General features: G+C 42.3%; 3 protein-coding genes and 2 long non-coding RNA genes across 7 annotated transcripts; 4 read left to right on the top strand and 1 right to left on the bottom strand.

Annotated features, from left to right (window-relative positions):
* The first annotated feature begins 30,967 nt into the window (after positions 1-30,967).
* Positions 30,968-55,190, top strand: GPR173 (G protein-coupled receptor 173). 2 transcript variants are annotated; one of them, XM_005888470.3, is made up of 3 exons: positions 30,968-31,331; positions 31,546-31,702; positions 51,218-55,190. In XM_005888470.3, the coding sequence occupies exon 3, from the start codon at positions 51,315-51,317 to the stop codon at positions 52,434-52,436; it is 1,122 nt and encodes a 373-aa protein (XP_005888532.1). In that variant the 5' UTR covers positions 30,968-31,331; positions 31,546-31,702; positions 51,218-51,314; the 3' UTR covers positions 52,437-55,190. The 2 variants fall into 2 exon arrangements, with proteins under 2 accessions (XP_005888532.1, XP_070222508.1); XM_070366407.1 differs by adding an exon at positions 32,265-32,352 and having other exon boundaries at positions 30,968-31,702.
* A 290-nt stretch (positions 55,191-55,480) lies between these two features.
* On the bottom strand, positions 55,481-62,751 carry LOC138986461 (uncharacterized). Its single transcript, XR_011463311.1, has 3 exons — positions 62,619-62,751; positions 60,433-60,494; positions 55,481-56,149 (listed from the first exon to the last, which is right to left on the bottom strand). It is a non-coding gene; the product is annotated as an uncharacterized lncRNA (long non-coding RNA).
* TSPYL2 (TSPY like 2) lies at positions 56,328-63,357 on the top strand. The gene is made up of 7 exons (XM_005888475.3): positions 56,328-57,283; positions 58,536-58,613; positions 58,740-58,851; positions 58,932-59,077; positions 59,200-59,297; positions 59,630-60,369; positions 62,676-63,357. Exons 1-7 carry the CDS (start codon positions 56,468-56,470, stop codon positions 62,813-62,815), a joined length of 2,130 nt encoding a protein of 709 aa, XP_005888537.1. The 5' UTR covers positions 56,328-56,467; the 3' UTR covers positions 62,816-63,357.
* Positions 63,358-68,416: 5,059 nt separating this feature from the next.
* LOC106701302 (uncharacterized) lies at positions 68,417-117,281 on the top strand. Of its 2 annotated transcripts, XR_011463177.1 has the most exons (4): positions 68,417-68,618; positions 68,732-68,805; positions 99,530-99,625; positions 102,752-117,281. It is a non-coding gene; the product is annotated as an uncharacterized lncRNA (long non-coding RNA). The 2 variants fall into 2 exon arrangements; XR_011463176.1 differs by lacking the exons at positions 99,530-99,625; positions 102,752-117,281 and adding an exon at positions 90,334-97,567.
* Positions 117,282-124,295: 7,014 nt separating this feature from the next.
* LOC102287952 (palmitoyltransferase ZDHHC3) lies at positions 124,296-129,119 on the top strand. The gene has a single exon (XM_070365481.1). The coding sequence runs from the start codon at positions 126,694-126,696 to the stop codon at positions 127,474-127,476; it is 783 nt and encodes a 260-aa protein (XP_070221582.1). The 5' UTR covers positions 124,296-126,693; the 3' UTR covers positions 127,477-129,119.
* The last annotated feature ends 4,337 nt before the right edge of the window (positions 129,120-133,456 follow it).

Raw genomic sequence — 133,456 nt, 5'->3', positions numbered from 1 at the left:
CAGATGCATGAACAGCTCAGAGGCCCAACCGTCTTGACAAAGACCCCCTAAATAGTTCAGAGACTTCATGCCCTGGGACAGATATCTGGAATCACTTCAGAGACTGCTCATCCTAGACTCCCACTCAAAACAGCTTTAATAGATCACACCTGAGGACACAGAACCCAGCCAGCTCAGAAATTCCAACTGTAGACTCAGAAAAATTAGGATCCCTAAGACAAACAGCGTTGCTCACAGCCAGTTCTACAGGGTTAAATTGTAACCTCTGTGGTTGCTGAATGACAGTGCATCCTGAGGGATTCAGGACGAAAAACAGGATGAGGCACTCTGTGCTTTGGACAAGCTGGCCTTTATTTAGTTACACGCCTACCTCAGGAAAAGGTTCAGTGACCCCAGATTCTTGCATCTTCCCACACACAGAAAAGCATGAAAATGATTTACGTGTGATATCTGATCTCTGTGTTTCATAGTAATTTTTTACCAATATCCATGCTTGACTGCATGTATTTCATAGCCAAAAATCATATCGACTTTTCTGCTACCTCCTCAGAGCAGTTTCCTCAGAGCTAACAGAGTAACTGTGTCCCAGGCTATAGTCCCCAGAAGACCCTGAATTCAACTCAAACTCACAACTCTTCTGTTGTATGCTTTTCTTTAAGTGGACATTACTCTAGCTAACAGCACCCCATTAGCTCTGAGGCTTCACACTTCTCCCCCACCACCCACAGGCTGCACCCTGGGACACAGAGCCCCAAATCTTCGCCGCTGGGCTTCTGTGTGGGCAGTGGCAGTGGGTTTCTGTTCAGTCAACCCCAAGAGAGTGAGGCTTCCTATCTTGAAGTCCCTGCAATCTGCATTCACCGGCATGTCATCCTGAGGAATGCAAGTTCATTCCAGGGGTGGGGATTGCCTTAGAGCTGAGGGGTTCTGAAATTGATTTCCCATATCTGGGTCCTGAGAATGGACCTAACACACTCTAGTCACCTCTTGTCATGGTGACTTTGTACCCTGCCCAATGGGAGGTTTAGAGTGAATACCAGATCCACAGAACAAGCCCTGAGGACCTTGTCCTCTCTGTCATCTCTCAGCATCCACTGTGGGATCCTGAATTCTGGAGCTAGGAGAGGTCTTCCCCTCACTGTGGCTATGACAACTCCCTTACATCCCTCTAATCATCTGTCGTTTTCCAAAGGCCCTCTCCTGGTAACAGCTGCCACAAGTCCTCTCTCTCCCCAAATCCCCACCTCTCCCCTCATCTTCCACCAGGCCTCCCCTCCCACCCAGGGGCCTCTTTAGCCCTTCCCCCAGCCCTACTCCCAGGCCTCATTTACACCCTCAGCCCTTTTGTGGCCTCTCACCCAGGACCAGTGCTGCCTCAGAGGAGCCCCTCAGGACCCTGCCTACTCCCTACATTCTGCAGGACACCTCTTTCCTGCCCACACACAGGGATCTGTCATAAAGTCCCCAAAAGAGCCAAACTGAAAATCATTCCAGGATCCAGAGAAAATCCAGACCCAGACCAGGAGTCCAGGGCACGTCCCTCAGGGCTAGGGGGAAAGGGAGAGGGTCTGTGAGAGAAAGAGCTCGACTTAAGGACACACAGGGGTGACAGGGTTTTCTTCAAGGGGCCTAGTGAGGAAGAAGTGAGATGGCACTTTAGAAGTGCTTCAGTCCAGTTGCTCAGTCATGTCCAACACGTTCTTACCCCATGAACTGCAGCATGCCAGGGCTCACTGTCCATCACCAACTCCCAGAGTCCACCCAAACACATGTCTATTGAGTCCGTGATGCCATCCAACCATCTCAACCTTTGTCGTCCCTTCTCCTCCTGCCTTCAATCTTTCCCAGCATCAGGGTCTTTTCCAATGAGTCAGCTCTTCGCATCAGGTGACCAAGGTATTGGAGTTTCAGTTTCAGCATCAGTCCTTCCAAAGAACATGCAGGACTGATCTCCTTTAGGATGGACTGGTTGGATCTCCTTGCAGTACAAGGGACTCTCAAGACTCTGCTCCAACACCACAGTTCGAAAGCATCAATTCTTCAGCGCTCAGCTTTCTTTATAGTCCAACTCTCACATTCGTACATGACCACTGGAAAAACCATAGCCTTGACTAGGTGGACCTCTGTTGGCAAAGTAACATCTCTGCTTTTTAATATGCTGTCTGGGTTGGGCATAACTTTCCTTCCAAGGAGTAAGCATCTTTTAATTTCACGGCTGCAATCACCATCTGCAGTGATTTTGGAGCCCAGTAAAATAAAGTCAGCCACTGTTTCCACTATTTCCCCATCTATTTGCCATGAAGTGATGGGCCCAGATGCCATGATCTTAGTTTTCTGAATGTTGAGCTTTAAGCCAACTTTTTCACTCTCCTCTTTCACTTTCATCAAGAGGCTCTTTAGTTCCTCACTTTCTGCCATAGGGTGGTGTCATCTGCATATATGAGGTTATTGATATTTCTCCCAGAAATCTTGATTCCAGCTTGTGCTTCATCCAGCCCAGCATTTCTTATGATGTACTCTGCATAGAAGTTAAATAAGCAGGGTGACAAGATACAGCCTTGACATACTCTTTTTCCTATATGGAACCAGTCTGTTGTTCCATGTCCAGTTATAACTGTTGCTTCCTGACCTACATACAAATTTCTCAAGAGGTAGGTCAGGTGGTCTGGTATTCCTATCTCTTTCAGAATTTTCCACAGTTTATTGTGATCCACACAGTCAAGGGCTTTGGCATAGTCAGTAAAGCAGAAATAGATGTTTTTCTGGAACTCTCTTGCTTTTTCAATGATCCAGCAGATGTTGGCAATTTGATCTCTGGTTCCTCTGCCTTTTGTAAACCCAGGTTGAACATCTGGATGTTCGTGGTTCACGTATTTCTGAAGCCTGGCCTGGAGAATTTTAAGCATTACTCTACTAGCATGTGAGATGAGTGCAATTGTGCGGTAGTTTGAGCATTCTTTGGCATTGCCTTTCTTTGGGATTGGAATGAAACTGACCTTTTCCAGTCCTGTGGCCACTGCTGAGTTTTCCAAATTTGCTGGCATACGGAGTTCAGCACTTTAACAGCACTTTCACCAATCTGACTCAGCTCTTGCCAGCTAGGTGACTTTGTGCAGATTCATTCACCCATTAACATCTGTGTGTCTCTGCTCCTCAGCTGCGAAAAGGGATGATAGCATTAAAAATGCTTACCTCACAGTGTTGCTATGAGTTCTCAAAGACTTCATTATGTGTATATGTACAGAGAGCTAAGCACGGTCCAGAAGGGGAGCTCTTCTTCTTGTGTCTCTTCACTTCTGTTTCCACTTATACTAGTATTCCCCTGTCCCTGTCTTAAGACAGAACCAGTAAGAGGAGGAAAGGAAACATTAGAAAAGGACTTCAGACAGTTCCTAAAAAACTGAGCATAGTTTGCAGGTTAGTGTGGTCGCTCAAATTTTCCCTTGTTTTCAAGACAAAGAGAAGGGGGCAACTAAGATGTCTGAGGACAATCCTGGGAAAGGCAAATGGTAATTGCATTCAGAAAATTCTGCTTTCCTTTTTCTCCAGCAATACGTTCCTGAAATAATGCTCCTAAGGTTCTTATTCATCACATTTTAGCATACTGGCCTAAAGCTTTTAATTCATAATACTGAAGGAATCAATATTATCATTCCCTTGTTTATCTTGTATGCTTTACAGCTGAATTGATACATTTTTTTAAAGATTCTGACCTGGAAAATGATCTCCAGGAATTGGCTGAGGCAAAGACTGGGGGTAAAGTGGAGATGGTCCTGCTGTCAAGGAGGAGCTTGCATCAAATACAGAGCCTGTTGAAATGCCAGAAGCAAGTATGTCATTCATTCAGAAAGTAATTTATGTGGTTTCTGTTTTTCAGAATATTATATCTTTAACAATATAGACGGAACATTGAATTCAGTTCAGTTCAGTCGCTCAGTCGCATCCGACTCTTTGTGACCCCATGAATCGCAGCACGCCAGGCCTGCCTGTCCATCACCAACTCCCAGAGTTCACTGAGACTCACGTCCATCGAGTCAGTGATGCCATCCAGCCATCTCATCCTCTGTCGTCCCCTTCTGTCCTCCTGCCCCTAATCCCACCCAGCATCAGAGTCTTTTCCAATGAGTCAACTCTTCGCATGAGGTGACCAAAGTACTGGAGTTTCTGCTTTATCATCATTCCTTCCAAAGAAATCCCAGGGCTGATCTCCTTCAGAATGGACTGGTTGGATCTCCTTGCAGTCCAAGGGACTCTCAAGAGTCTTCTCCAACACCACAGTTCAAAAGCATCAATTCTTCGGCACTCAGCTTTCTTCACAGTCCAGCTCTCACATCCATACATTACCACTGGAAAAACCATAGCCTTGAGTAGATGGACCTTTGTTGGCAAAGTAATGTCTCTGCTTTTCAATATGCTATCTAGGTTGGTCATAACTTTTCTTCCAAGGAGTAAGCGTCTTTTAATTTCATGGCTGCAGTCACCATCTGCAGTGATTTTGGAGCCCCCAAAAATAAAATCTGACACTGTTTCCTCATGTATTTGCCATGAAGTGGTGGGACCAGATGCCATGATCTTCGTTTTCTGAATGTTGAGCTTTAAGTCCACGTTTTCACTCTCCTCTTTCACCTTCATCAGGAGGCTTTTTAGTTCCTCTTCACTTTCTGCCATAAGGGTGGTGTCATCTACATATCTGAGGTTATTGATATTTCTCCCAGAAATCTTGATTCCAGCTTGTGCTTCATCCAGCCCAGCATTTCTCATGATGTACTCTGCATAGAAGTTAAATAATAGGGTGACAATATACAGCCTTGAGTTACCCCTTTTCCTATTTGGAACCAGTCTGTTGTTCCATGTCCAGTTCTAACTGTTGCTTCCTGACCTACATACAAATTTCTCAAGAGGTAGGTCAGGTGGTCTGGTATTCCCATCTCTTTCAGAATTTTCCACAGTTTATTGTGATCCACACAGTCAAGGGCTTTGGCATAGTCAGTAAAGCAGAAATAGATGTTTTTCTGGAACTCTCTTGCTTTTTCAATGATCCAGCAGATGTTGGCAATTTGATCTCTGGTTCCTCTGCCTTTTGTAAACCCAGGTTGAACATCTGGATGTTCGTGGTTCACGTATTTCTGAAGCCTGGCTTGAAGAATTTTAAGCATTACTTTACTAGCATGTGAGATGAGTGCAATTGTGTGGTAGTTTGAACATTCTTTGGCATTGCCTTTCTTTGGGATTGGAATGAAAACTGACCTTTTCCAGTCCTGTGGCCACTGCTGAGTTTTCCAAATTTGCTGGCATATTTAGTGCAGCACTTTCACAGCATCATCTTTTGGGATTTGAAATAGCTTAACTGGAATGCCATCACCTCCACTAGATTTGTTTGTAGTGATGCTTCCTAAGGCCCACTTGGCTTCACATTCCAGGATGTCTGGCTCTAGGTGAGTGATCACACCATCGTGATTATCCGGGTCGTGAAGATCTTTTTTGTACAGTTCTTCTGTGTATTCTTGCCACCTCTTCTTAATATCTTCTGTTTCTATTATGTCCCTACCATTTCTGTCCTTTATTGATCCCATCTTTCCATAAAATGTTCCCTTGGTATCTCTAATTTTCTTGAAGAAATCTCTAGTCTTTCCCATTCTATTGTTTTCCTCTGTTTCTTTGCATTGATCACTGAGGAAAGCTTTCTTATCTCTCCTTGCTATTCTTTCGAACTCTGCATTCAAATGGGTATATCTTTCCTTTTTTCCTTTGCAACTAGCCAATCTGATCACGTGGACCACAGCCTTGTCTAACTCAATGAAACTAAGCCATGCCGTGTGGGGCCACCCAGGATAGATGGGTCATGGTGGAGAGGTCTGACAGAATGTGGCCCACTCGACAAGGGAATGGCACACCACTTCAGTATTCTTGCCTTGAGAACCCCACAAACAGTATGAAAAGGCAAAAAGATAGGGCACTGAAAGAGGAACTCCTCAGGTCAGTAGGTGCCCAATATGCTACTGGAGATCAATGGAGAAATAACTCTAGAAAGAATGAAGGGAGGGAGCCAAACCAAAAACAACACCCAGTTGTGGATGGGACTGGTGGTAGAAGCAAGTTTCAATGCTGTAAAGAGCAATATTGCATAGGAACCTGGAATGTTAGGTCCATGAATCAAGGCAAATTGGAAGTGGTCAAACAGGAGATGACAAGAGTGAACATCGACATTCTAGGAATCAGCGAACTAAGATGGACTGGAATGGGTGAATTTAACTCAGATGACCATTATATCCACTACTGTGTGCAGGAATCCCTTAGAAGAAATGGAGTAGCCATCATAGTCAACAAAAGAGTCTGAAATGCAGTACTTGGATGCAATCTCAAAACCCACAGAATAATCTCTGTTCATTTCCAAGGCAAACCATTCAATATCACGGTAATCCAAATCTATGCCCCGAGCAGTAACGCTGAAGAAGCTGAAGTTGAACAGTTCTATGAAGACCTACAAGACCTTCTAGAACTAACACCCAAAAGAGATGTCCTTTTCATTATAGGGGACTGGAATGCAAAAGGAGGAAGTCAGGAAACACCTGGGGTAACAGGCAAATTTGGCCCTGGAGTACAGAATGAAGCAGGGCAAAGGCTAATAGAGTTCTGCCAAGAGAACGCACTGGTCATAGCAAACACCCTCTTCCAACAACACAAGAGAAAACTCTACACATGGACATCACCAGATGGTTGACACCGAAATCAGATTGATTATATTGTTTGCAGCCAAAGATGGAGAAGCTCTATACAGTCAGCAAAAACAAGACCGGGAGCTGACTGTGGCTCAGATCCTGAACTCCTTATTGCCAAATTCAGACTGAAATTGAAGAAAGTGGAGGAAACCACTAGACCATTCAGATATGACCTAAATCAAATCCCTTATGACAATACAGTGGAAGTGAGAAATAGATTTAAGGGACTAGATCTGAAAGAGTGCCTGATGAACTATGGACGGAGGTTCGTGACATTGTACAGGAGACAGGAATCAAGACCATCCCCAAGAAAAAGAAATGCAGAAAAGCAAAATGGCTGTCTGAGGAGGCCTTACAAATAGCTGTGAAAAGAAGGGAAGTGCAAAGCAAAGGAGAAAAGGAAAGATATACCCATTTGAATGCAGAGTTCCAAAGAATAGAAGTGCCTAGGACACTGCAACTCAGAAGGCTGATTACCTAAAACTCAGAGATGCGCCCACAGATGCCAGCTGACTCCTAGAGTGACCTCACTAAAGCAGCCACTGCCTGGGGAAGCGTGTTGACGAAGCGTCTTGTTTTTGCTGACTGTATAGAGCTTCTCCATCTTTGGCTGCAAACAATATAATCAATCTGATTTCGGTGTCAACCATCTGGTGATGTCCATGTGTATGTGTAGAGTCTTCTCTTGTGTTGTTGGAAGAGGGTGTTTGCTATGACCAGTGCGTTCTCTTGACAGAACTCAACACTGCCCTATTGACTGGGCAGCAAACACTCCTGGAGACTGGGTTCCACTGGTCCTCCAGTGTTCAGGCCCGGGGCCCCTACTGCAAGATCCTGTCCATCAACTTCATTGCCTGACTGTGTGAGCCCAGGACTAATCTGTGGGCTCTGTCCCTGTAACCCGCAAGAGCTCGAGCCTGCATTTTCTACGTGGGCTGCCCAGAGTGGTCTAGGATTCCTTGCCTCCCAAGCCCCACAACCAATCACTGCTGCTGGTGTGTTCAAATCTGCAGGGGATGGGCGTGGGCAAAATGGGGTGGGGTGGCCTCATGGACACCTGTAAAAGGGGATGCCCCTCAGTCTGTCCCAAAAATGATGTGAGGAGATAGTAAAAAAAAGCTTGACTTCTGAACCACAGATGGTCAGCATTGTGGCAACATCTATTAAAGTGAAAACTCCTTACAAAATCCTTGTCCTGTCCTTGAGGGAAGGACATTTTTGTCTAGTAACCCCAGTGCATGACACGTAATAGGTGCTCATTGGGTGATTGGCGACTGAGTTTTGTCCCAGCAGCTCCACTTTAAAATGTATAATCAACACACCCACATTTGGAGAGCTGTGTGTAGAATGAAGGTGGTAGCAAACAATTGTGTAAAACCTCTTTATGTCCACTAATAATCAATGGTCTTTGGATTGTAAACGAATGGTGAGGCATTCATGTTATACCATGCAGCACACACTTTCCATGGAACAGAATGAGGGGACCAGTGTGTACTGATCAGATGGAACTGCTTCAGGACATGCTGTTAATAGTTGTGGAGAGGGGAAGCAAATAGGAGATGCTCATAGTGGGACCTGCTCTGTGTGTGTGTGCTATGCTGTGCTCTGCTTAGTCACTCAGTTGTATCTGACTCTTTGTAACCCCATGGAGTGTAACCCTCCAGGCACCTCTGTCCATGGAGATTCTCCAGGAAAGAACACTGGAGTGGGTTGCCATGCCCTCCTCCAGGGGATCTTCCCAACCCTGGGATCAAACTCAGGTCTCCCACATTGCAGGCAAATTCTTTACCATCTGAGCCACTAGGGAAACCCCATGTATGTGTGTGTGCTTTAAATATAGAGAAATGTGTTTAAAGGAACAAGGAGGCACTGAAAACTAACCCCAGTGGTAGGCCCTGGAAGCAGAGAATGTGGAAGTACGTGGTTACCTGTGTAGTCCATGTACTGATATACTAGTGGAATCTTTCACCAGCCCCGTACTCAGGTAATATTTGAGTAACTATTAATATACAAAGCAATGTCATATGATGAAAACAATACCTGTACCACAGAGCATTTGTATGTGAGGGCATCTGGAAGATGTCCAGGAACAGGGTTCTCAAACTTATATGGTCCAGGGCCAGGCAGTTAATGTGCATAAGGGAACCCAGCTCATGTGAGGGTAGGGAAGAGCAGCACATGGCCATGGTAAATGTTCCCTGCTGATCTGCTTCTGGTGTAGGAATAAGAGAGAAAATGGGGCTGGTGCAGACCCCAGACCCTCCTGACAACTTCCTCAGCATCATAAATAGTGGTAATTGTCAGGACTGCATCAGTTGTTACATCTTTACACTGCTCTGAACTCCTTGGGAGTTTCCCTGAACATCTTCATACCAGGACACACACATGTCATAAGAGAAAGATAACCGATCCTCTGAACTCAGCATTCAATAATTAAGACTGACTTGGGGGGACTTCCCTGGTCATCCTGTGGTTAATAATTCACTTTGCAATTCAGGGCACGCGTGCTTGCTGCAGCTACTGAGCCTGCGCCACAACTAGAGAAAGGAAAGGTCCACAACGTAGTGCCGCAACGAAGACCCAATGCAGTCAAGTAAATAAACAAGCATTTTAAAGACAAGACTGGCTTAGAAAGTGGTTCTGCCCATGAGGAATGAAGAGGTTGGATTTATCTTCCCCCTTTAAGTAACTAAAAGTTTGTACATGACGGTTTTCATGTGTAGTACAACATTCAGGATTCTGATACCTGAGAGAAGGGGAAAAATGAGGTGAGAATTATCATTTCTCCCAGTTTACGTCCCCAAGAGGCTTTCCAGGCATCAGAGCAGGGATAGGGAACCCAGACAGAGGCCAGCACTCTCCCAGATCTGAGGAAACAGAGTACAGCATTCAGGGAGGCCAAAGTAGCCCGAATTCCTGGAATACAGGACCAGAGAAAGGGGAGCTGCACGGACAGGGGAGGACTGCAGAGAGAGAGCACTCTGGAGATTTGCAGAGAGTTCCGTTTGGAGTCTCCTGCTCTATTCTGGATGGAAAAATAACCACCAAAAAGTAGTGGGTAGAGAACTTCAGAGCTCTCAGAGGGATGGAAATAGTCTGTCTTCTCACCTGCCAGAGGTGACAAAACCTTAAATATTCAGGGTATCGGGTAGATTTCTCAGCTAGGTATTTTCCCAGTGGTCAGCAAAATTCACCCTAGACTAAAAACTGTTCTGGTCTCATCTTAATAATGCTTGAGAGTAAGCCTCAAAAGGATAAACCTATTTCCAAGTAATTCAAATGTGTCCCAGGATGAAGCTCAAAATTACTTCAAGGAATTATTACTATTGCTATTATAAAAAATCAGAACCCAAGATGATAAAATTCATAATCTGGCTACAATAAAGTTATTAGGCATGCACAGAAGCAGAATACGTAATCAATAATGAAAAGAAAAATCAATCAATAAAATACAGACTCAGAAATAACACAGGTGATAAAGTTACCTGATAAGGAGATTAAAACAGCTATTATAAAATTATTCTACATATTGAAGAAGATAGAGCGAAATCAAGTATGCCAATAGGGGACATGAAATAATCTTTAAAAGACCCAAATTGAAATAATCTTTAAAAGACCCAAATTGAACTTCTAGAGATGAATAACACATGCCTTGAAAAAAATTACACTGGATGAAATTAATAGCAAAGTAGACATTTTGGAAGAAAAGCCTAGTGAACCTGAAACATAGTGAATAAACTGGACTTCATCAAAATGAAAAGCCTTTATGCTGCAAGTGACATTATTAGAAAATAAAAAACAAAAAACAACTCATAGAATGGGAGACCTTTACTTGTAAATTACATACCTGATATCTGGATTGTAGAGAGAATCCTTACAGTTCAATAAATAAAAGGCAAATAACCTAATTTTTAAATGGGCATACATATGAATAGATCTTTCTCCAAAGAAAATATATAATGACCAGTAAGCACATGGCCCCATGGACAGAGGAGCCTAGTGGGCTACAGTCCATGGGGTCACCAAAAAGTTGAACAAAACAGCAACTAGACAACAACAACAAGCCCACGAAAGGATGCTCCACGTCATTAGTCATCAGGGAAATACAATCAAAATCACATGCATGATCACTTCACACCCAGTAAAATGGCTTAACTACAAAAGACAGATAATAATATGTGTTGATGAAGATGTGGAGGGTGGGACACACTGCTGAAAATGTAAAATAGTACAGGTGCTTTAGGAAACAATCTGACAATTCCTCAAAGATTATCTTATATACAGTTACCATATGACCCTGCAATTCTGCTCCTAAGTATACACCCAAGAGAATTGAAAACAAATGTCTACACAAAAATTTTTACAATCACACTTCTGTATTTAAAATGGATAACCAACAAGGACCTACTGTACAGCACAGGGAATGCTGTTCAATGTTATGTGGCAGCCTGGAAGGAGAGTTTGGGGGAGAATGGATACGTGTATATGTATGACTCAGTCCCTTTGCTGTCCACTGGAAACTATCACAATATTGTTAACTGTCTATGCTGCTGTGTCGCTTCAGTCGTGTCCGACTCTGTGCGACCCCATAGACGGCAGCCCACCAGGCTCCCCCGTCCCTGGGATTCTCCAGGCAAGAACACTGGAGTGGGTTGCCACTTCCTTCTCCAATGCATGAAAGTGAAAAGTGAAAGTGAAGTCGTTCAGTCGTGCCCGACTTTTAGCGACCCCATGGACTGTAGCCTACCAGGCTTCTCTGTCCATGGGATTTTCCAGGCAAGAGTACTGGAGTGGGGTGCCATTGCCTTCTATACTCCAATATAAAATAAAAAGTCTTTAAAAATTTGTAAACAAATATTCAAAGGAGCATTATTCATAATAATCCCAAAGTGGCAACAACTGTAATGTCTATCAACTGATGAATGAGAATGTGTGGTATATCTATACAATGGAATATTATTCAGCAATAAAAAGAGATGAGGTATTGATATATGCTACAACATGGATGAGTCTGAAAACATTATCCTAAGTGAAAGAGGCCAGTGACAAAAGATCACATATTGTACAGTTTAATTTATATGAATCCTGAAACAGGCCAATAGATACAGATGGAAAGTAGATTAGTGATTGCTTAAGGGTGGGATAGAGGGGAGAGGGGAGTGATTGCTAATATGCATAAAGTTTTTCCCCTTTGGAGGGGTGATGAAAATGTTCAAAAAGTGTGGTGATTATTGCATTAATTCTATGAATATAGTTTTAAATTTTAATTGTATCTTTAAAAGGATAAATTGTATGGCATGTGAATTCAATCTCAATAAAGCTGTTATTTTTCAAAGGACATGATAAGATTTTGGGGAGTGACAGAAATGTTTTATATCTTGTGATGATTGTTATATGAGTATATATACTGATCAAAATGCATCAAAATGTACACCTAAAATGAGCGCGTATTATGGAATGTAAATTGTACCTCAATGAAGTGGTTTTTTAAAGAAAAAAGATGAGAAAAGATATCCCATGTAAATATTAATATAAAGAAAGCTGAGTGGCTATATTAATATCAGAAAAGGTAGAAAAATATTTCAGAGCAAAGGGTGTTACCAGGGATGAAAAGGGCCATTTTATAATAATAAAAGGTCAATTCATTAGCAGGATGTAGCAATTCTGAACATTTATGCACCTAATAACAGAGTTTCAATATACATGTACTAAAAACAGATAGAAATAAAAGGCAAAATAGAAAAATTCATAATTACAGTTGAAGAATTCATAACATCCCTCTTGTAATGTATAGAAAAAGTAGACAAAAAATAATCAGAATGTGATTGAAAAACACTATCAACCAAATTTACCTAACTGATATTTATAGGACATACCATCCAACAGGGCTTCCCTTGTGGTTCAGCTGGTAAAGAATCTGCCTGCAGTGCAGGAGGCCTGGGTTTGATCCCTGGGTTGGGAAGATCCCCTGGAGAAAGGAAAGGTAGGTTACCCACTCCAGTAAGAGTTGGACATGACTGAGTGACTCACTTTCACTCTCACCATCCAACAACAGAATAGATATTCTTTTCAAAAGCACACAGAACAGTTATCAAGATAGGCCGCTGCACTAGTCAGAATGGCTGCGATCCAAAAGTCTACAAGCAATAATGCTGGAGAGGGTGTGGAGAAAAGGGAACCCTCTTACACTGTTGGTGGGAATGCAAGCTAGTACAGCCACTATGGAGAACAGTGTGGAGATTCCTTAAAAAACTGGAAATAGAACTAACTACCTTATGACCCAGCAATCCCACTGCTGGGCATACACACTGAGGAAACCAGAACTGAAAGAGACACGTGTACCCCAATGTTCATCGCAGCACTGTTTATAATAGCCAGGACATGGAAGCAACCTAGATGTCCATCAGCAGATGAATGGATAAGAAAGCTGTGGTACATATACACAATGGAGTATTACTCAGCCATTGAAAAGAATACATTTGAATCAGTTCTAATGAGGTGGATGAAACTGGAGCCTATTATACAGAGTGAAGTAAGCCAGAAAGAAAAACACCAATACAGTATACTAACACATATATATGGAATTTAGAAAGATGGTAATGATAACCCTGTATGCGAGACAGCAAAAGAGACACAGATGTATAGAACAGTCTTTTGGACTCTGGGAGAGGGAGAGGGTGGGATGATTTGGGAGAATGGCATTGAAACATGTATACTATCATATAAGAAATGAATCGCCAGTCCAGGTTTGATGCAGGATATAGGATGCTTGGGGCTGGTGCACTGGGATGACCCAGAGGGATGGTACGGGGAGGGAGATGGGGGGGGTGGTTCAGGATGGGGAACACGTGTACACCCATGGCGGATTCATGCTGATGTATGGCAAAACCAATACAATATTGTAAAGTAATTAGCCTCCAATTAAAATAAATAAATTTAAATTTTAAAAAATAGTGAAAAAACTGAAAATGTTACTCACTCAGTCATGCCCAACTCTTTTGGGACCCCTGGACTGTAGCCCACCAGGCTCTTCTGTCCATGGAATTTTCCAGGCAAGAATACTGGAGTGGGTAGCCATTTCATTCTCAAGGGGCTCTTCCTGACCCAGGGATTGAACCCGGGTCTCCAGCATTGCAGGCAGATTCTTTACTGTCTGAGCCACCAAGGAAGCCCCATTAGGTTTAATAATGGCCTCCCAAAAGATATGTGCAAGTCCTAACCTCCAAAATGCATGAATGTGACCTTATTTGAAAAGAGAAATTTTGAAGATGTAGTTAAGTTAAAGATCTCAAGATGCTGCTGCTGCTGCTGAGTCGCTTCAGTCGTGTCCGACTCTGTGTGACTCCATAGACGGCAGCCGACCAGGCTCCCCCGTCCCTGGGATTCTCCCGGCAAGAACACTGGAGTGGGTTGCCATTTCCTTCTCCAATACATGAAAGTGAAAAGTGAAAGTGAAGTCGCTCAGTCGTGTCCGACTCCTAGCGACCCATGGACTGCAGCCTACCAGGCTCCTCCGTCCATGGGATTTTCCAGGCAAGAGTACTGGAGTGGGGTGCCATTGCCTTCTCCCATCTCAAGATGAGATCATGCTAAATTCATGGTAAACCTTAAATCCAACCTCAGGCATCCTTGTAAAAGAAAAGCAGAGGGAGATTTGCAGCACAGAGAAGAAGACAATGTGAACACAGAGGCAGAGATTAGTGATGCATCTACCTGCCAAGGATGGCCAGCAGCTAGCAGAAGCTGGTGAGGGAAGGCATGGAACATATTCTCCCTCAAAGTCTACAAAAGAAACCAAACCTGCCTACACCTTGATTTCAGACCTCTGCCCTCCAGAATGTGAGAGAATAAATTTCTGTTGTTTTAAGCCATCAAGTTTGTGGTGATTCATTATGGCAGCCTCAGGAAACTAATACAACCATATTCTCTGGACCATAAAACAAATCTCCATAAACTTGAGATTCAAATCGGACAAAGCATTTTCTCTTAACACAATGGAATTAAATTAGGGATAAAATTATAAAGGTATTTGAAAAATATGCAAATATTTTGAAACATAATAACACTTTTAAATGTTGTGTCAAAGAAGAAATCAAAAGGGGGGAACAGAAAAATTTTCAGCTTTATTGAGGTATAATTAACAAATGAAATTGTGACATATTTAAAGTGTAGAACATGATAATTTAATACATGTACATTATGAAAGTATTCCCACCATTACATCCATTGATTCACATATTAACTTGTTTCGTTTGGGTTGTTTGTTTGTTTGTTTGTTTTCTTGTGGTGAGAACATTTAAGTTCAACTCTCAGCAAATTTAAAGTATATAATACGGTATTATCAACTATAGTCACCATGCTATACATTAGATCCTCAGACCTTAGTCATCTTATAACTGAACGTTTATACCCTTTTATCAGCCTTTCTCTATTTTTCCCACCCTGTAACCCCAGGAAATCACCATTCTACTTTCTTTCTGAGTTCAACTTTTTTTTTAGATCCCACATGTAAGTGATACATGCATAATGCCTTCCAAGTTCACCTATGTTGTCAAAAAATGGCAGAATTTCCTTCTTTTTTAAGGCTGAATAGTATTTCATTGTGTATGTGCACACACACACACCACTTTCTTTGTCCATCTATCTGTTGATAGACGCTTAGGTTATTTCCATACCTTGGCTATTGTGAACAACGCTGCAATGAACATGGGCATACAGATTAACTCTTTGAGAAAGTGATTTCATTTCCTTTGGGTACATACCCAAAAGTAGGATTGCTAGATCATATAGTAGTTCTATTTTTAATTTCTTGAGGAATGTCCATACTCTTCCGCAGTGGCTGCACCAGTTTACATTCCCATCAGCAGTGTACAAGTGTTCCCCTTTTTCCACAACCTCACCTCTTGTATTTTTTAAATAATTGATGTCCTAACAGGTGTGAGGTGATAGCTTCTTGTGGTTCTGATTTGCATTTCCCTTATAATTAATGATGTTGTGCATCTTCAGGAAACCTACAGCTAACATCATACTGTGCAGAAGAAAGACTTCATGCTTTCTCATTGAGATCAGCATCAAGGCAAGAATATCTGACCTCACTTCTATTCAACATTGTAATAGAGGTTCTAGCCCTGGCAGCGTGGTAAGAAAAAAATAAAATATACCCACATTGTAAAGAAATAAATAAATCTACCCTTTCGCATATAACATTATCGTCTATAGAAAATCCTAAGAAATATACTAAAAGACTACAAAATAGTTTAGCAAGTTGCAGGATAAAAGGTCAGTATTCAAAATCAAGTGCATTTCTATATGCTAACAATTAATGATTGGAATTTGAAATTAAAATACCATTTATAATAGCATCACAATATATAAGATACTAAGGAGTAAATTTGACAAAAGAAGTACAAGGCCTGTACACTGAAAATTACAAAATATTACTAAGAGCAATAAAAGATCTAAATAAACAGAAAAATACCCTGTGTTCATAGACTAGATGATTCAACATTCCTAAGATGTGTAAATTGACAAGCCAATTCTAAAATTTATATGGAAGTACAAAGGACCTAGAATAGCCAAAAAAATTTTTAAAAGAATAAAGTTAGAGGACTTACACTACCTGATTTCAAGTTTTAATAATCAAAGCCAGTGTGGTACTGGAGTAAAGAGCAGTGAAAAAGAAGAGAGTCAAGAACTAGGCTCATACATATATGTTGTTGATTTTCAACAAAGGTATAAATTCAATTCAGTGAGAGAAAGAATAATATTTTCAATATCTGAATAGCCATATGCAAAAAATTGAACTTTGACCATTACCTCACAACATATACAAAACGAATGCAAGTTGGATCATAGACCTAAATGTAAAACTGAAACCTACAAAAATACATTAAAGAAAGCTTAAAAGGAAATCTTAGTCACCTTTGGGTTGGCAATATTTCCTAACTAGGACTCAAAAACCATGGATATAAAAACATTGATAACTTGGACTTTATCAAAACTAGACATTTTTATTCAAAAGAGAGACTATTGTGAAAATAAAAAGGCAAGCCACAGACTGAAAGGAAGATTTTTGCAAAGTATGTATCTAATAAAGGACTTGTACCCTGAATATGTAAAGAACTCTGTAAACTCAATAATAATCACTCAAACAAACCAGTTTTTTAAATGGGCAAAAGATCTGAGCAGATACTTCATTAAAGAAAAATGGAATGCTACGGCTACTTTGGAACAGTTTAGCAGTTTCTTACAAAGTTAAACATACACTTTCTATACAATCTAAACTTCCAATTCCTATATATTTACCCAAGGTAAAAGAAAGCATTCAGTTCAGTTCAGTCGCTCAGTCGTGTCCGACTCTTTGCAACCCCATGAATCGCAGCACACCAGGCCTCCCTGTCCATCACCAACTCCCGGAGTTTACCAAACTCACGTCCATCAAGTTGGTGATGCCATCCAGCCATCTCATCCTCTGTCGTCCCCTTCTCCTCCTGCCCCCAGTCCCTCCCAGCATCAGGGTCTTTTCCAATGAGTCAACTCTTCTCATGAAGTGGCCAAAGTATTGGAGTTTCAGCTTCAGCATCAGTCCTTCCAATGAACACCCAGGACTGATCTCCTTTAGGATGGACTGGTTGGATCTCCTTGCAGTCCAAGGGACTCTCAAGAGTCTGCTCCAACACCACAGTTCAAAAGCATCAATTCTTCGGCACTCAGCTTTCTTCACAGTCCAACTCTCACATCCATACATGACTACTGGAAAAACCATAGCCTTGACTAGACGGACCTTTATTGGCAAAGTAATGTCTCTGCTTTTTACTATGCTATCTAGGTTGGTCATAACTTTCCTTCCAAGGAGTAAGCATCTTTTAATTTCATGGCTGCAATCACCATCTGCAGTGATTTTGGAGCCCCCCAAAATAAAGTCTGACACTGTTTCCACTATTTCCCCATCTATTTCCCATGAAATGATGGGACCAGATGCCATGATCTTCGTTTTCTGAATGTTGAGCTTTAAGCCCACGTTTTCACTCTCCTCTTTCACTTTCATCAAGAGGCTTTTTAGTTCCTCTTCACTTTCTGCCGTAAGTGTGGTGTCATCTGCATATCTGAGGTTATTGGTATTTCTCCCAGAAACCTTGATTCCAGCTTGTACTTCTTCCAGCCCAGCGTTTCTCATGATGTACTCTGCATTTAAGTTAAATAAGCAGAGTGACAATATACAGCCTTGATGTACTCCTTATCCTATTTGGAACCAGTCTGTTGTTCCATGTCCAGTTCTAACTGTTGCTTCCTGACCTGCATACAGGTTTCTCAAGAGGCAGGTCAGGTGGTCTGGTATTCCCATCTCTTTCAGAATTTTCCACAGTTTACTGTGATCCACACAGTCATATGTCCATACAAAGACATGTGCACAAATATTCATAGCAGCTTTATTTATAATAGACAAAAACTGGAAACAAATCAAATATCCGTCACTGGGTGAATGGATAAAGAAATTGTGGTATATAAATACAATAGAATACTACTCAGCACTAAAAGGAATGATCTATCGACACACACACAACTGCAAGGAGGAATCCAAAACTAATTATGCTGAGTGAAAGAAGCCAGACCAAAAACAAAAAATAAAAGGAATACATATTGTATGATTCCATTTATATGAAATCTAGGAAGTACAAATAGTAGACTTTAGGATGTGGAATGTGAAAGAGAGGGAGCAGTGAAGAAAAACTCTAAGAATGAGGTCTGAGGAACCAGAAGGATGAAATTGCCAACATAAGAGAAAGATTGCAGGAGGAGCTAGTTTTAGGGGTAAGGTCAGCAATTCAGTTTTGGTTGTGTTGAGTTTGAGAGTGCCTATTAGACGTCTAAGTGGGGATGTTGTGTAGAAAGTTGGATGTAAGAGACTGGAGATAAGAGAGAACTGGTTTGGAGAAAATTTGGAAGCCTGACTCAAGGGCTTTCAAGGATAACCACCAGTGTGTATCACTCCATGAATGTTGCTGTGACTTCCTCACAGGTCTCCCTGTTTCCTGTCCTTAACCCTCCAATCCATCTTTCCTGCCCACGGCTGGCAGAATCCTTCTAAAGTGCAAAAATTGACCATATAACGCCCCTGCTTAAAAAATAAAGGAGGAAACTAAGGAGGAGAAGAGAAAAACATTTTCAGTAGCAGCATCCCAGTCTCCTGAGAGATAAAATCTCATCTTAATCCAGCACCCTAGGATTTTTGTGACATGTTCTTTGCCTCACCAACCTACCTATTACCTCATTTCTCCCCTCCACCTTTAATGCAGTGCCGTCTGACCCAGCCTTCCCAAAATGGTACGAGCTCCTAGATCCTTCCTGCCTGGAATCTCTCTCTCCCTCCCTGCTCCCCCCATTTCCTCTTAAGCTCATTATATCTTCTCATCATTCAAAACGTTCCTCAACATATCAAAGTCCATCTATCCATAACCCCACATGTATAACTCTTGTGGAAAGCTTATGTCTCACCCTCAGGGCTATGATCTTCAGGTTATTTCCCCTGCTCTTTTATAATCTATATGTGTACAACTCAAGTTTCCAACAATACCAGTGAAATATATTTCTGAAAATTTGACATATTCATATAGTGGGATGCCATTCACTCATAGAAAATGAACTCTTGTTCAGTCAACAGAATGGAGAAATTGCCCAAGCATAATTAAATAAAAGAAGCATATACTGTATTATTTTTCAATTTATATAAAGAGAAAAACCAAACCATGCCCTTAGAAATCAAAATAGTCACTATTCTGAGGTAGAAGTGACTAGGAGGGGGCACAGATGCACCTCCTGGGGTGCTAGTCATGATCTGTTTCTTGACTCAGGCATGTTTGTGAAAACTCATCAAGTTGTCCATAATTTTTGTGCACTTTGGTATATTGTTATACTTGAATAAAAACAAAACTAAACTAAGATGATTAACCATAATGAAAAGCAAGGAAGTAAATTGCATAAGATTCAGGGTGAGAGGGGGGGAGCTATGATTGGTAAAAGTCACCCAGTGAACTTCTAGGGTGTACAATGTTCTGTTTCTTAACCTGTGTGGTGTTTACACCGGTGTTTGAATTATAAATATTCTTAAAAAGTGGACATATGTCTTCTGAACTTTTCTGTTTGGGTAATATACTTTATCATTAAAATAGTTCTGTAAGTGCATACATTTTCAGGATATATTTTGTAAAGCAAATAGCACAAAATAAAAACAAAGTGCAATGGAGTATCTATAGAAATGCTAGCTTTTATGTAAGAAAGAAGCAGAAATGAAAAAAATACACTGTTCATTTGTGCAAAAAAGAAACATAGTAAGTGTAAATCAGAAGCTAGTGGGATTTATTACCTACATGGGATGAACAGGAATAGGATGAAAAGGATGGGAGGATGGAATGGGGTACATGAGATAGGAGAGTGACACCTCTGGGCATAAGTTATTTATGGCTTTGACTTTAAAAACTATGTTACCTTTCTACACTGTTGATGGGTCTGTAAACTGTTGCAGCTACTATAGAGAATAGTATGGAGGCTCCTTAAAAAACTAAAAATATAACTATAATACCATATAATTCTGCAATCCCATTCCTGGGCATATATCTAGAAGAAATGAAAAATCTAATTCAAAAATGCACCCCAATGTTCATAGCAGCACAATTTGCAATAGTTCAGAAATGGAAGCAACCTAAATGTCCATAGATAGATGAATGGACAAAGAAGAAGTGGTAAACATATACAACAGAATAGTACTCAGTCATAAAAAAGAATTAAAAATGCCATTTGCAGCAACACTGATGAACCTAGAGATAATCATACTAAGTAGAGTAAGTCAGCCATGCATGTGAGCTCAGTCATTCAGTTGTGTTCGGCTCTTTGCAACCCCATGGACTGTAGCCTGCCAGCCTCCTCTGTCCACAGGATTCTCCAGGCAAGAATACTGGAGTGGGTTGCCACTTCCTCCTCCAGGGGATCTTCCTGAACCAAGAATCGAACTCATGTGTCCTGCGTATCCTGCATTGGGAGTACATTCTTTACCACTGAGCCACCTAGGTAGCCCAAAGTAAGTCAGACACAGAAAGACAAATATCATGTGATATCACTTATACGTATAATTTTTTAAATGACACAAATGAACTTATTTACAAAAAATAGATACACAGTATTATATAGAAAATAGATAAACAACAATGACCTACCATATAGTACAGGGAATTGTATTCAATATGTTGCTGTTGTTCAGCCACTAAGTTGTGTCCGACTCAGAGCGACCCCATGGACTGCAGCACACCAGGCTTCCCTGTCCTTTACCATCTCCTGGGGTTTGCTCAAACTCACAGCCATTGAGTCGGTGACATCCAACCATCTCATCCTCTGTTGCCCCCTTCTCCTCCTGCCCTCAATCTTTCCCAGCATTAGAGTCTTTTCCAATGAGTCAGCTCTTCACATCAGGTGGCCAAAGTATTAGGCCTTCAGCTTCAGCATCAGCCCTTCCAATGAATACTCAGGGTTGATTTCCTTAAGGATTGAGTGATTTGATTTCCTTGCTGTCCAAGGGACTCTCAAGAGTCTTCTCCAGTACCACAATTTGAAAGCATCAATTCTTTGGCACTCAGCCTTGTTTGTGGTCCAACTCTTACATCTGTACATGGCTACTGGAAAAACCATAGCTTTGACTAGACTGATCTTTGTTGGCAAAGTGATGTCTCTGATTTTTAACATGATGTCTAGGTTTGTCATAGCTTTCCTTCCAAGGGCAAGTGTCTTTTAATCTCATGGCTGCAGTCACCATCCACAGTGATTCTGGAGCCCAAAAAAATAAAATCTGTCACTGTTTCCACTATTTCCCCATTTATTTGCCATGAAGTGATGAGACCAGATGTCATGATCTTAGTTTTTTTGAATATTGAGTTTTAAGCCAGCTTTTTCATTCTCCTCTTTCTCTCTCATCAAGAGACCCTTTAATAGAAAAGAATCTGAAAAATAACAGGTATATGTACATATGTATAACTGAATCACTTTGCATACACCTGAACTAATACATTATAAATTGACTGTACTTCAATTTTTAAAAATTATGTTGATGTTCTACTTAATCAACAAAGAAAAGGGAGAAACAAAATGAAATACAAACAGAAACAAATAAGTCTATTTCAAATGAATAACAAAACTCCACCAAAGGGGGGAAATAAAAAAAAATGTAAACATATATTAAGCACTAGTTAGCAGCTTTATTTTTCACAGTAGTGACTTGGCAGTTCTAAAACAATTATATGCATATCCTAGGATTGAACAAATAAGTAAAAATATTGTGGATATTGAGAACCAGATTTCTCACTGTACAAGAAAGGAGTTAGAAATATGGAAAGGGGGTACAACTAGAATGAATCTTGTGGTTTGAGATTAGAATTGGAGTGCCAGTATGAATTAATGATTTTAAGATGATACAGAGATTTCATAGATAGATAGATATAGATATATGGTTGATACATAGATGGTAGATAATGTGAGTATGTGTGTTTAGGAATATATACATACACACCAGCTCTGTCCACTGAGATGGACTGTAAGCAATGACTCTTAGTTACAACAATGGGCACACGTCATGCCCATATTTTGAAATCTCTTCCAAAAGGAACCAAAACTAGTTTATTGAGGAAATGGCTGATTCCAGAGCTGGGGCAGAACAAGTATAAGATGAGCCTGGAATGTTCAAAGGATAATGGACATATCAAAAGGACACAAAAGCAAGCTTGAAAGGACTCTCCTTGTCAAATTCTGGGACAATTTGGGCATCAAAATAAATAATGAATGTAGCAGTTTATAACACACTGAATAAAATAAGAATTCACAAATCCAAATGACAGCACTAAATGAATGAACAAAGAAGGAATAAAGGAAGGAAAAGAGAGAGAGCTCTTCCTTATTGTAGAATATGAACTAACAAATGTAAAAGGAATAATAATAGAATTAGAAAATCACCATTTGGCAGCCACCATAGGAATAATTGTTTCAGCCAAGTACAGTGGGATGTGAGTGTGAGGGAAAACCATGGCTTGTTATTCCATATACTTCTGTGTTGTTTGTCTCACAGTGTGCATGTTCCCATGCATCACTTGTATAATTAAAAATATGTTTATTCTTTTGACATGCTGAGGGACATGAGTTTGTCACTGTCAGTGCTTGCTGCAAGATACTGGGACATAAATAAGTAGCACTGAGACAGCACCCAGGAGCACTGTCTCTTGAGAGACAGAGATAAGAGCAGCAGGTCTAATTAACTGTAATACTGAAAAAAACACACTAGAACATGGTGGGATCACTCTTGCCTGAGTACCTCAGCACTGTGCTGAGACTATAACAAGCACCCAGCAGAAACTTGCATAAGGTGTAAAACAGCATATCCAATCACTATCTTTGCATAAGAATGTGGGGAATGCAAAGTATTATATATAAGTATATGTAAATATACATATATAAGCATATAGGTAGATAATAATACTTATATTTTCAAAGAGAAACACTGCAAGGATAAACCAAAAACTCATTTTTAAAAAGTGACCTATGATGGGCATGGCATAACAAGGTGCAGGGACAGGATGGAAGTTATATAGTTTAGACTATATATTGAAAACATAAAAATGTTTTACATATTCAAAAATTGAAATTTGATTAAAATTTAATCCCTAAAAATTGAAAACAAATGGAACTGAAAAAATCTCACTATATCACATTCCTGACATAGCTTCCAAAGACAATATATTATTTCCAACAACTTTGGAACACCGTGTTTTGAATGCATGCCCTTAATGGAATACATTCCAAGGACATATAGAGCTGCTAAGAAAGTTTAGACTTCTTTCAGGAGTCTAATTGCTGGTAGAAATACTGGTTTTGTTACTTTACTGCAAAGAAGCCATTATATAAATGTTGTTGCTGCTGCTGCTGCTAAGTCGCGTCAGTCGTGTCCGACTCTGTGCAACCCCAGAGACGGCAGCCCACCAGGATTCCTCGTCCCTGGGATTCTCCAGGCAAGAACACTGGAGTAGGTTGCCATTTCCTTCTCCAATGCATGAAAGTGAAAAGTGAAAGTGAAGTCGCTCAGTTGTGTCCGACTCTAGCGACCTCATGGACCGCAGCCTACCAGCCTCCTCCGTCCACGGGATTTTCTAGGCAAGAGTACTGGAGTGGGGTGCCATCGCCTAATGTTGTTAGGAACCAAGATCTTCCATATAAAAGTGCCACTTTTGAAGTGCAAGTTTTTAAAATTGCATAAACACCTTGGAATATTCATTCTGAATTGGAAATATCAGTGTGATCCAATAGGGCATTAACTCCTTGCTCTAAAATTAGTATTCCTTAATGACAGAATTACATCTTTATGTTATCTTTCCTGTATTAGCTGTATTTTGTGCAATCCAATAGCCTGAGTTAATAAAGGATACTTTTCACTTATATAAAAATGCCAGTTAATAAATATAGAAAAGTGATAGAATTTTAGAAAAATGGCCACTCTGAAAATCTTAATAAAATAACTGAACCAGGCAACTATCATCAATGTGTGTGCTCAGTCATGTCCGACCCTTTTCACCCCCATGGACTGTAGCCCTCCAGGCTCCTCTGTCCATGGGATTCTCCAGACAAGAATATTGGAGTGAATTGCCATTTCCTACTCCAGGGGATCTTCCTGACCCAGGGAATGAACCCATATCTCTTGCGTCTCTTGCATCTCCTGCATGGTGGATTCTTAACCACTGCATCACCTGGGAAGAGCAATAGATGAAATATAAAATAGATGAAATCATTAAATGAAAGGTTGATGGGGAAATTTCCTAGGGAGGTATCAGGCTATTACCACCTTAACTCACTGATGAATCTTAACATCATTAAAAGCAAAACCACCATATATTATATGCCTCCTGGTATGGAATAGGAATCTCACAGCACCACCTATGAAGTGTTCTTAATAACCTGAATGCAATAGAGTCCTCAGAGCTAAGACCATCTCCAGGAATAATGGGAAGTAGATAACATGTTAAATGATGCCACAAGGGAGCAAAAAGACAAATTCAGAAGATGAGTCCTTCTACAGGAGTGATTCCCAACCTCCAGGCTGTGGCTCGTACCTCCTGTCAGATTAGCGGCAACATTAGATTAGAAATAAAGTGCACAATAAATGTAATGCGTTTAAATCATCCTAAAACCACCACCCCCTTGCAGTCCATGAAAAAATTGTCTTCCACAAAACTGGTCTCTGGTGCCAAAAAGCCTGGGGATCCTTTTGTTGTGCTACAGCACAACTGCATTAAGTCAAGGGCATGACACAAAAAGTGCAAAGAGAGATTAAGGGGCAAAGTGCTCCAGATTAAGGGACACTAAAGAGCCATATGAAACAGTGCACTGTGCTCTGAATAGAACAAGTCTACTGTAAAAAGACATTTGATTATAAAGACAATTGGATAATTGTGGGCTTGCTTATTGTTAGACAGTCCAAGGAATTATTGCTATGCTTAAGTGTAATAAGGGAATAGTGGTTTATTAAATGATCTCCTTTTTTGGAAGTGCATACTGAAGTATATATGGGTACAATTCAGTGTCTGAGATTTGCTTGTAAATACTCCAACAAAAGAAAAAAATGGAATAGATTAAACATATATGGTAGAATATTATTCATTATCCAATCATGATCGCATGTGTGTTTATGCTACTACTCTCTGTGTTTGAAATGTTCATAACCAAAAAGATAAAGTTTGTTGAGAAAATGAAAGTGGGCCCTAAGAAAAATTCTAGAATAAGTTGGAAAGAAGTATTTTTATTCAAGCCAGGGGTAAAAGACTTGTTTAGGTTCAGTGACTAGGAGAGTTAAACATGGGTACGAAATGTACCAAATCATTCCCAATTGTTTAGACACCAAGTAGAACATTCTTTATGACAAGTATGTGATTTATTATTTTTTTAAAAGGCTGTGGAAAATTGTTAGAGAAATGGGAATACCAGACTACCTTGCCTGTTTCCTAAGAAACCTGTATGCCAGTCAAGAAGCAACAGTTAGAACCAGACATGGAACAACGGACTGGTTCAAAATTGGGAAAGGAGTAGGCTGCTGATTCAAGATGGCGGAGCAGAAGGACGTGTGCTTATCTCATCCTATGAGACCACCAAAATCACAATTAGCTGCTGAACAACCATCAACAGGAGAATGCTGGAACCCACCAAAAAAGATACCACACATCCAAAGACAAAGAAGAAGCTGCAGTGAGACAGTAGGAGGGACACAATCATGATAAAATCAAATCCCATACCCACCGGGTAGGTGACCCACAAACTAGAGAACAGTAATACCAAAGTTCTCCCACTGTTGTGAAGATTCTGAATGCCACATCAGGCTTCCCAGCTTGGGGATTCGACAAAGAGACTGGGACTCTTCAGGGAATCTGACCTTGAAGGCCAGCAGGATTTGATTATAGGACTTCCACAGGACTGGGGAACAAGATAATGAAGGACTCCACTCTTGCAGGGCACAAACAAAATCTTGCATGCACCAAGACCCAGAGAAAAGGAGCAGTGACCACACAGAAGACTGAACCAAAACTCCGTGCTAGTGTTGGAGGGTCTCCTGTTGGCGTGGGTTGGCAAAGGCTCACCACAGGGAGAGGGGCACTGGCAGCAGCAGTCCTGGAAGGTCCCCCCTGGCATAAGCCCTCTTGGAGGTCACCATTAACCCTGGGATTAGTTCAGTTCAGTCACTCAGTCATGTCTGACTCTTTGCGACCCCATGGACTGCAGCACGCCAGGCTTCCCTGTCCATGACCAACTCCCAGAGCTTGCTCAAACTCATGTCCATCGAGTCAATCCTAAGGAAAATCAACCCAAAATTTATTGGAAGGACTGATGCTGAAGCTGAAGCTCCAATACTTGGGACACTTGAAGAGCTGACTCATTGCAAAAGACCCTGGTGCTGGGAAAGATTGAGGGCAGGAGGAGAAGGGGGTGACAGAGGATGAAATGGTTGGATGGCATCACCTACTCATTGGACAGGAGTTTGAACAAACTCTGGGAGATAATGAAGGACAGAATGCCTGGCATACTACAGTCCACAGGGTCACAAAGAGTCAGACACAACTTAGTGACTAAACAACAACAACAGGAGCTTTCAGATATTGTTAATGTTCTATTTCTTGAGCTGAGCAGTGATAAGTTACATGAGTGTTCACTTTATAACTATTTGTTAATACATCTAATGCACATTTCTATCTGTATATTACATTTCACACTTTAAAATGTTAAATTTTAAAAATCACAATTGACTGGTAAAACATAGCACTCTTTCTCCCAATTCAAGGTAACCTGGACTTGTTAAGCAGGCCACAGCAACCCACTAAGGTGCTTTTGCCCACCTGGAAGTGGAGTACTGTTATTCCAGAGAAAGGAATGGGAGGAAATGAGGAACTTTTAAAATCCTCGAAAATGTGCTTATTTCCTCCCCTGCTCAGGGAGTATAAACAGAAGGGCACAGGCAGAAGGCAGCCAGGGTTCTCCCATTCCTGGAATGCTGGAGTTGATTAAAAATGGAGGACTGTGGCTAGAAGTATATGACACAGTTTCTCCTGCCTTCTCCCACTGCAGCTCTGCCTGTTGGATGTTGGTGCTTATCTCATAGGGGACATGCCTTTTTTGGAGAGCTTTTTCTCCCCATTGCTAAGGGAGGAAAGTTACTTCAGGGTCGAGTGTAGGGTGTCAGACTTAAGTCCAGCTGACCTCTCCCACCCTCCTTTACAAACCCTTCTTTCCTCATCATGGTTCCTTGCCATCTCCCATGACCTCAATAGAACAATCCTTTCTCCTGAGAGCCTTAGAAGGTATGACTTGGAGGTCAACGATGGCAAATCAACATAGCAGGAGCCCAGGTCAATATCTCTGTGTTCAAAAAAGTCTAAGAGCCTTAGTCTGGCATTCAGGATCTGGCCTGTGCTGGAGGACCATCCTTCACCTAGGCCACAACAAATTGCTTCTGCCATGCTTCAAATGCATCTTGCCTTCTGGAACCCTCAAGCCTTTGTACAGGCTTTTTCACTCACCTGGGCACCATTTTAATTTAATCAAGATGTGCATGGTACTATTAATGATTTTATGTCTTGACTTTATTATGAACACTCTACAAATAGTATCTCATTTATCTTCACAACCCTATTTTGTAAGCACTATTACTACCTCATTCAACAGATAAGGAACTTGAGGTGCAAGGAAGGTAAGAGGCACAGATTCAAACCCCAGCAGCCTGGAACCAGAGTCAGTGCTCTTAGCCACCACACTGTGTTGGCTCTCAAACTTCTTCCAATTCACTTCTACTTCTTCCACACTCATTCTGGGTATCAACCACTCCTCCCCACACTGCCCCTCTCCCACAGCTCCCAATTCCCACCTTTGCCTCCCATTATGATGAAACATCCTGACTGCTAGTTTTAGTTATATAACACACATAAAGAAAAGTACTAGAGGCATAAATATACAGCTCTCAATGAATTGTTACTAAGTAACCATCCATGTAATCAACAGGGAAATCAGGAAATAGAATCTTCTCAGTACCTACAAGTCTCCTTGGGCTTCCTACTCAGAGCCCAAAGGCAATCAAGATTCTGACTTCTATCACCATAGATGAGTTTCACCTGTTTTAGAACTTTGCTGCTGCTGCTGCTGCTGCTAAGTCACTTCAGTTGTGTCCGACTCTGTACGACCCCATAGACGGCAGCCCACCAGGCTCCCCCATCCCTGGGATTCTCCTGGCAAGAACACTGGAGTGGGTTGCCATTTCCTTCTCCAATGCATGAAAGTGAAAAGTGAAAGGGAAGTTGCTCAGTTGCGTCCGACTCTTCGCAACCCCATGGACTGCAGCCCACCAGGCTCCTCCGTTCATGGGATTTTCCAGGCAAGAGTACTGGAGTGGGGTGCCATCGCCTTCTCCGAGAACTTTATATAAATAGGACCAAAAGAGCATGTGCTCTTTGTGTCTGGTTTATTCTCCTCAGTATAATGTTTGCAGAATCTATCCATATTGTTGTGGGCTTCCCAGGTGGCTCAGTGGTAAAGAATCTTCCTGCCAATACAGGAGACACAAGAGATGCGGGTTCAATCCCTGGGTTAGGAAGATCCCCTGGAGTAGGAAATGGCAACTCACTCCAGTATTCTAGCCTGGAAAATTCCATGAACAGAGGAGCCTGGCAGATTACAATCCAAGAGTTGGACATGACTGAGCGTGAGCACTCACACATACACACACCATCCATATTGGTATGTGGTTGTGGGGCATTTCTTCCCATCAATGTGTAGTATTGAATTGTGTGAACATAAGACAATTTATTTATCATTCTTAATGACATTTAGGTTGTTTCGAATTTGAACTATTAAAAATAGTGCCTTTATGAAATGCACATTATGGTATATGCCTTTTGGTAAACATACCATGAGATGGATTTTCAGCCTTTTAAAGTATATATATGTTTAAGGCTATAAATTTCTCTCTAAGCATAGCCTTAGCAGCATCCCACAGAATTTCAGATATAATATTTTCATTATCAGTCAGTTCAAAATATTTTCTAATTTCCATTGTGACTTTATATTTGACTCATAGGTTTTCTTCCCTCCCCAAAACATGATGCCCAAACATAACAATAACCACCTGAGGGCCATGTCAAAATACAGATGTTGGAGCTTCATTTCAAACCTCCTAAATTAGTATTTTGGGGAGGTATAGCTGAGGGTCCACATTTCACAAACTCTTTGAGGTTTTAGTGGAGAAGGAAATGGCAACCCACTCCAATGTTCTTGCCTGGAGAATCCCAGGGACGGGGGAGCCTGGTGGGCTGCCGTCTATGGGGTCGCACAGAGTCGGACACGACTGAAGCGACTTAGCAGCAGCAGCAGCAGCAGCAGATGAGGTTTTAGATGCAGGTGGATTGCAGGACCACAACTTGGTAATGGAGCAGGGATTTCCTAAGGGCAGAGAGTAAATCTGATTCACCTGAACCCATTCTGATATTCTTGCCTGGAGAGTGCCATGGACAGAGGAGACTGGCGGATTACAGTCCATGGGGTTGCAAAGAGTTGGACACAACTGAGCACACACAAGCACCCTGAACCTAGCATACAGCCATGTTTAATAACCGAGTGAACCAGTGAATGAGGGAAGAAGAGAAATAGAAGAAAATTGCGTATATGAAGAGAACTTGAATTCTTAAATGCTATAAATTAGGGGAACCACTATAGCATCATGTGGTCTCAATTTAATCTATTCAGGACAGAAATATTTTTTTCCTTGCCTTCGAACCTCTGCCTATAAGGCTTCCTCCTCACCCGTCCCATTCTGCTGTCATGGGTTCGTGTCTGTCTACTGACCCAGAGAAAGTAGGGGTGGCACAGGAGATGATGTCCTGAGAAGGATTGCTCAGAGATGGGCAGCGGTCCCAGCCCCGCCCCCCCCCACACCTGCCCACCTGCAGGCCTTCTTGGGAAAATGCCCATAGAACCCATTCATAAAATGCCCATTCTAAATGAGATTGTCTGTCCTACCTCTCAGAGCTTTAAGCATCCCTCCCATATGAAAGCTTTTGAGAAACTTCCACAGACCTTTCTGCCCTGACCCCAACCACAGATCCCTCCTACCCCTGCTTCCCTGAACTTTGTAGCCCGTGTGAGTTGCTCTCTGAGCGGCCTCTTAGGTACCTCTCCACACCTCCATGCGTGCCTCTCTTCAGCATCTCAGAAAAACTAGAGTCTGAATTCCCCAGCCAGCTATTGTCCTGGCAGCACAGCCACCTCGCCAGCCATCCCCACCCAGTCGGCCAGCCAGCCAGCCGGCTGCTCCCCGGACTCGCCAGCCCTCCCTCCCTGCCCCACCCCAGGGAGGACCAGGCTGGCGGCTGGGAGTCTCCCTGCCTGTTCTGCCTCCCTCCTTCCCTCCCTCTCCCTCCCTGCCTCCCTCCCTCCTCCGCCCGCCCCTGAGGCAGGGACCGTGCAAATCGAGGAGAGGGGGGACGGACAGGCCGGATGGGGTCCAGCTTAGTGCCCTGAGCTCCCCGCCAATGCCCTATCCACGTTGGGAGTCCCCAGCATCTTGGGACCTACATTTGTGTGAACTGGGGTGGTTCCCAAGCCTGGAGGGTCCCTCCGGCAGGCTCATAGTGCCCCTGTTTTGCATCAGGACCCCCCTCGGATGCTCTGAGCCACCCTCCTCAACCCGGATCTAAAACCCAGGACACAGCTATCAGGCCAGCCTCTCTCTCCACCCCACCCCCTCTTTCTGGCGTCCATCCCCTTCTCAACTCCACCTCTGCTGCTGCCTCTGGCTGTGGACCTGCACCTCTTCCCCATCCCTGAAGGCCTGGGGAGCGGGCTGAGCCTGGATGAGAGCTCCCCCAACCTGGGGCTCTCCCAGGCCATGGCCCGGGTGCTTCCAGGGAGGAGCCCAGGACCCTGAGCATCTGCTAGAGGCTTGGCAGAGGCCCCGCAGGGACCGTGTCTTCTGAGGACAAAAGGCGCGGCCAGCAAGCAGACAGGAAGGGGGAAGGGGGAGACCAGCAGCCAGGCGGGCAGACAGGCAGACAGGTAGCAGGGGCCAGTGTTGGCCCCCTCGCAGCTTGGCGGAGGCATGAAGATGGGGGAGGGAGTGTGTAGTTGGGGAAACACCTGCCGGGACCCCCACCTGCCAGCTAGCTGGGCACCTCAAGGCTCTGTGCTGCCCACCTGGTGTTCCCCATCACCCCCAGCCCTGCCCAGTGCACTCCTCCAGTGCCTGCTTCCCCTAATGTCTTCGATTTAGACCAGCCCGGCTGTATCCACGGCAACAGAAGCAGGAGTGTCACTGGCTGCCAGATCACTGAGGGTCCCACAATGTGGCCTGGGCTGTGATTTATCCTGAGTGAGACAGCTTGAGCATCCTCCCTGGATTTCAAGACAGTCCTGCTGAGAGAGCCTAGGTAAGTAGTCAGCATCCCTCCATCGAGGATGGGGGGCTGGGACTTATGTCCCCCCACACATATTCCAGAGTCTCTATCACTGCCATGCTCTCTTTCTCTGACTCTGTCTGTCTCTCTTTCTGCTCCATCACAAGGACTACTTGGGCACCCAAGCCTGGAGAGTCCTCTAGCCCTCCCTATCTTCCTCGATCCCAAATGTCCCGTGAGGAAGGGAACCACCACCTGTTTCCCTGTACAGGGTCTATTTTTATAATTATGGGTGCGTTTGAGCACGAGGCTGTGTTAGTATTTCCTTGTGTGCTATCTGTGGAAGGCATGTCTGGAGCCTGACCGTGCTCCCCTCACAATGCCTGCACCCTGGGCAGGCTCAGCCTCCTGCAGCTTCCTCCTCTCCCTTCTCCACTCTCAGCCAGGTTCCTTGGCTGGCATGCAGCGTGTGTCTGTGTATGTGTGTCTGCCCATGTGTATGAGCTGGCAGGTGGGTAGAGAAGCTGCTCCCAACCCAGACCACCCCCCACTCCTTGCTTTCTTCTTTCCTTCCTTCCCCTGTCTCTCCCCACAGGTAGCAAAGACTTTTGCTCACTCACTACGGAGGATACTGCTGTGATTTCCAGCTAGGGGTTGGAAGCCACTGTAGGGCTAAAAGGAAGGTGAGGTGGGGGTGAGAAGCACTTCCAGGCCCTAGACTGCCTGATGCCATGAGAGGGGGGAGGCAAGGACCATGCCACGCAACACCCTGCAGGGGCAGGCACAACATGGTTGCCTCCACAGTGTGAGCCCTAGCCTTAATCCAAGGCTCTCAGTCTGTTTCAGACATCCACATTGTGTCTGGGACTCCCCAGATATTGTGGCCTTGCATGCTGTTGGCCAGTCATCCCTCTGCCTGAAGAGGCAAGAAAGCCTGGTACAGGGAGAACATGGATTCTCCAGGGAGACCTCCCTCAACTACTGGCTCTGCAACTTATAGTGAAAGTGAAACTTACTGAACCTCAGTTTTCTCATCTGTCAAAGAGACTGGTAACCCTTCCTTCATGGGTGTGTGTAGTGACAAAATGAGTTGGTGCATGTAAGTAAAGGATGTTTGTAGAAGTGACCCTGAAGCAATGTCAGCAAAGCTCATGGTCAATATTGTTGGTGATTGTTCATGGTTAATATTGTCATTACTTATTTGGAGGAAGGACTGGCCCCTCTTCTCCAGGGTCTTTGCTGAGATCTAGGGGGTGGGCAGCAGGTAGGTAAATGGGGGAGGGGCATGGAAGGGAGGGAGACAGGAGCAATTCTGTGTTGTGACTGTTGGTCTAAGGAGGAATATGTGGTGGCTGTAGGCAGAGCCTCCTGCCCCCACCCTCCTCCAGGATCCTTCCCTACACTTGCCCCTGTCTGTGCACACACATATAGAGGCTTGAGCCCCCATGAGCTAGCAGAGGTCTGGCTTGTAGCCTGCAGCATTGCTGACCCTGGTGATGTATGCATCTCCCTGTTGAGGGGAAACTTGGCAAGAGTTTGGCTTGGTGGCTGGCAGGGCTTGGTGACAAGGCTGAAGCTTCTGAGATCACAGGGCTTTGGGTGTGGCCCATGTAGCAGCCAGAGCTCTGGGGGACAGGTCCCAGGGAGTTCCCAACATAGAGCTTGGGCTGGAAGGACAGTTGGGTCCACTGTTGGTTTCTGAATGTGGAGATGTGGTGGACCACTGCTTGAGGGGTCAGTTGCTGGAGGACAGTTGTCAAAGCCAGGGGAGGAGTAGAGGGAGGGGAAACACTGAGGCCCAGAAGACCTCATCTGTGGGGGCAGGGAGGGGTGGCATTCTGGGGTACAGAGTAGACTTTTCTAAAGAAGCACTTGGTACAGAAGGGAGAGACTCCCACACGTGGTCCAGAGGCATCTAGGCCTAAACATGGGTATATATGTGCAACTGGAAACATATGGCTCTGTGTGTGCACCTGCTCATGGGCACTATGAATGTGTAGTCACATGATGGTGTGCAAGTGTGCTGGTGTCTGAGTAGGATCATATTTGTACAAGGGAGTGGGTATGACTTTGCATATCTGTCTGGGTGAGCAAATGGGCATATTTGATCCTAAGCCTGAGTGAGGGTGTTGTTTCTCTGAGCCAATAGGCCTGTTGAATATCTGGCTTTGTTATATGTGTGTGGTATCCATTTGTCTTTGAATGTACATGTCTGATTGTATGTGTATGAGTATGAGGGTTTCAGAATGCCTAGGTGTGCATATCCTATAAGGTGATTTCCTGGGTATATCTGATTGTGTACATTTGTGTGTACCCATGTGTGCATATGAGTATAGGTGCATCTAAATGGTGTATTTCTAAGTGAACGGGCTTGTGTGTGTGTGTGTCCATGCATGTATGGGAGGGTATGTGTGTGTGAACACACTTCTGCATAGGTGTGCCTGTCATGTATTTGTATGAGTAGGCCTGTATGTGAATGTCTTTATGGATTCTCCAACATTTTGAATTATGTCTATGTCTGTGTGTACATGTTTGAAAACATATTGTCTGTAGACAGACCATTGGGTCCACATCTGATTAGGAAAATGTTAGTGTAGATGGTCACACTAGTATAAAAAGAATTAATTGTGTGGGAAGGGGAGAGTATGTGAGTGCACATGTTTTGTGCATGAAAGTATATCTTTTGGGTTTGCCTATGTGTGCACATTTGAATGTATGGCTGAGGGCTGTACACCTTTAAATATATGCACAAAAGGCTGTGTGCATAGGTAAATGGCTACATTCATGTATACGTCTACTTGTGTTTGTGGGTACACTTGTGTGTAAGTGCATTTCTGAGTGTGGTTTGCATGAGCAACTACTCATAATTATTGGATGCACACGTCTCATTATGTATTTTGTTTGAATTTCTGAGTGAGTTTGAATGTGTGAGTGTGGAAATGCCTGTGAGTGACTGAATGTATGTGTGTATTCTAGTATGTGTGAATATTAGCTGTGTGTGCACTTGAGTGAACATGTTTATATATTTGCCTGTGTATTCACACACATCTAAGTGTATGTGTGTGTAAATATGCCCATGTGTGTGTCTGTCTGAATGTACAGGTGTCCAAACTGTACCAGTTTGTACAGTTCTTAATTATTTGTATATGTGTATTTGTGTTTACCATTGTTTGTTTTGGAGTGTATGTTGTAGAACAGTATAAGTGAGTATATATACACACCCCTCTTGACCTGTAAGTGCATTTGAGTGTGTGTGTGTGTGAGGATGTCTTTGCGTGAGTGTGTCTGTGATGGGTGTTAGCAGTCCTTCTTGTGCAGGTGTACAAGTTTGTGAGAATATGTGACTGTTCTTCCACATGTGCATGACTCTTGTTTGCGTAGTTTCTCATGTGGGTGTACGAACATGTGTCAACGTACAGACATGGTGTGTATAATTGTGAGTGAGCGTGTTTTGTAAGTAATTTGTGTCTTCATGTCTGATTTCTTGCATGGAGGAATGATGTACAAGCCTAAGTTCATGTGAATATGCTTATAGGTGTACATGCCCAGTTGTGTGTATGTCTGTGTGTGTTAGAATGCCATGTATGAGTACACCATCTAAATTATAAGCATGTGCACATCTGGGTGTTTGTGTGTGTGAGTACATCTTTGTGTGAGTATGTGTAACTATGCTTATGTGGTAATGTCTGGGACTGTACATGTATATATTTGGGAGCTCACTTCTGTGTATCATGTTTGTTCATTGTCTTATTGGGGATGATACAGAGTCTTTGCCTGTCTGTGGACATATGCATAAATTTGCCTGTGTATACACCTGTGTTTGTGAGTGAATGTATGTCCTTCGTGGGCATTATGTCATGTGAATGTATGCTACGCCTATATGTCTGTGTTTGAGGATAAGTGGATGTGCATATGCGGGACCAAGTGCAGCATGAGTGTTCACTGTCATGGGAGTACCTATGTGTAGGGATGAGTGTAGGTATTTGTTCACGTGCATGTCTCAGGGAAAGAGATTTGGCCTTGGGCTTGTGCAGACAGGTCTGATCATTGAAGGGGAAGACAAGGGAGGATACTTGTGAGTCTGCATTATGATCTGTGTACCCCAACATGTATTTATGTGCATGTCTGAAGGTCAGTGGTACCCTGCTAGATCATGTCTGGCTTTAATTGTGTAGAAATCCTAGAGAATAGAAGCCATAACACTTCAGCAATCCATGACCACCTTCTGGGGTTTCTCTGGCCTTGACCATGTGTGGGGCTTTTGTATGGATCTCGGGATAATTCCTGTTATCATTCACACTCAGGAAGTGAAACCAATAATGACTGATGTCCTACTAGGGAACGGGGCCTGTGACCCCTTTAGAAAAGGATTTCTTGAAACACAAAGACCTCTTTTCCCATTCTTCCTGCCACCACCAAAGGCACAGAACAAAATGGCATTGTGTGGTATCAAAGGTTGGCAAATGGTTTTTACACACAGCACCCAAATTGTGCTATCCAGGGAGAATTCTAGATCTAAATGTGTATGTATAAGTGAAAAAGGAAGGCACATTCAGGTAGAGTGAGTGTGTGTGGAAGAGGTTCTATATTTGATGAGAGAGAGAGAAGGATCTAGTTTGTGTGTATGTAAGAGAGACCCTGGGTGTTTCTGTGTAGGGTTTGTATGTGAGACATTTGAGTGTATTTGAGAGTGATGAGTGTGGATGTGGGTATATGTGAATGATGCATTTGTGAGGCACTATGAGACCATTGGCCTATTGGGTGGAGGATGATATGAGTGACACTCTGGGTGTAGCTATGTGGGAAGATACATGAGAATGTATATATTTTAGGGATATGTGGGTATGAGTGTATCTGGGTGGTGCAAGAGAGAGTGAGGGGCTATCTAGATGTATGTTTTACATTATGGACCTATCTATGTTATGTGTATAAGAGGGAGTGTGAGTGTTTCTGAGTAGAGTAAGTGTATGAGGGAGTATGGGTGTATTGGACTAGGGCATTCAAGTGTGGGTAAATTTGGATGGTGTGTAGGTGGGTGAGAGCGCAAGTGTATCTAAGCACTGGAAGTGTGTATGGAGTATATCAATATGGTGTGTATGTGTGTGTGTGTGTGTGTAAGAGAGAACTTGGGCACATCTGGGTGAGGGTGAAGTGTGAGTGTGTATATAGTTGGGAGTGTCTATGGATGCTGTGAGGGGTATATGTGAGTGAGATGTGTGTGGTGTATGTGAGAGAGCATGGGTTTATTCTCATGGTGTGTGTGGCATGTAGGTATTCTTGATGATGGTGATTAAGAGAGGGGGAGCTAGATTATGTGTGTGTGTGTGTGTGTGTATGTAAGAGAGTGTGTAGGTGTTTCTGAGTGTGATGGAAGTGTGAGAGCATGAATGTATCCAGTAGAAGGAGTGGGTAGGTGTATCTGGATGGGGTAGAAGTGTTTGGGTTTGATTGGGTCAGGGAGTGAATGTAAGTGTGTCAGTGGGTATATCTGGATGATGTGTGAGAGAGTGTGGTACATATGGGCTGTTGGTGAAACTGTGTGGATGGAGTGTGTTTGAATGTGAATGTATCTGGATGGTGGGTGGGTGAGAGCAGAGGTGTATTTGGGTAGTGTATTAAGGTATATCTGGATGGTGTGTTGTTACAGCTTTGATTGTGTATCTGGGTGTATATATACTTGAGTATGTATGTTAGTATGTGTATAATCGGATGAGGTATGTAGAAGAGAGTGTTTGGGGGACACTGTTGGGTAGGAAGTGTGAGTTTGGAATGTGGGTGCATCTGGGTGGTGTGGAGAGGATAAGAACATTGGGTGTATCTGGTCAGTAGAGTGTCTGGGGAAGTGCACCTGGACAGTATGTGTGAAAGTTGGATATACTTGGGTGGCTGTGTGTGTGTGAATTTGCAGATGTTTCTAGATGGTAGTGGAGCATACCTAGATGATGCATGTGGGTGTGAATGTGTCTTAGTGGTCCACAGGGGATGAATCTGGATATTGTGTATACGTATGAGAGGATGTATCTAGCTGGGGCTGTATGAGTGGGGCTCTGTGTGTTTATGTGTGTGAGAGAGAGACAGAGAAGTGTGGATGTATATGGATAGGATTTGTGTGTGAGTGGGTGTCTCTGGATTATGTGCATTTGGATGTATTTGAGTTAGGTGAGTGTATCTGGGTGAGGTGTGTGTAAGTATAGTATTTTTGAATGGTGTGTGTATCATTGTGGGTGTGTCTTTATACCACATGTGAAAGAGACTGTAGGCGTGCCTGGGTTGGGTATCGGGGCTCTAGATTGGAAATGTGAGTTTGGGTGTATCTGAATGTTGTATGTGAGAGTGTGGGTATACTGAGTTGGGAATTTGTGTAAGTGTGGCTGTATCTAGGTGGAGTGCCTCTGAATGTAGGTGTATTTGAGATATATATGTATGAGGTGTATCTAGATGGTGTGTGTGTGAGATAGTGTGTTAGTATTGTGTGTGTGTGAGACTGGGTGCATCTAAATAGTGTGTGAGAAAAAGAATAGTGTACCCACTTGGGGTGGGGCATGTGGGAGTGGGTATATCTAAGTAGGATGTATGAGGTTTTCTCTGGATGGTGTATGGGAGAGAGATAAAATATATCTGAGTGATGTGTGTGTATGTGAATATATGTGGATAGTGTGTGAGAGTGTTTGGGTTCAGTTCAGTTCAGTCACTCAGTTGTGTCCGACTCTTTGCAACCCCACGGACTGCAGCACGCCAGGCCTCCCTGTCCATCACCAACTCCCAGTTTACTCAAACTCATGCCCATTGAGTTGGTGATGCCATCCAGCCATCTCATCCTCTGTCATCCCCTTTTCTCTCACCTTCAATCTTTCCCAGCATCAGGGTCTTTTCAAATAAGTCAGCTCTTCACATCAGGTGGCCAAAGTATTGGAGTTTCAGCTTCAACATCAGTCCTTCCAATGAATATTCAGGACTGATTTCCTTTAGGATGGACTGGTTGGATCTCCTTGCAGTCCAAGGGACTCTCAAGAGTCTTCTCCAACACCACAGTTTGAAAGCATCAATTCTTCAGCACTCAGCTTTGTTTATAGTCCAACTCTCACATCCATACATGACTACTGGAAAAACTATAGCCTTGACTAGACGGACCTTTATTGGCAAAGTAACATCTCTGCTTTTTAATATACTGTCTAGGTTGGTCATAACTTTCCTTCCAAGCAGTAAGCATCTTTTAATTTCATGCCTGCAGTCACCATTTGCAGTGATTTTGGAGCCCAAAAAAATAAAGTCTGCCACTGTTTCCACTGTTTTTCCATCTATTTGCCATGAAGTGATGGGACTGGATGCCATGATTTTTGCTTTCTGAATATTGCATTTTAAGCCAACTTTTTCACTCTCTTCTTTCACTTTCATCAAGAGGCTCTTTAGTTCTTCTTCACTTTCTGCCATAAGGGTGGTATCATCTGCATATCTGAGGTTATTGATATTTCTCCCTGCAATCTTGATTCCAGCTTGTGCTTCATCCAGCCCAGCGTTTCTCATGATGTACTCTGCATGTAAGTTAAATAAGCATGGTGACAATATACAGCCTTGACATACTCCTTTTCCTATTTGGAACCAGTCTGTTGTTCCATGTCCAGTTCTAACTGTTGCTTCCTGACCTGCATACAGATTTCTCAGGAGGCAGATCAGGTGGTCTGGTGTTCCCATCTCTTTCAGAGTTTTCCACAGTTTATTATATCTGGGTAGGGAGTGTATCTATGGATGTGGGTACATCTGTATGTGATGTGGATTTATCTAGACAGTGTGTTGGTGGTATATGTGTGTGTTTGATAGTGTGGGCGTGTCTTGGTGGGGTGCATGATTTGGGGAATGTGTATGAATGTGTATGTCTTTCCTGGGGCAAAATACACCTCTGCTGGGTTGTCTGTATATGTGTATACAGACATATATATGTTTGTGTATATGTATGGAGTGTTTATGTATGTGTATGTATATGACTGTTCCTGAGCCTGAGTAGACGGCTTGTGTGTACATGTGCTTGTGATAGAGTAGTGTGTATCTGTATATGTGTATGAGGTGAGTGTGTTTCTACATGTGAGTAAGTTGAATCTGTAAGGTTTCAAGCCAGGCTCTGAGTTTGCATCCTAGTTCTGCCTTTATTAGCTGTGTGGCTTTGGGAAAGTCACCTAACCTCAACTATGCCCTAATTTCTTATCTGTAAAGTAGGGTAATAATACTACCTATTTCATAGGATGAGAATTGGATGAGTTAATATTCAAAAACTGCTTTGGACTGTGTTTGGCACCTTATATGGTGTTACCCAGTACTAAAATTGTCACATGTGCCCATCTGCAAGTGTGAACGGGGTAGTTTCTGTGTGCATATTGGCCATTATCAGTATCCACATGTATTTGCTCATCCTGGCTGTATGTGAGAGTGTGTTTGTACATAAAATTGGGTTTGTACTTATATGTGTCCCAGTGTGTGTATAAAACCATGGGTGTATGAGAATGGAAGCATGGTTCTGGGAGGTTGATGGAGGGGGTTTGGCCCTGTGTGTATGTTTCCTAGCATACACACATCTGAGTGTGTGAGTGCATATACCTGTATCTGTGGTAGTACACAGTGTATTTTTATCTGTAAATGGGATTTTTAGTGGTCAGAGTGTAAATGTATGCATGTTGTGAGTGTCTGTAAATGTAAGAAGGTTGGTATTCAGGTTTATATGTGATGATGTGGGTCGATGTGAATGTGTGAAGAGGATTTATGCCTTATGGTCATGTACTAAGATATGTGTTCTGCGTCATGTGAATGCATGTGTAGGTGTGAATCAGTGTGTCTGTTTATGTTTATAAGCAGCAGTGGCTATGTGTGTGTGTATACATGAGTCTGCATTGCTCCGCATGCCTACCTGCCTCTGTGTATGTAGCAATGAGCCTGAGCCATCTGTCTGTGTGTGTGAGCAAGTCTGTACTGTGTATATATGTATGTGTACCAGGGTAGGATTTATATAAGATAGTAGGTTCAAGTCTCTTAGTGTAAGAGCCTGGGGTGGGGAAGGGCTTGGATCTGTAGGATGTGAGCAGGATGTACCCTGTGTGTGAATGTCAGATCTTACATCCGTGCATGTATGACTGTGTCTGAAAGCATATAAGTCCATACGATTTGGTCTGTAGGTGTGTGTGTCTGCACGTGCCCATATGAATGGCAAATGTATCAGTGCCTAAGGCTGTATTTCTATAGAAGGGTGATTATATGTGTGTTATATAAATCTTTGCATGATTTGCTGGTAGGTGGGCACCTACACACATGCCTAACTCTTTCTGTGTAGGAAAAGAGGTACGTGTGTGAGCATCTGATTGCACTTATCAGATGCAGTAAGTCTGGATGTGAGTGCATATTTGAATCTCCATGTACACCTGTGCCTGTGTGCTGTGTATCTGTTTGCGTATGCAAGTATCTATGCAATATGACTAGCTGTGAATGTGTCAAGCACACAGAGGTGAAATATTTGTATGGCACACTGTAGTAAACTTTAAGAGGATTTCGGGGTACTGGGATTTGGGGAAAAGAAATTCCTTACATTTTATTTATGTTATGAAAATTGTGATAAGGAAATTAAAATGCCAAGTTTTAGAAGTTATTTAGTATTGGATTTGTATGCAGTTTTTAAAATTATTTATTTATTCATTTTTGTCTGCACTGGGTCTTTGTCGCTGTGCGTGGGCTTTCTCTAGTCGCATTGAGTGGGGCTACTCTTCATCGCGATGCGTGGGTTTCTCTTGTGGTGTCTTCTCTCGTTGTGGAGCACAGGCTCTAGGGCATGTGGGCCTCAGTAGTTGTGGAGCGTGGGCTCAGTAGTTTTGGCACACAGGCTTAGTTGCCCCATGGCACATGGAATCTTCCCAGACAAGAGATCAAACCTGTGTCCTCTGCATTGGCAGTCAAATTCTCAACCACTGTACCTCCGAGGAAGTCCCTGTATGCAACTTTCCAATGAAATCTTTTCCAATTGTTTTCATGGCACACTTGAGCTCACTTCTGTAAACATAACTTTTTAATTCACTCGTGCAAATCTGTAATGGTCAACATTCATGCCCACTTCTGCATCTTCAGTCAGGACTGTCTTGATTTATTTTATGGTCATTTTCATCATGATTTGGTAAATCACTTAGTGCTGAGCATAGATAATTTATATCATTATTGTATTTCTTGGTAAAAACCCAAACAAAACAAATGAAGCAACTAACCATTGGTACTTTTGACACGGATATAAATTTCCATTGTGGCCTGCCTCTTCTTGATGTCAAAAGGTGAGACCCATTCCGTGGAGGTTGTTTAGGCATAGTTTGCCCTAATGCCCTCGTAATTAGCTTGAATGTATGAAATGTAGCAGCATGGTTCGGAAAGCTCACTTAAAAGCATGAGTTTTGGGGTCATCAGGTATCATTTTGGTTTCTCTGAAGCATCAGGCGCAGTTTATGTTGAATATGTCTGGTGCTTTCACACCATACCAACCTTTCTTAAAAAATGGAACAACTGCTTGGGCACGCTTCCCTTTTTCACCTCCCCTTTATAACTCACTCATTCTTGCCATGGCTAGGCACACCCAGGTTTTATGTTGGGAATAGCTACACAACCTCTTCTGTCTCTTAGTAATCACTGTCAAGAGGAAACCGTTTGCATAAGTAAGTGGTAGCAAATAGAGGGTATTTTTTAATTGATTAAAACTTTTCTCATCAATAATCAATAATCTTAGCCTTTGAATTTTGTGCTTCAAAGGTGAGATCCTTCTTGAAATCTAACCCCTCTTTGTTTTCTTTCAATCAAATGTGATGTTGAAATTTCTTGTAACAAATAGTCATGAATTTTGAATCCAACAGAAAATTTTCATTTTGAGTATTTAAAAATAATGAAGTTTTCCCCTAAGTAGACCTTGTTCTATTCATAATAAGTTTTCTTTAGTATTACCTTAGAACCATAGTTACATCTAATGAAGGAGATCAGCCCTGGGATTTCTTTGGAAGGAATGATGCTAAAGCTGAAACTCCAGTACTTTGGCCACCTCATGCGAAGAGTTGACTCATTGGAAAAGACTCTGATGCTGGGTTGGATTAGGGGCAGGAGGAGAGAAGGGGACGACAGAGGATGAGATGGCTGGATGGCATCACCGACTCGATGGACGTGCGTTTCAGTGAACTCCGGGAGTTGATGATGGACAGGGAGGCCTGGCGTGCTGCGATTCATGGGGTCGCAAAGAGTCGGACACAACTGAGTGACTGAACTGAACTGAACTGAACTGAATGTAACCTTACATCTAAGCATTAGTTAGATGTAACCTTAGTTACATGTAACTAAGATGTAACCTTAGTTACATCTAAGCATTAGTTGCATCTAATGTAACCGTAGTTACATCTAAGCATTAGTTACATCTAACAGAAAATTTTCATTTTGAGTATTTAAAAATAATGAAGTTTTCCCCTAAGTAGACCTTGTTCTATTCATAATAAGTTTTCTTTAGTATTACCTTAGAATCTTAGTTACATCTAAGCATTAGTTACATCTAGGAACCATACTTCATTTGACTTCTTCCAAGGTGAAGTTTGGCTTCAAATACATAAACCTTGTCAATATACTTTCATGTATCTTTGAGTGTTGAAAATTTTTGATATATTTTATTCACGTGCTCGAAGAGCCATGTGTTGAAGCCAGTAAGCATCAAATCTGCAAAGGGAGAGTCATTCACAAATGAATGCTGAAATTTTTCTTTTAGCTAATAGCTCCTTTATAATATCCTACACACTTAGGTTTAAAACAATAGAGAAACGTATACTGATTCCAGTGCTTCAGAGAAAGCTTGATAAGTGGGTGGGTAATGCCTTGGATCTAATTAAATTCACCTGGCATCATTTACAGTAGAAGTTAGACCTTTGGGCAAACTTTTATAGGTTAAGGCTCCTCCATGGATGACTCTTGGAGAAGGCAGTGGCACCCCACTCCAGTACTCTTGCCTGGAAAATCCCATGGATGGAGGAGCCTGGTAGGCTGCAGTCCATGGGGTCGCTAAGAGTCGGACACGACTGAGCAACTTCCCTTTCACTTTTCACTTTCATGCATTGGAGAAAGAAATGGCAACCCACTCCAGTGTTCTTGCCTGGAGAATCCCAGGGATGGGGGAGCCTGGTGGGCTGCCGTCTCTGGGGTCACACAGAGTCGGACACAACTGAAGTGACTTAGCAGCAGCAGCAGCAGCATGGATGACTCTCAGCATTTTCAGAACAAATTCCAGCTGTAAACTTCCTGCCATCACAACAGCAGCATCAGTCCACAGACTTGTGCAGAGTTTCCACAATATTTCAAAATATTTATCTATCACTTTGAATACTTCAACCTTAGTTTTTTTGGTTCTTCTGGCATTTCTCTTAAGGCTTTCTGACCAGTACTATAAACCAAGCACAGTTAATCAACATCCTAAGATACATCAATATAAAATGAAAACTCCTTTGATTCAGTGATCTTCTGAGTTAGTGTTATCTTGATATCCCTTGACCTGTCATCAGTGTGTCTCCTACAGAAATCATTGAAAGTGTCCCCTTTTCTATTTGGTCTCAAATGTGTGGACAATTTCCCAGCAGTCTGCTAACATATAAGATTCTACTGGGCAGGCATCTTAGCTTTACTGGTTAATTGCATAACCTTGTTACTAGCTGGTTGAGCTCCATCTAAGAATGTTCTAACTCATCTCAAAAAAGAGCCCAGTTTCTTAATTTGCTCTTCTAGATGCTTCAACAGGTCCATATCTTTCTCTGTGTGATAGATTGTTTTGTGGTCTGTTGACCAACATAGCCTACTGGGAAAGTTTCTTTTGATAACTTTTCCATGCTTAGGCTGAGGAAGAGAGGGCTAATTGGGCAGCTGAACTCAAGTCTGAGACAATCCTCATTAAATTGTTTAAATTAGGAATATCCTGGATTATTTTGGAGGGAAGACTACTGCGTTTGTCTCATGAGTCTCCTGATTTTCCAGATTTGATAAAAAAAATCCAATTTGATGAGGAAAGAAATATCTTAAAAATTAAATCTACTTGAATATGAAGTATTGAAGGGGTCAGCAGACCTTTGTGACTTCTGAAAATTGATTTTTTTTCCCCAAAAAATCAAGTTCTAGGTCTTCTATATATTTTTTTTGGTGGAATTTGTTTCTCTCTCTCTTTTTTTAAATTAATTTATTTTAATTAGAGGCCAATTACTCAGAAAGGCTTAGAGTTCTCTTTAATGAATCAATTCAACTGTAGTCAGGCTGCACTTGTTTATTGACAAATTTTTTACCTAATAAAAGATAAAAATTAATTGTGAAATCAGTTATGAAATCCTGCCAAGAATCAGATTTGCCAAATTTTAAATATTAAAAGCCAGTAGCAAATAAATCAATAAATAAGCAAAGAAATAATAAAAATGTTCTAATACTTTTTAAAGAGTTCTTATCTTTTAGAAATAATTACTGAAATTCTTATGGATGAAATGGCATAATATACAAGCTTCAGAATACTCTGAAAGTGGGAGAACTGGATGAGGTTATAGGTGAAACAAGACCCTATGAGTTGACTGTTCGTGAAGCTGGGCACTGGGTGCACAGAGGTTTGTTACAGGATTCTTCTACATTTCTGTTTGAAATGTTCTAGAAGAGAACATTTTTTTAAAATAAAGAAGCAATAATCAAGGAAATTAACAAAATAGGTATATTCTCTTTAGGAACACCTAATACTATATATGGAGAAGGAAACGGCAACCTACTCTAGTACTCTTGCCTAGAAAATCCCATGGACAGAGGAGCCTGGTGCAAGCTACTGTCCATGGGGTCGCAAAGAGTTGGACACGACTGAGTGACTTCACTTCACTAATACTATATAGGGCTTCCCAGGTGGCACAGTGGTAAAGAATCCACCTGCCAATGCAGGAGACGCAAGAGATGCAGTTTCAATCCCTGGGTCAGGAAGATTCCCTGAAAGCGGAAATGGCAACCTTCTCCAGTATTCTGGCCTGGAAAATCCCATGGACAGAGGAGCCTGGTGGGCTACAGTCCATGGGGTTGCAAAGAGTCGGACACAATTGAGCAACTGAGCACACGATACTATGTAATAGTAATAACAGCTACAATCATATAGCCCTTCTATATTTGTAGGAAAAAAAATGCCCCAAAATAAGAATGAGATAAAATTAAAAGAAAAACAAACATTGTACACGTATGGGCAAAAGCAAAAAGTCTTACTGATTATGAACAAAAAGTGGCAATCAAAGTAATAATCCAACTATCTGGGATGTTCCTACAGGAAGCAGTCCAGACATTTACAACCTCCCTTCTCACAGGGTCCCCTTGAGCCCCATCTTGCTCCAGCCCAGGGCAGCTCTGCTAATGTTTCTGCCTGTATGTTCCAGAGTTGGCTGCTCTGTGCACTTGCACAGGTTTGTCTCTTGATATATACCTGTTGCAGGATGTATATGTCAAGTAAGTGTATCTGAGTTGTGAGCAAGATTGTGTGTGTATAGACATCTGTGTGTGAGAGTGTATCTGTATATACTATATCTGGCTTTTCTCTTTGTGTTTGCTTGTGCTTGCATTTTGCTAAGGGGTGTGTATGTGTGTGTGTGTGTGTTCATTGGAGCTGGTCTACTTCTCTGCATAATGTACATGAATGGGCAACTGTGTGTACCTGTGCTAGGGTATACACATCTGTGTTGGTGAGTGTAACTAATCTGTGTGAGACATCTTGGATCAGTTGGTCTCTGTGTGTTAGAGTATGTACATGTGTGTATATGTGAGTAGTTTTTAACTAGTCTATTTTTCTGTTGGTATCTGAGGGGCAGTCTGTCTGTATACACATACATATGTGCGTTTGTGTGTATATATATATATGTGTGTGTGTCAGGGTTCAAGTGCATGTGAGCATGCTGGTGTATGTCACTGAGTGTTAACGTGTGTAACCATGATTGTATATGTGATAATACAGATATGCCACTGTTTTCATACCTGTGTTGCGAGAGTTTGAATACATGAGAGGATTTGAATAATCAGGTACACTGGGACAAAGGGTATATATGAGCCTGAGTGTGAGTGACAATGAGTAGGTCTACGTGTGTGTATCTCTCAGGATTTAAGAGTTTGTGTGTGTGTTAGGGGAGTTGTAATTAATGGGTTTGTGGGCCACTGCACATGTATGTGTATATGCGTGTGTGTCTGAGTGTGTCTGTGCACATGAGCAATTCTTAGCCCTCCTGTACACAACACCCTCTTTTATGTAAGATATTTTGTAACACCCCTTTACCATCTGGACAGTAAGTTCTTAGATAATATAACCTCTCTGCATATATAATTTCAAAAGAAGACATATAGTATATTATACCATATCCACATTGTATTAACTCTAATAAATAAGAAATGAAAGTGATTTATAAGAAAATAATTTGTATTTCAATACAGAAATGCTTGGACATGACACTCCCTAAGAGATTCAGTGAATTAAAGGCTTGTAACATAACAGGTAAACATGGATTTAGAGAAGGGGAAGAATCAGAAGCTGCCCTTTGTACAAAGTGCAGGAAAATGACAGGCAAAGGCCTAGGAATGAGAGTTTCCTAAATAGTGAACTACGCAAGGAAAGTGCTCCACAAAACAAAGCATAGTCTCTAGACTTAACGTGATAGCCACATTCCTGGATAATTCAGGATGCATTAAATCAAAGAAACAACTGTGTTTATCAGTGAAATAGAGTTAGTGTCTAGGTTCAGTTCACGCCAAGTCCAAAATTCTGTGGGATGTGAGACATATGTTGACTGTGTAGAATTGCCCTACAGGTCTCTGGACAGCCAACATCCTCACGAAGGACTCCAAAAATGTTAGAAGGACACACCCAGCGCTGTGGCAACCAAAAAATGCACCTATAAATTTCCAAAATTTCCCCTAGGGGGCAGTAATACCTTTACTGAGAACAAAGCACGGGTGTTTAAGCAGGGGTACACTGTGCCATGTGAATGAGGCAGCATACACAATATACTGTGTGTGTATGTGTGTGTGTGTGTGTGTGTGTGTATGCACACCTCGCATGCACACCAGTGCCCCTATATGTGAGCTGGTTGCTGTCCATTGGTCTCTATAGAAGTAGCCTATGTGATTCTGGGTGTGTGTTGGTGTCTGTGTATCTCTGTCTAAGGGCATCTGGGCACAAGCGGGTGTGTATGTGTTACGCATATGCACATGCATCCTTAGTGTCGGATGGTCCCAGGCCGTGGCTGCCCGTGCTCAGAACCCTCTCCTCACTTTTTATATTATCACCCCAGCTTTCCAGGCAACACCAGGGTTTTGTTTGTTTGCTGGTATTGTTTTATGGTTTTTTGTTTTGTTTGTTCATTTTAGTGTTTGTTTTTGTTTTCACTGAGACTCTGAGCTACACATTATCCACTTTCTTGGTCTTAGTTTGTCTCTGTGTCTCCCTCTGTCTGTATCCATCTTTATTTCTGCCTCTCTCTATCTCCATCACCTTTCTATATCTGCCTCTCACTCCCCATCCCTGTCCCTTTATTTCTCTACATCTTTCTCCCTTTCCTGGCATTATCCCTGTCCTTACTCTTTGTCTCTGTCTCCTCCCTCCCTCCCTCTCTGTCTCTCTTTTTTCTGTCTCTCTCTCCCACTCTCATCTCTTTATTTTCCCCTTTCTGTCTCTATATTTCTCCCGTGTTGGTCTCTTGCACTGTCTCTGTTTCTCTGTGTGTGTCTGTCTGGTTTTTTTTTTACTTCCTCTCTTCTTCCTCTTTTTGTCTCCTCTTCTCTATGTAAACCTCTCTCCTTTCTCTGTTTATTTCTCCCACCCCTCCCTGCCACATTCCTATGTCTCCATCTCTCTCCTTCTGCGCCTCTCTTTCTCTGTCACTTGTGTGTCTCTCTGACTCTCTTACATTCAATCTCTGTCTCTATCACTTCCCCCTGCCACTCCTCAAGGCTAAGGAGTGTGTGTGTGTGTGTGTGTGTGTGTGCATGTTTACACACACCCAGCTATCAGCTGGTCCACAGATGTGTGGGAGCTGTGAGGCCTTGAGGGGCTGAAGGGGCCCACCAACTCCACTTCTCTCAAGCCTCTGCCCTAGCACCTTCTCTCAGTCCACTGGCACTGGCTCTGAGACTTTGGGGTACCATGAGAAAAGCTTGGCCCCAGGTGGCTGTGGCAGGCTCAGTTGGATTGAACTGAGAAACAGTGCAAAGGGGAGCCATTTTCCAGGGAGGGAGGGGGTAGAAAGACATCCACTCAAGCCCCACCTCTTCCAACCTTAATCCCATCCCAGCCCCAGCAGGAGTTCTGAGCTTCTCTGGCTTCTGCTTTACTGCCTTTCCTGGGAAACCTGCCCTGCTATCCTATCACACCCTACATCCCCCACCCAGCCCTCATACACCAGGAGCTCTCCTACTTACCCCCAAGCTTTCCTGTGCCCTCCCATTCATACACTGCCCAGACTGCTTTCTCAGCAAATCCTACATGGATGCCTCCAGGTGGCCCTCCCTGAGCCACTAGCCCCCCACTAGTCCCTCAACCAATTGATTTGACAGCTTTTGACTGAGAGCCTACGGTGGGCTCTGCACTGCTCTTCTAGAATTTGTGAGTTGATAATCCCTACCCTGGAGCTTTCCTTCTAATAGGGAAGGGCAGGCAATAAATCAAAATTTTAAAGTGAATATTTTATAATAACCATAAATGAAGTATAATCTTTAAAACTGTGAATCACTGTCTGTAACTTATATAATACTTATATCAACTATATGACGATATAAATAAATAAATTAAAACAACTATAAAAAAAGGTAAATTATGTAGTGCATCAAAAGAGAGAAATTCCAGGAAGAGAAATAAAGCAGGGCAGGGGGGCACAAGGGTGCTGTTTTCTTACCTAGATTACTACAGGAGCCTCCTAAGTAGTATCCCTACTTCAACCTTCGCCTCACATGGTCTATGCTCCTCACCACAGCAAGCAGGATCCCATTCAGTCCTGAGTCATATCACATCTTATCTCTGTGCAAAACTCTCCCAGGGCACCCATCTCACTCAGATTAAAAGTCAGAGTCCTCAGTGTGACCTATATGATCTGACCTTACCACCTTGCTGAGCTCTCCTCCTACCACTTTCCCCTTGCTCATTCCATTCCACCTACCTCCTTACTCTTCCTCAAATGTACTGCGTGCAGTCTCACCTCAGAGCCTTTGTTCTGGCTATTCCCTCTGCCTAGAATTCTCTTCTCCCAGATATCCACATGGCTCACTCACCTCCCCCATTTTTTTTGCTCAGATGACACCTCTTCCATGAAGCTTTCCCTGTCCACCTCATTTAAAACTGTACTTCCAAAAATAAATAAACAAAACTGTACTTCCTCCACCCCTGGCACTTCCTATCCCCCTTCCCTCCTTAAATTTAGGAACTTATCATCATCTGACCTACTATATTTCACCTGTGTATCTTCTTTATTATTTAGAATGTCAACTTCACAAGAGCAGAGACCTTCGTCTGTTTATTTCACATCTGTGTCACCAGTGCCTGGCACACAGTAGATGCTCAATAAATAGTTTTTCAAGAAATGAGTACATACAAACATACCTATATCTTTATGTTCACACATACTTTCCACTTCATTTAAAGTAAAAACCTAAGTCTTTGTCGTGGCTCACAGCCCTGCACAATCTGGCCCCAGACCCCTCTGTGAATTCACTTTCTACTGTCTTACTTGCCTGCCCTTTTCCAACCACACTGATCTTCCCTCTGTTCCATGAGTGTGCTAAACACATTCATTATGAATAAAGAAACCTATTTAATGAGTGGCTACTAATGTTAACCAAAAAGAAAAAAAACACTGTGAAATAGAATAAAAGCTAATGAGGTACATTACATATATAATCTGTACTGTTTTGTGAAACTTTGTATTCAGCTCTATGTACACATGTGTATATGTGTATCAGGTTGTGATGTAAAATGTATTTCTTATGGGTGGCAGTTTTAAAAGTTTGAAGAACACAACCTTTGGGCTTTACAAAGGGAGAGAAGAGCTGCACCCACATCCCCATCCCACAGACCCACCAATGGAGGAAAGAGGTAACCGAGGACATCCAGAGAGATGAAGCACCCCTCACGCAGCAAGGAGGGAGGAGGAGCAGCAGTGGGCCAGGGGCAGGGCCTGACACCAGCTGGGAGTAAGAGGGGAGGCCGCATAGACACACTAACACTGCCCTTTCTCTTTCTTCCTCACCTTTCCTTTTCATCTGTTTCTCACTGTTTCTTTTTCTTGTATTTCTCTCTCTCCCTCCCTACTCTCTCCTTCTTTCCCCCTCTTCTTGTCTCTCTGGTTCTGTCTGTCTCCCTATCTTTTCTAACTCTTTCTCATCCCCTCCATTTCTGTCTCATTTGGTGTCCATTTTCTCTTTGTTCTGTCCTTCCTCACTCTCTCTGCCCCTGTGTGTGTGTTTTCACACTCTCTCCTGCCCTCATACCTCTATCTGTGTCTGTGTCTCCCCCATTATCCTCATTTGCAGGTGCAGCCCAGCAGAACAACTGATGGAGTCCCCTGGGGCCCATCGAGTACTGGACTGGCTGACCCCATAGGGTTGGGAGCAGCCCCTGCCCCTCAGTATGGCCAACACCACTGGAGAGCCCGAGGAGGTGAGCGGTGCACTGTCTCCACCATCAGCAGTGGCTTACGTGAAGCTGGTGCTGCTGGGACTGATCATGTGCGTGAGCCTGGCGGGCAACGCCATCTTGTCCCTGCTGGTGCTCAAGGACCGTGCCCTGCACAAGGCTCCTTACTACTTTCTGCTGGACCTGTGCCTGGCTGACGGCATACGCTCTGCCGTCTGCTTCCCCTTTGTGCTGGCTTCTGTGCGCCACGGCTCCTCATGGACCTTCAGTGCGCTCAGCTGCAAGATTGTGGCCTTTATGGCTGTGCTCTTTTGCTTCCATGCGGCCTTCATGCTGTTCTGCATCAGCGTCACACGCTACATGGCCATCGCCCACCACCGCTTCTATGCCAAGCGCATGACACTCTGGACATGCGCAGCTGTCATCTGCATGGCCTGGACCCTGTCTGTGGCCATGGCCTTCCCACCTGTCTTCGACGTGGGCACCTACAAGTTCATCCGTGAGGAGGACCAGTGTATCTTTGAGCATCGCTATTTCAAGGCCAATGACACGCTGGGCTTCATGCTTATGTTGGCTGTGCTCATGGCAGCCACACATGCTGTCTATGGCAAGCTGCTCCTCTTCGAGTATCGTCACCGCAAGATGAAGCCTGTGCAGATGGTGCCAGCCATCAGTCAGAACTGGACATTCCATGGCCCTGGGGCCACTGGCCAGGCTGCTGCCAATTGGATCGCTGGCTTTGGCCGAGGGCCCATGCCACCAACCCTACTGGGTATCCGGCAGAATGGGCATGCAGCCAGCCGGCGGCTGCTGGGCATGGACGAGGTCAAGGGTGAAAAGCAGCTGGGCCGTATGTTCTACGCGATCACACTGCTCTTCCTGCTCCTCTGGTCACCCTACATCGTGGCCTGCTACTGGCGAGTGTTTGTGAAAGCCTGCGCGGTGCCGCACCGTTACCTGGCCACTGCTGTTTGGATGAGCTTCGCCCAGGCTGCCGTCAACCCAATCGTCTGCTTCCTGCTCAACAAGGACCTCAAGAAGTGCCTGAGGACTCACGCCCCCTGCTGGGGCACAGGAGGTGCCCCAGCTCCTAGAGAACCCTACTGTGTGATGTGAAGCAGGCTGGTAGGCAGACAGGCAGGGAGAAGGTCGTGGCCACCACGATGGAGCCAACAGAAGGGAAGAGGTAGGGCTCCATACGGGAGCCTTTCTTTCTGAGCTCCAGCCCCAGACCCTGGAACAACCTGGAATCTAGGCACCTTTGCCAACACCTCCCCAGGGCTAGGGACTGGGTGGGGACTGGGAAAGATGCATTTCTAGTCCTATGGGGCCTGTCTCCACCTCCTCCTCCTCCACTTCTACAGTGTCTCTCCTCTCAGAAGTGACAATTCAGAAAAAAAAAAAAAACTGAAAATGCAGGTTTTCCTACTCATAGCTGAGGAGACAGGCTTTCTTGCTCTAATGTCTCTCCTCTGACATTGTCCAGAAGGGGGAAATTTGTCCTGTAAAATAGACTTCTAGAGCTCTTATTGTCCCCTCTGCTCCCACGCACCCTCTCCTTCCAAGTCCTTTAGCAAGGTCTGGATGAAATTGATCTGCTGACGAGAGGGACCAAAGTGGGTGTTCGGTCCCCAGGGAGCAAGGTTTAATTGCTATGTTGTGTGCAATGTTGTTTTAGGCTAACCCTGGTCCCAAGGCCAGTCTTTTATCCATCCCTACCGTGTCCAGACTTCCCAATTGTTTCTTGAGCATCTGTTTGAGAAACAAGGAGGGGAGGGAGAAGGGCCTCTGGGATGGGCCCAGGTTAGGTGAAGAGCAGGATGCTAGCAATATGCCTCGAGCTGAAGAGACCTCAGCTTGGCTGCATTCTCTCAAGCTGCCTCCAGGATCACCATCCTTCAGCTCTTCCTGAGGATGGAAATCCACTCCAACTCCACTGAAGTCGATGTGGGTGCCATACAGGCAGGAGCAGCACCCCTCCAGGGAAGTGTAGGGAGAAAGTCAAACTCCCCAGAATGGCTGAATCCCAAAGCCTGGGGACAGAGCAGAGTTGAACCCCAGAATTGTCTCCTGAGTTCATGCTACTCTCCTTGGTAAGTCATAGTGGTATAAGCTCCAAGGCACTGTGGACTTGAGTCCATTCCTCTCTGGCCTCTTTTTGTCCCTTAAAGCCTCAGGGGCCTCAAGTCCCTCTGTGGTAACCCTTGGCCTTCTGGGCCCTTAGCCCCCGACTTACTTGCTCTGAACAGCCCTTCCCCTCTTCTTCCCTCCACCATTACTTCCACCCCAAGTGGAGCAGAATGCAGCCAGATTCCCCAGGTGGGAGATCCAAAGCCTCCTTCCCAGAGCAGAGCCCACTCTGGGTTCACATCAAGTCTTATGGACTGGTGAGCCAAACTGGCATTCTTTGCCTGGTCTTTCCCAAGTTCTCTGTCCCCTTCTCATCTCCTGGGAGAGGGGGAGATCTGTATTTTTTCACCCCCTTTCTCTCCCCTATAGAAGCCCTTGTCCTACACTCCCTCCCTACCCTAAGACAGCTCCGGAACTGGGCAAGCCTTGACTTAAGCAAGAGGAATGGAGAAGGCACTCTAGGCAGGAGAGACATTAATGAGCCTGGTTATGCAGTGGCCCTGGAAAGGCAGGCCAGAGTGGCTGAGAGACTGGTATACAGGGGGGGTACCTGTTCTCTCAGTGATAGTGATGGGGGTGCCTTTCCCAGGGAGTGGGGTGGGGGTAGATAGGGTACATTCAGGAGGATTTTCCTCTATTTCTTTTTTCTAACTGCCTGGATTCACCATTGGATTTTGTAAATGGAAAACTGAAATGAACAATGCTATATTGGATGTTTTCTCTTTCTGTCTCTGTGTGTGGGTGGGTGTGTGCCCTATCTGCAATGACCATATGTAGGGGGGTATGGTCAAGTGAGACAGTGTGTCTGTGTGACTTTGTTGGGGCGCACTCTGGCCTGGGGCACACATGTGAGCAAATGCCTGTATGTGGAGACATATACAGTGCATGTGAGCACACATGTGCACATATGCACCTAATTGAGAGAAGAAAAAACAGTATGTGCCTGCAGCAGGAAGTAGAGTGGTCAGAGAGATGGAATTTGAAAATGATATGTATGGATGTAGCAAGAGCGTAGACTCCCATCTCAAAAGATCTTCCTCCCCTGGCCCAGGCTCTGAACATGGAGGACAGGATACTTGAGAATCCCATCTCTTCCAAAAGTCTGGAGCCCCCAGGTACCACTCCCAACTCCTGTATGAGTCTCCTCTCAAAAACCCAGATAAGGTGTTCCTGAAACTGGACCACCATGGAGAATGGGGACTGGTAATTGGGGATCAAACTTGGGGGAACTGTTGGGTTAGGTAATGCCCCCCACACATATACACAAAGTAATAGCTTATGGAGGGACTGCTCGGTCTGGGATAGGAGCCCTTCAGAAGGATCCACTGTATACAGCTGGGATTTTGGTAAGCTTTGATTAAATTCAGAGGGATGGATGTCATGGGGAAAAAAACAAACAAACAAGCCTGGGAGTCTCCCCAGCCAGCCTGTTCCCTGGACGCTCAATTACTTTACTCTATGAGATGCACAGAATTGAGTTGACCATATTCCTCAGTTCTTGGCACACTGTGTCATCATTGGTCCATATGAAGCCCTTATATTCTTTTTTGTTTTGTTTTGTCCACTTCATCACCCATCCCTAATACCATCCCCCCTCCCACATAGGCACCCCACTCTTGTGTATTTAACGTGTGTTTTTCCAATCCACCATTCATATGTTTTATTTACATATATGTGTATATGTGGAAAATGTATGGTATTGTTATGTTTTAATTTACATAAACAGTATTGTACTATAAATCTTGTTCCGTTTCTTTCTTCACTCAACATTCTGTTTTTTGAGATATCCAGCCATGTTGCCGTGTTTACACCTAATTCATTCTAGTAGTCCATCTTATACATACGTTACATTTTTCTTATTCATTCTCCTGGATGATGTGTCTGTAGGTGTCTCCAATTCTCTGCTACCACAAGACTGCAATGGGCAGTTTTCTAAATGTCTTTTTAGTGACACCTGATTTAGAGGAGAGGAAACAAGTTCAGAAAAAGGCAGTGATTTTGTCAGGGTTTCAAAGTGAGAAGCAGACCTGTGACACGAATCCCAGACGGAAGTCAGAACCCCACCACTGTGCCTCATGAGAGACCATCCACTTGCCCCTCCTCCCGCCCAAAATCTAAAATACAATCAAAAGCAGCATACACTGAGGAAATTGAGAGGAAAGGGTGGAAAGAAGTATGGAGTTGATGAAGAAATAGAAAGTCCTAGAAAGAATCACAATAATTTTCATGACGCAGAGGAAGTTAGTTTTTTGGTGTGATTATTATTGCTAGAGCCATTTTGCAGAAATGGGAAACGCCACGTCAAAACCTGGCCCCAAAAGACCTTCGATTTCTAAACCCCAAGCTCCTTCAGGGCCACCCGAGCCCCGAGTTTGCCGCCTCCGATTTCGCCGCTGCAGTGGCGAAAGCAGGGCTGAGGGGAAGGGGCAGATTTAAGAAGTGCGTAGTTGCTGACGGGGAGGGGGGAGGAGGGAGAGAATGACAGCGAGGCTCTCCAGTCTATCTGAGCACATCCTGCTCACTGCTTGCGCTTGTTTTTTGTTTTGCGTTTGGGTCTTCAGAACCACTGGTACTTTTCCCATTGGATAAAACATTGGAGGCTGAGGGAGAGGGGCTTCTTCCCCTCAGATCTCCCCGCGGCCAATCGCCCTGCACAGTCCGGACGGTCGCTGAGGGAGTCAGCCGGGTGATTGGCGGGCCTGAGGGAAGCCAATGGGAAAGTGATGAGGTGCGGTGTTGGCAAGCAGATTGCGCGCGAGCAGGCGGGGGGCTAGGGGGCGCAAGGGCTGCCGCGACGGCCGGCAGCCAATGGCGAGGCGGGACGGCCCCTGGCGTCATGAGGGGGCGGGGCCTGACGATTGGCGCGGAGGGAGTACGGCAGGAGCTGTGGGAGGGAGCGCCACAGCGAGGCTGAGAGCGGAGCTGGTCGCGTGAAGCTCGGCATTTTCGCTTCAGGTGTGACGAGCAGCGGCGGCCCGGCCGAGCGCGAAGGGCCGAGCTGTGCGAACGCGGTCACCATGGACCGCGCAGATGAAGGGCCTCCGGCCAAGGCCCGCCGCCTTAGTGGCTCTGAGCCCCCTCAGAGCGAGCTGCTGCTGCCGCCGCCGCCGCCACCTCCTCCTCCTCCTCCTCCTCTCCTGCGCCTGCCCCTGCCTCCACCTCAGCAGCGCCCGAGGCTCCAGGAGGAAACCGAGGCGGCACAGGTGCTGGCTGACATGAGGGGGGTGGGACTGGGCCCCGCTCTGCCCCCGCCTCCGCCTTATGTCATTCTCGAGGAGGGGGGTATCCGCGCGTACTTCACCCTGGGGGCTGGGGGTCCCGGCTGGGAGCCCGCAGTCGAGTCAGGGTACGGGGAGTCGCCCCCTCTCGCGGAGAGCCTAGAAACGCTCTCTCCCTCAGAGGTTTCTGGGGAAAGCCTGGAGATTGACTTCCAGGTGACGGAGCCCAGCAGCTTTGCAGGAGAGAAGGCCCTAGAAACCTGTAGCGCAGGGGGGCGGGGGTACCAGAGGTTAGCCGGTCCAAGAGGGAGAGAAGAGACCGTCATCATCGTGGAAGATGACGACGAGGATGAAAAGGAAAGCGTGAGGAAGAGGAGGAGGAGGAGGAAGAGGAAGCCCAGGAAGGTGAAGAGGGAAAGCCCAGAGAAGAATGCTGAGAAGATAGAGTGCATCCTGCAGGCTCTGGAAAACATTCAGCTAGACCTGGAGGCGGTGAATATCAAGGCTGGCAAGGCCTTCCTCCGTCTCAAGCGCAAGTTCATCCAGATGCGGAGACCCTTCCTGGAGCGCAGAGATCTTATCATCCAGAATATCCCAGGCTTCTGGGTCAAAGCAGTATCCTTGTCATCTATACTCATGGGCCAGGAGCCCATGACCAGAATTGGGTGGGGGGCGGTGGGAGGAGCGACAGACTGGGTGAAAGGGTGTGGGGGCGGGCCCCTGTTGGAAGAATGAGGAAGTCTGCTGGAGAAGGGATGGAAGGAGTGTGGCAAAACATCAGAGAAGCTGAACTGGGGATGGTGAAGGGGGAGGGGGGCCATTAAAACTGGACCACATATGGGAAAGGGAAAGAGAAGGAGCATAGCATTAAAAGAAAATGGATCACAGACAGTGAAAGGGGGAGGACAGAGACACACAGCAGAAAAATTGGATCAGAGATGGTAAAAGGAGGAGTGGGGAGAGGGGGACATGGAAGATAAACTGACTCAGAGACAGTGAAGAGGGAGGGGAAGGGCATACAGCAGAGAATTGGCCCAGAAAGGGTACCCAAGTCACACATGGCTGTGCATGCCTAGGTTTCTACTTAGATTCTAGTGAGACCCCAATCCTGGCTGGAGAGGAGGGGGCCAGAGCCCTGAAGAATAAGGAAAAGGGGTATCTAGGAATAGAGATTAAGAAGTTAAATGAAGGAAATAATAATAATTCACTGTTGGTGATAAGCTGATCTCTGGGGAACCATGTAACATATTAGAAACACATGGGTTTAACATCCTAATAGAATTACATGGACACAGACACTTGACACTGTCATACATACATATCACATGATCACAGGCCCCCAGTACCCAGGCACAGTATTATGTGGCCACAGGTCCTCAGTACCCAGACCACACCATCACCTGGACATGAGCTCTCAGACAGACACACAACATTATGTGGACACATAACCATAACACCCAAATATATAACATCATGTGACAACAGGCCATCAGCAACCAGATATAGTATCATTTGGATGTGGGCCTTTAACCCCCAGACACACAATGTCTTTTGTGAACACTCAGAGACACAACATCACTTGGGTATAGACTCCCAGCACCCAAACACACAGCAGATATGAACCATGGCAGGGCCACCTAATATAGAGGTTTGATATTTTTAAACACAGGCTCTCACCACATGGTATCATGGGAATAAAAGTATGGGTCTTGTTGCATGACCTACTTGCTCCACATACATCACATGAGCACAAAAGGAATTCTGCTCCAGCCTCTCTTTTGTTCTGCCCTGCATAGCCCTGCCTGGCCTTCCTTCCCTCCTTCTCATTGAACAGTCACTCCTTGACCTAAACTGCTCCCTCCATCAGTTCCTCAACCACCCCAAAATTTCAATCTTGATCAACCAACGCGATGAAGACATTTTCCGCTACTTGACCAACCTGCAGGTCAGGCCAAAGAGATCTTTTTCTACTAGGACTGGGCAAGGAATCTGGTCCTTGGAGGTGAGGGGGGATTGGGTGGGAGGGGCCACAGTGTGGTGGGAATTCCACCATTACCCCCACCCTGAGCAGGTACAGGATCTCAGACATATCTCCATGGGCTACAAAATGAAGCTATACTTCCAGACAAACCCCTACTTCACAAATATGGTGATTGTCAAGGAGTTCCAGCGCAACCGCTCAGGTAAGAGGTAGCCCCAGAGCAAATTCATCCCTCCATCTAACCTTGTCCAGTGCCCTCTCTATAGCCTCCTTTTTCCCCAGGCCGACTGGTGTCTCACTCCACCCCAATTCGCTGGCACCGGGGCCAGGAACCTCGGGCCCACAGGCACGGGAACCAGGACGCCAACCACAGCTTCTTCAGCTGGTTCTCAAACCATAGCCTCCCAGAGGCTGACAGGATTGCTGAGGTGGGGCCCCTCCTGGCATTACCAGGGAAAACCTTGCTAGGCTTACCCTTAGGTGCCTGGGGGATTGGGAGTAGCCTCTGGGACTTGTGCTCATAGCTCTCTTCCCCTGTCTCTTTCAACAGATTATCAAGAATGACCTGTGGGTTAACCCTGTGCGTTACTACATGATGGGAGAAGGGGGCTACAGAACAAGCAGAAAGAAGCAAGAAAAAGAAGAAAGGTGATGGCAGAGGGTTGATGGCTGAGAGGTGGTTTGTTAAGGGTGGGGCAAAGACTAAGCTAGTGTCACACAGTATTCATAGAGCCAACAGGGACCTTTGAGATGATCCAATCCAATATGTTTTACAAGTGGGTAAAACATATTGCCTAGAAATGGGGTGTGATTGGCTGAGGTTATGCTCTCAGGGGCAGAAATGGGACTCTCCCCACCTAGCCTCATCCCTGGGAACCCTTGTAGCCTATTGCCTCCCCTGTTACCACCTTTCAGTGTTTGTCTGCTCTGGGTACATCACCTCCCACCAACCCTATACTCAACCCCAGACTTCCCCACAGTAAAAACAAGGATGAATATGAAGTGGTGATCATGGATGACTCTGATGACTATCACATCATGGAAGACATTATTGGAGAGACCTCAGACAGTGATGGTATCACCGACAATGAGACCATTCATGACGTCAAGATCTCTGACTTCATGGAGACTACTGACTGCTTCGAGACCACTGACAACGAGATAACTGACATCAGTGAGAGCCTCTGTGACAGCGAGTGCCCTGGCCACAATGAGACCACCGACAACAACGAAAGCCCCAATGACAACGAAACCACTGATAACAATGAGAGTGCTGATGACAAGGAGAGTACCAATGACAATAGTGAGAACCCTGAAGATGACAACACTGATGAGAACGAAGAGAACCCTGATGACAACGATGAGAATGCTGATGAGAACCCCAATGGTGATGAGAACCCCAAAGATGGCAACCAAAGGAGCAATGGCAACAACCAGGACAGCAGTGACAGTGACAATGAAGGAGACAATGATGGCAGTGATATTGAAGATAATGATGGCAATGAAGGTGACAACGAAGGTAGTGATGATGATGGCAACGAAGGTGACAATGAAGGCAGTGATGATGACGACCGAGACATTGAAGACTACGAGAATTACCTTGAAGACCCTGACAAGGATCACCATAACAATACCAACCAGGATGACTATGAGGACGAAGTAGAGAACATCTCTGAAGAAGAATCGTCAGTGGAGGAAGAGGAGGAGGGCAGTGAGGAAGGTGAGCGGGACCCTTACCTTTTATGTTTTGTTTTTTTCTTTGAACCCTCATCTTTTGTCTTACCTCCTTTCTCTTCTGTCAGAGAAAATCCAGCCAGGGTCAGAGTATCAAGGCATGAGCACAATCTGCTCTTGTGGAGAAAAGAAAAAAACATTCTCAGTAAGTTTTTAAATTAAGCAAGGCCAGGAAACATTTAATTTACAAACATAACAAAACCAAAGAAACAAATTTCAGTTCTTGGTGATAGGCAGATAGGTTGTAACAGAGCACAAGACAAATGAAGCAGAGAGAAAAGATAGGAGGTAGTGGGTGGTAAATTAAGACAGGTTCACACACAGAGGGAAACAAGTGGCAAACACATTGTAATTCAGCACACTCTGTACCCAGCCCTGGCCTTCTGGGAACTCCCAGGCTTGCTTGGGGAGCTGGGGGTGAAGTGAACAGTGTGCTCAGTGATCCCAGAGGAGGGAGGAGCTAATCGTATCTCCAAGAATTAGGAAGGGGAGAACTAGAGAAAGAAAGTAACATTTGAATTGGAGGCTGCCTTCACATTAAGGAGCATTATGGGGCATTCTTGGTGGAAGGGATCACATGAAAAAGAACCTAGAAGGCTGAAAATGCATAGTCTGTTTGTCAGGGTTTACCAAGTTGTCTTCTAAAGACCCTTCACCAAAAGGTTCTCACAAAAGGTTCAGTGGTCAAATATATTGGGGAAATACTGCATACAATAATGTCCTTATGTAGAGTCACATGTACATTGGCACCTGAAAGGCTCTGATAAATCCTACTCTAAGAAACCTATTTAAACATTGTGGAAGTCAGCATTTCCCAAACATTGATCACAGAAGCCATTGTTCACTGTCCACCAAAAAAAGCATTTTGGGAAATGCTGAGGAAGGGTTGCACATGGAGGGTTGAGGGAGAAAGCAGTATTTAAGGTAACTGCCATGTTTGGTTCTGGCCTGGATGACTGGCCAAAGGAAGCACCATTTCATGAGATGGGGAATGGCATGGCAGTATGATTGGTGGGATGCAGAGAAGAACATGGAGTTGGAAGGGCTTGTTGGACACAGGTACAGGTGTCTGAGAGGCAGGTGGTTAGTGGTATGTCTGGGAAGTCAGAAATTGTAAAGAAAGGAGGTAGGTAACAAGCCAGGGCAGAATCCTGTATCTGGATTCTGGGGCCAGTTAATGTTAATTGGGTCCAATTAACATTAATGAAGTGTTTACTATGTGCCAGACACTGTACTAAGGGTTTTCTTGCTTTAAGTAATTTAATTCTCACAGCAACTCTTAAGAAGTAGGTACTATTATCCTCCTTTTATAGATGGGGAAACTGAGACTCTGAGAGGGTAGAGTTAGGAGAACTAGGTCATGGAACATTCTGAGAAGGAAGGAATTGTCAGCAGTGTCCAGTGGTCCTGAAAGGACAAGTAAAATGAGGGCCGGGATGTGTTCGTTGTATTAGCAGCTGAATAGATCATCTGTGACCTTGGGAAGAGTAGTTTCAGTGGCTAGGTAGGGGTAGAACCAGACCACAATAGGAAGGGGAAGGGATGAGCAGGGGTTAAGGTAATAAAATCAAACCTTGGCTAAGAAGTAGATGGCAGAAGGCAGACAAGGGGTGTGTTTGAGCTTGGCTGTAGGCAGGCAAATAGAGGAGAGGCAGCCCCGTGGGGGAGGTAGAAGGAGCAGGAGGACCAGCCACTCCTGGGAGTTTTGGCCATGGTATCCCTGGCAAACTTCCATTGAGGGCACCAAGAAAGGAGGAGTTGAATGAGTGAGTAGATTTAATCTAGACATATTTTTAGGTAGGGAAACTGAGGGAATTGCCGGCCTCATCCCCTCCTACTCAGTGGCATCTCCTTTCAGAAAAGGGGAGGCAGAGTTATCTGCACAACCCTAGTGTGGGAGCAGGGGTGGGGAATTGGGCCAAAGAAGACAGGCCTATTTGAATCACACCAGGGAAAAAGAGGGAGCAGCCTCTGGATGAATAGAAGGTTTATTCAGCTGAAGTCAGAGCTCAGGAAGAGACACACACATTGCATACACTGGGAGAAAAAGCTACTTTCAGAGATGTGTCAATTAGGACAGGGGCAGCCCACCCTGCCTTCCTGCTTTCCTCCCACTGCCCCTTACTCTCACACACATACTTGGCTGCTTGTTCCAAGCAGAGGTGCTTGATGAGTGATCCCAGGCTCCCCAAAACCTGACTGTGGGCTCTGTTCCCTGTGAAGAGTGATACCTACCCGTCCATCTAACCACCCTCTTCCATTTTCCCTTCCTTGATTCTCTGTCCTGTGCAGGCAGTGAGCAAGGTGAGAACAGCAATGAGGAAGGAATCGAAGACGACTCAGGAGAAGACTCAGAAGACTCCGACATGGAGAAGGTGCTTCAGGTCCAAAACCCTTGGGCCATCCCTGGAAAGAGGGGCCAAATGGGATAAACGTCTTACCCCTTCAGGGGCTGCTTCTCTATATCCTTCTCCCCCTGCCCCATTTGCCCTCCCTATCAGCTAGGGCCGAGCGGCCCCGCATTGCACTTCTGGGGGGTGATTGACTTCGTACACGGGTTTAAAGTTTATTTTTATGGTTTAGTAATTGAGAAATTATTATTTTGGGGGGAGGGAATGGGGGCTTCCCCCTTCCTTTTAGCCCTCCTCCCCCGCAGGCTTCTGTGTGCTGCTAAATGTATTATTGTGATGCTTTGGTCAGGGCCCCTCTATCCCCCTCCTCGTGCTGTGTGGAGTGGACACCCTTAATCCCGAAGCGGGGAGGGCTGCTGTGGCCTTGGGGGGCTCTGCTGCCACCCTGTTCTCCCAAGTCTCTCTCTTTTCCTCCACCCCTCGCCTTTCCCAGCTGCGCCCGCTAGCCCGCCTCGGTGTCTATGCAAGGCCGCTTCGCCATTGCGGTATTCCTGTCCCCCTCCCCCAGAAGTCCCGCCTCGTTCCCTCTGGACCCTGGTAATCCTAATAAAAGTGTGAGCAAATTCAAAGTGCTGTTTCGAGTCTTTTGTCCCACTCGGTGCGCGGTCCCCAGCAGCCAGTCTCCGTTCCCACAGGCCCGCAAGTAGGCGCCTCGTCTATGCAGGGGCCAGGAAGATGGTAGTTACTGGGGGTGGGGGTGCCTGGCTAGGGGCGAGCTCCTCCCAACCGCAGAGATGTTGCGTCAGGTCAATGCGGACCATCCTGACCAATGGCAGGGCGAGGCTGAGGGAGCCCCTCCCTCTCCCGGAGGCCGCAGTAGACCCAGGCAGGTAGCTAACAGCGTCCCACGCCTTCCCCTCCGCGCATGCGCACAGAAACGCCCTGCGCTCTGGAACATTTTATTCAGTGATCTTTTTATTTATCGTGCGTCAAACCTTTCCTCGGGCCTAGTATGAGCTGGGAGAGGGGGATCTAGAGGAATCCATTTTTTTCATTCGCATGTAGTGAAATAAAAATGATATCAGTTAGGATTTAATCCAGTAATGCATAAGTGCTCTCTCAGGAAGAAGGTGCATGATCTCTGGGGCTGTACCTGGGAGAGAAGGCAAGAAAAGAGAGCCCTGGCTGGGGAGTTTGCATAGAGAGAAAAGCAGGGCTTTCTGGTGGCTCAGTCGGTAAAAAATCTGCCTGCTATGCGGGAGACCAGGTTGGATCCCTGGGTGGGGAAGATCCCCTGGAGAAGGGAATGGCTACCCACTCCAATATTCTTACTTGGAGAATTCCATGGACAGAGGAGCCTGGCGGGCTACAGTCCATGGAGTCGGAAAAGGTCGGACACGACTGAGCGACTAACACTTTAACTACTTTTCAAAGGAAGAGAAAAGGAAAATTACTATGTAGCTATGTTCTTGCCTGGAGAATCCCAGAGACGGGGGAGCCTTGTGGGCTGCCGTCTCTGGGGTCGCGCAGAGTCGGACATAACTGATGCGACTTAACAGCAGCAGCAGTGGGGGCAGGGCGGGAACGGTCAGGAGTCGGACGTCTGAAAGACAGGCTTTATCTGGGAGATATCTAAGGAAAGGCCCAATGGCTTTACGTTTTGGATACAGAAAATTTATTCCCACGAACACCACAGAAACCTCCCAGATTCTTTATGAATCATAATAACTTACGCAGAGATCCCAGACATCTGGGTATGTCTTCTGCCATATACCTCCCGAACTTAAGGCACCCCACTCCAGTACTTTGTCTGGAAAATCCCATGGATGGGAGGAGCCTAGTAGGCTGCAGTCCATGGGGTCGCTAAGAGTCGGACACGACTGAGAGACTTCACTTTAACTTTTCACTTTCATGCGTTGGAGAAGGAAATGGAAATCCACTCCAGTATTCTTGCCTGGAGAATCCCAGGGACGGGGGAGCCTGGTGGCTGCCGTCTATGGGGTCACACAGAGTTGGACACTACTGAAGTGACTTAGCAGCAACAGCAGCTCTTATTTTGGGGAAGGCTTCAGAAGGTTTGATTTGTGTTTTACATCATGCCCTCTGCTGGCTAGCAGGAGCATTGATTTGAGGGAGGGAGAGCAGTGAGGAAGTTGATGCTATACCTAAGGTGAGAATGGCGTGATGGGGAAGGATACGGGAGATTTTTAAAATATTATCTTTTGGAAGTTTTAGATTTACAAAATCATTGCAAAGATAATACAGAGAGTGTCCCTATACCCTACCAGTATACCTTACCAGTTCCCCCTATTGTTAACATCTTACATTTGTACGATATGTCTGTCACAATTAATGAACAAATATCAAAACATTATTAACAAAAGTCCATATTTCCTTAGTTTTCACTAAATTTTCTTTTTCTGTTCCAGGATGCCATCTAGGACACATTACATTTAGTCATCATGTCTCCATAGGCTCCTCTTGGCTGTGACAGTTTCTCAGATTTTTCTCATTTTTGATGACTTGGAGTCATCAACATTTGAGGAATACTAGTCAGGTATTTTGCAGGATGTCCCTCAATTGGGATTTGTCTAGTATTTTCCTCATGATTAGACAGGAGTTATGGGTTTGGGAAAGGAGGATCATAGAAATAAAGTACCAGTCTCTTTGTATCATATCAAAGGTACATGCTATCAATATGTGTTATCACTGTTGATGTTAACTTGACCACCTGGCTGAGGTAGTGTATGTCAGGTTTTTCCACTGTAAAGTCATTCCATTCCCCCACCTTCCATACTGTATTCTCTGGAAGGAAGCCACTAAGCATAGCCCGTGCTTAGGGAGTGGGGAGTTATCCTCCAACTTCTTGATGGGGAAGTATCTACATAAATTAATTGGAATTCTCCTGCACAAAAAATGTGTGTATTCTATGAGTGCTTTTAAGATGCTAGAATCAACAGGCTCTAAGTATAGAAAAAGAGGGATTGAGAGAAGTCAGAGATGACTGCCAGGTTGCTGTGGGACCTCCTGTGAAATGGTTAGAATACTAGATCTTGGATATACTCCAGATTGTGATAAATGTTTTGGGGAAAGCATGGAAGCTTGGATGCCTCTGGTTCTAACCTGGGACCACACTATCAGAAGTGGGTAGAGGAGACTCTGGCCCAGAAAGGGGAACATCTTGCCCCAGGGCCAAAGCTGAGAATACAGGATGCTGAGTCAAGGCATCTTGGGCAAAGGAAAGAAACACCTATGTGCAGTATCTGGAGTCAGTCCTAATGAGCATGTGATGAAGTGGAGGGGAGGGGAAAGCAGCAGGGGCAAAGGACCTGGAGAAAGATAGCCTGGGTATCCTTGCCTGAGTCTACTCTGGCACACAATGTGACTCCCTCACCCTCTCTAGAGGGTCTCAGTTTTCCCATCTACAGACAGACTAATTGTGCTGGGGGATCAGCCCAGGAGAAGCAACCAGCCTAAGATCCCAAATGGAGTCTAGTCTTAAAGCAAACCTCTGAAGTTTGCCAAATTAAATTCCTAGCCTCTCATCCTGGCTCCTCTTTACTCACCCTGTCAGAAACGGCCTCTGACTTCAGAGACACTGTTAGGACCCAATTATTGGTCCTAATTATGTTAATTAGTATATTAATTCTAATAGTATATTAATATACTGTAGTATATTAGTATTACTATAATATATTAATTCTATTAATATACTATTAATTATTAATATATTAGTATATTAATTCTAATATACTTGGCCAGGATGCTCATGTCCTGGACTGAGGCATGGGAGAAGAAAATGTTCTTTGTCTAGGGTGACATCTTTTCCCTATGCCCTCACTCCTCAGTGTGTGGTGTGGCTTCAGTTCTGCCCAGTCTGGTCCTCCAAAAGGGAGGACTGTTCTAGAAGCCCTTAAGGTCACATCCAACTCCAGAATATAGTCTTTGCTGAAGACCAATGAAGACAGGTCCATCTGCTGGGACCCCAAACAGAAACCAGGAGGAGAGTGAGGAACTGTAGATCCAATGTGCCCCAGTGCTTGTTCCCATGCTGAAGCTACTTGTCTTTATATCCATCACAACTCACCCTACTCCCCTGAAGCCTGGAGCAACTTCCTGAGGGTGAGGTTCCCAGGACTTCCTAGGACCAGACCTTTAAAGTGCCACCCACTTCTGTGACTAAAAGTAGATTGGCAGGGACAAAACTAAATTCAGGAAACTAGATCCCTCCTTCTTTGGTGACCAAAAAGGCCATCAGTGGCTCCTGTGGTTGGGAATGTGGAGGATGGTTAGGGAAGCATCCTATTTTTCATTCCATAAACATTTATTGAGCACATGCTGTGTGCCTGATAGAAACTCAGTGATAAGAATACAGCAAGGGAACATGAATAGACCAAGTTTTTGTCCCCCTGGAGCACAAAGTTGAAACAAGTGTTCATAACCATTTTTGGGTGCTATGGATCTGCTTGGTGATCTGGTGAAGCCTATGCATCTTTTCTCAGAAAACAATATCTTTTGAATGCATAAAATAAAATAATTAGAGCCATAAAATATTGAGTATATTTAAATATTGTTATTAAAATATGGAAAAACAAATATGTGTTTTTGCTCATTAACCCATTCAATCACAAGATCTAATGGACAGTCTAATGACAAATATGCTTTTGAGATAGAGATGAGATTATATACTTCAAGAAATGTGCAACATGTATAATATGACATGAAAATCTCTGTGATTTCTATTAGTGATGGAGTCACAGGTACTATTACTACTATGGTGAGTTACATTCTTTGCTGAAAAGATGCTAAATTTCAATTACAGGAGAGTGGAAAAAAAAATTTTTCCCCCATCCAAATTTAGGAACCACTCTAAACCCTGTCCCAGCTGGACTGGAGTGAGGTTTGTGAACCCAAATTAAGAAACCCTAATAATAGGAAGGGCCTTCCTGTATCTCCTTCCTTCTTAAACCCTTTTCGTCTGGAGGACAGAAGCCGGGGGTTTTACTCTGGGTCGTACTGCTGTGTGACCTTAAGTCAATCAGTTTGCCTCTGTGAGCCAAAGTTCCCTAAATCTGAAACAACGGCAAAGGCAAGAATTGGGACGGGAGACCTTAATTATTTATGCTCCAGGCAACTAATTTATGTTCTCTCATTGAATCGCCTATTGAATGGATGGCATTTTCAGGTAAGATTTTAAAAATTATCTTCCCATTTCACAGATGGTTAAGCTGAGGCTCTGAATGAGGTTGTCTCTTGACCAATGTCTTAATCAGCAAGTAGCGGGGGCTGGTGGATGACTGGCCAGACGCCTATAATCACCTTATCCTCCAGGGATAAAACTGGGAACTACTTTCACTTTGAGCGAGAAAAACCTGGCTCAGAAATGCCTGCAGGTTAGCGGAGCGGTGGTTTACGGAGAATAAAACGTCAAGAAGCTGCGTATCTCAGATTTCCAGTGACTCGCGCCAGGCCTCACTTTGGGCTTCGCGCCTGCGTGCTCCCAACCAACCGCCCAAAGATGTGTCGAACCGACTGGCAAAGAGCGATGACGATCGTACTCCTGGCCAATCCTATTAAAGAATGGGCTTGTCTCATAAACCAATCAAAGACCCCCAGAGGGGCGGGTTTTCTTGGGCTTGGATCCTAGCTGGGGGTGGGGGGCGGTAAAAATAAAGTGTTTCCACCTCCAGCCAATCCCAGGGAAGACAGGACGGCACTCCTCCAATAGGATCCTGGAGCCGTCGGTAGCAGTGGCGGCCTGAGACCACCCCTAGCGCTCTGGCAGGCGGGAGGGACGCATCCGGTGCATTCGCGAGATCCAGTTGCCGGCACCTGGAATCTGCTTGCGCGAGGCAGTGGCGGCACCGACGGCCCGAGGTTCCCGGTGAGACTCTGTAAAGACTGGGGGTAGGGGACGCGGGGGGAAAGATGCCCAGCCGGAGCGCGTGAGAGGTTGGACCTGGGCGAGCTTTTATCCCGGCGGCCTCTCAACCCTAGGTCACCAGGTTGCGGAGGATCGTGCGGGTAGCAAAAGGAAGGCGAGTGCTCCTGCGGCCCCAGACAGCAACCAGGTGAGTACCCTGCGGAGCCCACCCCCATGCCCGCCCTCCGCGCTCCCCTCATTTCTGTCTCTTGGTAAACGGTGTACTTTGCAGGTCTGCAGCTCACGTGATTGTCTGCTTGCTTGTCTGAAAGTCTCCGTCTCTCTCTGCCCACTCCACTCCCCCTTCCTCTGTGTCTATCCCCACCTTTCTGTCTGCCTTTACCTTTCTGTCTGGCTCCCTCTCTGAGACATAGGAGACCACTCAGACCTACAAGGCTGAATCCTGATCCAGCCAGTAAAAACTAGCTGTAAAACCTCGAGCCCCATCCAGCTGGGCCTCAGTTTTCTCATCTGTCAAATGGGAGTCTAATATTCTCCTGAGACAATACATGTGCCTCACTTTGCCCTGCTACTGGCCCCTAGAAAAGTGTCAATAAATAATAACTGTTATGATTGAAAAGAATATAGTCTCTCTTGGCCTTTGCCTTTATTTTTTCCTGTCTCTGACCCTCCCCCCACCCCAATTGGTTCTTCTTTGTGAATGTTTCTTTCTCTGTTATTGCTTTTCCTCTTTCTGCCTCTTTCCCATCCCGAAGCAGGTTAGAGGTACATTGTTTATAGCAATGAGCTTGGCCTAAGAGTGCCTATCAGCTTAGTCTGGGGCACTTGTCTGTTCTGTGGGTAAAAAAAACGGAGCCTGGCCTTAGGCTGCTTCTGGCCTCATTGAGGAGACAACCCTCTTTGTTCCCCAGCTACTGTGTTAAACACGTGAGACCTACCCCCGTAGGGTGGGGAGCAGCTTAGATGAAAAAGTGAATCAGGTTCCTATCCTGTATCATGTTGGTTACTACAAGAAAACCAGAGACCAGGGGTCTTCTCATTACAGCCCCAGAGTTGACCAGGTGTCTGGAACTCACCTTCCGTCATCAGCAAAATCCCCTTCACTCTCACCCTAGTGTCTGAATAGTCCTGTTGGTTTTTTTGCCTTGCCTTAGTGGTTCGCATACCTTTTGGACATAGCACTCCATTTTTATAATGTACATTTTGAAATATCTCCTTCACTGTTCTGAACTGAAGTGCATAGATAATAGAATCTGTCTACACACATAATTCCCCTCAAAACCAATATAGTGTCCTAATTGGATATAAGGGAGAAGTAAAGGAAAAATAATGTATAATAAAGCAATATATATTTCGTTATCTTTTTTTCTTTTAAAATATATATTTCAATATGTAAAGGCTGGGATATAATTCCACCAGAAGACATAATGGAGTGGTCTTGAACATAATGGAGTGGTCTTGAACATATAATCCTTGTACCTGGGAGTGTGACAGCTACACTGTGACTCAGAAACCATGGATAGGGTGATGTGATTTTCCTAGATGATGAGTAGTTCTTCATAAGGTTCTAAACAAAACAAAGTGCAATCTTCCCTCAATTTATATGGTTGTTGAATTACTGGAAAAGTCATTATATATTAAAATCCATGATCTGGCTCCCACAAGCTCTCTGATCTTATCTCCTATGACTCTCCCCACTTACTCCCTCTCTTTCACCCATCCTGACCTCCTCTGGGCTACTTGAACATATTAGGCACACATCCACCTCAGGAGGTTGAACTGGGCCATCCCTTGTACTTAGAATGCGCCCCCCTCCAATATCCACAAAGCTCATGCCCTCACCTCCTTCAGGCCTCTACTCAGATGTCACTTTCTCAATGAGGCCTACCCTGACCTTCATATTTAAAATTTTAGCACTCCCCTAGCATGTACCCTGCTCTGTTTTTTCCATAGTGCTTCTCACCCTCTTACATAACATAATTTACATCTTTATTATGTTTGTTGTTTATTGTCTGACTCTCCCACTCAATTGTAAACTCCAGAAGGGCAGACATGGTTGGTTTGTTTTGTGTCCTGATGTATCCCTATTACCTGAAACAATGCTTGGACATAGTAGTCTCTCAATAAATGTTTATTGAATGAATGAATGAACGAACAGGTTTTTCACCTATGTGATTGTCTGATGGAACATTCTAAAGTTGTATGGGATGCGTTATGATTGTTAGCCATGTGGAGCTGTTTTGTGCATTGCAGAATGCTGAGCATCCTGGTCAGTGCCCACTGAATGTCACAAGTAATCTCCAATTATTGTGACAGTCAAAAATGCTCCCAAAACACCCCTTGCCTGTCTGTTCAGTCCCTCACTGAGAACAACTACTTGAACAGAAATTTGGCTTTTCCCTGAGCACTCTGTTCCCCCAGCAGCACCCTCATACCCCTCTTGCCAGGAGATTAGGACATGAGAGTAGGTGTCCTCACTCTATATGTCCTTTCCAGACATTTTTTCTCCCTCCTCCTTAAGCATTCTATTTTTTTTAGAATTAAAACCTTCTTATTTTTAAATAATTTCAGACTTTTTAAAAGTTATAAAAACAATACAAAGAATCCCCATATATCCTTCACTTAGATTCCCCAAATGTTAAGAAATTATATAACTACATTTCAATTATCAAAATTAGGAAATGAACAATGGTACAATACTCTTAATGAAAGTATAGAACCTATTTGAATTTCATCATTTTTTCCACTACTATAATTTTTCTATTCTAGGGTCAGATTCAGGATTCCACATTGTGTTTAGCTGTCATATCACCTTAGGCACTTTTTTTTAGATAAGCAACAAAAATTTATTGTATAACATGGGATTATACCCAATATCTTCTCATAACCTATAGCGGAATATAATTTGCAAAAAAAAAAAAATACATAAAACAAAAACAGAAAATCGAATCCCTATGCTATACACCTTAAACTAACACAATATTGTAAATCAACTATACATTTTTTTAAAATTTCAGTTTACAAACCTGTAGAGAAGGAAAGCCCAACATATATATTGCACATTTCTATGAATATAGTTTGTCCATGAGAATACATGAAAATTTTTATTATATAGCATGTGTCAATGCAATTATTTCTTCAATCAAACATGTACTTATTTAGGTTATCTCCAATAATACATCATTATGTACTTTTTTCTTTTTTAAATTATGAAAGTATGATAACACATTTACAGGAGACTTGAAAAATACAGAGCAAATTTACATATAGTTCCACTATATAGTAAGTACAATTACTTTAAGTAGATAAATTAATATTTTTAGTTGGAGTTTCAATATCAAACTCTCAAAAATTAATGGAATGAATAAACAGAAAAGTATAAGGATATAGTAGACCTGAAAAGTACTATGAACCAATTCAACATAATTAAGATTTATACAATTTTCACACAACAGCAGGATACAAATTCTACTCAAGTTCCCATAGACTAAACCAGGAGACACTGGAACATATACAACCTGGGGATTGAACCTGGGTCTCCTGCATTGCAGGCAGATTCTTTACCAACTGAGTGACACTGGAACATATCCAGGGACAGAAAACAAGGTGCAAAAACTTCATGGTCTGAAAGTATTGAAATCATGTAAAGTCTGTTCTCTTATCACTGTGGAATTATGTTAGAAATCAATATCAAAAGATATTCAAAAATAACCCACATATTTTCAACCCACATATTTTCAAGTGCAATGTGACATTTACCAAGAGAGACCTTTGACTTAGCTGTTGGAAACCTCAGTAAAGTTAAAACACTGAAAAAACAGAGGGTGATTGCAGAGAAGAAAGTATTTAAATGAGAAGCTAATATCAAAGATTCTTTAAAAAAACATATATTTGGAAATTAAATGTCTACTTTTAAATTATGAGTGTATCTAATAAGCCATAACAAGAAAAATTAGAAAATATAAAAATAAAAATGAAAAGAGAATTTATCAGAATTTGTTGTATGCAGCTGAAGCTGCTCAATGCAACTAAATACTATATAGAATCTTGACTAAGGTATGAAAACAAATAATGGACACTAACATAAAATTTTGTGAAATTTGAATAAAATCTATAATACTGTATCATATGTTAATTTACTGGATTTTTTTTTTACAACATAGTATTTTTTTATATTCTCAGAATTGGATTAGAAATTTCAGGCCTCATTCAACTTTTTTTTAAAAAAAAATCACTAAGGTAATAAGCTTTCTAGACTTTTAGCAGTAATACTAGATGCCAGAATAAATGGAACAATATCAAAGTTTTGAGTGAATATAAATTAAAAATCTAGCATTCTATTCATACTTAGTCAAACAAGTGGAATCAAAATGTCATGATTTCTTTGGCTATGCAAAAAGTTGTAAGTTTTCTAAAATATATATATTACACATACTACATTGTATTATACATACTATATACAAAAGCTTTTCTACACTTATAAAGGCTTGAGAAAGAACAACAAAAAACGAGACTGAGAAACTGGAAAAACAAACTAAGTGAAATACGAGCACTGGATATGAAATAGAAAAAGTGAAACAAGCTAGATAAAAGTAAAGATCATCATATAGTCCAATAGTTTGTAAACATGTTTGCTTATTAGAAACACATCTGGAGTTAAGCTTTGGAGAAAAAAGCAAAACCTCAGCATTTGTGTTTTTCATACAATTCCAGGATAATTCTGATATGCATTTGGATTTTAAAAATTGATTGCAGGTTTTTCTATTAAATGGTAGTTTTATGATATAGAATTCTATTATTTCTGTTGACCAATCATGATACAATGGTTTTGAATGAATAATAGTTACAGCTTCCCTGGTGGCTCAGACGGTAAAGCGTCTGCCTGCAATGCGGGAGACCTGGGTTCGATTCCTGGGTCGGGAAGATCCCCTGGAGAAGGAAATGGCAATCCACTCCAGCACTTTTGCCTGGAAAATCCCATGGACGGAGGAGCCTGATAGGCTACAGTCCATGGGGTCGCAAACAGTCGGACACAACTAAGTGACTTCACTTTCATGATACAATGGTTTTATGAATGTTTTATAAATGAATGTTTTATAAATGAATAATAGTTATATAATCACAATAGTAAAAGATGTTTATCAGTTTTCACAATCAATGGACAAAAAGTAAAAGATAATTACAATTGCTAGCCATAATGGGAACATGATAAACCTAACAATATAAAATATCACATACAATTTGGGGGATTAAGTAGAAGGATGTGGTAAGTGGAAGTGCATATGTGCACATGTGTTTTCATCCACCCAGCCAGCCTGTGTCTTTTGTTTGGTGCATTTATTCTTTTCTTCTTTTTTTTTTTGTTTGGTGCATTTAATCCATTTACATTTAAGGAAATTGTTGATATGTATGATCCTATTACCATTTTCTTTTTTTTTTTTTTTTTTTTTTTACCATTTTCATAATTGTTTTGAGTTTGTTTTTTGTGGGTCTTTTCCTACTCTTGTGTTTCCTGCCTGGAGAAGTTCCTTTAGCGTGTGTTATAAAGCTGGTTTGGTGGTGCTGGATTCTCTTAACTTTTACTTATCTGGAAAGCATTTAATTTCTCCATTAAATCTGAACAAAGAGTCTTGCGGGTAGAGTGTTCTTGGTTGTAGTTTCTTCCCTTTTATCACTTTAAATATATCATGCCATTCCATTCTGGCTGGTAGAGTTTCTGTTGAGAAATCAGCTGATAACCTTGAGAGTTCCCTTTTATGTTATTTATTCTTTTTCCCTTGTTGCTTTTAAAATTTTATCTTTGTCTTTAATTTTTGTCCGTTTATTGTGTGTCTCGGTGTTTTCCTCCTTGGGTTTATCCTGCTTGGGACTCTGTGCTTCCTGGACTTGGTTGACTATTTCCTTTCCCGTGTTAGGGACATTTTCAGCTATTATCTCTTCAAATATTTTCCCAGATCCTTTCTTTCTTTTCCTTCTGGACCCCTATAATGAGAATGTTGGTGTATTTAATGTTGTCCTGGAGGTCTCTTAGGCTGTCTTCATTTCTTTTCCTTCTTTTTTCTAGATTGTGTTCTGTGGCCATGACTTCCAGTATTTTGTCCTCCAGGTCATTTATCCATTCTTCTGCCTCAGTTATTCTGCTCTTGATTCCTTCTAGTGTATTATTCATCTGTGTTTGTTCTTTAGTTCCTGTAGATCTTTGGTAAACATTTCTTGCATCTTTTCCATCATTATTCTGAATTCTTTATCTGGAAGGTGCCTATCTCCAATTCATTTAGTTTTTCTGGGGTTTTATCTCATCCCTTTGACATAAATTTCTGCTTTTTCATCCTGATTAACTTTCTGTGATGTGGTTGGTTTCGTTCCAGCAGCTGTGGGATTATAGTTCTTGCTTCTTCTGTCTGCCTTCTGGTGGATAAGGCTAAGAGGCTTGTATAAGCTTCCTGATGGGAGGGACTGGCAGTGGGAAAACCTGAATCTTGCTCTGGTGGGCAGGGCCATGCTCAGTAAAACTTTAATCCAGTTGTCTACTGATGGGTGGGGCTACGCTTCCTCCCTGTTAGTTGTTTGGCTTGAGGTAACCCAGCCCTGGAGTCTACAAGCTCCATGGGTCTAGGCCAAGGTGCAGGACTACTGCTGCCAGGGCCCGCATCTCTGTGATGAGCCACTGCTGACCCATGCCTCTGCAGGAGACCCTCCCATACGAGCAGGTAGGTCTGGTTCAGTTTCCTGTGGGGTCACTGCTTTTCTTCTTGTGGGTCCTGGTACACGCAAGATTTTGTTTTTGCCCTCCAAGAGTGGAGTCTCTGTTTCTCCCAGTCCTGTGGAAGTCTTATAATCAAATCCTGCTGGCCTTAAAAGTCAGATTCCCTGGAGATTCCTAGTTCCTATGCTGGCTCCCCAGGCTGGGAAGTCTGACCTGTGGCTCAAAACCTCCACAACAGTGGGAGAACATCTTTGGTATTATTTTTCTCTAGTTTGTGGGAGAAATAGATGTGGGCTTTGATTTTATCATGATTGCAACCCTCCTACTGTCTTGTTGCAGCTTCTCCTTTGTCTTTGGAAATGGGGTAACTTTTTTGGTGTGTTCCAGAATCCTTCTTGGGTTTCCCTGGTGGCTCAGTGGTAAAGAATCTGCCTGCAATGCAGGAGACCCAAGTTCAATCCCTGGGTCAAGAAGATCCCCTGGAGAAGTAAATAGAAACCCACTCTAGTATTCTTGCCTGGGAAATCCTATGGACAGACGAGCCTAGTGGACTATAGTCCATGGGGTCGCAAAAAGTAGGATATGACTTAGTGACTGACTAAACAACAGCAAGCATCCTCCTATCGATGTTTGTTCAACAAAATCACAACTAGTTGTGATTTTGGTGCTCTCAGGAGAAAATGAGCGCACATCCTTCTACTTCTCCATCTTGAATGGTACTCTCTCCTTAGACACTTTTAATCTGGTACAGTTCTTTAGTCTTTCTTGGTCTTTCATGCCTTTGATACTTTTGGAGAGTCCTAGGCAGTGATTTTATAAAATTTGGGTTTGTCTGATATTTCCTTGTGATTATATATAATTTTGGCAAGGATGCCACAGAAGAGATGTGCCTTCAGTGCTTTGTATCAGGAGGCACATGATGTCAGTTTATCAATACTGGTTTTGTTCACATTGACTTTGTTAAAGTTGATGTCTCCAGGTTTCTCCATTGTACTCTTTTTTTCCTTTGTAATTAATGAGTAATTTATGGAGAGTTACATTAAGATTATATGAGTATCAACCACTTTGTTTTAAATCTCAGGTCATCAAACTATACCATCACCTGTCTGTCTGTTATAGTCAGGTACAGACATACACACGTATCTGCCTCATGCCTCATGCCCCATTCCTAGAAAAATTTAGCTACACTGTTACTGTCTGTAACACTACTCCAGTCCTACTTCTTGGTGACTTTAATATCCTCACAGATGACCCTTCCAATGTTCTTGTCTCAGTTCTGTAGTCTGTTTTTCTATGGTATTCTTGCCTTCAGCCACACCTCAGGCGTGCACCCTGATAGTCTTCCCCGTCTTATCAGTTACCTGTGACTGCATCACCTCCATAATCTGTTTCAGGTATCCTGCTCTCCAACCAGTAATTATCGTTCTAGCTCACTCCTTCCGGCACCCCAGTTCCAACAGCCCTTCAATGCCACTGGGATTGAACGTTTTCTCTGCTCTTTACTTTCTCCGGGTTCCCATGTCCTTCCTTTAATCAGCTTAGATTCTGTGGTCCATCAAAATAATCATCCCCTTGCATACATTGTCACTTTCCTTGCTGCCTGTCACTATAGCATACTTATCAGGCAAAACACCAGCCCTGCTTAAATCCAACTCTGCCAGCTCCACTGTACTTCCCTAGACCATTCACTGTCCTACCCTTCTAGATGACTATTTCATGCCTTCTCTCTCCTCAAATCTCCAACACCTCCTCTCCCATCCTAGGCTCAGGCTGCCCACTTGATTGAAAATTTTAAACCATCAGAAGAAAACCTCCACAGATTCCCATTACTACAGCCAAATACCAAACAGCTTCTGTACTCACATACTCTGCCTTGTTTTTGTTATTATGGAAAAATTGTCCATACTGTCATCAAAATCCTGTTCTTCCAGTTTGACACTAGATCCTATCCTCTTACCTACATGAGGATATTGCTTCAGCAATTTCTCCCTCTCTCCTGCCTCAATTTCCCCCTCTCTACAAGATTATTCCCACTAGCACACAGACATCCTGTTATTGCTTCCATCTCTTTGTTACAGCTTTATTGAGATATATTTCACATACCATAAAACTCACCCTTTTAAAGGGTACTATTCGGTGGTCTTTAGTATATTCACAGCATTGTTTAGCCATCACCGCAATCAATTTTAGAACATTTTTATTCCCTCCAAAAAGAAGCTTCATACTCATTAGCAGTTACTCCCCACGACTCCCCCTCCCCCCAACCCTAGGCAGCCACTAATCTACTTTCTGTTTCTATTGATTTGTCTCGTCTAGACATCTCATATAAATGGGATCATACAGTATATTGGCCCTTGTGAGTGGCTTCTTTCACTTAGAATATGTTTTCTTTTCTCGGGTAGATGCCCAGGAGTGGGACTGCTTGGTCATATGGCAGCTCTGTGTTTAACTTTTTGAGAGACTGTCAAAACTGTTCACAAAAGTGGCTGCACTAGACTTCCCTGGTAGTCCAGTGGTCAAAACGCTGTTATTCCACTGAAAGGGGCATGAGTCCTGTCCCTGGTCAGGAAACTAAGATCCTACATGCCTTGAGGCAATGTTTAAGGGTTTAAGGGTTCAATTTCTTCATATCCTCAACACTTTTTATTTTATTGTCTGTCTTTTTTATTATAGCCATCCTAATGAGTATGATGGAGAAGGCAATGGCACCCCACTCCAGTACTCTTGCCTGGAAAATCCCATGGATGGAGGAGCCTGGTAGGCTGCAGTCCATGGTCGCTAAGAGTCGGACACGACTGAGCGACTTTACTTTCACTTTTCACTTTCATGCATTGGAGAAGGAAATGGCAACCCACTCCAGTGTTCTTGCCTGGAGAATCCCAGGGACGGGGGAGCCTGGTGGGCTGCCGTCTATGGGGTTGCACAGAGTCGGACACGACTGAAGCGACTTAGTAGCTTAGCAGCAATGAGTATGAAGTGGTGTCTCATTGTGGTTTTTATTTACATTTCCCTAATAATTAATGCTGTTGAACATCTTTTCGTGTGTTTATTGACTATTTGTAAATTGACTATTTGTACATCGTTTTTGGAGAAATGTCTACTTAAATCATTAGCCCTTTTAAAATTAGATGATTTATCTTTTTATTGTTGGATTGTAAGACTTCTTTATATATTTTAAATATGTCTCTTGTCAGATACATGAATTGCAAATCTTTCCTCCCATTCTGTGGGCTATTTTTTCACTTTCTTGGTGGTGTCCTTTGATTGACAAAAGCTTTTAATTTTGATGAAGTTCAGTTTATCTGGTTTTTTCTTTTCTTACTTGAGCTTTTTGTGTTGTATACAAGAAATCATTCCTTAAACCAAGGTCACAAAGATTTATTCCTTTGTTTTCTTCTAGGAATTGCATGGTTTTAGCTCTTAAATTTAAGCCAGTGATCCATTTTGAATTAAGTTTTGTGCTTGCTGTGAGGTAGGAGTCCAAGTGTCGTTCTTCTACTTGTGGACATCTAGTTGTCCCAGCACCTGTTGTTGAAAAGAGTATTCTTTCCCTCATTGGATTGTCTTGACGACCTTGGGAAAAATCAGTTGCCCATAAATCATAAATGCAAAGGTTAATTTTTGAACTCTCAATTCTATTCCATTGAATTACATGTTTGTCACTATGCCAGACCACACTGTTTTGATTAAATTAGCTATGTAGTCAATTTTTAAATCAGGAAATGGGAGTCCTCCAACTTTGTTCTTCTTTTTCAAGATTGTTTTGGTGAAGTCCTTTGCATTTCCATATGAATTTTAGAATCATCTTGTCAATTCCTGGAGAGAATCAGCTAAAATTTTTATAGAGATTGTGTTGAATCTGTATATTAATTGGGGAAGTATTGCCATTTAACAATATTAAGTCATCCAGTCCATGCCTTCTTTCTTTCAAAAGTGTTTTGTATTTTCAGTGTGCAAGTCTTGCACTTATTTTGTTAAACTTATCCTAGATATTTTATTCTTTTTGCTACTATTATAAATGGGGTTGTTTTCTTACTTTCACTTGCTGATTGTTTAGTGCTAGTGTGTAAAATACAATTGATTTGTTTATTGATTTCTATCTAGTCACATTTCTGAACTTGTTTATTAGTTCAAATAGTTTTTTTTTTTTTTTTTTTACTGGATTCCTTAGGAGTTTCTGTGTATAAGATCATGTCATCTACAAATAGAGGTAGTTTTACTTTTATTTTCCCATCTGGTTGCCTTGTATTTATTTTTTCTTGACCAATTACCCTGGCTAGAGTTATAGTATTGACTAGAAACAACAAGAGCAGACATCCTTATCTTATTCCTGATCTTAGGGGGAAAGTACTGAGTATTTCTCCAATAAGCGTGTTGTTAGCAGTTGAGGAAACTCTCTTCTACTCCTAGTTCCCTAAGTTGTTTTTTTTTTTTTGCAAGAAATGGATGTTCAGTTCAGTTCAGTCGCTCAGTCGTGTCTGACTCTTTGTGACCCCATGAACCACAACACGCCAGGCCTCCCTGTCCAACACCAACTCCCAGAGCCTACCTGAACTCATGTCCATTGAGTTGGTGATGCCATCCAACTGTCTCATCCTCTGTCATCCCTTTCTCCTCCTGCCCTCAATCTTTCCCAGCAACAGGGTCTTTTCAAATGAGTCAGCTCTTCGCATCAGGTGGCCAAAGTATTGGAGTTTCAGCTTCAACATCAAACCTTCCAATGAACACCCAGGACTGATCTCCTTTAGAATGGACTGGTTGGATCTCCTTGCAGTCCAAGGGACTCTCAAGAGTCTTTTCCAACACCACAGTTTAAAAGCATCAATTCTTCGGTGCTCAGCTTTCTTTATAGTCCAACTCTCACATCCATACATGACCACTAGAAGAACCATAGCCTTGACTAGATGGACCTTTGTTGGCAAAGTAATGTCTCTGCTTTTAATATGCTGTCTAGGTTGGTCATAACTTTCCTTCCAAGGAGTAAGTGTCTTTTAATTTCATGGCTGCAATCACCATCTGCAGTGATTTTGGAGCCCCCAAAAATAAAGTCTGACACTGTTTCCACTGTTTCCCCATCTATTTCCCATGAAGTGATGGCACCGGATGCCATGATCTTAGTTTTCTGAATGTTGAGCTTTAAGCCAACTTTTTCACTCTCCTCTTTCACTTTCATCAAGAGGCTCTTTAATTCTTCTTCACTTTCTGCCATAAGGGTGGTGTCATCTGCATATCTGAGCTTATTGATATTTCTCCGGGCAGTCTTGATTCCAGCTTGTGCTTCCTCCAGCCCAGCGTTTCTCATGATGTATTCTGCATAGAAGTTAAATAAGCAGGGTGACGATATACAGCCTTGACGTACTCCTTTTCCTATTTGGAACCAGTCTGTTGTTCCATGTCCAGTTCTAACTGTTGCTTCCTGACCTGCATACAGGTTTCTCTCAAGAGGCAGGTCAGGTGGTCTGGTATTCCCATCTCTTTGAGAATTTTCCACAGTTTATTGTGATCCACACAGTCAAAGGCTTTGGCATAGTCAATAAAGCAGAAATAGATGTTTTTCTGGAACTCTCTTGCTTTTTCGAATATCCATCGGATGTTGACAATTTGATCTCTGGTTCCTCTGCCTTTTCTAAAACCAGCTTGAACATCTGGAAGTTCACGGTTCACGTATTGCTGAAGCCTGGCTTGGAGAACTTTGAGCATTACTTTACTAGCATGTGAGATGAGTGCAATTGTGCAGTAGTTTGAGCATTCTTTGGCATTGCGTTTCTTTGGGATTGGAATGAAAACTGACCTTTTCCAGTCCTGTGGCCACTGCTGAGTCTTCCAAATTTGCTGGCACATTGAGTGCAGCACTTTCACAGCATCATCTTTTAGGATTTGAAATAGCTCAACTGGAATTCCATCACCTCCACTAGCTTTGTTCGTAGTGATGCTTCCTAAGGCCCGCTTGACTTCACATTCCAGGATGTCTGGCTCTAGGTGAGTGATCACACCATCGCAATTAACTGGGTCATGAAGATCTTTTTTGTACAGTTCTTCTGTATTCTTGCCTACTCTTCTTAATATCTTCTGCTTCTGTTAGGTCCATACCATTTCTGTCCTTTATCGAGCCCATCTTTGCATGAAATGTTCCCTTGGTATCTCTTAATTTTCTTGAAGAGATCTCTAGTCTTTCCCATTCTATTGTTTTCCTCTATTTCTTTGCATTGATAGCTGAGAAAGGCTTTCTTATTTCTCCTTGCTATTCTTTGGAACTCTGCATTAAAATGGGTATATCTTTCCTTTTCTCCTTTGCTTTTTGCTTCTCTTCTTTTCACAGCTATTTGTAAGGCCTCCTCAGACAGCCATTTTGCTTTTTGCATTCCTTTTCCCTGGGGATGGTCTTGATCCCTGTCTCCTGTACAATGTCACAAACCTCCATCCATAGTTCATCAGGCACTCTATCTATCAGATCTAGGCCCTTAAATCTATTTGTCACATCCACTGTATAATCATAAGGGATTTGATTTAGATCATACCTGAATGGTCTAGTGGTTTTCCCCACTTTCTTCAAGTCTGAATTTGGCAATAAAGGAGTTCATGATCTGAGCCACAGTCAGCTCCTGGTCTTGTTTTTGCTGACTGTATAGATTTTCTCCATCTTTGGCTGCAAAGAATATAATCAGTCTGATTTCAGTGTGCCCATCTGGTGATGTCCATGTGTAGAGTCTTCTCTTGTGTTGTTGGAACAGGGTGTTTGCTATGACCAGTGCGTTCTCTTGGCAGAACTCTATTAGTCTTTGCCCTGCTTCATTCCGTATTCCAAGGCCAAATTTGCCTGTTACTCCAGGTGTTTCCTGACTTCCTCCTTTTGCATTCCAGTCCCCTATAACGAAAAGGACATCTTTTTTTGGGTGTTAGTTCTAAAAGGTCTTGTATGTCTTCATACAACCGTTCAACTTCAGCTTCTTCAGCATTATTGGTCGGAGCATAGACTTGGATTGCCGTGATATTGAATGGTTTGCCTAGGAAATGAACAGAGATCATTCTGTAAATGATCCAAATGGATGTTGGATTTTGTCAAATGCTTTTTCTGCATCTACTGAGATGTTCCTGTGGAGTTTATGTTTGTCCTACTAACATGTTACATTACATTGATTAATTTTCAGGTAGTAAACTTAACTTTGCATTCCTGAAATAAATCCTAATTGGTCATTTTATTTAACACTTTTTATATGTAACTGAACTTGGTTTGGTAGTGTTTGGTTGAGGATTTTTACATCTGTATTCATAAGGGATATTGGTCTGTAATTTTCTTGTTTTTGTTTGATTTTGGTGTCAGGATAATACAGGTTGTATAAAACGAATTGGGAAGTGTTTCCTCCTGTTTTTTAGAAGAGTTTGTGAAGGATTGATACTTGCTTTGTGTATGTCTTATGTCTTTTCTGTTCCCTTGTTCTTCAGTGCCTCTCTTCTTATGTATCTAGTAGACATTTTCTATTATAAATTTTTAATTTCCTTGTTAACTATTTATTTTTGAGTTAAGTTCTTAGTTGTTGCCCTGAGGATTACGTCTTAACTTGAAACAATCTACTTTGGGTTAATTCTAACTTAATTTCATTAGTATGTAAAAGCTTTGCTCTAGTTTACCTCTCGGAGAAGGCAGTGGCATCCCACTCCAGTACTCTTGCCTGGAAAATCCCATGGACAGAGAGCCTGGTAGAGTCGGACACGACTCAGTGACTTCACTTTCACTTTTCACTTTCATGCATTGGAGAAGGAAATGGCAACCCACTCCAGTGTTCCTGCCTGGAGAATCCCAGGGACGGGGGAGCCTGGTGGGCTGCCGTCTATGGGGTCACACAGAGTCGGACACGACTGAAGTGACTTAGCAGCAGCAGCAGTGTACCTCTGTTTCCTCTTCCCTCCTTCATAGTATCATTATCGTACAAATTACCTCTTTATACACTATAAGCCTGCCAACACAGTTTTATTATTATTGGTCTATGTAGTTGTCTTTGTCTTTTGTAGTTGTCTTTTAAAACAGATAGGAAAATAAAAGTGTTACAAACAAAAATACTTTCTGTCATAATACCTGTGTAGTTACCTTCAAATTAACATTTAGTGTGCTTTCATTTCAGCTTTAAATTAGTATTTCTTGTAGGATAAGTCTACTAGTAACAAATTCTTTCAGTTTTTGTTTATAACTTTTTTTCATGTTTGATGGACAGTTTAGCTAGATAAAGAATTCTCCATCTGTTTCTTTCAACATTTTGAAGATGTCATTATACTGTCTTCTGGCCTCCATGGTTGCTAATGATAAATCAGCTATTAATCTTATTGAGTATCCCTTATATACATTAAGTCATTTTTCTCTTGCTACATTCAAGATTCTCTTGTCTTTGACTTTCATCAGTTTCTGTATGTGTCTAAGTGTGGATCTCTTCAAGTTTATTCTACTTGAGCTTCTTGAACATATAGATTGATATCTTTCAAATTTGTGATGTTTTGGCCCCTTTCTCATCCTCTTTTCCTTCCAAGACTCCCACTGTGTGTATGCTGGTACACTTGATGGTGTCCCACGGGTGTGTGACGTTGTTTCTTTTTTTTCCATTCTTTTTTCTTTCTGCTTTTCAAAAATGGATAATCTCTATTTGACCTATCAGTTATCCTTTCCCTCTTCTGCCAGCTCAATGTATTGTTGAGCCCCTCTAAGTGAAATTTTTATTTCAGTTACTGTACCTTTCAACTCCAGACTTTTTTTCTTTTAAAAAAAATTATTTATGTATATATTTTTTTTTGGCTGTGCTGGATCTTCGTTGCTGTGTGTGGGTGTTCTCTAGCAGCAAGTGGGGGCTACTCTTTGCTTTCTCTAGTTGCAGTACACGGGCTTCTCGTTGCAGTGGTTTTTCTTGTTTCAGGGAACTGGCTCTAGAACACAGGCTCAGCAGTTTGTAGCAAATGGGCCTAGTTGCCACGTGGCATGTGGGATCTTCCCGGACTAGGGATCTAACTGTGTCTCATGAATTGGCAGGAAGATTCTTTACACTGAAGTCACCAGGGAAGCTCCTCAAGTCCAGATTTTCTATTTGATTTTTTAAATGATTTCTATCTCTTTATTGATATTCTCTATTTGGTGAGACAGTCTTCTCACACTTTCCTTCTTTAGATATGGTTTCCTTTAGTTCTTCAAAAAATATTTATAATAGTTTATTTAAAGTCTTTGTCTATTTAGTCCCAAACATTGGCCCCCTCAGGGACATGTTCTTTTGGCTGCATTTTTCCCTGTATATATAACATACTGTGCTGTTTCTTTGTATGTCTCCTAATTTCTTGTCAACAATTGGACATTTTAGATATTCTACTCTAAAAATTCTAGTATCAAACTCTTCCACCCTCAAGGTTTATTGTTCCGGTGTGTGTGTGCGCGTGTGTGCACATGTGTTGTGTGGTTGTTGTTGTTTTTCTTGTTGTCATTCATTTGGCAACTTTTCTTGACTAATTCTGTGGATTGTATATTCCCTGCATTATGTGGCCTCTGAGTTCTCTGCTAGCTTTTTTTAAATTATTATTGTTTTTATTTTTAAACCTGGATTCCTAGGGGTCACACCTGGTAAGTATAATTTGGTGGTCAGCCAGTGATTGGTCAGATTTCCTTAAATGTCTTGTCTATATATCTTCCACCCTCTGCCAAGGAGATCTGTGTGAGAAGGTATGCCTTCAAATTTCAGCCAGATTGCAAGGTAACCTGAGTTCTCACTTTCTGTTTACACAGAGCCTCACAGTCAGCCAGAAGTCATGACTTCGGCCCTCTCCTTTCCTGGCTTTCTTGTGGACAGTTCTTTAGATTCCCTGGAATATGTCAGAGCTTTTCAAAGTTCTCTATAGTTGTCTCATTCTCCATGATTTCCTTTTAAATTCCCGCCCAAGGCATCTATGTTTTCTGAAATTTATTCACCTTTGGGTACTGAACCACTTAGCTGGAGAGGGAGGGGGCATAGAAATAGTCACAAATTAAAGTGTCACACACACAAAAATGTTACACAGAACCTGCTATCTTGCCATGATTTAGTTGTTTCTTTTGGATCAATTATTTTCACTTCATTTTATGCCCTTGTTAATTGCCAGAGTTTTGAACTGATTGGTTTGCCCATATTTTCATTGTTTAAGAGGAATAGCTGGCTTATCAGTGTCCTCACTGCCATTACATCGATCTCCTGTTGCTCCCATCTTTAAAAAATGTAAAACTCTCTTTGTCCCACATCCCCTTGTAAATATGAATTTAGTTTTCTATTTCTCTAACAACAAAACTCTTCAAAAGAGAAATCATTCTTCCTACTCATTTCTTCCTACTCTTTTCCCATTCTGTGTTTGTTCTTATAAAATATCTTAGACATATAATAAAAGAATATATACATTATGTACATGAATTAGAAAGATAACAATAATAATGAAAACCCAGGAACTCCACCTCCACCCAAGAACAACATTAATGATAGCATTTATCCCTGTGTCATTTTCTGTCCCGTTTCCCACCCTCTGCCAGAAATTACCATTCTCCTAAGTCTTATATTTAACATTCCCTTGCTCTTTATTTTTTTTTATTTATTTTTTATTGAAGGATAATTGTTTTACAGAATTTTATTGTTTTCTGTCAAACCTCAACATGAATCAGCCATAGGTATACATATATCCCCTTCCTTTTGAACCTCCCTACCATCTCCCTCTTTTTTATTTTTTATTCATATTTTTGGAGATGTGTAACCAATATGTTGTTCATTTGGCTTGGCTGTGAGATCCGTAAAAAACTAGTATCATACTATGTGTGGTCTTCTGTGACTTACTTTTTTCCCTTACTATTGCATTTCCAAGATTCACCTGTTTTGCATGTAGCTGTAACTTGTTCATTCTCAATGCTGTATAATATTTCATTGGGTAACCCCAAAACAAACTATTCATCCATTTACATGTTGAGGGGCATTTGGATCATTTCTAGCTTTTGCTCTTATAGAAAGTGCTAGTATGAACATTCTTGTACATGTCTCCTGGTACACTTGCACACTCACTTTTCCAAGTCATATACCTATGTATGGAATTTCTGGTTAATAAGACCTATAAACAATCATCTTGACAAGATTATGCCAAAATGTATTTTAAACTGTTATTACCAATTTACACACCTTTCAGCAATTTATAAGAGGTCCCATTCATTCACACACACCCTATCAATACTTGATATTGTCCCACTTTTAAATTTTTGTCATTATAGTGAGTCTTTGTGGACATAATTAGCATTTTTCAAATTACTAATGTGGTAGAGCACTTTTTCATGTTTATTGGTCATACATGTTTCATCTCTGCAACGACTGTTAATATCTTTTGCCCATTTAAAAAATGGATATTTTTATCATTTTTATTGAATAACAGAAAAGTCTTAGCTATTTGGCTTCCCTCATAGCTCAGCTGGTAAAGAATCCACCTGCAATGCAGGAGATCCCGGTTAGATCCGTGGGTTGGGAAGATCCGCTGGAGAAGGGATAGGCTACCCACTCCAGTATTCTTGGGCTTCCCTTGTGGCTCAGCTGGTAAAGAATCCACCTGCAATGCAGGAGACCTGGGTTCAATCCCTGGGTTGGGAAGATCCCCTGGAGAAGGGAAAGGCTACCCACTCCAGTATTCTGGCCTGGAGAATTCCATGGATACTACTCATCATTTGTCAGTTACATGTTTTGAATATCTTCTCTCAGTTTGTGGCCTTGTTTTTTTTCTTTATGGTGTCTTTGCATGAGTAGAAATTCCTAATTTTAAGTGAGTTAAACAATTCAACTTTTTCTCTGTAGCCAGTTCTTTTTGTGTATTGTCTTCCCTAACCTGTGGTCATAAAGATATTCTTTATTTTCTTCTAATAAAAAGTTAAAGGTTTACCTTTCACTTTTAAGTCCTCAATCTAACTGGAGTCGATTTTTGTGTGATACGAGTCATAGGGCAGAAAGCCAGTTGTGTTATTGCCCCCATGGATATGATCTGAAGTGCCACTTCTGTCATGCATCCAAGTTTCATATTTGTGTAGGTCTGTTTCTGGGATCCCTGATATTGGCCGACTTTTTGCCCCTGAATCAGTACTACACTACCTTTAATTATTTAGCTTCATAAAGAGTCTTGGTATTTAATGGAACAAAATTTTCCCATCCTATTTTTCTTTAGTAGTAGTATATATTCTTGGCCCTTTGTTATTTCAAACACATTTCAGAATGAGCTTGTCATGTTCTACAAAAACATTGGAATTGGAGTAAATCTATAGATCAGTTTGAAGAAAATTGCTGTGTTTATCATGGTGACTCTTCCTGGCTCTACACATGATATATCCTTTCATTTTAAATAAATTGTTGAATGTCTTAGTAGAGCTTTATAATTTTCTACATAGGTTTTTGCATATTTTGTATGTTTTTTTCCTTGTTATTTATGACTTTTATAGATGAGATCTGTTTATAAATCTCATTTCTAATCTGCTGCTATAAATGAGATTGTGTTATTTAATATGTTTTATCTCTTTTGCAGGTGTATAGAAATGAAGTTGATTTTTTATATTGTTGTTATAGCCATTCATCTTGCTAAACTTTCATTACCTTTAGCAAACTTTTAATTTTGGAAGAATTTTATTTATAGAAAAGTAAATAAAGAAACAGTATGGAGAGTTCCTGTATACTCTTCACCGTGATATGCTTATCAAAACTAAGAAAACAACATTGGTATATGACTATTAACTAAACTTCAGACTTTATATAGTCTTCTCACTATTGTCCTTTTTCTGTTCTAGGATCCAATTCCAAATACCACAATGCATTTAAGTTGTCATGTCTCTCTTGTGTCTTCTGGTCTATGATAGTTTCTTAGTCTCCTTGTTTTTTATAACCTTAACAGTTTTGAGATGTACTATAGAATGTCCCTCAATTTGGATTTGTCTGAAGTTTTCCTCATAATTAGACTGGGGTTGGTCTTGGAAAGAATACCACGGAGTTCAAGTGCCATTTCCATCGCATCATATCAGGAGTATGTGATATCCCTATGACATCCCTGATGAGGTTGACTTTCACCACTTAGTTAAGGTAGTGTTTGCCAGATTTCTCCACTATAAAGCTGCTATTTTTTTCCCTTTTCACTGTCTTTTCTTTGAAAGAATTTAGCTCACCATCAAGGAGAAGGGAATAAAGCTCCACCTCTGGAAGGGGGTGTAATTACATATAGTATCTGGAATTCTTCTATAAAAAAGATTTATTTCTTCTCCTTTATTTGTTTGCTTACTTATTTATTCAGTTGCTTGCTTATGTCAGTATGAACTGATATATATTTGTTTAATAATTTGAGTTATAAATCCAATACTGTTATTTGTCCTGTGGCTCATATTGTTCCAGCTTTAGCTACTGGAGGCTCTTAGTTTGGCTTCTGTGTTCCTTTGACATGGCCCCCATCCTTTTGTTTTTAAGTACTTCCTTATTTGCCAGCTCTACAAAATACTCTCTACTTGTCTTTTATCTTCCTGCCCCAACCCCAACCCCAGAATTGACCATTTCTCAAAGAACCCTGCTTCCTTTTGAGATGTCTATATATTCTTTTGTGTTTTCTATGTTGACTGCCATATCAGCTATTAATAATGACAGTTTTGTTTTTTCCTTTCCAATCTTCATGCTTTTATTTTTTGTGTGTTACTGAGATGCCCAGGACCGCCAGTACAATGGCAAATAGAAAAGATGGTCGTGGGCTTTCTTAACTTGTTGGATATTTTAGAGGAAACAACACTGACTTTTCCATAGTAAGAATGATATTTGCTGTAGATTCCTACAGGTTTTATCAGATTAAACAAGTTCTATACTGTTCATCTCAGAGAAGGCAATGGCACCCCACTCCAGTACTCTTGCTTGGAAAATCCCATGGACGGAGGAGCCTGGTAGGCTGCAGTCCATGGGGTCGCGAAGAGTCGTACATGACTGTGCGACTTCACTTCCACTTTTCACTTTCATGCATTGGAGAAGGAAATGGCACCCCACTCCAGTACTCTTGCTTGGAAAATCCCAGGGACGGGGGAGCCTGGTGGTCTGCCGTCTATGGGGTCGCACAGAGTTGAACACGACTGAAGCGACTTAGCAGCAGCAGCAGCAGCAGCATACTATTCATCTATGATAAGAAGTTTTTCTTATTGTTTTTAAATCATGAAAGGGTATTGTATTCTTTATCTAATACATTTTCTGTTTCTTAGGATGATTATATTTTTTCCCTCCAATAATCTGATGATGTGATAAATGACATTTATAGATTTTCCACATGTTAGACTACATTTGCATTTCTGGTGTAAATACAACTTGGTTATGATCGTTTCCTTTTTATATGATACTAGATTCAGTTTGTTAATATTTTGTTTAGGATTTCTGTATCTGTGTTCATGAGTTAAACCAGTCTTTGATTTTCCTTTCTCAGGCTGTTTTTATTTGCTTTTGGCATCAAGTCCTGCTTGCATCATAGAATGAGTCAGTGTTCCCTCGTTTACAATATTCTGGAAGATGCTATTGGAATGATCTGTTTGGTAGAATTCTCCTGTGAAACCACCTTGGTCTGATGTTTTCATTTTTAATATTGAGTGAATATTAAACTTTAATATTAAACTTTAAATATTTTCAAAATTTTTAATTTAAAACTTGAAATTTGCTTCCTTAACATGTTTATTTTATATCAAGTTTTATGCTTGAAATGGCTACACACAAATCCTGATCAAGACTTTTTAATAAAGTATTCTTCAAATTCTTAACAGTCACCATCAGTAAAAATCTTTTTTTGTACAATTAGGTGATAAAGTATTTAAAACCAACTTCTAAGTTGTTTAAAAATGTTTAACAAGTGAAATGATATCTAACAGCTTTTGTTTCACTGACAAATATATTTTTAAAAATTTCTTGTGATAATGTGATTAGATTTCAGATCCAATTGAACTCTTTTGTATTAACTGTTTCAAAATAATGATGAAGCTCTTATTTGCAGAACATGCATCATTGTTAGAACCATCACCCTGCAGCTAGCTTGGACACCATTAAAAGGGCTCATCAGCTTCAAACGGATAGAAGTATCTGATATCGTGAAGACAGTTTCAGGGCTTCTCCTTGGAGCTACATTCTCCAGAAGCCTCTGCTTGGCCTCCCTGCACCCAGCCCCACCCCATCCAGTCACAACTTGGGTCGTGTGTGGTATTTCTTGGCAACTGGAACACAGACTTCTCCAGCAGCTCCACGGGCCCCTTGTCCTCAGTGAGCAGAAGACTACAGAAGCTGGCTACTGAAGAGGCTGTCCAAGTCTTAGAGCTCCTCATTGGCCCCGCTTAGCGCAGTGCTATAACTGAGTGCTGGATGTTAGTCATTCATGCTCACCACCTTTAGGGACTGCAAAGGGATTTGTCAGACCCCATTTCACTAAGGGCCACCCTCTAAGGATCTCAACAGGAGGCTGCCCATAGAGAGAAGTGGCCTGCCTAGGGTCTCCACTGCCTTAGGTCCTGTGTGGACACTCCAGGTCTAAGGGGATTAGTATTTTTTCACCTACCTGTCATCCACTTATCAACTGGGAAATTGTCTCCTGTTATTTTTTGTTCTTGTGTTTGTTTTTTAGTAGAAAGAGTTGTATCTATTGCTTCATTTAATACAGGACTAGTCAGGATTTCTTTTTCGTCTTGAATCAATTCTGCTAAGTTATAGTTTTCTGGGAATTGGTCCATTTTGTCTGCCTTCTCAAGTTTACTGGCATAAAGTTTCCTTATTTTTTTATTTTCTGCTGTATACAATCTGTAGTTATGTCTCCTTTTTCATTGCTAATATTGGTAATTTGTGCCTTCTCACTTTTTTTCTTGATCAATCTCACCAGAGGTTTGTCTATTTTATTAGTCTTTTCAAAGAACCAGCTTTTGGCTTTGTTGCTTCTCTCTATTTTGTCTTTGTTTTCTATTTCTTTAATTTCTGCTCTTATCTTTTTTGATCTCCTTCCTTCCACATTTTTTGGATTTATTTTGTTGTTATTTTTCTAATTTCTTAAATTTGACACTGAGCTCATTAATTTTCAGCCTTTCTTGTTTTCTTATTTGCACATTTAAGGACATAACTTTCCTTCTAACTACTGCTTTTCTACAGGTTCAAACATGTCATATTTTGTTACTGTTTGGTTCCAAGTACTTCAGCATTTCCATCATGGTTACTTCTTTGACTTGCGAGTTATATAGAAGTGTGTTTCTAAATATTTGGAGATTTTAAAATTTATCTCTGTGTTACTGAAGTCTGTCTTAATTGCATTATAGTCAGAGGATGTGATCTGTGTGATTAAAAACTGATATTTATTGAGACTTGTTTTATGGCTTATTAGTGATCAATATTTTTGAATGTCTCCTATGTGCTTTATAAGACTGTATGTTCTCTAATTGTTGAATACAGAGTTCTATATAAGTCTGTTATCAAATTTGTTCATTGTATTGTTCACATTTTCTATATATAAACTGAATTTTGGATAATAATATACCAATAATTGTAAGGTATATTAATATGCAGTTATGATGGTGATTTGTTTATTTCTCCTTGTAGTTCTTTTTCCTTTATTTTTGAGAGTATTTTATTAGGAATATTCAAATTAAGAATTGTTATATATTCCTGGTAAGCATGTAATGACCCTCTCTATTCCTGATGATGCATTCTTCCTGTCTGTTTTATCTTGCATTAATATAGCAACACAAATTTTTCTTCTTGTTAGGATTTGTGTGTTATATAATTTTCCATCCTTTTACTCTTCAACATTTTCATGCCTTTATACTGTAATTATATCTCTTGGGAATAGCATATAGTTGGACCTTTTAAAAAGTCTAATCTAATGATCTCTTTTTTAATGATGACTTTAGTCTGTTTACATTTATTGTGATATATTTTGACTTGTTTCTGCCACCATACTTTTTAACCTCTATTTCCTACTACCAGCCTTTTGATGCTTCATTTTTCTCTTTTTTTTTGCCTGCTTTTATAGTTTTGAAATTTGTTTGTTTGCTTTTTTGATTAATTTTTTCCTTCCTACTCTTTGGAATTTGCCAATTTTTTTCCCATTCTTTCTGTGGTTATCCTTGAAATTTTACCATACATGTTTAACTTACAAGGTTTAAAGTTGAACAGTATTTTAACCTCCCTCTTGAAGAATTCAGGAACCTTTGAAGCCTTCAACTCTAGTTATTCCTGTCGTAACTACATGTTATTTTTTTGAGTATGTTTGTTTGTTCCTTTTTCTCCCCTAACCTCACTAATATAACATCATTAGTATATTTTACCTAGATAGTATGTGTTTGGATTTACATGCGTACATTCTTGCATCTCAGACATCATTCTGGGATCATTTTCCTTCATTATGATTACAGTGTTTAACTGCTCTTACAGTACATGTCTGTTGGTGTTAAATTCTCCTAGTCTTTATTATATGTGAATTTGTTTATTCTCATTCTTAAAACATAGTTTGTTATAGGTAATATTAGAAGTCCACTATCTGTCTAATTGCTATTTTTTCTCTTTTCTTGGGGGGTGGTTATTCAGGGGATTCTGCAGTTTCATTCTATCAGTGTTTACATATGTATTTCTTTTTTAGTATTATACTTTGGAGATGTTCTTCATGCCTCTGGGTTTATGTTTTTCATAATTTCTGGGAAATTCTCAGCCATTGTCTCTTCAAATATTGCCTATCTTCCATTCTTTCTATATTTTCTTTCTCAGAATTCAGTTGGTCATATTTTGGACCTCCTCATTCTATCTTCCATATCTCATAATGTCTCATTGATGTTTTCTATTATCTTGTCTTCCTGAACTTCATTCTAGGCAATTTCTTCAGCTATGTCTTTCAGCTTATTGATTCTCTCTTCAACTGTGTCTGATCTGCTGTTTAATCTGTCCACTGAGTTTTTTATTTCAAGAATTATGTTTTTTCACTTATACAAACTTCATGTATTTCACTTTCTAATCTTCCCAGTCATCCCTAATCTCTTGTTGCTTGCTCATGTTTGTGATTGCATTTATTATTTCTTTAAACATTTTATACAATTATTATTCAACCAGTAATCATTGTCTCTCTAAGTATGGTGTTATAAATATTGTTCACATCCAACTACATAGTACAGTTGGATTACATATCCTCTGTTGTATGCCTTTTTGTTTTCTTAGTAACTGGATTTTTTTTTCTTTTGCCCAGTGTTCTAATACCATTACTAGTTCTTCTCTGATATTCTTTTAAATTTCATATCAGATCATGTCCCTCCTTTGCTCAAATTTCTCCCATAGCTCCCAGCTCCCTTAGAATAAAAGCCAAAGCCCTCACCATGGCCCAAAAGTCTTTACACAACCTGGTCCCCATCACCTCTCTGATCTTCCACTCTCCCCGTTACTCACTGTTCTCCAACCACATTGTGTTCCTTAAGCCTGTCAGATACCCCCGCCCTCCCAACTTCAGACCCTTTATACTTGCTAGTCTCACATCTAGAATATGCTTCTTCCCAGATAATCTGATGACTTACCCAGTCACTTCCAGTATGCTCAAATGTCACCTCCCTAGAGAAGCATTCCCTGACTGATATATCTAAAATAGCCCCATTCACCAGCACTTTCTATACCCTTATCCTTCTCTATGTTATATTTTTCTACAAATCACTGATGACCACCTGATATATTGTATTTATTTACTGTGATCAGTGTTTGTCTCTCCACAATAGACTGTAAACTTCACAAAGCAAGGACTCTTGTTTTGTCCATAGTTGTCTCTCTAGTGCTAAGAACAGTGCATAGTCATATTTAATAGACACTCAATAAATATTTTTGGAATAAACTGAGTGAATTAATGAATGAGTTAATGTGGAGGATAGAGGGAGAAACGCATTGAGAACTCAACTAGGCATGAAGGCCTTTCGTGCCATGCAGAGGAGCTAGAGTGTCATTGTTCAGAAGGATAGGGGCTGTAAAAAAGCAGTGAGGATAGCTTCTGGATTCTTTTGAGAAGCAGGTTCAGAGTTGATAGGGTAGTAACAAGACCCCATCTTTATGACTGGCTCTGTACCCTGGGCTCTTGAAGGTGAACCAGCCTCTTTCTCAAACAGCCCTCAGACTGCTGTGTTGTCATGCCTACCTGTTTACTTGGTGAAAACCAAAGCCGCTGCTCTCATTAGGCCTTTTGGTCCCAGCTAGGATCCTCCTTTCTCCAGCCTGTGAGAAACTGTTTCTTGGTCCCCAGGCCAAGCAGATCACCCCCATTAGACTTTTTCTGTAGTATTTAGGTTGGGGGTGGTGGTACAGCAGCTGGTATAAAGCCTGGAACATAGTAAGTGCTGTCATAATGGTGGACACTTCAGGGAGGTAAGTTTCAGTTCAGAAAATTTTTTTCCATTGTAAAGGCTACAACAGGTTGTGAGGTTTTAATCCTGGCTTTTCCCCTAACCCCCTTGTGGGCCAGCATGGCTCCAGTGTTTCTGTCTACCCATGACTGTTTAGATACTAATTCTGTTTAATGTGTGGCCTACTCCCCTGGCTTTTTGTAACCCACTGATTTCATCAGAATGCTGTCAATACACACAGGTCCCTGTGGCATGCCCCTAGAGACACCCTCTCTGGGCCAACATCAGTTCATTAATCATTGTCACACTGGTTTTAACCAGCCAACTAGTTATAAGTTCACTGCAGCAAAGTTGACTGGACACCTAGTATGTATCAGGCCTCCTGTCCCACACTGAGGACACAGAGACGAACAGGCGTGTTCTCAGACACAGAACCGTCAACTCAGAGCAGTGGTCAGTGCAGTAATTGTGACGATACAAGAGACTGTGAGAGCCCCTATCAAACACACAACCCAGCTCAGGGTAGCAAGGAAGGCTTCTTGGAAGAGGTGGTACGTGAACTGACTCTAAAAAAGATGAGTAGGAATCTTCTAGATGACTAGCAAGAGGAGAGGAAGGCAGTCCAGGCAAAAGGTACAGCATGCAAAGGCCCAAAGATGGGAAACAATGTGCTGTACACCAGTCTAATTGCATTCAGTGTTCACCTTTTTTTCTGTGAGATCATTCTAGGAGACCAAAATTCTGACATGAGGAGTTTGTGCCCTCCTCTGACATGCTAATCTGTAAACTCCAGAAAAGTAATGAAAAGTTGGTTGGACACGACTGTCCTCAAACTTGTCCATACCAGCTTCCAACGTTCCTGTATTCCTTAAATAGATGATAGTGTTTATATTACCTGCTTCCTTTGTACCTCCCCTGGGGTTGGGGTCATTCCCACTGTCCTGGAGGTTATGGAGTCTCCCTCAACAACTTGTATAGAGATCTCGTGGAGAGGAGTTTTTCTGACTCCTGATATCAACCATGACATAAAGACTATTCATCTTTTAGGGAATGGACAGGGCCTGCCTATCTTGTTCTCGGACGTTAGGGTTAACCTCCTCTAGGATTAATTCATACCTCTAATAATCTAGAACAAGTTAGTTGTAGAGTCTGGCAAGCCCAGTTTCAAAGTATGGAGCCCCCATATCTTGGTTGTGTGACCTTAGCCATGTCACCTGTCCTCTCTTTAAGTGTCAGTTTACTCATCAGTAAAATGAGTTGGATACCCACCTTGAATAGTTGTGGGTATTAAAGCATATGTGAGGTACTTGGCACCTGACCACCATTTACTGAACACCAGTATTAAAGGGAGAATGGCCTAGTGGTTAAGAACATGAGCTGAAGATCCAGACCAACCTGGATTTGGATTATAGCTCAACTACTTACAAACACTGGGACCTTGGTCAAGTTTCCTAACCTTTTTAAAAGCCTTAGTAAAATGAAGTTACTGCACCTACCTCAGAGTATGTTCTTGTAACAGGGTATATATGCGAGGTGGGAGCCTTCACAAGCCTCGGACCCCTCCCCAGCCTGCCCTCTCAAGAGACTCCCCCCTCCCCAGGGGACCTACCTTTAGCTTCCCCCTCTCTCTGAGGCTAACAAAGAGGACTGAGCTGGACCCTCAGAGCCACAGGGCTGCCTTGTTACAGGAGCTTTCTAATGTTAATTGGCTCTTGCATTTCTGGAATGAACCCAACATTTTCATCTTATGTTAAATCTTTTTTTACTCCTCCTAGATTTGTTTTGCTAATAAATTCTTTAGGATTTTTGCACCTTTGGTCATCTACCATATGTGTCTGGTCAGAGTTATTAGAGGGCTCATCCAGTAAATAAATTAGTTGGTCCAGTTCATCTAAGTTCTCAAATTAATTGTATCCTCTTGTTGTATAATTTCTGCTTTATCTTTTATGTTGTTCATATTATTTATTTTGTGCCTTTTCTCTCTTTCTTGATTAGTCCCTCCAGAGATTTTCTAGTGGTTAGTCTAGAAAATTTACCATAAATATTCAGTGTAAAGTCTAAATAGTATCATAATCCCCCACCCCAAACAATACGAGGATTTTATCAAATACTAATGTCTCCCAATTTACATGTTATGTTTGTCTACTATTTTAGTTCTTTCTTTTCTAAGGAAGATATTAACATGTATACTAGATGGACATTAACAATATTATTTTGTGCAGTCAGTGTTTAAATAATTATTTACTATTTTATTTGCTCACCCTCCTTCTTAAACCTCAGACCTCCTTTTTGGGGATAAGTTTCCTTCTTGAAATAAATACTTTAGATCCTTGAGTGCAGATCTCTTAACAGGAAGCTGTCTGAATCTGTATTTATCTGTAAATGCCTTTATTATATTTTATTCTTCTTGAAAGATAGGTTTTGCTGGGTCCCCAATTCTGAATTACCTCTTTTTCTCTTAACACTTATAAAATACTGTGGCACTGTCTTCTGGTTTCCACTGTTGCTGTTGAGAAGTCTGCTGTCAGTTTGCCTTTTTTTTTCAGGTGTTCTTTTTCTCTGGCTGTTTTGAAGATCTTTCTTTGATTGTTGCTTAACTCTAAGGGCTTTTCATCGTTGTTGTTCTTTGAATGTTTCTTTGTATAGCTTCTTGATCTTGCTTCATGAATGCAGTATTTTTTTCTTGTCACTCTGAGGACATTAAATAATAGTGTCTTTCAAAAAAAGTGTTCTTTTCCTTGCATAGTTTTTGTTTCTAAGTATGTGTATTTGGGTATCAGGGAGAAACTTACTGGCTACCAGATGTGGCCAGAGGCATCACAGATACCAAAAACATAACATATTCTGAAGACTTGGAGTTTATATGATATTGAGGGAGGGGCTCCATTACTGTGAAGCATGCGTCAGTGCCACATTTGCCACTTGATAGCATGGTGGTGCAGTATTCCAGACTGCCTGGCTTCAAATCCTAGATCTGCCATTTCATAGCTGGACAAGTCATTTAACCTCTATATTCTTTAGTTTTATCTTCTATAAAAATGTGGATACTAATAGTACTTACTTCACATAGTTATTGAGGGTATTAAATGAGTAAATGTATCTAATGTGTTTAGAGACTGGCAGGTAGTAAGCGTTCTTAGAAATGAAAACCATTCTCAAAAAACACAAATTTGGGAATTTAGAGGGGTTATTTGGGTACTTTAGGCTGTGGGATATCAAGTTCATTAGGCAGTCAGAATGGTTTAGGATTCTTCAATGGGAAAACAGGAAGGGTAAACCCCTCTTGAGAGATGACCCACATTGGCTATTTCCTCATTGGACCAGAACAATACCAAATGGGGGATCACTGATAGTGAGGCTTAATCTAGGATAAGTAAGTAAGTGTTAGTCGCTCAGTTGTGTCTGACTCTTTGCGACCCCATAGTCTATAGCCCGCCAGATTCCTCTGTCCATGGAATTCTCCAGGCAAGAATATTGGAGTACGTTGCCATCCTGTTCTCCAGGGGATCTTCCTGACCTAGGTATCTAGCCCGGGTCTCCTGCATTGCAGGCAGCTTCCTTACTGTTTGAGCCACCAGGGGAGGCAATCTAGGGTAAGGGATTTCCTAAGCACTTAATAATTCTCTTTTGGAACTAAGCTGTCAGGTACTGAGAGGCTTTTTAAAGGGTGTGATGGCTCTTCAGGTTGAGGACATGAGTCTGTTGGAAAGCAAGTTTACTGTCAGGAGTTGAATCACACTCTCAGAGGTAGGACTGACCACATCAGAAATGCTTTCAGTCATTGTTCTAAATTCTTCTGGGCCCCCTCTGAGTTTAGGGAAAGTCCCAGCCTTAGTAACTATCTCAGACAGAATCTAGAGGATATGAACAGGAGGAGTGAGTCATACTGAAAGTAAGTGCTTAGTGGGGAGGCATATTTTAGGAAAGTGTCAAAAGTGAAAGTTCAAGAAATGCAAAAATTGTAAACAAGATTTTATCCAATCAAATCCAACAATATATTTTGAAAGATAACCAAGTGGAGTTTGTCTCAGGAATGCAGGACTGACTTAACATTAGAAAATCAGTCATTGCAATTCATCATGTTAACAATCCCCCTCCAAATCCCGTATGATTATTGCAATAAATGCAGAAAAACATTTGACAAAATCCAATATCCATTCCTGATTTAAAAATAAAAAACTAGGAATGTAAGGGAACCTCTCAACCTGACATGGAGCATTTACAAAAAATCCACAGCTGACACTACATTTAGTGGTGAAAGACTGAAAGTTTTACCCTCCAACATCAGAGACAACACGAGGATGTCTGGTTTCATCGCTTCTGTTCAGCATTGTACTGGAGGTTCTTGCCAGTGCAATCAGATAAGAAAAGAAAAGAGAGAGGAAAAAAAGGCAAGACATTCAGATGGGAAAGGAGTTAAATTATATTTTTATAGTTATATAAAACTTTATTTTTTTATAGAAGATGTAACTCTTTGTAGAAAATCCAATTGAATCTACCAAACAACAAACTACTAGAACTAATAATTCCCCAAGTTGCAAGATACAAGATCAATATACACAAAACAATTATATATACCAACTGTATATAGCAATGAACAATTGGACATAGAAATTTTTAAAATTTCAGCATAATAACATCTAGAAGTATGAATTAGGAATGTATCTGACAGAAAGACCTGTACACCTGTATTGCTGAAAGAAGACCAAATTAAATGGAAAGATACACCTTGTTCATGGGTCAGAAAACTAAGAATTGTTAAGATGTCTATTCTTCCCAAACCAATTTGTACATTCAACATAATCCCTATAAAAGTCTTAGCAGGCTTTTTTTTTTTTTTTTTTGCAGAATTGGACAAGGTGATCTTAAAATTCGTATGGAGGGACTTCCCTGGTGGCCCATGATTAAGACTTCCCACTGCAGGGGGCACAGATTTGATCCCTGGTAAGGGAACTAAGATCTTGCATACCATGCAGCCAATAAAAATAAAAAAATTTTTTTAATTAAATTCATATAGAAATATAAAGGCACTGCAGAACCTGAAACAGAGTACAGAAGCTTTGGTTAGGGTCCAGCCTTCCTACAGGATCAGTCCTGTCGATAGAGCCACCATAGGAAAAACAGTAGAGGGGCCTCCACAGGATACAAACAAGCGATTTGCTGAAGTAGAAAACTGAAAAAACTAACAGGCATAAGAAAAGATATGCAAATGCATTGGTTATAAAAAAACTACAAAATGAAATTAGGAGATTTCACTTTAGATCTCATGCTACTACTACTACTAAGTCACTTCAGTTGTGTCCAACTCTGTGTGACCCCATAGATGGCAGCCCAACAGGCTTCCCCATCCCTGGGGTTCTCCAGGCAAGAACACTGGAGTGGGTTGCCATTTCCTTCTCCAGTGCATGAAAGTGAAAAGTGAAAGTGCAGTTGCTCAGTCGTGTCCGACCCTCAGCGACCCCATGGACTGCAGCCTTCCAGGCTCCTCCATCCATGGGATTTTCCAGGCAAGAGTACTGGAGTGGGGTGCCATTGCCTTCTCTGTTAGATCTCATAGATGGCCAAATTTTAGAAAGCTCAGTCATCCCAACTGTGGTGCTAGAGAAGACCCTTGAGAGTCCCTTGGACAGCAAGAAGATCAAACCAGTCAATCCTAAAGGAAATCAACCCTAGATATTCATTGGAAGGACTGATGCTGAAGCTGAAGCTCCAGTATTTTGGCCACCTGATGTGAAGAGCTGATTCACTGGAAAAGACCCTAATGCTGGGAAAGATTGAGGGCAAGAGGAGAAGGGGGCAACAGAGGGTAAGGTGGTTGGATGGCATCACTGACTCAATGGACACGAGCTTGAGCAAACTCAGGGAGATAGTGAAGGACAGGGAAGCCTGGCACATTGCAGTCCATGGGGTTGCATAGTCAGACACAACTTGGCAACTGAACAACAATCATGCCGTGTCCTGTAATAGGGATGTGAGGTTAAGGACCCTCATGCACTTCTAATGATAGAAGGGACTTGGGCAGCCATCCCAGAGATGAATGTGGCAATACATAATCCAGTCAATATCTTCATGTGCCACCTGAAGAAATTCTCACACAGATCCATAACAGGTCAGGCAGGAGAATGTTTGTTATAGTGTGATTTGCAACAGTGGGGAGTTGGGGTCGTTCTGGCTGTCACCAGGGGATACACTCCATAGTTGGCCTTTCAGCAGTTAGATCGGTGAGTTAGACATACACAGAGCAATACGGGTAGCACTGGATGAAAAATAATAAGCTGTAAAACAAAACACTATTCTCATAAGTTACAAATACATGCACATATATACCAAATATACATCTTAAAAGAACTCAAAAGGGTATATATATGTATGTGGTATGTGTTAATCGCTCAGTCATGTCCAATTCTTTGCGACCCCATGGACTGTGCCCCGATAGGCTCCTCTATCCTTAGAATTTTCCAGGCAAGAATACTGGAGTGAGTTGCCATTCCCTTCTCCAGGGGATCTTCCCAATCCCAGGATCGAACCTCGGTCTCCTGCATTGCAAGCAGATTCTTATCATCTCAGTCACCAGGGAAGCCCCTTAAAAGGATATAAGTTAAACACATTCAAAGAGATGCCTGTGAGGCAGGATTTGGCATGGAACGGGGGTGTGGATAATAGGGAATAAATAAAACAAGCAAGGGAAAAAGGAAAAAATAAACAGAAAGCACGTATTCCTTTGTCTTAGTTTACCTACTCTCTGTGGTGTTCATCCTTTAGCATCTGCTCTTCACTAAGGAGGAAACAGCCCCACCTGTCCTCTGTTAACCTGGGGACAGAATGCCTAGGGGAACCTGCCTCAGAGTATCTGTAGTTTTTCTGTGCTAATTTGACCACATGCTGCTGAAGCTCCTGCACATCCTCCCTCCAAGCACTGCACAGCCTCAATCAGATGTGGACATACATTCCACCGAACAGAAATTATCTGCTGTCTCCTACTCTTGCCCATGCTGGGAAGTTGGGGCAGGTCACGGGGAGATGAGAAGTAGAAAAGTTAGAGGGGCCCACTTCCTGTCAAACATATTGTTACCAGACAATATGTTTTACCAAATTGTTACCAAACTAATTTTTCTGGTCTGCACAGCAGCCTGCTGGTGCCCTGACTGTGGTGAGCCATGTGTGTTTCCCTGAACTCACATGTGACCTTACCCTCTGACCTTCCCAGACTTAGCTCTCATAAACTCTTAGGGAAGCTGAAGCCAGACTATGACCAAGAGACTCTGTTCAGCTTACCCGCTTTCGGGCATCTTCACCCAACAGCAGCTTTAGTAACCAGCTAGGTGTGTGCTGGCCACACCCATTTTCAAAACAAAACAATATTATTGTCTAGGGCAAAACTTTCAAGGAAAGCAAGAGAATGAGAACATAAAGGTCAAAATAATGGTTTCCTTGGGGGAAGGAAGATACAAAGCAGCTTCTAAAATACTGTAAAGTTCCAGTTCTGAATCTTGGATATTTTATTACTCTTTCTTAAACTGTACAATGGCTTCCCTGGTGGCTCAGTGGTAAAGGATACACCTGCCAGTGCAGGAGACACAGGTTTGATCCCTGAGTCAGGAATATCACCTGGAAGGGGAAATGGCAACCCACTCCAGAACACTTGCCTGGAAAACCTTATGGACAGAGGAGCCTGGCGGACTACAGTCCATGGGGTTGCAAAGAGTCGGACGTGACTTAGCAACTAAACAACACAACAAACAGTATAAATAAGTTTTAGAAACTTTTCTATATGTTGAATGCAGTTAAAATTTTTGAAGAAGCACAGTTTTCAACCCCAATAACATTTACACCTGACAGAACACATAGAATCAAAGAGAATCACAATAAACAAATTAGAATATCTGCCTATGGAGGCAGAGGGTTAGAAACGTAAATGGAGAATGAAGAGAAAATGGGATGCATGAATAAGTAAATAAAAAGACATCCAGTCCAGTGGTCAAAGATAATGACAGTTTCCTTTACCTTCTGCCCCTTAATATTGAATATGATAAAGCAGCTGGGCCTTACATATCTTTTCAAAATCAACAGGTGCAAAGTCAAATCACATGAAGATTATTATAATAAAGGGTTGCTACAGAAGGTTTCCCAAGGCGGAAGATTTTGAAGGCCCCTCTGAGTGGTCATCTCTCCAAGGTTTGATTTGTGGACTCCTGCCCAGTGTTCCTGAAGGATTCCAATGCAACACTTGGTGCATCAGCCCATTTCACAATAAAACAAAAAAAACCAGTGGAGAAAGCAAGAGATTATAGTCATGTTCTTATAAGAGCAAAAGAGAGAAAAGAAATTGCCTCTATAGTTTTAAAAACAAGAAACAAAACCCGGCAGTTGGGAAAATGAGTGCTTGTGTAAACCTCAGCCATCCTCAGCCTGGAGAAGAATCATGAGGGTAACACCGAGTCTACTCAGCTCACTTCTGGCCACAATATCTCATTTTGGCTCCCAATCCTAGCATCCCCATCTCCAGTGATGGGCAAATACGCATTTCCCCCTCAATATTAAGGCCACCTGTTCCACCTAATCTCCCCATGCTCAGTTTGCTCGTTAAACTTGTTTACTGGAACTGAAATTGAGATAAAGCCAATTATCCCGAATCTTATGAAATGGCTCCCTATTACTGTGTTATGTGCCTTCCTGCCTTAACCTGTGTGTCTACTAACATATCAACTGGAAATATTCCTTGCAGACTTCTCTAGTGGTACAGTGGATAAGAATCCACCTGCCAGTGCAGGGGACACGAGTGTAATCCCTGGTCTGGGAAAATTCCACATGCCGGGGACCAACTAAGCCCGCGAGCTGCAGCTACTGGGCCTGCCAACCACAACTAGAGAGTGCGTGCACCCCACAAAAGGCCTTGCATGCTGCAAGTAAGACTCAATGCGGTCAAATATTTTTTTTGTAAAAATTACACAGCGTATATTTACCTTTCTGTCCCAAAGAGCCTGTCATCAATGTTCTCCTCAAACATGGCATCTTATTTTTTTTTTTTTTAACTTTTTATTTTGTATTGGGGTATAGCCAGTTAACAATGTTGTGGTAGTTCCAGGTGAACAGCGAAGGGACTCAGCCATAGATATACATGTATCCATTCTCCCCAAGCCCACCCTCACCAATCCAGGCTCATGGCATCTTTAAAAATTATAGTTGACTTTCAGTGTTGTGTTATTTCTGCTGTACAACAAAGTGATTCAGATACATATATGTATGTTGTTCAGCCACCAGGTGTGTCCAACTCCTCAAGACCCCATGGACTGCAGCACACCAGGCTTCCCTGTCCCTCACCCTCACCATCTCCTGGAGTTTGCCCAAGTTCATGTTCATTGAATCAGTGATGCTATCCAACCATCTCATCTATATATATATATTCTTTTAAAAATATTCTTTTCCATTATGGTTTATCATAGGATAATGAGTGTAGTTGCCTGTGCTGTACAGTGAGTGAGTGAGTGAAGTCGCTCAGTTGTGTCCGACTCTTTGTGACCCCATGGACTGTAGCCTACCAGGCTCCTCAGTCCACAGAATTTTCCAGGCAAGAGTACTGGAGTGGGTTACCATTTCCTTCTCCAGGGGATCTTCCCAACCCAGGGATCGAACCCCGGTCTCCTGCACTGCAGGCAGATGCTTTACCGTCTGAGCCACCATTTTACTCTCCACTCAAACATGGCATCTTAATACCAACTCTGAATGTATGCAATAGCTTTGTCCTCCCGGTAAGAAAGGCAGTTTATTCCTAAGAGCCAACAGGTCTGCCACCACGTTCTGAACCCATACCACTTTAATGAATATGTCACCCCTTTCATCTCAGAGTTCTGAACCCACCTCATTTTCTCCATGAATCTATCTCAGACTCATTTGAGATTGAGCATCTCTTTGTTTCTCTTGTTTCAGAACACTCCAGTTCCCCAAAACTGCCTTCACCCACCATCAACAACTAATAACGTAGACTGTCCCTTCCCAGGCCCCAGCATCTGTAAGGAAACTAGACTGTTCCGTTAGTCCTCAATATGCCTCAATGTCATCTGAGAGCAGGAAGTCTCAACTCATCAGACCCAATGTACCTTCTACTTTCCTGAAATGAAATCTGCTACTAATGGAACCCATCTACACAGTTCTTAAAAATCAAGATAATGCACTAACTACAACATAAAAGGAATATATCAAATGATTTTCTGCATCAATTGAACTAATCTTATGGTTAATTCAATTGATGCAGAAAAAATCTAAAGGCTTTTGTCCTTTAGACCATTTATATGGTAATGTTTGATGTTCCTGGGATAAACTCTATCTGGTAATAATTAATCTATATTTTTGAATACACTGTTAATGTCTGTTAGCTAACATTTTGTTGGGGATTTTCATTTCATAAATGAAACAGCCCTAGAATTTTCTTTTCATGGATTCTTACCTAGTTTTTCAATCTAGGTTGCACTAAGCTCAAAAAATTAAATGGATAAGTTTCACTCTTTTGTTATTGTGCATAAGATCAGAAACTTGAAAGTTTGCTACAATTTACCCACGAAATCAAGTAGTGGTGAAGGAGAGTTCATTGACTACCACTTTGGTTTCCTTTATACTCACTGGCCTATTCAAGACCTCACTTTTGTGTCTATTTTAACATGTTACATTTTTCTTGGAATGTATCCTTTTCATCCAGGTTTTCAAATTCATTGCCATATCATTCATCATTCTTCTTTTAAAAGAATTTCATTCTACATCTTGTTTTTGTAATTTTCTTCCCCCACTCCCTTTTTTTTTATTACTCTTTGTCAGAGATTTGTCTCCCTTATGAATCTTTTCAAAGACATTGTCTGTTGTTCTCTATGGCATTTATTTCTGCCTTACCATTGTTTCTTTCTTGTTTCTTTGAATTCAGTAATATAAACTGTGGCATTAGCACAAAAATGGAAAAGTAGACCAATAGAACAGTATAAATGCAGACCTGTGGATATAAAGGAACCTAGCGTATAACAGATCAATGGAGAAAGGACAGTTTCTTTTTTGAAGGTGTTTAAAAACCTGACTCATGACTTGGAGAAAAATAAAAACAGACCCCTACCTCATACCACATACAAAAAATGGACTCTAGATAGAGGACCTAAATGTGAAAGATAAAACTCTAATGTTAATAAGAGGAATTATAGGAGGATATCTTTGTGACCTAGGGGCTTGGAATGACTTATTAGATAAAAGTGCAAGACTATAATTCATATGGTAAAGAGTTGATTGATTTGATTACATCAAATTAAAGGATTTGTGCTTGATGAAAGACACGGGGAAAAGGTAAAAGATAATCTACAGATTGGGAGAAGATATTTGCAATGTTTAAATCAACAAAGGATTTAATATCTAGAACATCCAAGGACTTTCTGTGAATCAACAAAAAAAAACACCACCACTAGTTGAGCAAAGCACAGAATAGACAGTTTACCGAAGAAGAAATTTGAAAAGCCAAGAGCGTATATGACAAGGTATTCAAGATATTGGAAATCTGAGAAGTTAACATAACAGTGAGATCTGACTTTACATTTATGAGACTGACAAAATTAGAAAACAGGATAATGCCCAGTGCTGATGAAGCTGTAAGGACCTACAAACCCACCTGCATGGCTCCTGGGAGTGTAGATTTCGGTAGCCATGCTGAAGGGCTGTCTGGCAGTACTTTGCCAAATGAAATATGCATTTAACAGTGAACCATATGCTGATTTTTTATGGAATTTTATGCTGAGTTATCTTCTACTTTTAGAAAAATATGAAAACGTAATAATGGTATCATATAATTAAGTCAGAATGGGCTGATTATAGGCCTTTGCCACTTTAAAGGGCTTCCCAGGTGGTGCTAATGGTAAAGAACCCACCTGCCAAGAGACAGAAGAGATGCGGGTTCGATCCCTGGTTTGGGAAGATCCCCTCGAGGAGGAAATGGCAACCCACTCCAGTATTCTTGCCTGGAGAATCCCATGGGCAGAGGAGCCTGACGGGCTACAGTCCATGGGGTCGCCAATAGTCGGACATGACTGAAGCAACTTAGCACACACACCACTTTAAAAACACTGTTATTCAGAATATATTCATTATGTGAGTATACTATTTATTTTGAATATTTAGAATTTTTAGAATTTTCGTTATCAAATTAACCAGAAATTAATATTTCATTTACCATATGTAGATTTTTAAGTGTTCGTGAAGTTCATTTTAAGTATTCTTAATGCATCCTAATATTAAATATCAAATTTGAGAACCTTACATATAAATAGATTTAATTTATAAAAAAATATTTGTTTCCAAATCTGTGTTAGGGTTCTCTAGAGAAACAAAAGCAATAGACCTAAGGAATTAGGTCACACAGTTATGGAGGCTGACAAGCCCCAAGATCTGTAGGGTGAGTGGGCAAGCAGGAAGAGCCAGTGTTTCATTTTAAATTGAAAAGCAGAAAAAAGCTTGATGTTCCAGTTCAAAGACAATCAGGCATAAAGAATTCTCCCTTATTCTGGGGAAAGTCTGACTTTTTGTTCTATTCAGGCCTTCAGCAGATTGGATGGGGCCCACACGCATTGGGGAGGGCAATCTGCTTTACTCAGTTTACCAATTCACATGTTACTCTCATCCCAAAGGACCCTCACAGGAACACCCAAGATAATGTTTGGCCAAATAGCTGGCAGTCTGTAACCCAGTCAAGTTGACATATAGAATTAACCATCACAAGTTTACCCCCTGTCAACTTGACACTCATAGTCATCTCCTTAATGGCACCCCACTCCAGTACTCTTGCCTGGAAAATCCCATGGATGGAGGAGCCTGGAGGGCTGCAGTCCATGGGGTCGCTGAGGGTCAGACACGACTGAGCGACTTCCCTTTCACTTTTCACTTTCATGCATTGGAGAAGGAAATGGCAACCCACTCCAGTGTTCTTGCCTGGAGAATCCCAGGGACGGGGGAGCCTGTTGGGCTGTCGTCTGTGGGGTCGCACAGAGTCGGACACGACTGAAATGACTTAGCATATTCCAAATGAAGATAATACAAAGGTTATCCTTCTACTTAACATGATACAGCCGTCCTGTGTACAGCAAAAATGAGTTAACCCCTTCCCCAGAAGAGGAGGTAAAGTCCTTGTATGATGTCTCCTCTTCTCTTTGACATCCCATGACTTAAATATTATGATTTGCTATGTGAATAACTGCATATCAGGAACCAGGGGATATGTTAATTTGCTCAAACAATGAAACCACATTGGTACAGCAGCTACAACCCAAGTTACCACCTGGTTAAGCTTGCAAGGAAATGGCAGCCCACTCCAGTTTTCTTGCCTGGAGAATTCCATGGACGGAGGAGCCTGGCAGGCTACAGTCCATAGCGTCACAAAGAGTCAGACACAGCTGAGCGACTACCACTCACTCAAGCTTGCAACAATCTGCTGTCATTCTCCAAGATCCATCTGTCTTCTGCACAGGCCAAATAGGAAAGCTGAATGTGGATGGGATGGGAATCACTACCCCTTCATCTTTTAAAGCCTTGATGGTGACACTAATCTCTGCAATCCCTCAGGAATGCAGTACTGCATTTAGTTTATTATTTTCCCAGGTAGAGGCAGTTCTAGTGGCTTCCTCTTGGCATTTCCCACCAGCATCGCCCTCACTTCACAGATCAGGGAAACAATGGAGAGATTCTGGCAGCTGCTGAGTAGATCTACTGCAAGTATGCATTCTGTGACTGGGGAAAGAACCATAAGATGGGTTTGGGAACCCATGCAGCCCACTGTGAGACAGATCTGAGCTAAAACTACATTGATCCCCTGACCTCCATAAGCCCATACTCTGACTGGTGGGCCACAGTGGTCTTCTAGAAATAATGTCCGTTCAGAGTCAGTGTCCGGTAGTCCCCCCAGAGATCTGATTATTCCCTGTTACTCAATGCACAGTTACCCTAGTAAAAGCTCTAGGTCCTTTTGTGGAGGCTGAGAGAAAGATTAACAGTATGAACTCTTGGCAGTGTTCCTGTAGGAGACCTGGCCTCACCATTCCAACTTTCAGGATCTTATTCCTTACCAATCAGTTCTCTCTCACTTTAATAGGGGACACCTTGTAAGACCAGGAGTTCAACTTGTGTTGAAATTCAACCAGCTGCAGGGTGAGAATCTGGGTTTGATTTTCAGCAATCTCAGTCCTGGAACTACAGGAGATGAGGACCTCCAGGGTACACCTAGAGCCTGCCAGGTCATTTATGTGCCTCTTGTGCTGGAATTTCAAATTCTTGAGCTCCTTCTTTACTTTCCCCACTTTGTAGATCAGCCTTAGAAGCAACCAGACAATCTCATTATATTCATTAATTTAAGAAAAATGTTCAAAAATATATAGATCCTTGCTTCTTATGAGTAGTTGATTAGGAGTATCCACTGGTAATAGTTTGTGTGTCTCTATGAGCAGTTCATGGACTATCAGTGCTTTCTTTACTACTGGGATGGTCATTGTGTGTGTTAGTCACTCAGTCGTGTCCAAGTCTTTGCAGCCCCATGGACTGTAGCCCACCAAGCTCCTCTGTCCATGGGATTCTCCAGGCAAGAATACTGGAGTGTGTTGCCATTTCCTTCTCCAGGGGATCTTCCTGATCAAAGGATTGAACCCCAGTCTCCCGCATTGCAGGCAGATTCTTTACCATCTGAGACACCAGGGAAGTAGCCACCAGTCTCAAAACGCTAATCAGATTACAAAGCCAATTCAAGAAACCCCAGAACCAATTCAGAAATTCATTCTTAAAATTCTGTTCCTTTAGACTGCTTTCATTATCAAAATCAGGATTAGGGCTCTGCAGAGAAACAGAAGCAGTAGGATGTGTATATATAGATAAAGAGATTTTTTTAGAAAGAATTGGCTCATAAAACTATGGAGGCTAACAAGCCCCAAGATCTGCAGGATGAGTTGGCAAGTAGGAGACTCAGGAGAATCAATGGTGTAGTTCCAGCCCAAATGCCAACTGACCCAGGAAGAGCCATTGTTTTCTTTGAGTCTAAAGGCAGGGAACAGCTGCTGTCCCAGTTAGAAGACAGTTAGGGAGGAAGGATTCTTTTTTATCTGGGGGGGGGGAGGGTCAGCCTTTTTGTTCTATTCAGGCCTTCTACAGATTGGATGAGGCCCACTCAATCAGAGAGTGCAATCTGCTTTTTTCAGTCTGCTAATTTAAATGTTAATCTCATCCAGAAACACTCTCACATACACACCTGGAACAATGTACAAATATCTAGGCACCCTATGGCCCAGTAAGATTTACACATAAAATTAACCATCACAAGGTAATACTCTGGAGGTCCAGTGATTAGAACTGGGCACTTTCACTGATGAGGGGAATTAAGATCCTGCAAGCCATGCAGCACAGCCAAAAATAAATAAATAGAAAAAAAAATTAACCATCACAATATCATAATGGACTTTTGGGGTAAAGATGCAATGTCATCATATCTCCAAAACCAGCTCCATGTCCATGAATGGTGTTTACATCATGAGTGTTAGTCGTTCAGTCATGTCCAAGTCTTTGTGACCTGTTGGATTGTAGCCCACCAGGCTCCTCTCTCCTCGGAATTTTCCAGGCAAGAATACTGGAGTGGTTTGCCATTTCCTTCTCCAAGGGATCTTCCTGACCCAGGGATCGAACCCAGGTCTCCTGCATTGTAGGCGGATTCTTAACCACTGAGCCAGCAGGGAAGCCTTACTTCATGAGGATCATCTCACATTTGGATTTGAATGCCCAAGAAGCCCTCATTCCTCAGCTTAAATGTCTGATTTGTATACAAAATGTTTGAGAGAAGCAACAATACAAAACAGATGATTCTGTGTTAAACTATTCCAACAAATATTTCATGAATTACTTTTTATTTTGGAGCAATCACAAAGACAAGTTGCAAGAACAGTACAGAGAATTTTTTTCCCGAACCATTTGAGAGCAAGTTGCAGACCTAGTGACCCATCACTTCTGAATATTTCAATGTGCTTTTCTACAAACAAGGATATTTTCCTACATAACCACAATTCACCCATCAATGTCATGAAATTAATGTCGATCCATCACTATCACCTAATTCTCAGATCCCATCCAGATTTCACCAGTTATCTTAATAATAGCCTAAAATTTATAGCAAAAGGACTCAATCCAGGATCATGCATTGCATTTTTATGAACATTTTGAAACAAGTCTGTGTAGTGAGTGAGGCCATGGTGACAGGAAGATGTCCTGAAAAGCTGAGATTTAAGTAATATATTGTTTTGTACAGAGGAGCCTTCATCTGTAAGAGTTTGCCTTTTAATCTGATTTCCATGGGAAATGGTACTATCAGTATGGTGAAATGAAATACAAGGTACTAACCTCTTTCCTGTTTTCAACTTTGTATAAAGACAAGGGCTCAGAACATTCTTCTCTGTTGTTTCATAAGTGTGTGTGAGCTGAGTCAGAAGAAGAATATTTTCAAAAGTTTGTGAGCCACAATAAAAATTGAAAGTTTTTTTCCATGGTCAATTGGTACCTGACAGATTTGTGGAGAGATTAGCTGAATTTTTTGGTCCCTGAATATAGTTTATAGAAATTTGTAAGGATCATGTGAAAAGAGGTTAATGTGAACTGGCAGAGTTTGGGGGGTTCAAGCAAAAACTCTGGAAAGTTTTTGGAGCTTTGGAAAAGTGAGGTTAAAAGTTATTCCCTTGGTAATGTAATTTGAATCATAAAGACAAAAATTTTAATGGAGTAGAATAATGTGAATAACTTCAGGAAAGAATCATCATTTAAAAACCATTAAAATGTTCAACTGGATTTAAATGATTTCAAGAATGAAATAGAAATTCTGGCTAATGGTGAGAAAAACTCATAAATTTTTCCTTTCCATTTACCACCGCCTACTTGAGAAAAAAAAAGTTCTCATTAATAGCCACAATCAGATTTTGAAGAGATTATGAGAAGTCCTGATCAGGAATTGTGTGTAGCCATTTCCAGCATAAAACCTTATGTAAAATGTATATTCCAAAAAAGATGATCGAATGTGTCATTAAAATGTGAAAATAGTTTATTTATACAAATGAAAGATTTACTATCTCCTCTAATACTGTATAGTTTATTTTTGTCACAACTATATAAAATAAATAGAGGGACCTCCCTGGCGGTCCAGAGGTTAAGACCCAGCGTTTCCGCTGCACAGAGGTCGGGGGAGGAACCAATTTGATCCCTTCTATCTCTGGTCGGGGAACTAAGACCACACATGACGTGCAGCACAACAAAAAAAAAAAACAAAACAAAAAACCAAAGTAGCACATGTTTTCACCAAGCCCTCTTCCCACCCCTTTCTCCACACCCCCATACCTCCTCCGAATCGGAGCCACAGCCAAGGTGATGTTTCCTCTGAGCTATAGTCTTGCTCCAGCTCTGGGAGCCCAAGCACCAGGACTGAGAACATCTAATGATAATAATGGCAGCTAACAGTTACTGAGGACTTGATTTATGCCGAACACTAAATACAGGAAAAGAAGTGAAAGTCATTCAGTCATGTCTTACTCTTTGTGGCCCGCCAGCTTCCTCTGCCCATGGAATTCTCCAGGCAAGAATGCTGGAGTGGGTAGCCATTCCCTTCTCCAGGGGATCTTCCCGACCCAGAGATGGAACACCAGTCTCCTGCATTGCAGGCAGATTCTTTACTGAGCCACCAGGGAAGCCATACTAAATACATAATCTTATTTTAATTATCTTATTTAACTACTAAATACATATAATCTTTTTAGTTCTCACAATAACCCTCTGTGGTAGGTATTATTATTCTACTGTTCTCCTTCATTAGAAAGATATGGGATCTAGACTATAAGAGATTAAGTTATTTGCCAAAATTTACACAGCCAGTAATCCATGGAGGCAGGATTTGCACCCAAGCAGTTCAGTAGCCTCTGGGTGGGTGGTTCCTCCCCTCTGAGTACCCAATGTACCTGCTCCTTCTGGGCCCCTTTCTGCTCCCTGCGTGTAGGGTAAGGGAGTTAGAGAACGCCAGGTTTGGAAAAAGAATGAGACCGGCACTTTACAGAACAGATCACCTTTAATGAGGCAAGACAGGGCAGCAGTCAGATTAGTGAGCTGCTGCCCTAACCCAAGAAAAGAGTAAGTATATATAGGCAGATATGTGGAAATCTACTGTCTTAAGGGGGCCTGTTCTTCTCCAAGGTTGTCCGGATTAGTTATCTCTTAAACGGCTGGGGCCAGGGAAGGCAATGGCACCCCACTCCAATACTCTTGCCTGGAAAATCCCATGGATGGAGGAACCTGGTGAGCTGCAGTCCATAGGGTCACTAAGAGTCGGACATGACTGAGCGACTTCACTTTCACTTTTCACTTTCATGCATTGGAGAAGGAAATGGCAACCCACTCCAGTGTTCTTGCTTGGAGAATCCCAGGGACGGGGGAGCCTGATGGGCTGCCGTCTATGGGGTTGCACAGAGTCGGACATGACTGCAGCAGCAGCAAACAGCTGGGGCAAGGAATTCTAGAGATCGGCCAGAGGCTGGGACTCTCTGGGAGCTGGGCATAATCAACCTTAACCTCCATTTTTTTCTTCAGGTGGAAGAGGTTTTTTTTTGCATAGAATGGTGGGGAGGACCCGGAGGGGAGATTTAACTCCAGGCTATTTTGAGCTGTGTAATTCTCCTTCACTACTCGGCCTCAGCTATTCATCTGCAGTGGTTGGTTGTATAGAGGGGTCGATGTCAGGGCTATCCCAGGTCAAGCTACAGGCTGAACAGGTGACCATACAGTAGGACAGGCCCAGCTGGGACCACTGAGGTCTACAGTTAGGGGGAATCAGGAAGTAATGGAGGCACCAGCCCCTGATCAAGCCTGTTGCTAAGCCCCAGTCTGGGGAAAAGGCCTGGACTTTCACCTACACTCCAGTCTGGACCTGATCATGAGGCAACACAGTGTATGCCAACATCCAGAGGACAGAGATATGCTAGCAAGGAGATCTTTAGAAGAGAATGAGGCCTGAATACCAGGTAAAGGGCAGGAAAGGGCTCAATCCCTGTGGCACGTCCTGGCAGTAGTTGAGGGGATGAAATGGCCAGAGAGGAGGCTGGCCCTCAAGGCATCTCCAGAGCTTGAGTCCCTCTAGCCAGCTGCAACTCCCAGCCCCTTTGGACTATGCCCTTTCGCTCAAAGCAGGCCTCCAAATCCCATCTAGCTCTGTCTTCCACATTTTGCCACTATCACGGTTTCAGACCACCCCTTACCTCTCCCAAGTCTCTCCATCCATCCTGCAAGGTCTAAATCCAATCCCGCCCCCTCCAGAAAAACTTCTAGGGTCCAAGTTAAGTTCCCTTTCCTGATGAATTGGTTGATTTCTTTTTCTTTTCGTAGTCACCATTCTCAGGGAATCAAGCTAATATTTAATGTTATATAGCCTTTTGTTCGGAGAGGGCAATGGCAACCACTCCAGTGCTCTTGCCTGGAGGATCCCATGGGCAGAGGAGCCTGGTGGGCTGCAGTCCATGGGGTTGCGGAGAGTCGGACACGACTGAAGCGACTTAGCAGCAGCAGCAGCAGCAGCAGCCTTTTATGCATTGGAGAAGGAAATGGCAACCCACTCCAGTGTTCTTGCCTGGAGAATCCCAGGGACGGGGAGCCTGGTTGGCTGCCATCTATGGGGTCGCACAGAGTCGGACACCACTGAAGCGACTTAGCAGCAGCAGCAGCAGCAGCCTTTTGTTTGTCCTGGTAAAATATATTGTTGTGTGTGCATGTGTTTGTAATATATCTAAGGGTGTTATGTTGTATGTTTCATTCTGTTTCCTGTTCACACAGCAATATGTGCTTTTAATTTTTTAAACTTTTTGTTTTATAATTTCAGACTTATAAATGTTACAGACCCAATACAAATAATTCTCATATACTCTTCACCCCCCTTCCCCATTGTTATCATTTTACATGATCACAGTACAACTATCAAAACCTGGAAATCAACACTGATACAATACTATTAATCTATTCAAATTTCACCTTGAACTTTATTCAGATTTTACCAGTTTTTCACCTAATATCCTTTTTCTGTTCTCGGATCCCTCAATACAATTAGTTATCATTATTATGTCTCTCTGGTCTCCTCTAAATTACCATAGTTCCTCGATCTGTCCCAGTCTTTCATGACATTGACACTTCTGAAGAGTACTGGTCAGTTTATAGAATGTCCCTCAGTTGGGTTTTCCTGATGTTCTTGCATGATTAGATTTAGGATTAGATTAGATTAGATTAAATGTATGCATTTTTGGTAAGGACCTCAGAAGTGATGCAGCCTTCCCAGTCCATCATGACAGGGGGTATGGGATGTTCGTATATCATATTATTGGTGATATTAACTTTTATCACTTGATTAAGGTGGTGTCTTCCACTGTAAGATTGCTATTTTCACCTTTGTAATTAATAACTAACTTGTGACGAGACACTCAAAATATCTTCACAAATATTCTGTGTTTCACCAAGGTTTCACTCACTAATTTTAGCATCCACTAATGATTCATGCCTGATACAGTTGTTACTGTAGTGTTTCCAGATAGTGATTTTTTCTATTTCAACTGTTCCTTCCACACTTTTTAAACGTTATTAGACTTCTCTTGTATTAAAGATTTTGCTTTCTCCCCTATTTATTGGGCTTCCCAGGTGGCTCTAGTGGTAAAGAATTCACCTGCAATGCAGGGACACAGGAGACTCAGGCTTGATCCCTGTGTGGGGAAGATCCCCTGGAGGAGGAAATGGCAACCCACTCTAGTATTCTTGCCTAGAGAAACCCATGGACAGAGGCTAGTTCATTCATTCATTCATTTGTTTACATCTGTAGGGACTCATGAGTTCTTATTTTATTTTGTGGATTATGATTCATTACACTCTTTATTTATTTTGTTGATCAAATTGTCCCAGATTTGGACATTGGGAGATCCTTTAAGTTGGCTTTTGTGTGCTTTTGACATGTTCCTTTCATTTTAAGCCCATCTTAACTCTCTGGTCCCAGCCCTGAAATCATCCATGTCTCTAATATGTTTAGATAGATTATAGATAGATAAATATATAGATGTGTGCATGTTCAGTTGCTCAGTCATGTCCAGTTCTTTGCGACCCTATGGACTGTAGCCCCCAGGTTCCTCTGTCCATGGGATTTTCCTGGCAGGTTACTAGAGTGGGTTGCCATTTCCTTCTCCAGGGGATCTTCCCGACCCAAGATTGAACCCACGTCTCCTGCACTGCAGGCCGATTCTTTACCACTGAGCCACCGGGGAAGTCCAAATAAATAGATAGATGCTTTATATATCAGCAATATATCTATATATCAGCTTTATTGAGATATAATTGTCTAAAATATACATACTAAGTTTAACACCATTATTGAAATACAATTCACATATCACACAATTCACCCATTTAACTGTACAATTCAGTGTCTTTTAGCATATTCAGAGTTGTTAGACCATCATCACCATTTAAGCTTTTGATATTTTCATCACCCGCAAAAGGAAAATCTGTACCTGTTAGCTGTCATTTCCCATTGCCCTTCAACCTCCATCTGCCACCTCCCTAGGCAATAGCTAGGGCTTTCCCGGTGGCCCTAGTGGTAAAGAATCCACCTGCCAATTCAGGAGACATAAGAGAGGTGGGTTCGATCCCTGGGTCGGGAAGATCCCCTGGAGGAGGAAATGGCAACCCACTTCAGTATTCTTGCCTGGAGAATCCCATGGACAGAGGAGCCTGGAGGGCTACAATTCATAGGGTCATAAAAAGTCGGACACGATTGAAGCAACTTAGCATGTAGGCAACGGCTAATCTACTTTCTGTTTCTATAGACTTCCTAGTCTGGACATTTCACATAAATGGAATCATACAACATGTATCTTTTGTTTCTGGTTCCTCTCATTTAGCATAATGTTTTCAAGGTTTGTCCATGTTTTAGCATGGGTCTGTACATCACCTATTTCTATTGCAAACAATATTCCATTGTATGGATATACCACATTTTATTTATCCATTCATCTGTTGTAGACATTTGGGTTTGTTCCACTCTGGTCTATAATAAGTAATGGCAGCAATGTATTGTAAGACATATTCTTACATGTAAGACATAAAGCAACCTCAGCTGCTTTACAGCACTGTGGTGTACAAAATCCTTATTTTTCCTGTCTACTCAGCAAGAGTGGACACCCAGATTGCTTCTGATTCTTTGCCATCACAGATTTTGAGGTGATGAGCACCCTTCAATATGTTTCCTCATGCACATTTGAGAGAATTTCTTTGAGATGTATGTCAAGGCATGGAATTGCATAGTGTTTGTTCTTGACTGGAGTCCTCCAAAAGGGCTGCTCCATCTTCACTCCTATCAGCCATTTACAAGGATCATCGAAAAAGCAAGAGAGTTCCAGAAAAACATCTATTTCTGCTTTATTGACTATGCCAAAGCCTTTGACTGTGTGGATCACAATAAACTGTGGAAAATTCTCAAAGAGATGGGAATACCAGACCACCTGACCTGCCTCTTGAGAAACCTATATGCAGGTCAGGAAGCAACAGTTAGAACTGGACATGGAACAACAGACTGGTTCCAAATAGGAAAAGGAGTATGTCAAGACTGGATATTGTCACCCTGCTTATTTAACTTCTATGCAGAGTACATCATGAGAAACGCTGAGCTGGAGGAAGCACAAGCTGGCATCAAGATTGCCAGGAGAAATATCAATAAGCTCAGATATGCAGATGACACCACCCTTACGGCAGAAAGTGAAGAAGAATTAAAGAGCCTCTTGATGAAAGTGAAAGAGGAGAGTGAAAAAGTTGGCTTAAAACTCAACATTCAGAAAACTAAGATCATGGCATCCGGTGCCATCACTTCATGGCAAATAGATGGAGAAACGGTGGCTGACTTTGTTTTTCTGGGTTCCAAAATCACTGCAGATGGTGATTTCAGCCATGAAATTAAAAGACGCTTACTGCTTGGAAGGAATGTTATGACCAACCTAAAACAGCATATTAAAAAGCAGAGACATTACTTTGTCAACAAAGGTCCGTCTGGTCAAGGCTATGGTTTTTCTAGTGGTCATGTATGGATGGGAGAGTTGGACTATAAAGAAAGCTGAGCGCTGAAGAATTGATGCTTTTGAACTGTGGTGTTGGAGAAGACTCTTGAGAGTCCCTTGGACTGCAAGGAGATCCAACCAGTCCATCCTAAAGGAGATCAGTCCTGGGTGTTCATTGGAAGGTTTGATGTTGAAGCTGAAATACTTTGGCCACCTGATGCGAAGAGCTGACTCATTTGAAAAGACCCTGATGCTGGGAAAGATTGAGGGCAGGAGGAGAAGGGGACGACAGAGGATGAGATGGTTGGATGGCATCACCAACTCAATGGACATGGGTTTGGTTTGGTGATGAACAGGGAGGCCTGGCGTGCTGCAGTTCATGGGGTTGCAAAGAGTCAGACACGACTGAGCGACTGAACTGAACTGAACTTATAGCTTCACACACACACACCAACACTTGGTCTTATTCAGCTTTAAAATTTTTTTCATCAGTCTAGTAGGTGTAACAATATATCTGCATTAGTCTTTGTTGTTGTTTTGGGCCATGCAGCATGTAGGATCTTAGTTCCCCAACCAGGGATCGAACCTGAGCCCCCTGCAGTGGAAGCACAGAGCTCCACTGGACCTCCAGGGAAGCCCCTTTAGTTTTGTTTTAATTTCTATTTATCTGATGGCTGCTTAGTTTGAGCATTTGTTCATGAGCCTGTTAGCCTTATGGCTTGCTTTCCTTTTCATATTCTTTGTAGACCTGTTTGCATCTGAAGTCCTCTCCAAAGGTTTCCCTTCTGTGTGGTCTATACAAGTGATCCCAATCCTGCAGGAAACCTGGATGTCAACCAGGGATTCTATACTTTGTACCATGGGGCACTCACAGATGCCTCTCTCTCTGATTTCTTGACCTGTCTGAACAGACTTCCCTAACTCTGGTCCTCAGCACCCTCTTCTTTTCAAAATCTCCCTGTGGATCAAGGCCATGGTGGTGGAGTCACATTCATGTCTCCCTACTGACCCTTAGGATGCAACTCCTGTGCTTTCCACACACTTACACTCATCCCTGTTATGTGTCCACAAGCTATCTTTCCCTCCCCAAAGCTATATAACCTTTTATCAGAAAACTCCAGGGACACTCCACTGTCCAAAATCTCCTGAAAGGATTCTATGTGGGGCCCTCTCAGGGGAAGGAGGCACCATAGAAGCTATCATCCAGGAGGTTTCACTCTTGTTAAGGCCCTGCACTACCTATCTGGAGCAGATCATGAGGATAAAACATGGGGTACCCTCTCCTCAAAGAAGCATGGAAGAGCTTTAGAAGAGCCTGAGACCTGAGTGCCAGGAACCACTAGGAAGGAGGCACTGGGGCAGCCAGGCCAGGGAGAGAGAGATGTATGACCTTCAGTGACTTTGGAGAAATGATGGCCATGGCCTTTGGGCACCTCCAAGCCCAGGCCCCTCCCTCACTAGCCTTAGCTCGTAAATCCTTCCAGATTATGCCCTGTTCCGAAGTAGACTCTTGGCACCTCCCCCACCATCTTTTTCTCACCCACAGACTCCCGCCTTTATTGTGGCTGCCTCCCTCTACTCCTATCCTTATTTGGACCACTTCCCTCTCTCTACCTTCAACCCCAACATCCCACAAAATCCAGATATAATCATAGGTTCTCTAGGGTGCCTTTTCCGGGTCCATTCTCTGGTCAAGGGAACCAGAGCTGGCAGGTGCTGGAACCAGAGCATGAAGTGGAGAGGACTCTCTTCACCTCAAAAGTTTGGGTGTCCTCCAACCCTGTCTTGAAGCTGCCATCTTTCTGGAGGTCGCCATAGGCTGCAGGGCTCACAAGTGAAGGCTCTCAGTGACCAAGGCCCTGTGAAGTTAAAGCCCTGCAGTTTCCCACGTCATCTCCCTCCCACCCTACTCCAAACTCATTGTTCCAGCCATTCCCAGCAGGACAGCAGGGCCCTGCTGTCTGGTCTCTAGGCTTAGCTACTGCTGCACCCTCAGGTTGATTTTCCTCTCTCTCTTTATAATCAGGCACCTCCTAACTCATCACTCCAGACAGCTAATCACCACCTTCTCTGGGATCTTCCCTTACCTTTTCCCTCAGGCTACAGAAAAGTGGAAATACTAAGCTATGAAGAATATATAAAGTTGAAATAGAGAACACAATAGAGGAGTAAAATAGGTTGAATACAGATGAAGAATGAATAAGGGAATTGGGAGATTAGATTGAAGAATTCTTTCAGAAAGCAGAAGAATAAAAATGTAGAAAATATTAAGTTAAAAAACTAAGAGAAATGGAAAATAGAAAAGCCTTGATAGTGGTCTCAGAAAAAGAGTAAAAATAAAAAAACGAGAGGAGAAAATACTTAAAGAATGGAGGTAAATATCCCAGGATTAAAGTTTACTGAATATCAAATCAGTTTACAAACATCAATTGTACTTCTGCATATAAGCAGATGCAGTTAGAAAATAAAATGTTTTAATTAACACTTAAATGCCATTTAAAAATCAAATATTTAGAAATATGTCTTAAAAGGACATGTAAATGCTTTGTGGGTTGCAACCCACTCCAGTGTTACTGCCTGGAGAATCCCGGGGACGGCAGAGCCTGGTGGGCTGCCATCTCTGGGGTTGCACAGAGTCGGACACGACTGAAGCAACTTAGCAGCAGCAGCAGCAGCAGCAAGTGCTTTGTGGAGAAAACTGTAACTTTTTAAAGAGAGATTAAAGAAGATGTAAACAAATGAAGTGATATACCATATTCACAGGCTGATGAACTCAATATTACAAGGATGTTGGTTCTCTTCAAATTGATTTACAGATGCAATATAAATCCAAATAAAGCCTTAATGGGTAGTCATTGTTTTGTGGAATTTGACTACTTCCAAAATGTATATAGAAATGAAAAAGGCCAAAAATATATATTACTCCTGAAGAACAATAGAGAAGTTTTATTCTATCAGATGACCAGATTTTTAAAATAAAGTTACAGTAATTCCGACCATAGTATTGCCGTGCATGTATGCTAAGTAGCTTCAGTCATGTCCAACTCTTGTGACCCCATGGATGGTAACCCAGCAAACTCCTCTGTCCATGCTATTTCCCAGACAAGAATACTGAAGTGGGCTGCCATTTCCTCCTCCAGGAGATTTTCTTGATCCAGGGATCGAAACTGCATTTCCTGCATCTCCCGCATTGGCAGGTGGATTCTTTACCACTGACCACTGGGGAAGCCCCATAGTTCCACTAGCCTAGTGGAACAAACCGCTCAGAAAAAGACCCATGTATGTGATTTAACAAAATGTAGCACTGGAGAACAGAAGTACCAGGGCAATTTTATGTTGAACCAATTGGGTGTCCAAATAGGAAAACAAGCAAACAAACAAAAACACCTAAATTGGAATGTTTACCTCACATATCTAAAACATCAATAATTCACAAATAGTTATAAACCTAAATGTGAAAAGCAAAGAAGATAACATAGGAGAATATATTTTTGACTTTGGGATAGTAAAACATTTCTTAAAACAAGACACCAAAATTACTAATGATGAAGGGATTGATAAAATGGACTACATTAAAAATAATAACTTATTTTCACCTAGGCTTCCCTTGTGGCTCAGCTGGTAAAGAATCTGCCTGCAATGCTGGAGACCTGGGTTCGATGCCTGGGTTGGGAAGATCCCCTGGAGAAGGGAAAGGCTACCCACTCCAATATTCTGACCTGGAGAAGTCCATGGACTGTATAGCCCATGGGGTTGCAAAGAGTCGGATACAATTGAACGACTTTCACTTATTTTCACCTAGAAATACCATAAACTGTGCAAAGGTAAATTACAGAATGGGAAAAGATATATTTTCATCATTTAAAACCATCAAAGATTTCATATCCAGATTACAAAATGAAATCTTACAGTTCAACAAAAGATCTATAATCAATAGAAAAATATTCGACAGGGAATTCCCTGGCAGTCCAGTTGACAGGACTCCATACTTTCACTGCCAAGGGCCCAGATCCGATCCCTGGTTGGGAAACTTAACATCCCACAAGCCATGGCCAATAAATTTTTTTAATTAAAAAATATTTGAAAGATTTGAATGAACACTTCACAGGAGAATATCCAATAGCCAGTAAGTGGCCACGAAAAGGTGCTCAATTTCATTAGTTTTCAGGGAAATGCCAATTTAAACCATATGAGATACTATGCTTCTCAGATTGGCAAAAATTGAAAAGTGACAGTACGGATGGTACTGACATGGGACAGACAACAGGGCCTGAACCTAAAAGTTTCTCTGAAAAATAGAGCCTATATTAGAAAACAAACAAGAAACCTCTGTATCTCTTCTAGTCACCAGACTGATGTAGCCTGAAATCAGTCATAAAGCCAAATACCGCAGGTTGTTGAATTACACCGCAGGCTGAATTCACCAGATCTCCAGGTCTCTTATGTGAAACCTAAAGACTTCTGGTTGCCAGAAGAATGGGACCTTGGGAATTGAAATTGGTGCATCAAAGTTGATTTGTATTAACCTGAGCGATACCTAAACACCAGCTTGCACTGAGTCTCCCTTGGTGGCAGAAGCAGCCCTTCCTCCACAGTCTAATGGGACTGGACCTGAGTGACTTGGGGATCCTCCAACGATTTGGCTCATCTTTCTCAAGATCCATTCATATCACCTTTTGGCGCCTCCAGCCCCATTACTGGATTCAGACTCCTGTATGTCAGACCTGTGAGAAGAAAGCCTAATTTATGTTTGCAGAAACCCCAGTAATATATGTGAGAATTGATTCTATGCATGATAGATCATAGGGAAATAAATACAATTTTAGATGGGGCCAAACATTTTTAGTTGTGGTAAAATACATATAACATAAAATTTGCCATTTTATGGGCCAAAGAACTAAACAGACCTTTCTCCAAAGAAATATACAAATGGCTAACAAACACATGAAAAGATGCTCAACATCACTCATTATCAGAGAAATGCAAATCAAAACCACAATGAGGTACCATCTCACGCCAGTCGGAATGGCTGCTGTCAAAAAGTCTACAAACAATAAATGCTGGAGAGGGTGTGGAGAAAAGGGAACCCTCTTACACTGTTGGTGGGAATGCAAACTAGTACAGCCACTATGGAAAACAGTGTGCTGCTGCTGCTGCCGCCAAATCGCTTCAGTCGTGTCCGACTCTGTGCGACCCCATAGACGGCAGCCCACCAGGCTCCCACGTCCCTGGGATTCTCCAGGCAAGAACACTGGAGTGGGTTGCCATTTCCTTCTCCAATGCATGGAAGTGAAAAGTGAAAGGGAAGTTGCTTAGTTGTGTCCAACTCTTCGTGACCCCATGGACTGCAGCCTACCAGGCTCCTCCATCCATGGGATTTTCCAGGCAAGAGTACTGGAGTGGGGTGCCATCGCCTTCTCTGGAGAACAGTGTGGAGATTCCTTAAAAAACTGGAAATAGAACTGCCATACGACCCAGTAATCCCACTGCTAGGCAGACACACCGAGGAAACCAGAATTGAAAGAGACATGTGTACCCCAATGTTCATCGCAGCACTGTTTACAATAGCCAGGACATGGAAGCAACCTAGATGTCCATTGGCAGATGAATGGATAAGAAAGCTGTGGTACATATACACAATGGAATATTACTCAGCTATTAAAAAAAATGCATTTGAATCAGTTCTAATGAGGTGGATGAAACTGGAGCCTATTATACAGAGTGAAGTAAGACAGAAAGAAAAAGACCAATATAGTATATTAATGCATATATATGGAATTTAGAAAGATGGTAACGATGATCCTATATGCGAGACAGCAAAAGAGACACAGATGTAAAGAACAGACTTTTGGACTCTGTGGGAGAAGGCGAGGGTGAGATGATTTGAGAGAATAGCATTGAAACATGTGTATTATCATATGTGAAACAGATCGCCAGTCCAGGTTTGATGCATGAGGCAGGGTGCTCAGGGCTGGTGCACTGGGATGACCCTGAGAGATGGGATGGGGAGGGAGGTGGGAGGGAGGGTCTGGATGGGGAACACCTGTACACCCATGGCTGATTCATGTGAATGTATGGCAAAAACCACCACAATATTGTAAAGTAATTAGCCTCCAATTAAAATAAAAAATTTTTTTAATTTGCCATTTTAACCACTTTCTAGTATACAGTTAGGTGGTGTTAATTACATTCAAAATGTTGTGTGACCATCACCATTATTGAATTCCCAAACTTTTTTTTTTTAACCATCCCAAACAGAAGTTCTGCACCCATTAAGCAATAACGCCCATTCCACTCTGCCCCTAATTCCTGGTAACCTTTAACCTACTTTCTGTCCCTATACATTTGCCAGTTCTAGATATTTCATATAAGTGGAATCTTAACAATATTTGTCCTTTTATGCTTGGATTATTTCCCTTAGAATAATATTTTCAGGGCTCATGCTCTGTGATGACCTAGAGAGGTGGGACTGGGGGGAGGGGGAGGTTCAAGAGGGAGGGGATATATGTATACTTACGACTGATTCACGTTGTACAGCAGAAACCGACACAACACTGTAAAGCAATTAGCCTCCAACTAAAAATAAATTTTAAAAAAGAACCTGTTGCCAAATCCAAGGTCATGAAGATTTACCCCTGTGTTTTCTTCTAAGAGTTTTGTGGTTTTAGCTCTTGTATTTAGGTTGTTGATCCATTTTGAATTAATAGTATAGGTATGAGGTAGGGGCCCAACATCGTTCTTTTGCATATAAAAATCCAGTTGCATCAGCACCCTTTGTTGAAGAGACTATCCTTACTCCACTGAATGGACTTGGCACTCTCGTCAAAAACCACTTGGCCATTTGATTTGTCTTTTTCAAGATTGTTTTGACTATTCAAGGCCCCTTGAAATTCCATATGAATTTGAGGATTGGCATCTCCACATTTCTGCAAAAAGGCTGTTGGAATTTTGATAGGGATTTTGTTGAATCTGTAGGTTGCTTTGTGTATTAGTAACATGTTAATATAAACTCTTCCGATCTGGGGACTTCCCTGACAGTCAAGTGGTTAAGACTCCAAGCTTCTAATGCAGGGGGTTTGAGTTCAATTCCTGGTCAGGGAACTAAGATCCCGCATTCTACGCAGCAAAAAAAAAAAAAAATCAACCTTCATTGTGGCATGTGGCATCTCTAGTTGTGGCATATGGGATCTAGTTCCCTGACCAGACATCGAACCCAGGCCTCCAGCATTGAGAGTGCAGTCTTAGCCACTGGACCACCAAGAAAGTCCCCTACAGATATCTTTTAGATGGTATTGTAAATGAAATTGCTCTTAATTTCAAAACACAACTGATTTTTATGTGTTGATCTTGTTCCTTAAAGCTTTGCTGAATTTATTAGATCTAGGCCTTTTCTGCATCTGAAATGCCCTTTCTGCATCAGTTGAGATGATCATGTAGGTTATTTTTTCCTTGTTGTATTAATGTGATGTATCTATAACCCTGATTGATTTTCTGATGTTGAACCACTCTTGCATTCCTGGAACAAATCCCACTAGATCATTCTGTATAATCCTTTCAATATGCTGTTGGATTCTGTTTGCTAGTATTTTGTTGAGGATTTTTGCATCTGTATTTATAGGGATAGTGGTCTGTAATTTTCTTGTGATATCTTTGGTTTTGGTAGGGCCAGACTTTTCAGTATGGGTGCACTTAGCATTCCTGGATGTATGTACTGTGTTAGCTAAAGCAGCTAGCAGTATTTCTAAGATTAGTCCTACTGACTGAAACCTGGACTCAAATGTGTTAGTCGCTCAGTCGTGTCTGACTCTTTTTGACCCTGTGAACTGGGGCCCGCCAGGCTTCTCTGCCTATGGAATTCTCCAGGCAAGAATACTGGAGTGGGTCGCCATTCCCTTCTCCAGAGAATCTTCCTGACCCAGGGATTGAACCTGGGTCTCCTGCATTGCGGGCAGCTTCTTTACCATCTGAGCCACCACACCAGGGAAAGCCTGGACTCAACAGTGAAGTGAAGTCGCTCAGTCGTGTCCGACTCTTTGCGACCCCATGGACTGTAACCCACCAGGCTCCTCAGCCCATGGAATTCTCCAGGCAAGAATACTGGAGTGGGTCGCCATTCCCTTCTCCAGAGAATCTTCCTGACCCAGGGATTGAACCTGGGTCTCCTGCATTGCGGGCAGCTTCTTTACCATCTGAGCCACCACACCAGGGAAAGCCTGGACTCAACAGTGAAGTGAAGTCGCTCAGTCGTGTCCGACTCTTTGCGACCCCATGGACTGTAACCCACCAGGCTCCTCAGCCCATGGAATTTTCCAGGCAAGAGTACTGGAGTGGGTTGCTATTTCCTTCGCCAGGGGATCTTCCCAACCCAGGGATCGAACTCGGGTCTCCCGCACTGCAGGCAGACACTTTACCGTCTGAGCCACCAGGGAAGCCCAACAGTAGCCTATGTTAATTGTACAACTGTACAGTGTAGAGGGAGGAATCCAAATGTTAGTGACATCGATGGTAACTGGTGAGCATAACTGACTTCCAAAGGTTTAGGTCAGTAAGAATGGTGGGCGGCGCCGGCTCCTGCAGCCGCCGCCACCCCACTGAGGGGCGCTTGATGGGCGCGCCGCCTCGCGTCCGGCCGAATCCCGGAAGCTGCGGCGCCTCCTGCCGGGGAGCCATCGCCGCAGCCTGAGGTCGGGTCACCGGTCGGGGGCTGCCTGAGGAGCGACGACGGTGGCGGCAACGGGAGCCCCACCAGGAGTCTGGGACTGAGGAACTGACTGGGGCTTCACAAGGCCAGTATGGACAGAATAGCTTAGGATGTTTATCCTCGCCCTCCGCTTCTGAGACTTTGAGCGGAAACCAGAGTGCTTCCAGTCAGAGAAGTGCGTCCCACCTTCTCACCCCTATCCGACGGGCGCCATGTGGTTCATCCGCGATGGCTGTGGCATTGTCTTTGCCATTGTCACCTGGTTTCTGGTCTTATATGCGGAGTTCGTGGTCCTCTTCGTCATGCTGATTCCATCTGGGGACTACATGTACAGCGCCATCAACGGAATCGTGTTCAGCGTGCTGGTCTTCTTGGCCCTGGCTTCCCACTGCCGGGCCATGTTGACCGACCCTGGGGCTGTGCCCAAAGGAAATGCCACTAAAGAATTCATCGAGAGTTTACAGCTGACGTCTGGGCAGGTGCTGTACAGCTGTCCCAAATGCTGCAGCATCAAGCCCGACCGAGCCCACCACTGCAGGATTTGTAAGCGGTGCATTCGGAAGATGGACCACCATTGTCCCTGGATCAACAACTGTGTCGGCGAGAAGAACCAGAAATACTTCGTCCTGTTTATAATGTACGTAGCTCTCATTTCTTTGCACGCCCTCATCTTGGTGGGATTCCACTTCCTGCATTGCTTTGAAGAAGACTGCAGCTCCTTCTCGCCCACCACGATGACCCTCCTCATCTTCCTCGGCTTGGAGGCGCTGCTCTTCCTCATTTTCACGTCGGCCATGTTCCGGATCCAGATGCTCTCCATCTGCACAGATGAGACGGGAATAGAACAACTGAAAAAGGAAGACAGAAGATGGGCCAAGAAAACAACATGGGTGAACCTGAAAGCCGTTTTTGGCCACCGCTTCTCTCTAGGCTGGGCCAGCCCCTTTGTCATGCCAAACCAAGGGAAGGCAGACGGGTACCAGCATGTGATCTGAAAGACCCTGACCAGCATTGCCACTCAGACACAAACCACATCCCAGCACTACCCTTGGATTGGGTCTTAAGAATGTCCAAACCGAAAAACCAACACAACAACTCTAAATAAGACATTTTTTGTTTAATGTCTCAAGTAAAATGGCAGAACATTGCAGAAAAAAAAGTCTCCGTGTTTTGTTTTTAAAAGATCATCCTTTCTGCTTTTCTTTTTCCTTTTAAAAAATATAATAGTTTTATTTATTTTTGGCTGGGCTGGGCTGGGTCTTCATTGCTGCATGCAGGCTTTTCTCTAGTTGCTGTGAGCGGGGCTACTCTGTAGTTGTACTGCAGCTTCTCGTTGCAGTGGCTTCTGTTGTTGCAGACCACGGGCTCTAGGGCATGCCGGCCTAGTTTCGGCTAACTGGCTCCAGAGCAGAGACTCAACAGTTGTGGCACATGGGCTTAGTTGCTTCATGGCATGTGGGATCTTCCCGTACTAGGGATCGGACCCTTGTCTCCTGCATTGGCAGGTGGAGTCTTTACCACTGAGTCACCAGGGGAGCCCTCTTTTTTACTTTTTAAAATCATTTGTTACCCATTCATCTGCTGGTGGACATCCAGGTTGCTTCTGTGTCCTAGCTATTGTAAATATTGCTGCAATGAACATTGGGGTACAGGTGTCTTTTTCAATTCTGGTTTCCTCGGGGTATATGCCCAGTAGTGGGATTGCTGGGTCATATGGTAGTTTTATTCCTAGTTTTAAAGGAATCTCCATACTCTTCTCCATAGTGGTTGTATCCATTTGCATTCCCACCAACAAAGTAAGAGGGTTCCCTATTTTCCACACCCTTTCCAGCATTTATTGTTTGTATACTTTTTGATGATGGCCATTCTGACTGGTGTGAGATGATGATACCTCATTGTGATTTTGATTTGCATTTCTGTAGTAATGAGCTCGGAGACGGCAATGGCAATTCATTCCAGTACTCTTGCCTGGAAAATCCCATGGACGGAGGAGCCTGGTGGCGACTGAGCGACTTCACTTTCACTTTTCACTTTCCTGCATTGGGGAAGGAAATGGCAATCCACTCCAATGTTCTTGCCTGGAGAATCCCAGGGTTGAAGGAGCCTGGTGGGCTTCCGTCTATGGGGTCGCACAGAGTTGGACACGACTGAAGCAACTTAGCAGCAGCAGTAATGAGCTATATTGAGCATCTTTTCATTTGTTTATTAGCCATCTCTATGTCTTCTTTGGAGAAATGTTTGTTTAGATCTTCTGCCCACTTTTTGATTGGGTTGTTTGTTTTTCTGGTATTGAACTACTTGAGCTGCTTATGTATTTTGGAAATTAATTCTTTGTCAGTTGTTTCATTTGCTATTAGTTTCCCCCATTGTGAAGGTTGTTTCTTCACCTTGCTTATAGTTTCCTTACATACACACAATGGAATATTACTCAGCTATAAAAAGGAAGCCATTTGAGTCAGTTCTAATGAGGTAGATGAACCTATTATAGCCTATTATACAGTGTAATATTGTAGAGAGTAAGGCAAAGAAAAAGACAGGTACTGTATATTAACACATATATGTGGAATCTAGAAAGATGGTACTGACAATCTTACATGCAGGGCAGCAAAGGAGACACAGACATAAAGAACAGACTTTTAGGATCAGTCAGGGAAGGAGAGGGTGGGATGATTTGAGAGAATAGCATTGGAATATATACATTACCATATCTAGAATAGATAGCCAGTGAGAGTTTGATGTATGATGCAGGGCACCCAAAGCCGGAGCTCTGTGACAACCTGGAGAGATAGACTGGAGAAGGAGATGGGAGGGGGCTTCAGAGGGAGCGGACACATGTATCCCTATGGCTGATTCATATTGATGTATGGCAAAAAGCATCACAATATTGTAAAGTAGTTATCCTCCAATTTAAATAAATAGTTTTTAATAGGAGATTTTTTTAATTTATTTATTAAGTGAAGGATAATTGTTTTACAGAATTTTGTTGTTTTCTGTCAAACCTCAACATGAATCAGCCATAGGTATGCATATGTCCCCTCCCTCTTGAACCTCCCTCCCATCTCTCTCCCCATCCCACCCCTCTAGGTTGATACAGAGCCCCTGTTTGAGTTCACAGAGACATACAGCAAATTCACATTGGCTATCTATTTTACATTTGGTAATGTAAGTTTCCATTTTACCCTCTCCATACATGTCACTCTCTCCTCCCCTCTCCCCGTGTCCATAAGTCTGTTCTCTATGTCTGTTTCTCCACTGCTGCCCTGAAAATAAATTCTCCCATACCATCTTTCTAGATTCCATATATATGCGTTAGTATATGATATTTATCTTTCTGTTTCTGACTTACTTCACTCTGTATAATAGGCTCTAGGTTCATCTGCCTCATTAGAACTGACTGAAATGTGTTCCTTTTTATGGCTGAGTAATATTACTCAAAAGTACCACAACTTCTTTATCCATTCATCTGGTGATGGACATCTAGGTTGCTTCCATGTTCTAGCTATTGTAAATAGTGCTGCAGTGAACATTGGGGTACAAGTGTCTGTTTCAATTTTGGTTTCTTCAGGGTATATGTCTAGGAGTCATATAGTGCTGGGTCATATGGTGGTTTTATTCCTGCTTTTTTAAGAAATCTAAGTACCATCATACATAGTGGCTGTATGAATTTACATTCCTACCAACAGTGTAAGAGCATTCCCTTTTTTCCACACCCTCTCCAGCATTTATTTTTTGTAGACTTTTTGATGATGGCCATTCTGACCAGTGTGAGGTGATATCTCATTGTAGTTTTGATTTGCATTTCTCTAATAATGAACGATGTTGAGCATCTTTTCATGTGTTTGTTAGCCATCTGTATGTCTTCTTTGGAGAAACATCTGTTTAGATCTTCTGCCCACTTTTTGATTGGGTTGTTTGTTTTTCTCGAATTTTGTATGAGTTGCTTGTATATTTTGGAAATTAATCCTTTGTCAGTTGTTTCATTTGCTATTATTTTCTCCCATTCTGAGGGTTGTCTTTTCACCTTGTTTATAGTTTCCTTTGCAAAAGCTTTTAAGTTTAATTAGGTCCCACTTATTTACTTTTGTTTTTATTTCCATTACTTTAGAAGGTGGGTCATACAGGATCTTGCTTTGATTCATGTCATCAAGTGTTCTGCCTATGTTTTCCTCTAAGAGTTTTATAGTTTTTGATCTTACATTTAGGTCTTTAATCCATTTTGAGTTTATTTTTGTGTACGGTGTTAGTAAGTGTTCTAATTTCATTCTTTTACATGTAGCTGTCCAGTTTTCCCAGCACCATTGAAGAGGCTGTCTTTGCCCCATTGTATATTCTTGCCTCCTTTGTCAAAAATAAGGTACCCATAGGTGCATGAGTTTATTTCTGGGCCTTCTATCTTGTTCCATTGGTCTATATTTCTGTTTTTGTGCCAGTAGCTTAGTGTCTTGATGACTGTAGCTTTGTAGTAATCTGAAGTCAGGAAGTTTGATTCCTTCAGCTCCATTTTTCTTTCTCAGGACTGGTTTGGGTATTCTAGGTCTTCTGTGTTTCCATATGAATTGTGAATTTTTTTGTTCTAGTTCTGTGAAAAATGCCATTGGTAATTTGATAGGAATCTCATTGAATCTGTAGATCGCATTTGGTAGTATAGTCATTTTCACAATATTGATTCTTCCTACCCAGGAACATGGAATATCTCTCCATCTGTTATGTCATCTTTGATATCTTTCATCAGTGTCTTATGATTTTCTGTATACAGGTCTTTTATCTCCTTAGGTAGGTTTATTCCTAGATATTTTATTCTTTTTGTTGCAATGGTGAATTCAGGATTTATTCCTTAATTTATTTTTCTGAGTTTTCATTATTAGTATATAGGAATGCAAGTAATTTCTGTGTATTGATTTTGTATCCTGCAACTTTGCTAAATAAGCTCTAATAATTTTCTGATAGTACCTTTAGGGTTTTCTATGTATAGTATCATGTCATCTGCAAACAGTGAGAGCTTGACTTCTTCTTTTCCTATCTGGATTCCTTTTATTTTTCTTCTCTGATTGCTGTAGCTAGGACTTCCAAAACTATGTTGAATGATAGTCGTGAGAGTGGACACCCTTGTCTTGTTCCTGATCTTAGGGGGAATGCTTGCAGTTTTTCATCATTGAGAATAATGTTTGCTCTAGGCTCATCATATATGGCCTTTACTATGTTGAGGTAGGTTCCTTCTGTGCCCATTTTTTGAAGAGTTTTAATCATAAATGGGTGCTGAATTTTTGTCAAAGGCTTTTTCTGCATCTATTGAGATGATCATATGGTTTTTATCTTTCAATTTGTTAATATGGTGTATCACATTGATTGATTTGTGTATATTGAAGAATCCTTGCATCCCTGAAATAAACCCAACTTGATCATGGTGTATGAGCTTTTTAATGCTTTATTGAATTCTGTTTGCTAGAATTCTGTTCAGGATTTTTGCATCTATGTTCATCAGTGATATTGGCCTGTAGTTTTCTTTTTGTGTGTTGTCTTTGTCTGGCTTTGGTATCAGGGTGATGGTGGCCTCATAGAATGAGTTAGGAAGGGTTCCTTCCTCTGCAATTTTTTGAAAGAGTTTTAGATGGATAGACATTAGCTCTTCTCTAAATGTTAGATAGAATTCACCTGTGAAGCCATCTGGACCTGGGCTTTTGTTTTTGGGGAGGAGATTTTTTTAATCACAGTTCCTATTTCAGTGCTTGTAATTGGGTTGTTCATAATTTCTATTTCTTCCTGGTTCAGTCTTGGAAGATTGAACTTTTCTAAGGATCTGGGACTTAAATCCTCACTGAAGATGGATTCTTACCCTTGTACTCTGAGTGGGCCGGGATCAGGGCTGAAGCCCTAAAAAGTGTCCTTGACACAGTGGCCTCATGCCCCATGTGAGCATAATGCCTCCTGATTCGTGAAATCAATCGCCTGCCTTGTACTCTATGGGCCCTGGGTGTGTAGAATGATTTTGGAGGTGGGGGGTGGAGATGAAAGGGGTCTTATTTGTATTCTGAATCACAAGTTATATTCCAAATAATTATTTGGAAGAATGCGAAGGAAAGAAGTTTTTCCCATTTAAAATGCCTTACACAATCACAAGAAGAAAATGACGTAGCTTCAGGCAAGCTCTGTTTCCTTTGTTTCTTCTGCTTACTGACTGAGCACCCAACCTCCCTCCCTCTCCTAGCACAGTGTCCATTCAGCAGTGTTACTGCCTAAGTGAAACAGCCACAGCTGCCCCCAACCCGTCGACGCCCCTCTTCCTCATTTTGTAAATTTTCGCAGTGGGTTTACTTTCTGATATTTTAGACCCATAAATGTGTACGTACCCATATCTTGTCTGTATTTCAACCTGAGAGACAGTGGACCTGCGTTAGCTGACCGTGATGCAAGGGCAACATTACAAAGTTGAGAGATGACCGTCCATCCCCTGGAATTGGCAGACATCTAAGCCTGTAGTACTGAGACTGAGTAGTGTTTCCACTTGCACACTTGTGTGTTGAGTCTTAGTTGAAGGAGGAAGGGCCTGAAGACGGGGAGGGGGGAGTGCGGGGGGTTGGACGCAGGTGAGAGGAAGAGGAGCACACATCAAATGTAGGTCACAGAAATCCAGATGCTGACCATCTCACACGTGGTATTGTTTTTTAAATGATCACCACAAACCTTTGTTTTAATCTTTTGCTTGGGGTGGGTTTGGGGTGAGGTTTATTAAATCAGCCCTGGGTGGGGAGAGATTTCATCTAGCTATGTGATCTTTCAGAAAAGTAAGTGGAACATGCTGCCTCTTTTCAGTTCTGCCAGTGCTTCCACATGGAAACCAAATGCAGTAAAAATTTTCAAAATAAAAAGAAATCAGAGTGCTGGAATCAATTCATTCTGTATAACCCACTTAACTCACCCCCTAACTATGTGGACACTCCTTTCACAAAGGCTTCAAGACATGCATTATTAGATGGC

The sequence above is a fragment of the Bos mutus genome, chromosome X (genome assembly GCF_027580195.1).
Source record: "Bos mutus isolate GX-2022 chromosome X, NWIPB_WYAK_1.1, whole genome shotgun sequence".
Lineage (NCBI taxonomy): Eukaryota > Metazoa > Chordata > Mammalia > Artiodactyla > Bovidae > Bos > Bos mutus.
The sequence above is the reverse complement of the archived record's forward strand: the minus strand, read 5'-3'. Positions and strand labels throughout refer to the sequence as shown.

Excerpts from the sequence above, each read along its gene's own strand:
- GPR173 (XM_005888470.3), top strand. The coding sequence starts at position 51,315 with ATGGCCAACACCACTGGAGAGCCCGAGGAGGTGAGCGGTGCACTGTCT.
- LOC102287952 (XM_070365481.1), top strand. The coding sequence starts at position 126,694 with ATGTGGTTCATCCGCGATGGCTGTGGCATTGTCTTTGCCATTGTCACC.
- TSPYL2 (XM_005888475.3), top strand. The coding sequence starts at position 56,468 with ATGGACCGCGCAGATGAAGGGCCTCCGGCCAAGGCCCGCCGCCTTAGT. Across the intron at positions 59,078-59,199 it reads AGGCTGACAGGATTGCTGAG|ATTATCAAGAATGACCTGTG; the intron begins GTGGGGCCCCTC and ends CTCTTTCAACAG. Across the intron at positions 60,370-62,675 it reads GGAGGAGGGCAGTGAGGAAG|GCAGTGAGCAAGGTGAGAAC; the intron begins GTGAGCGGGACC and ends TGTCCTGTGCAG.